General features: G+C 41.3%; 1 protein-coding gene and 1 long non-coding RNA gene across 7 annotated transcripts in view; one reads left to right on the top strand and one right to left on the bottom strand.

Annotated features, from left to right (window-relative positions):
- Positions 1-2634: 2634 nt before the first annotated feature.
- On the bottom strand, positions 2635-119614 carry FBXL4 (F-box and leucine rich repeat protein 4). Of its 6 annotated transcripts, XM_037894507.2 has the most exons (10): positions 119435-119571; positions 116967-117145; positions 98359-99414; positions 83377-83725; positions 74500-74744; positions 52184-52397; positions 20310-20381; positions 18666-18978; positions 10038-10048; positions 2635-9363 (listed from the first exon to the last, which is right to left on the bottom strand). In XM_037894507.2, the coding sequence occupies exons 3-10, from the start codon at positions 98868-98870 to the stop codon at positions 9361-9363; spliced, it is 1719 nt and encodes a 572-aa protein (XP_037750435.1). In that variant the 5' UTR covers positions 98871-99414; positions 116967-117145; positions 119435-119571; the 3' UTR covers positions 2635-9360. The 6 variants fall into 6 exon arrangements, with proteins under 6 accessions (XP_037750435.1, XP_037750430.1, XP_037750433.1 ...); XM_037894502.2 differs by having other exon boundaries at positions 2635-10048; positions 119435-119614; XM_037894505.2 differs by having other exon boundaries at positions 2635-10048; positions 117038-117145.
- Positions 119615-143993: 24379 nt separating this feature from the next.
- The window catches only part of LOC122465005, a 9909-nt gene continuing 9723 nt past the window's right edge, over positions 143994-144179 (top strand). Inside the window, exon 1 of the long non-coding RNA XR_006289507.1 lies at positions 143994-144004. This is a non-coding gene — a long non-coding RNA (uncharacterized LOC122465005). The remainder of the gene's footprint in view (positions 144005-144179) is intronic.

Here is a 144179-nt window from a genome sequence, read left to right on the forward strand (position 1 = left end):
AAGACTGAAGTGTAAATACAACTCACATTGTGTTTGTGTAAGTGCATCAGATGAGAGAGTCATAACCTCATTACAAAAATATGGTGGTACCTGAAATGTGGGCAAAACCTTAGTTATTTTACTCTTACAGAAATCTGGCAGCTTAAAACTGCATGGCCATTTCAAAGATCACAGGGTTCAAATGTTAAATAATTTTGAATGCCTAGTTCTTGTGTACTGTTGAAAAATACTAAACATACTTAGAACAGAAATTGCCAGATAATATCAAACATGCCATCATAGACTCTGTGTACCAACAGCTACAACACGTGCTGTATCAAATCTATTGTTTTTTCTATTTATAAAATGAGTTCAAATAAGGTTGCCAATTTTATATGAAAGTACAAGAGTAAATTAAAATGGTGTCAGATTCATTCATCCATCCTTCTAGATGGATAAAATATAAAGGACCCAGCATTGAGATACACATTACCATTACTTTCACATTTATACTAAATATTTAATGAATGGTGCTGCAACCCATCAGGCATTAAAAACAATTACAATGTTTTAAATAGGTTAGTCTGGCTCTGCTGCTGTCACACAATTTCTGTTATCACTCACACCATATAAAGAACTATAGAAACACCACCAACCTTCATGTACATGTGCTGATTTCTCAATACTGTACATAGAAGAAAAATTCAGAAATAGTCTTCTATCAAAATAGGAGATGAAGAAGCCAAGTTCTCAAACATCATCCTTGCCCAAGCAAAACACCTATTGGTATCACCAGGTGTTTTGTTCAAGTAAGATGTGAAGAAGCAGGGTTCTGTCTTGTATTTATGTTTCCTTATCATTAGAAACAGTAACAGCAGTAAGATGGGTGTTGGATGATAGTTTTGACATGTTTGAAATGACATTGGCCTGAGGCAAAGTTGTGAGACAAAAGCACCTAAGTGAGGCTGAACACTTCTGTACTATGTTAGAAATGAAAAGTTGTTTTAAGAAATTTCCTTAGAGACACAAGAATGCAACTCTAAACTCAGAATCTAACAGTTCGTACACTAATGCTTTCCTAAACCATTAACAGGAGCAGGTGAATTAAATAAATGTGGGAACTCACTGTAAGCCATGTTTGGAAGGGGATGGGAAGTGATGGCATGCTCTAGAGTTGACTAGAGAGCAACAATTCCGTTCTGCAGCAACATTTGGGGTTTCAAATTTGATTTTGTCCTGCATTGGAACAAAAGCAAAACCTTTCAAAAATTTTAGTGAAAATGGACCTGTCAAAATCTCTGTTTTCTGACCAAGACTGTGTCCCTATCCATCCTTGTGTTTACTGCACTGGCCTAGGATGTGGGAGATCCAGGTTCAAGTTCCTGCTCTGCTTCAGAGCAGTTTTTCATCCCAGATCACTGAATAAGACAGAACAGAGACTTGAAACTACATCTCCCACATTGCAGGCCACTGCCCTAACCACTAGGCCTGCTCAGTTTCTCTCTCTGTGATGTAAACTTTGTCAAAACTGATATATCTTCACAAAACATTTCAGTTTTGATGAAACAGTATATTTCAATAAAATTTCATTTGATTGAAAATGTGATCAGCTCTAGCTTACTCTCCCTATCCTGTAGCTGTGTTTACACTGGGCTTGATTTTTTTCTTCCAAGAATTTCACATTATTTCTACCAGTGGTACACCTCCAGTGGAAATGCAAGTGTAGGCAGGGCTCCAGGCAGTATTCGGAATTTTAAGCACCATGTCCTCTAAAGCTGCTCACAGTAAGTATGAAACTAAGGTTAAAACACCAGTGATCACTGGCATCTTATCTGCACTAGCCCACTCACCATTGCTCCCACTGGTGGAGAAGACAGGAATGGGGAAATCTTGGCAACAAAGCCTAGTATAGAAAAGGCTTTAATTTTAAGGATTATGGTAATCCTGAAAGGTGCTAAGCACTTCCTGTGAGGCAGTGGGTACCCTCAATTCCCACTAGACTTAATGGCTAATCTACATCACATCATTTTATTGTGTTTCAACATGATTGTAAGTTACATAAGTGTTGGTCAGCATTATGTCAACAGTTAGACCAGGCCAAAACTGTGTTTAACATCATGAACACTATTTGTCTTTGACGACAGTTATGGTTAGCATTGTGTCCTCTAACTCAGATTCCAAAGCCAGAAGGGCCCATTGTGATAATCTACTCTGACCTCCTGTATAACACAGGAGGTCAGAGTAAATATCACACTTATCTGAACTTCCACAATACTCTTTCAAAAATATATTCTCTACATATTTAAAGAATACAGTAACACGGATGATGCTATCACAGGGCAGATGCAAGCTGCAACAGCTATTACATTTTGTCCTTGTAAGAAGTTCAACAATTGTTTTTTCTTGTAAAGAAGCCGCAGATTGCTTAGAATTATAATCTCCACATTTCATTTTATATTTTTTTTCTCAGCAACAGGGCAATTTAGCTCTCAGACAAACCTGGATCTAAAAAACATCTGGAATAACTGAAGGTTTTTTAAAATGAAAAGTGGTAAGAATATGTTCAAATTGTTCTTCAGAACACCAGATCATAATTAGTGTTTTATTTCTCTGTCATTTTAATCCAATGTTCAAAAGTTAATTAGTTTAGGCAAATTATTTTCCTCTGATTTGTATTTATTTATTTTATGCACACTTTGTATTTTGCAATACATAGTCAAAAGGAAATGAATTAATTTTGTAAAGTAAGGTAAACACCACAGATAGAATAAATGTCTTGTTTTTAACACATTTCTTCTATCATCTGTATATTAGCAGATACTGACAAATCAAAGTGATGAAACTATTAGCAATACAAAGAAGCTGAAAATAATAAAATACACTTGTACAACATCTGATAGTATTAAGACATTAGCCGGTCCAAAATGATGTCAGAACAAAATAGGCTTAATTTACTAAACAAAAACAATCAATGCATAAATATGCAATTCACTTATTTTCACAACAAAAGCAAACCAGTTTCAGGCTAGTAATATAAGGCATTAGAAGACTTCCCCAGACGAAATTAAGTCATTTAAAAATATAGGGCTGAAAACAGAACAAATCATATTAAGTCACATTATTTTAAACTTTCTTCTTTAAAGTGGATTAGTGCTCAGTTCAGATGTTGGGTTTGAAAAGCCCAAAGATGCAATTCTTTATCCACAAAGCAGGATAAATATGGGCAGCAAGCTTCCCCACATTCCCCAGGCAACTGGTTGTGCTTCAATTGTGTTCTGGAAGGACCACCACTAAGGATGAGTTTAGTCTTCATGTTCATTTATTCCTTGATCTTTCTATCAAGAATGAAAGGAGCCATGAAGGTCCAGATCCTCACAGGTATTTAGGCTCCTAACTGCCATTTAAACCAATGGGAGTTAGACGCTTAAATCCCTTTGTGGATCTCATCCTAATACCATATATAACACTGGTTTTGTGATGTGGGCACCTGACCTGTAGGAACAAGGCTGAGACTGTCAACCATGTTACATAGGTGACTAGACAGTGGACTACTGGTAATAATTTGCAATCATAAAGATATTATTTTGAATTTAGCTCAGGTCACTTCAAAATACGGCTTACATGCAAAAGTTTGTCTTATCTAGTTGAAAGAAAAATTGGGGAGGCAGAATGGTTCAGAGAGGATAACACCTACTGAAGGAAGAAGAAATGGATTGGCAGCTGCTCCACATATCCCTGCTAATTCGCCCCGACCTTTTGTTGGCAAAAGCTCAACCCATAGCATCTCCCCCAGAAGACCCTACTAGAGCAAAGGATGGCAGCCCATACACCTCATGTCCTTTTTTTTCATTTGAACTCAAATTCAGTCTGATACCACATTCAGCTCATTGTCAACCAGTGTAGCCAATGCTTCTAATATAACAAATGACTGTGGTTTCATGGGAGGTTAAGCAGCAAGAAAAGCTGAACCAGAGCAATGGTTATCCTGTTTTATATAAACGCCTCTTGTAAAAAAAATACAGGGAAACAAATACTGAAAATACGATACTGTCTCAAAATCCAAACTTGTCTCAAAATCCAATACTTTTCAAAATTCTCAATGAAGCATTAGTGGGTTTTTAAGGTAGACATACAAAGCACAATCAGATTTAAAATAGCAGTATACAAAGATAAGGATTTCTATATGAAATCCTTGGCCTAAGTTTCATATTAGATAGAGACACTATTACCCTATTGTATAACATAATTATGGTAATTTTTAGCACATTACAGAGCAGTACACTTGAAACATGTAATTTGTTACCAAATTGTTTTTTGCATAATACTATCAGAAAATATCTACTCATGCTAACCTATGCCAATAAAAAGTGCTGCTTCTCACCAAAAAAAACCCCAAACAAAACCCAAATCCTTTAATAGAAACTTCCTTTAGGTTCAACAAGTGAGTCTGATTTTTGGGGGCTGTCTTTCTGGATTGCAAGTTTCTCAGGGCAGGTATCATTGCCATCTGTGTCTTGTTCAGCATAGAATCCATAGCTCTAGATAACAGATCTAGTGTTCTCGTTACGGTCTTTAAGATGCATCCTTTCTGATGCTCAGTAGAAGAGAGAACCTCCTGCTTGACTCACAATGGGTAGAGAGAATAGTGTTGCTTCTTGGTCTTTGCTTGTACATTCTTGACAAAAGGGAGGGTGTAGGGTACTCTAAGTCTCCTAAAATATACAGAAGGCATCTTTACCCATTCCTGGCTCCTGAGAAAGGAGCAGACTGGGTGAAGGGAAAAGAGGAACTTTTTTATGTTCCAGAAGGCCTCCTAGAAGGCAGAGGTCAGCAGGCTGATAGATGGATTTAATTGGGATGAAAAAGGAGTTCTCAGCTCCCCACCCCCAAGTGCACCCTCTCCTCCTGTTTTGGTCCTGTGAACCTTACAGTAATCAGTTTGCCTGCTTAGAAATGGTGGTCGCAACAGAAGAAAGACACTTCTTTGGGATAGGGGATGAGTTCAGGCAACAGACAGAGCAAAAGAAGCTAGCCATGAAAGGGACTATGCCAGATCCACAGGTCCTGTGTCACTGTCTGACTCTCTTTAAAGCTGTTACCACCATGATGATCCATGTAGTAGCAGAGATCTCTTTCACCCATAAGATAGAGACAGACTGGTACGGGGAACAGAGTGCAAACTACCAAGAAGCGCAGAGCTAGCTGTATTCAAGGAAATGAGGAACAGTTCATTCCAGACTAGCAGGTTCCTTCTTGCAGAAATGAGCTTTGTGAAGAGATTCTGTATGGTGGTAGGGATGGAATTCTTCTCGCACAAACTACAAAGTACTAATGGACCTGCTCTACAGCAGTTTCAAGATAGCAGCAGCAAACACAGCTTCTGTTTTGATCCTCCATGGGATGGAAGGTGTTTGACCAGAAGATTCTCATAGTGACGAATCTACTACTGGCCATATCTTCTCCCCCCTAGCCGTAGAGCAATAGGGTAATGACCCTCTCATTCCCCACAAAGTGGAACCACAAAATTTCTTCCCATTTGGTCTTCCACAGCCTTTTCCATGATCGGACCCCAAGGTAACACAATTATTACAATTTAATAAGATCATACAGCTAACAACTGTGGCTAGTTTTAGAAGTAATTACTGAAATCGTTAAGCTCCTAGGATTCTGATTAAAAAAACACAATGAGGCAAGATTTTATGTAGCTGTTCTCCCTCTCTACACTCCATCTATAAAGAGAAATATCAATTCTGGCAAATAGAAATTTAGACACAAACAAAGATGGGCAAATTAATAGGCTCCCTCTTCACCCTTAGTGACACAATCAATGGGATTTAAATTATTTAAATACAAATTAAAAGCTTAAATTTTATATTTTTCACAGCAGAACAAGATGGCAGCATTTCAGATAAGATATATATTTAAAGAAAAACTAAGTAGCTCAAAACCCTAAGAATGTGTTTCAATTAACTTAAGAACCTTAAAAAGGTCAAATGGGTGTAACATTTCTCTTAAAAATTGTAAAATGTATGGCAGAGTTGAGGTGTATCTTTAATGATTTCCACCTCATAAAAGAACATATGATGCACATGCTCTCATGACAACTAACACAAGTGCACAGATGGCTTCAACATATTCAACTCAGTGGTAAAGTTACTGAGGTCCTAAAACCAATCACCTTCCTTATGAAAGTGTTTGAAGTATTTAATATGGTATTTGCATGTGCATTAAAATATGAACACTTTTGCATGCTAATATGGAGCTGGAGTATATCTGAAAGCAAAGTTCTCTTAATGTCTGGAAAAGAGTAGCAATGAATACACATACCAAAACAACAAACCTTATGTATTAGCAACAAGTGCTACATTTCATGTTACTTTAGTAGATTTAATATCCTGCAGAAGTGATCAGAATGGTTACCCTTTAAGAGTATACACAGAGTTATTTATGTACTAAAAACCCAATGGTCCTGGGGGTCATGGGATCACACAGTTGTGTTTTATGCAACTTTACAACAGTTAATGTTTCTGATTGTAGGAACACACTTAAATATCACATTTCTGCTATTGTTATAGTAATCATACGTGTCAAACTGACAGACTAGAAGACAAATATAGTATTTTCTATGTTTTCCAGTTTGTTTAGTTTGACCATTTTACAGAAGTTTGCATCGTCACTTGGTTGCATGGGTCTTTAACACAGCAGTAAGGTCGGAAATATGTTCTGGAATAGCTATTCATCTTTAAATTAAAACCTTTATTCATTCCAGAGTAGCAGTCATGTAGATAGGCCCTGAAGCACACTGGCAACGTAGCATGGGAAAGTCTGCACAACTGTTGACCAGGTTGATCCCGAATTGTGGATAAAGAGGAATTCCAGGTATTTTCCAGTCCCCAGGTGCAGTGAAATAATGTTTTACAATGGAAATGCTGACAGTGTTAACTATTATGATGCAAGTGTGACAATATAATAGCAATTCCTAGATTGTTCTCGGTAGCTAGCTGGTTGAAAAGCTTTACCAGGCTCTATACCCAATTTCAATGTTTCAGAAATACTCTAAAATAAAAATCTGCTGAACAACTTTGAATAAAATGATCAATAATAAAATCCTAAGAGGTAACATCAATTAAAATTGAGATTGTAGCATATTTTTGCTTCTTTATGGTGTATAAGGAAGGCCTGAAAGTGTTTTTTTCGCTTTTTACCTTAGAAATATCAGGAATGCCAAGGCTGGTATCCCCTCTTCTTGCTGGAAGACTTCTTGGAGATATAAAAATTGTGCTTCAGCCATTAACTGAAGAGTTAAGGGTATCAAATTGTAAACAAAGATGTCACCTTCCCCAGGTAGTTCTCCATTATTTAAGGTAAATATATGTTAGCAAACCCAAAAAGTTTTAAACAGTCTGAAAAAAAATCACCTCCCTTTAATTAATTAGGTTCCACTTCATCAGAAAGTATAACAACATAATCCAGTGAGATCGCCAGTCACCGCAGAGTGTTCCAGACACAAACTGAAATTTGAATGTAAGGGACAAGCAGAAATAGATCCTATAGACAGAACAGAAACAAACAAAAATCAAATCAGACCTTCCTTATACTTCATAATGAAGCAAAAAAGATTGACAACCTCCCCTGAGCCTTTACACGTTATCCTTTAAATGATTCCTATGTGCAGAAGTAAGACTAGACTAATCACCTACTTTAGTACTTTGGAAGGCATAAAATATACCACTACATCTATGCTAAACAAATCTAATTCTATTTACAATTATAAATATAATCCAAGAAGCATTTTTTTTAAAGAAAAATAAGGTTAAAAATTGGTATGCACCCTGAGGAGTGAAATTTCACAACAAAAACAATACTTATTTTAAAACATCAATACCTGTGAACACCCATAATCTGAACTTGAGTTCTCCTGTAACTGGGACATAAATGTTTAATTCTCATTTACAATGAATACACTGTAAATACATTACATTAAAATAGGTTTACATTATACATTGGACATTATTCAATACATTGTAAATACATTATATTAAAATAAGTTTAAAGTAAAAACTTTGTTGAAAGAAGGAAGCACTCCCAAAATAAAATGAGACCTTGCCCAGAGCGACTCTAGGGCAGATATCTGTCAGTTGAAGAGATGTCTAGACTGAAACATGTCTAAATAGCTCCAGTACCCTGAAAGACAAACAGAATGGAGGTACCTAGCTAAAAATCATATGGTGACATCTGTGTGTGAATGACAGACATCTGTGCACTTTTCTTTGGATTTGGGATTTTCTACAAGATTCTGTACAATTTAAATCAGAATGGAGGTTTATAAAAGCAGAAAAATGGTCTTTAGTTGTTTCACAAAATGATTTATAAAACACTGGCATTGGTATGAAGAGTTCAGAAATACTAATTTAGGTCCATAGAGGTCACTGGTTCATTGATGCTTTGAGGCACTTCTCTTCCAGTGGACAGGTATTTACTGCATCAGTTTCAATTTTCTTTGCTGATGATCTTCTGTGTAGTGACAGCCTTCTTCCACGCAAAATGTTATGCCTATTTTTCCAATGGACAAGAAGAAACATTGTAGAGCATTTGCTATAAAGGTGGCAATAATGGAGCTGATCCCAAATGAGAGATCATGTCTGGTGGTCTGTGTTCACTAATAGTGTCTAAAGAGACAGGAGTTTTGCAAATATGAGTACATAATGTAAATACCAATTCACAATAGCATTGGTGCCATTACGGAGGAAAGAATGTCTCATTCAGAGAAATGCAAAAAGTAGAAGAAAACCATTCATCCACTAACATCATCACCTCTCTCCTCCAAAGACTTAACAGCAGCTAAGGGAGTTTAGATTATCAAAGATAGTATCTCTTGTGGTGAAAAAAACGCAACCCATCTCAGAATAAATTAGTACATAGCCAAATCACATTGCCTTTGGTTTACAAACTCAACATTTTCATCATGATTTTACTGAACACCAAATATTTGTTTTTAAACCTGATAGTAGGTATGTATCCAACTAAGGAAGAGTTTCTAATACATTATCCTGAGTAACACTATTATTGTACTTCACATGAAAGGCAGATGTACCACAAGTACCACCTTGACATAATAGAAATTTGAAAAGAAAATTGCTTTTGGGTTTTCTGTGTGTTATCAGTTATGACAAGAAGTACCTGACACAAATTTTATATCCAGTACAGGAGGAAGCAGGTAATTTTCTTTCTTTTTAGTTTCTGCTATAAACTCATGTGGTCGGTTTTTGCATTTATCTGTTGTGTCATTTAAGCTGGACTGTAAAACATTGCCGCATTTCATCCATTTGAAGGGAAAAAAACCTCTTAGCAGACACATCAGAGTTTTAAAATAGGTACCAGTCACTGTCAACAAAAGGAGAGAAAAAAGTGGCTTTTCAGTCTAGTCTGATCTTACACTAGCTTAAACAATTTTCAAACAGCACATTACAGGCCAGATCACAAGGTCTTATGCCACAGACCAAAACTAAAACACTACAACCTATAAGACAGAGACACTCCCATCATTCCTCTATTGCTAAATGTTAAAACTTCACTTTCACCTGGATTTTAATACATCTTATTGTACACATTTTTTTTTAAAAAGGGCATCAAGAATATGTTTTTTTCATCTTCTCTAATTTAGGCCACATATGTGGTTATTTAAACACAAAGTGCCATCAATTAACAAAGGGAAAACAATTACTAGATACAGGAGAATAAGAGCTCCCCACCAAATACATAATATGTACTCATTTCATGAATATAGTTAACATTTTCCCTCTATTTTATGGAAGATTTTAATTTCTTTTTTGAAGAAAAATGTAATCACAAATTCACAGGAAACAACACTGTCAAATGAATTCCATACTAGCATACGTAGTGAGTCACTGAGTGAAACTCTTTTTTATGAACACATTAGGAAAGCTGGCATTCAGTTCGAGGACAACTCTATTATCAATTTGTGAACAGAAGGACACATCAAGTAAAGAAAGATCTTTACAAGACTCCAGCAATTTTCTTAAAGATGCAGGGCTTACCATCCTTGTCCCTGTTTAAAAACAAAAGAGAAAAGATCACTTAAAAAAGTTAATGTGAATTGAACCTTTGTTAAAACTGCCAGTTTATGCTGTAGCAAGAAATCTTCTACACCTTACTCCTCATTTAAAGTTTATTTCACTACATTTATTTTGACTACCTTTCAAATGAAGGGCTCTTTTCAGGGAGTTTTTGCACTCTTTTGAGCACAGAAAGTCTGTGGGACTGCCATGGCTTAACTTGTGTAGAAAAAAAAAAATCCACAGTTTTCTTCTTGTTCCAGAAAAACTCCAAGATTTCAATGGGAACTTTTTATGAGTACTGACGGGAGGATCAGAACCTACATTGCAAATGCAAGATGGCTCCCTCCCCCCTCAATCTGGATGCCTGGATACTGTGCTCTGACACCACCACTTTCCAATGAGTTCGTAGCAAAAGGTCATGCCAAATCCATGTCTTTACATCACGGCCCCCCCTTCACTGACTGTAATATAATGCTGCAACAAATGCATGCTATTAAGAGCTAGTCTAATGCTAACTGAAGTTAATGGAATTTATTGGCTTTAGTTGGAGCTGGATTCGGATAATAGAGAATATAGATTTTAACACACATCAGAATTCTTAAAGAACTGTGAACTTTTCCTACAGACAATGAACTGTAATAGAAATACATTTCTTATGGCTAAAAAGTCATTTCTGTGAACAAGCTCCACAAATAGATCACTGTGGGATAAAAGATATGACATCTTCTATGTTTTTAACATTACCTGTGCTGTGTACAATTAGGAATGTTTCTCAAAAAATTAAAAACGTTAAAAGGATAAGTACAGCACATCTTTTCTCCTCTGTCCCTCATAGAAGGGATATCTTATGATATTTACCTTTACAGGTTGGTACAAGATTTTGAGGGGAGGAGGGATTTGAACATAGGATTTTAGTTTGGGCCCTTCTCTATTTACTAGAGTTTTGTTACTTCGATTAAGTGCCCATTACTTCGTACAAATGCACAGCAGGTGTCTTAAAAATCTGTCATTTTACTTTGTTGTTCAATTTGGTCCTTGGCAAAATTCTTTGGCACTGGCTCAATAGAGAGCAATAATTGTTCAGTGGGACAATTTTGTTCCTTAGCTGTAAAATCAGCATTCCCATATATCCGATCCATCTAGCCTGGCACTGTTGGGAAGACCCATGCATGGTAGTTATCAAGGAGGCAATTCAGGAAAATTCTTGAAGCCCAAAATTCTATGGCAGGGGACACATCAACAGACTCCACAAAATGTTTCAAATGTTTAATTGAAAACATCTGCCTCTATTTAATACATAAAATAACAAAGATACATTAGCAATAATTTTAGAGAGCACATAATTGAGAAGACCAGTTAATGTACAAAGAGCTCTGTGTCCTAAGCAACATATTAGACTTAAGTCATGTAGCAGAGACCCTGGAATTATCTGGCACTGCTCCCACAAATGCTCTCACCTCACTCCCCAGACCACTCCAATTTGCACAGTATTCCGTTACTTATTTTACATTCAATTCAATTTATTCTACACTGCTCTCAAATTTAAATTTGCTGCAAAGTTTTGTATTTCAAGTGATCAACTATATGTTGAAGCTGTCAGGGGAAAGCTGAAGATTTTGACAGCTGGGTAGGGGACAGTTGGGGCTTTTGGCACACAGGAAGGCATGGGAGGTGTTTTGGTAACTAGGAGGGAGTTGATTATTTTGGCACTAAAGAGGGTATTCAGCTTTTCTTTATCACCCCTTTTTTTGTGCAGTGCAAAGGTGGCTGTAAATTTTGGGGAGCAGGGTTTGCCAGGAACCTTTAGTAGTAAATAGCTGCCCCAGTGCATCCTGTGTCAGAATCTGACAATACCTACAACAATGAAAAATGAACATACTAGTTTGAGGCTTCTGTTAAAACAATCAGCAATGTTGACATTCAAACTGTTGACTGACTTCAGAGTTAACAATTAAATGAAGGAGAGCAGTTCCCATCTCTCAGAGTTATCATTTCAGGCTGTTGGCAGATTCAGGCAGACAACATTGCATTGCTGCGACCGAATGTACCCCTGTATTCACACCCTACACACTACTGTAATAATCTTTATACAAAATTTGCCTTGTGAGGTATCATCTGAAAACTAATAACTCACTGGTCAAAAATATCATGGTGAAATGTGTGTAGCACCATTTATATGTAAAGTTATGAAATCCTCCCGTATGATGTTCTTATCACGTGTTCAAAACCACACAATCCTGCCAGAGCAGAAGTATCCTGAATAAAGAAATGTGTGTTTACCTAAATTTTCATATAAACAGTAAACAGGGTCCTCGAGACAGCAGGGAGAGGAGATGACAAGAGACAAAGCAAATTTGCATTTCAGCAAACACAGGTGAGAAGAAACAACATGGAGCCTCATTCTCCACCTCCATGTTGCCTTCTTTACTGTTTGAATAAACTTTGCTTTCAGGGGTAACCCTCAGAAGAATCTACTTCAAAGTTAACTGGACTATAAAAGAAAAGGAGAGAAAATCCCAAGCACTCTCTCTCTCTTTCATCTAAAATGACAAAGGAACCAGCCTTTTGACTTTGGGGGAAGATTCTGACCTGAGATTTGGCTAGCCACACCACTGGGAACATGCAGTAAGGATTTTTACCTTGAACCAAGTGTACCTTTTTAAGTTTTAGCTACTAGAAAGCATTTTATCTTTTTTTTTGGTAATCATTTATGACCCTATACTTGTGCTCACTTGAAACCTATATCTTTGTAGTTAAATAAACTTGTTTTTTTTAAATCTAAACTAATCCAATGTTGTGTTTCAACTGAACTGTTTGGTAACACCAGTTAAAGTAGCAAACTGTTGAATATTGATCCTTTACAGGGGCAACAGACTTTTAATATCTGAACTGCCTAGGAAAGGGCTGGACAGTGCAGAACACACATTTTTGGGAAAATCTGGGACAGGGAGTGTGTTGGGTAGTTACCCAAGTTGGCAGAAGCCAGAGTGTGACTGGAGTGTTTCTGACAGGCTACTGGCGTCAGAGTAGCTGGACCAGGGCTGCAGCTATTCACTGACACTCAGGGTGTGACCTGCATGTGGTCTGGCTGTTTGTGAGTGGTCCAGGTTGGGAGCTACAACAGGAAAGCATTGTGACGCACTCAAGGTTGTGGGGCAGGTGCTGCCACAACCCCTCACTGGTCTGCGTTGCACGCCAGAATATGACAATTGCTCAGCGTATGGTTCACATTCTGGAGGTTATCTTCATAACTAAAAGGCCTAGAGCAGGGATTGGCAACCTTTGGCACGCGGCACGCCAGAGAAAGCTCCTGGCGGGCCGGGCCGGTTTGTTTACCTGCCGTGTCCGCAGGTTTGGCCGATAGCAGCTCCCACTGGCCATGGTTCACCGTCCCAGGCCAATGGGGGCTGCGGGAAGGGCGGCCAGCACATCCCTCGGCCTGCACCACTTCCAGCAGCCCCCATTGGCCTGGGACGGTGAACCACGGCCAGTGGGAGCTGCTATCGGCCGAACATGCAAGCACGGCAGGTAAACAAACCGACTTGGCCCGCCAGAGGATTTCCCTGACGGGCCATGTGCCAAAGGTTGCCGATCCCTGGCCTAGTGGCTTCAGGCCAGAACCTAGCTGCACTAAGACAAGATCATTGTAGCTCAAATGCTTACATAGCCAGTCATAGTAAGATCATCCTTGTACAGGGGGATCCTCCAGTGGTGTAAAGGTGGTGCGATGGTTCCTACACCATCCATCTCCTGCAGCCGGTAGGGAAAGGGGATGTGTCTAAGGCTTTCCTGTGCCCCTGTGATCTCCATCTCCCATAATGGTCCCTTTGTGCTGCTCTTATACTGGGGAAACAGCCCCAGCACGCAGCTTGCTGAGGAAGCACAATGGTGGCTAAAACTTACCTTTATATCACCACCTCCTCCCAAGTTGCACTGTGAATTGCTAGACCACAGACAAGGATCATGGCCTTAATATTGTTTTTAATGGGAATTTATTTTCTGGAGCACATTATTCACCGATTTTAGCATAATCCGCAGTTAAGCAGCAATTTACATGGTCACATAATTGCATGATACATGTGGCCCTGCAGGTAAAGAACAAAACTGCAGGACCCAGCAACTGAAAACAGCATCCAATTTGGACAAGATATTAATTTTATAATACTTAGTAAATGAATGAATCAAACTGGTTGCAGCCAGCAAATCTTCTCAAAAGAGGCTTCATTTTTGTCTGCCCACAAAGCCACCATGGAGTTAATGCTCTAATTGGAACAGGAGGAGTTTTCCCTGCTGAGTTTACAGGCTTTAACAATATCAGAATGAAACCAAGTCAATGCTGCCAACTCTTGTGAATCTATTGTGAGAAATGCCGTTTTGGTCTCTGCTTAGACAGTCTCACAATAATGTGAAAGCTGCAGCTTCCCACAATTCTGGGGGAGCGAGCGAGATATTTTCCTCACACAATGCCCAGATTTCCACTGCTGTCTCACAAATACCTGTGTAATTCACTGGCAATGTGTGTGCTGTGACTCTTTGTATTAGCTAGTCCACAGAAGACAACCATATGCTTTCTACCACCAGCTACTCTTATAGATGAAATAGAAGAGGTCTGTGGTGTGGATCTGAAGGTTTTGGATACAAAACTTGCAGATGATCCGGGTAGGAATGAAAAGAAAACTACACATAGATATATAAAAGTTAGTGTAAAGACCCTGGAGTAATTGTTGGAATGATTTTATATCGAAAAACATTGAATTAAGAAGTTAATTTGGATGTTGTGCTATTATGTGTTTTAATGTTGCATTTTGATTATCTGGTTTTGCTTAATGGGAGGTTTTCCCTTTAAAAATAAGGTCTGTGGTTGAGACTAAGAGCAATGTGTGGGAGATCTTGCCTGTGTGTCAGAGAGGAGGACCCTACTTGAGGTAAGCACCCAAAAGCTCAGAACTGGACTTAACAAACATATCTTTCCAGAAAACAAGCTTCATTCATGATGGTGTTAACATTAGCACTTACGAGCATTGCTAGTGTGCTGTGGAGCCTTCACTTGTAAGTCATCAGCCTGAACCCAGCCCAGTTCATAAAAGTTTTCCCATCTAATGGTAGCCATATATGAGATAAATTTAATGAGTCTCAGTTTTATCTCCCATGTCACAAATTCACCACTATGGTTTACATTAGATTGTAAACTCTTCAGTGCAGAAACTGTCGTTTACTATGTGTATGTATAGTGTCTAGCACAATGAAGTCCCAATCTCAGTTGGGGTCTCCAGTGATATCTCCTGTAGTGAGACAAAAACTGCCTTATTATACATTCGTTAGAGTTGGTAACAGTGTTAAATTGCCACACACATTGGGAGTGTGTAAGGAAATTTCAGAAATTAGGCCCCAAAACACAGTCTGATCATAAAAAAGAAAACTCATAAAAAAGAAAAAAAGTCTGACTCATTATTTTTGAGCTGCCATCTTGTTATATGATTTAAGGTCCTTGCTGCTGCTGGGAGTGGGAAGACTGGACCAAGGAAACCACCAGATTTTCAGTAATGCCTACAATAGAAGGGACTTGTTCACTGGTTAGACACAGAGAGCTGATGCAGTGTACTTGGGAAGTGTTGAGGCATCCCCTGCCAAGTTAGGTAACTAGGCTCCAAGACTCTCCTAGCAAGTTGTCTCCAAAACAACTGCCATGAATAGGCCACCACAATAGTTTCAGGATAGGTGGACTGGATATAGTAGTAACTCCACATGTGTTCTCACCATGAAAGGTCTTCTATAATATATGCTATAATATAATCTGACTTGTTAACAGCAGTAAGTGCTCAGGAGCTTAGTTCCTTTCTGTTCACTGTTCAGATATTATTTTGCATGTAAGTGTTAACAAGTGAATTCAAATATTAAGAGAGAATGTGGCAACAAACCTTCATTGCTGGCAAAGAGGAAACACAGCCTGCAGACATTATACAGGGTAAACAACCAAACTATTCATTGCTCGGCCTTTCTGTTCTAGTGAAAAGGTCAGATCGATTTGTGGGCAGAAACAATGCCATCATAATAGATAAGCATGAGAGTGGGTGGCCAAAAGAACGTATATTTTTATAAAATGCTTTATTCAGTAAGCCTCTTGGAAATCTGGTTTGTATGACCAGGAAATATGCCTTTTTTAATCTAGCTGCAAAACAGATTAATTTAAAACAGACTGACATTTCACTCCATATTCTTTATGGAAATATGCGTATAATATGGATTTGAGATATACTCTATGCAAGGTGGGTTATACTTTATGCAAGGTGGGTTTTGTACGGTATCACTGGAAAGGCTATAATTTCCTGAATGTGATTATCCAATTTATATGCCTGTATAATTTCTGTATCTGAAGTTAGGAATATTGACTATGTATCTGTATTTCAGCTATGCTACTTTGGGTAACGCCCTCTGCTAATACTTCAGGTACAACAATGGAAAAGCTAGACAGGGCACATGGCCCATCAGCAAGGACAATGGACTATGAAAAGTCCTTCCTGTGGACACTCCATACAGCCACTGACTGATCAATGATGTGATACTACAGGGCCAGGTGCTCTTGTCACCTGATACTAAACATTACCTGGGAATTCTTGTAACTTTCCACTGGAAGGGGAGGGTGTGTGTGTCAAGTTTGGGAAACAAAGGATTCCTGCCATATGTAAATTCTATTTAAGGGTGGGGAGGAAGGCAAAGGGGGCTCCTCTTCTCCATGGTCTGTCTGCTCAAGAAGAAAGACTGCTAAAGCTACCTGAAGGGAAGGTAGGTGGGGAGGGGAGCTGGGGAGTCCAGACTGAGACAGGGGTGCAGTCTGAAAAGAAATATAACGAACTCTGAACCACAGAAACTTTTCAACCTGCCTAAAACAACATTTAGGGTAAGAAATTACATTTTGTAACCTGTTTCTTAAGTATATTGATCTTAGCTTGTGGACTTTGGTTTATTTGCTCAGTAATCTGTTCTGTCTGTTATCTCTTATATTCCCTTAAAATTCACCTTCTGTAGTTAAAAAACTTATTTCTTGTTTATAATGTAATCCAGTTTATGTAATTTCTAACTGGGGGGGTGGAGGGTGAAGTTGTTGTGCATATCTCCCTCCACATTGAGGGAGGGGGCGAATTTCATAAAACCTTTGGGTTTGTATCCCTAAAAAGAAGTGGGCACCAGAGTGTTGGAGCAAGCCCCTAAGGCTGAATCTTTTCAGAGCGGATCTCTGTCTCTTTGTGCAGCTGGGTGTGGCCCTGCGTATGTGTTTGGCTGGAAGAGGCTTGTAAGCCTACCCCAGCAAGGCCAGGTAAAGAGGACCCAGGCTGGCAGAATAGGCTGACTCAGTAGCATCCTAAGGGAAGCAACCTGTCACACAGACTACAAAACACATACAAGTTTAGGTTTTGATCAATTTGTTCTGGGAAGAGTGAACTTTCACCTGTTTTCCTTTCTTCCTAATGCTGGTTGGATGTTGGCCATAGGTCAACAGCATGAAACCATGTTATATGGTATTTATGTACGAGCTATAAAGGGGTGTTTAACAATTAGAAGCCATGTTGTAAATTTTCTTGCACATGTGAAGCCCAGTCCTGTGAGATTATGATAGCTCTAACCACCTACTGAAGGCAATGTGAATGGAGGATTCTCAGCCTCTTGCAGAATCAATTTTAAAACTTGTTCTTCTCATGATTCATATTGCATTAATTTAATTGCTTCCTTTTAGGCTTCTATCTTCCTCTTTCAACTAAACCCATGAAAATATTCATCAAATGTACAAGAAACGAAAGGAAATCTTTGCTCATGACAGTGTGTGCAGTTTTCCACCATTTTAAATAATGAAACCACATGTTGCAGTCTAACAGGATAAATGTAACGTTTTGTAGAGATTCTTTTCCCTTCACAAATTCCTCATTCAAGAGTCTAAAGCATATTTTACTTCAGATTGTGAAAGGTACTACCATCTGTAAGAGCTAGAAAGGGCTAGAAATTTAAGCTTTGCAAAAAGTTACTTTTTTTCCTTTCTGCATCAGTGGAAAACACAAGTAAATTGCATTGTAAAGTACTTTTTAACTTTAAAAGAGACATTATCTTCTAGTAAAAGTGACAAAAGCAATGGAGAATATTATTCTATTCTGCCTGATGTGTATTCTGCAAGAAAAGTCTGCTTATTTGATCAAAAGACTCACACTTTATAAATGTAGTCTATCATATTCCATACAAATACCATAAAAGGAAAAAAAGGCACAGGAAAACCAGTGACATTAACCACAAGGATTTTTTCAGCCAAACAAGCTTTAAGAATTTGTAACTCTTAAAAATCCTAGTAAAAAAGACCAACTTATTAGAATACTAAATTACTCTAATATTACCTTTATGAAACTGCTTGCCAAACTAAGTCAAGCCATATGGCTGATTAAGTCAAAATGGGACCTTAGAGCAATTTAGTAATTTTTAATTTTATTGTATTGGGACTTATTTTGTTAAAGACTATTTAAGCTCTGGAACTAAGTCTTATTTTATGCAATATCTAGTTCTCGCTTCCTACCAGGATACAGCATATGAAAAAACAATAATGCAATTATTCATGTGGTTCCTTACCCAGTATGTCCAACTGCCGAAGATGAGTACAGTTAGCGGCAAGTTCTTCAATGTCCGTGTCACACACAGACCTGTTGGCTGTAAGAAAGAGCTTTTGCAAGTTTGGGAGCTTATGCGCAAGGTTTGTGAAGCAGCCAGTACTGCTTTGTAGTGTAGGGCACCAACCAAGATCAAGCTCCTCCAAGAGCTGACATCCCGAAGCCAGTTCTGCTATTCCATTTTCAGTAATGTTTTTACATCTCCACAAATCCAGAGTACGCAGTTTTTTGCACTTTGCTCCCATCATACTCGCTATCAGGTCATAGTCTTCAATCTGTGAAGAAAACAAGCACCATTTCTTATATGTCGTTATTCCCAGTTATACCCAAGCAGCTTTGTTTGCTAATACATCTATTGATCTGTCTTCAGTGTTTTTCATTTCTAAGGAATTTGGAGAGGAGTTCATCACCACATTGGACAGGTCTCATTCTGCTTTTTAAAAAAAGACAATGGCAAGGTAAATTTTCCATCAGTTTTTAAACTTTTTTTGTTTTTAAAATTTACACACTGAATAAGAAAGACCAATTAAAATCTATAACCAAAACTGATTTTCTTCTCCACATTCTTTTTTGCATTGCTAGCGCATTTTTTGTAAGAGCTGTTTTCCCCCCTAAAGGGTAATTAAGTTTCATTGACAGTGGTCTGTCCTGCTTATATAAAGGGGCAATTGGAGGGATAACAACAGAGCTATTGGTGGTTTAATGGCACTTAATAAAATAAACAGTGCTCATACATCTGCATATGGACAGAAGAATAAGTCTCATCCCTTTTCAAGGCTGAACAAAGGCTGAACCTGGATCTAGCCTTCAGGGAAGCACTGCCAGTCCCCACTATAGAAGTTAGGGGGAATGAAGAAGTGAGCCATTGTATGGGCAGTATAACCCACTATCAAAGGAATGATAGGAAGTCTAGAATGTTGGAAGAGCTAGTTGGTAATGCTCCCTCCAGTTTCTGCTAAGCCAACTGGGGGAGGTCTATCCAGCTCTTCCTTTCTTTTGCTTCCTGATTGGGTGGAGAAGCCCATCAAGTCGCATATTAAGTACTCTGCTGTATTTATAGCCACAGACAGCTGCAAAATAAGGCCCCCTCTATGTCTGCCTCTGGCATTCAGGTACAACATTGTTTAGGAAGGACCTCTCCATCAGCAATTCCCCCCCTTTTTTTTTTTTTTAAGTAACAAAAAAAAAACAACATAGCCCTGGGAAGCCTGTGACTAAAAATATCTCCACTCAAACTAACTCATTCTGTATACACAGAGATTTATTACTGTAGGGTCGTTCATGAGTGTCAGGCTTCCAAGAATGTATATTTGTTTTAAATAAAAATGAACATTAAACATTAATTTTGGAAACATATGAAGAACTGCATTCACTTTACAAACAGTCAGGGGTGGGGAGATGGTGAGCTAAATTTTAGGCCTGCAAAACTGGCCAGTGTCCCTATAAACACACACACATTCATTTTTGCCCATAGGAATAAAGGCTAATGTTAGATAAGCAAATGAAGTAAACTATCTTTTAATACTTTTGTAAACAAAGAAAAGTAAGTTCAGTCTCAGTCATCTCTCTCTCTCTCACACACACAAACACGACTTCAGTTACTTACCATGACACAGCTACCAAGGCTGAGGTGCTGAAGCTCTGAACAGAAGTTCAGAATGCTGAGCAGTGCTGTTTGCTGCCATTGGGGACCACATCAGAGGCAAATATGGAAAGTGAATCAAAGAGAAGAGGTCAATTAGACATTAAAGGCTGTCACCACTTTCCCTGAAATACAGCTCAAAACCTAGGTTACAGACACCACAAATGCCATTTAATGAGTCCCTAAGCACTCTAACCATTGATTGACTCTAAGCCAAGGTAATCATTACAAGCCTTTATGTAAGTCACTTTGGATGAGATTTTGCATGCCCTAAAGATACCTATATTCCCATGACCTATCAGTTCATTTCCCACAGGAGAGCTGTTGGAAAGTGTGGTAAGTTCAAACAACAAGCAAGGCCAAACCAAAAACACTAGGGACAGGTGACATTGCAGAAGAACAGCAACAGCTCTGACATTCACTGATCAGCTACAGCCTGATGGATCTGCCAATAGAGTCACACAGCATCAGGATTGAACTGGGGACTTTAATGTCAAAGGATTCTCTGTGCTGACAAGGGTACTGACAACCATTGAGCACCTGTCACTAGCAACATGCAGACTGAAATGAATATAACGTTTACTTTACAGTCATGTTTCTGCCATTTTAACATGGCCATTCTGTTCAGAATACTGCCACACAACTAAAAGAATCTGAAACTATATTAGAATCAGGTGTACCTTGCAGAATGTTTATATGCTTAAATATTCAGTTTTATTTCCATAAGACCAGGTGAAGCTACGTGTTTTCATGAAAATTTGTGCTACTAAAAAAAATAAAACCACTCTACTACACTATATTACACTGTATTGCCTTACTTTGTTTTGTAATTTTGAAATATACTCAAACTGAGAAGGCAAAAGAAACCAAATTGTCATCCATTTGTGGATAAACAGAACTACAAATAAACGTGAGCTACATTTAAAACATTTTATTCACCCTTTAAAGATATGATAATTTGTATTCTGTAGTCTCTGAAACCTATGAGAGTTCATAAACAGGAATAAATATCACAACATACTGCAACATAATAGTTGGAAATCTACAGTATTTGTAATAGTTCTTCACTGAGGAAAATAAAAAGCTGAATATAAAAGACAAAACAACTTGTTAATTAGAAGTGCTAAAGGAGAACTAGTCTGCTATCTGTGTATGTATATTAGTAATATATATAAGATTAGTCTAATTTATTTTCTGTACTAAACTTTTAGAAGAAAAATGTCTGTGTTCTTGTCCATTTTTCCTCCCAGTTAAGTGTCAGGGCTTAGGAAGGGACATGCGCATCCTGGAGATGAATGCATGGCTGCACAGATGGTGTCGATGGGAAAGCATCAGAAGCCTCAATTATGAGATACTGTTCTGGGAAGGTGGTCTGCTGGGAAGAGATGGGGCCCACCTGACCAAGAAGGGGAAGAGCATCTTCACACACCGACTCACCAACCTAGTGAGGACAGCTTTAAACTAGGTTCAGTGGGGGCAGGTGAGTAAGTATAAACAAAAGACAACTTTAAAAGAGGGTTAGATGTTGGAGAGGGGCAGGAGGCATGGAAAATTAAAATAGGGTCATAGGAGCAACAAGATGGAAATCAGTGAGGTAATCTGCTCAACATCTTAGATGTCTACACACAAATGCAGGAAGTATGGGTAATAAACAGGAAGAACTGGAAGTATTAGTACATAAACTAAATTATGACAACTGGCATCACTGAGACTTGGTGTGTGTGTACACACACACACACACACACGTGTTCTGAGGTCCAGAAGGAGCAGACCAGTTGAGAGTCTCTGGGTAAAGATAAAAAGAATAAAAAAATATGGGTAACCTCATTGTAGGGGTCTATTATCGATTACTAAATCAGAATAATGAAAATAACTATTTAAAAAAGGGCCTCTGAGCAGATGTAATAGCATGAAAGCTTATGCTCAAATAAAATTGTTAGTCTCTAAAGTGCCACAAGTACTCTCCTGTTCTTTTTGAGCATCTAAAAGGCAATCTTCATAGAAAGACTGTATAAAGAACAAGTTGATAGGGGCTCAAAAGGAAGTCCTTTTAACGCAGTTACTACTATGTTGATGTCTCAAGGAGGGGGTTCCCAGATAGGGGAAAAACACACAAATGAAGCCTTTAAAAGATCTAGCAACTTCAGAAAGGGAAAATAGGATATGATCCTGAATAGGAGGAGGATGTACTGATACTGCTGCTAAATATACCCTTAGGGATCTGATGGATAATCCCAAATGTTTTAGTGCTAGCAAATAATCCAAAATAGCAGTAACAGGGGACTCAAAGGTGATGTCATGCTGCACAAGCAGAAAACCTCTTCCACTTTGCTGTATAGGTCAGTCCAGTAGAGTTTTTTCTGCTATACTAAGATGTTCTGGACTTCAGCTGAACAATTTCTTTCACTGGCAGTCAGCTAGCCAGCATTCAAGCTGTCAGATGTAAAGATGCAGGATATTGTTTTAAGATCTGATCTTCGTTTTGCAAAATCACGTTGGGTAGTACAGGTAATGTGATTGGAGGAGAATCATCTGACCTAAACTGGGGCTACCATGATCATTAAGGCTGAATCTTGCCTGAGTTCCCTCAGAAACCTTGATATCAATAGAATGGGTGGTAAGGCACATATGATCCCTGGTGTCCATAAGATGAGGAAGGCATCTGACAGACCGCCTAGGCTCAAACCACTTCTAGAACAGAACACTTGGCATTTCTTATTCTGGTTTGTGGCAAATAAGTCTATTTTTGCACATCCTTACCTGTGAAGATGTTTTTCAGAATTGAGCCTTTGACAGTCCATTCATGGCTGTCTGGAAATTGTCTGCTGAGGTTATCTGCTAGGGCATTTTGTAAGTCTGGAAGATGCAGAGCCATGGGTGTGATGTGATGATGAATGCACAAGGCCCACAGGTGAATGACTTCTTGGCAGAGAGGGGGTAACCCTGCTCCTCTCTGTCTGCTGACCTACTACACTGCAGTTGTATTGTCCATCACCACTGGGATCATGGATCCCTGTAGCAAGGATAGAAATGCCTTACCATGTAGATAGCTCTGAGCTCTAGGGTTTCAGTGGAGATGAGCTTCCTGAGAGGACCATAGGCCGCGAGTATGAAGGTGACCTGAATGAGCGCCACATCCCTGAGTGGAGGCATCTATCACCAGTATTTTATTAGGCAGAAGTGCAGCAAAAGGTATTCTGTTGCACACATAAAATGGGTTCTTCCACTATTGTAATGAAGAGAGGACTTCTTGTTGGACCTTTATCTCCATGTACATCTGGAGCTTGTTTAGTAGGTATACTAATTGCAACCACTCTTGCATGGAGTGTTGCATGCTGTGTGACAGGTGCAGAAGGCCATGTGTCAAGATTCCTTCCCCACTCTGAACTCTAGGGTACAGATGTGGGGACCTGCATGAAAGACCCCCTAAGCTTATTCTTACCAGCTTAGGTTAAAAACTTCCCCAAGGTACAAACTTTGCCTTGTACTTAACCCTATGCTGCCACCACCAAGCGTGTTAAGCAAAGAACAGGGAAAGAGCCCACTTGGAGACATCTTCCCCCAAAATAACCACCCAAGCCCTAAACCCCCTTTCCTGGGGAAGGCTTGATAAAAATCCTCACCAATTTGTACAGGTGAACACAGACCCAAACGCTTGGATCTTAAGAACAATGAAAAAGCAATCAGGTTCTTAAAAAAAGAATTTTAATTAAAGAAAAGATAAAAGAATCACCTCTGTAAAATCAGGAAGGTAAATACTTACAGGTAATCAGATTCAAAACACAGAGAATCAATCCCTCTAGGCAAAACCTTAAGTTACAAAAAGACACAAAAACAGGAATATACATTCCATTCAGCACAGCGTATTTTACCAGCCATTAAACAAAATCTGTTTGAGGCAAAAGCATCACACAGATAGACAGACCCTTTGTCCCCCCCGCAAGCTTTGAAAATATCTTGTGCCCTCATTGGTCATTTTGGTCAGGTGCCAGCGAGGTTATCTTAGCTTCTTAACCCTTTACAGGTGAAAGGGTTTTGCCTCTGGCCAGGAGGGATTTTATAGCACGGTATACAGAAAGGTGGTTACCCTTCCCTTTATTTTTATGACACCATGTGACCCAGAAGTCTGAGACATGTTCATATAGATAGCTCTGGGTGAGCTTGCAGAAAATCACAGAGGCTCACTATGGAGCAGACCCTCTCCTGTGGTAGGTAAGCTCTTGTTGAGATTGACTAACATAGCTCCTGTGAATTCTATACTTCGAGTCAGCAATAGTTGGATTTTCCTTTGCTGATCTTGAGCCCCAGTGTAGTAAAAAGCTCTCTGATCAAGTGAATGAAGTTGGTTGCCTGTTTGGGTGATCTTCCTTAGATAAGCCAATTGTTGAGGTATCGGTATTCCTGGGCCCCTTGTTTCCTAATATAAGCTGCCACAACTGCCAAGCATTTGGGAAATACCCTTGGTGCTGTGGAAAAAACAAAGGGCAGGACTGGTCATGAGGCATCCCTATTCAGAATCTGAAGCATTTCCTGTGGGCCAGATGAAAAAATGTGAAAGTAGACATTTTGCTGGTTAAGAGCTGCAAACCAGTCTTGGGGATCCAGTAAGGGACTTATGATGGCCAGATTCACCATCAGGAATTTGAAGTGACAGTTAATCTGTTGAGATGTCTCCAATGTATAGATTCTGAAATGGATCTGATTAGCATACAACCTGCTGCTGTGAGGTAGCCACAGAATTAGCAACAGAAGAGGCAGAAGACCTTCTGTGCTGGAACCTCTGTTTCTTCCACGGTTCTGATGTTCTCTGAGGTTGTAATAATAAGAAGTAGAGGGCATCCGTCTGCTCGAGCTTTGAGGGCTGGCCTATATCCTTGTTGAGGCTGATATGTATATGCTCAGTGATTGGAGGGTGGCTCTCGGGTCCTTGAATGAATTACAGGCTTTGTCAGTTGGTGCATTAAACAGTTTGTAACTTTCAAATGGGAGATCCTCGATGGTTAGTTGGACTTCCCAAAGTATTCCAGAAGATTGGAGCCATTGCAATGGAAGTGGTCATATCAGAAGATATGATAAATGAAGGGGGAGGGAGGGGGAGCTACCTTTTATGGACACCCAGCCAGCCAGTCAGTTAGTTATAAACTCCCTGTTAGTAGCTGTTCTCTACTTGCTTTACCTGCAAAGGGTTAAAAAGTCCATAGGTAAAAGGAAGGGAGTGGGCCCCTGACCAAAAGAGCCAGTGGGAAGGCTAGAACTTTTTAAAATTGAAACAAGACTCCCCTTTTGTCTGTCTGTGTTGTTCTCCCGGAGAGCAGGGTGAAGGACATAAATTTACACTGTGTAGAGGTTAAGCACAGGAGTTTATTACGTACAGCGCTGATGGAGGGTTACCTTGCTTATTAGGCTTAGAGACACTGTTAATTAATTGATTACAATGGAATATATGGATTTTCCACGGGCGGGGCAAAGTGACGGGGTAGGCAGTTTTACTTTCCTGGATAGGTTTAGCAGCAAGACATGACAGCACAGTAGCCATTGGTCAAAGGTTACATAATGTTTTTGCCCATGGTTTTAAGTTAACAAATTAACATTTAACTAGTACTTTAATAAATGTATTAGTATAAAATATATATGTTGAATTTTGATTTGGGGTTCATAGGAATGAAATAGCTTCTTTGATTGTTTAACGGATACATATTTAGGGGTAAAAGCAAAGAAACAGTGAAAGCATATAGCAATAAAAATTGTTTTTCAAGTTGTTTATTTGTGTTTTAGGGCAAACATTGGTTTAAAAAAAAAAGTAAAAAAAAAGCCATATCTTATACTAACATGCTTAAGCCTTTTATAAACTCAAAATTAAATGTGCAAAAAAACCACATTTTCCTACAAAAAAACCCCTAACAACAAAAACAGGGCTTTTTTGTTTTATTTGCAACTTTAAATAAAACACAATTATTGCCCCCAACATTTGGTGTTTTGCTAACCAGGCATATTTTAGCAAAAGCAAGGTTATTTTTGGTTATTTTGCTTTCTCTTAGCTAATTATTATTTGCTAGGCCTTTAACCTTTTAACCAAACTCTAAACTTTGGGCCTATACACAAATCCATATACCAGGTTATTACATTAGCAATAAATTTTAACCCTTCACAGGGACAGGGCTGGAACTATGCTGTAAAAAGCTTTGAGCCAGGTATGAAAAATCATCAGATCATACCTAGAAACTACTCATTTGAAACCCCAGATACGTAAGTAGATCAGGAAATGTCTAGGAAGACATGATTAGGTTTATCTCTTTTTATTTCTTTATGGCTTGTGGACTCCTCTGTGCTAACCCCCAAATGCTTTTGTTTTGCTTGTAACCATTAAGCTGGACCTCAAGAAAACCATTCTTGATGGTTAATTATAAAATTTGCTCTTTTTAAATCTAGCAATAACCTAAGTTCCAATGTATTTTCTTTCTTTTTGTTTTTAATAAAATTTACCTTTTTTAAGAACAAGATTGGATTTTTGTGTCCTAAGAGGTTTGTGCACATGTTGTTTAATTAGCTGGTCGCAACAGCTGATTTCCTTTGTTTTTTCTTTCTCAGCTCTTCCCCAGGCTGAGGGGAGGGGGGTAAGGGCTTGAGGGTACCCCACAGGAAGGAATTCCCAAGTGCCCTTCCTGGGTTTCCAAAGGGGTTTTTTACACTTGGGTGGTGGCAGAATCTACCCATCCCAGGTCAGAGAAAAGCTGTAACCTTGGGAGTTTAATAACAGCCTGGAGTGGCCAGTATTAATTTTTAGAATCCTTGCGGGCCCCCACCTTCTGCACTCAAAGTGCCAGAGTGGGGAATCAGCCTTGACAGAAGAGTTAAAAGCAACCAGCCAAGATGTTCAAGCCACTAACTACCCTTCAGACACTAAGGAATCTCAGCTGCTCTCTTTCATTCTGAAGCTTCTCTATGATTTGTGATTCCAGTCACATTTCAACATAAGTGTCTGAAAATTTGAAATGCACATCTGGAGGCAAGCTGAATAGTGGACCTTCCTGACAAATAAAGAAAGTTTCTTCTCTTTGGTATCAGAATTGGAGGCCCTTGACGTTTAGATGTTTCACGCACTGCTGCTACAACCACCAGGGATCCAGGGACTGGGTGGGTATAAAAATACTCAGAGTGCTTGATAACACTTACTGGCTCAGGTCCTTAGGCAGTTCTATTAACTCATTGTTGATAGGCCAACAACCCTACCAGGCATGCAGAACGTCCTGTCATTTGTGGGACTTTTCTTATGTCACCTCCACTGGAATTTGTGAGGTGTCTGTCATGCATTGTAAATCTTAAAATCACCCAGCTGGCTAGAAGTAGCAGGGATCAGTGCCTCAGCAGGTGAGGAGTAAGATATTGTTGCTGGAATCAACTAATCTTATCTCCTGTTGCTGTTTCTCCTCATTGTCATGTTCCTGTTGGTGCTATCTATGGGACTGGGCTAACAGATCCTCTTGAGTAGATTTAAGATGTCTTAAAGGAGAGGGAGATCTAACTTGGGTGGGTTTGGAAGGGAGGAAGTTGTCTTAGATTTTTGCATACCCCAAGGAGCCCAAAATGGACAAGATTATATACTATAAGGGTATAGGACTGGATACAAAGAATATTCTGCATGAGAACCTTCAGGTCTGTGTTTGTATCTGCAATCCCTGGACTTTATCACACCAGTAAGGCTCACAAAAGGGAGAGCAAGAGCTATAAATGGGGGACATATCTCCCCTCTATATCAGGAACAGTAGAATAAGAAATATTCTTCCTCTCAGCTGGAGGAAACTACATTGTCTGGTGTCTAAAGGTGCTTTCAAATGCCGTTCACAACTTGAACAGAAATCCATGACAGGAGAAATGCGTGGGAAAGCGAGCTGCTGTTGAGACCTTGTAGGGAGCAGAATCGGTGACATTTCCTGTTCTGCCTGGTGGTAAACAGGCCCCCTTGGGGAATCCCCCACTTCTGAAAGATCATCCTGATGATCTCCGAGTGAAGGGAACACTTCTGATGAGAAAAGAATGACCTCCTGAGGTGATCCACTAGCATGTTTCAGACTCCGGGGAGATGCAGAGCTTCTAGGTGGATGGCATGCTGGATACAGAAGTACCACAGATGGAGGGCTTCCTGACAGAGGGCTGTTGACCTTGCTCCCCCTTGTCTGTTGACATAGAACATGGAGGCTGTGTTGTCTGTCAACAACTGTACCACTTAACTGAACACCTGAGAAAGGAGCACTTCGAAAGCCAAACTGATGTTCCTGAGTTCCCTGATGTTGAAGTGCAATGATAGTTCCTCCTGGGACCACAAACCCTGAGTTCTTCATGCTCTGAGGTGGGCTCCCCAACCGAGGTCGGACATATCTGATACTAGTTATATAGCTGTTAGATAAGTAACTCACGATGTACACAATGGGTAGAGAAGAAAAAAACCACTGGAAGAAACACTTGCCAAGGCAAGATGACATTCCAGCACCGTCACTGGCAGTAAGAAGGAACTGAAGGGGATAGGTGGGGATGTCGTCATTCCTTATACCAGTGCATAGGCATGCCACTCCAGAGGGCACCAGAGCCAGTCCCCTATGGATACCACTGATGGCTTCAAGCGATAATAATTAGATCAGGATGACAATTATACAGATCCCAATATTCAGGAGTACTGAAGCTGCGGATTTGGTTCAACTTGTTATACAGATACATATATGGGCCATTTGCAAAATTTGGACCCAGATCTGGATTCAGGTTTCAACCATTACCTGAGTTCAGGGGAGTTTGGATCAGGGGCTTAGTTCAGGCTCATAGTTGGAAAGGATATTAAATTACATCACTAGAACAAACTCTTAATATGGGTCATTGCCCTATGGGGCTGAGGACTTACCCACCCATAGCAACTGCTGAGAGCTGATTAACCCTTTTCTGGATGTCACAGGTATTATCTAGTACTTTAAAACTTTCTATAGATTCAAGTACATGGAAATATATTATTGGTCAACATTTACAATGAATTAAATTCAACCTGTACACAGGGCCAGCTCATAGCTAGGGCCCTACCAAATTCACGGTCCATTTTGGTCAATTTCACGGTCATAGGATTATCATAAATCATAAATGTTATGATGTCAGATATTTAAATCTGAAATTTCTCACAGTTTGTAATTGTAGGAGCCCTGACCCAAAAAGGAGTTGTGGGAGGGCGTTCACAAGGTTTTTGTAGCAGGGGGAGTTGCAGTACTGCTACCCTTACTTCTATGCTGCTGTCGCTGGTGGCACTGCCTTCAGAGCTGGGAAGTTGGAGAACAGTGGCTGCTGGTCAGGAGCCCAGCTCTGAAGGCAGAGCCATCACCAGCCAGCAGCGCAGAAGTAAGGATGGCATGATATAGTATTGCCTCCCTTACTTCTGTGCTGCTGCCTGCAGACCTGGGCCCTCAGTCAGCAGCCACCACACTCCAGCCACCCAGCTCTGAAGGCAGCAGCGCAGAAGTAAGGGTGGCATGGTATGGTGTTGTCACCCTTACTTGTATGCAGCTGCTAGCGGGGTGCTGCCTTCAGTGCTGGGCACCTGGCCAACAGCCGCCTCTCTCAAGCCACCCAGAAGTAAGGGTGGCAATACCGTGACCCTTAAAATAACCTTGTGACCCCCTGCAACTCCCTTTTGGGTCAGGACCCCAGTTTGAGAAATGCTGGTCTCCGCCGTGAGATCTGTGTGGTATAGGGTAAAAACACACAAAAGACCAGATATCGGAGGGGAGGGGGAGGACCAGATTTCATAGTCCGTGATGCATTTTTCATGGCCGTGAATTTGGTAGGGCCCTACTCATAGCATATGCACCATTCAGTCCCACTGAAACCCTATTTTGAGAGCTTAAGTTGTGCATGAAACTTATACTGCAGCTGTGCACAAGGGTGTATGTCACTTAGTGTAAACAGAGACCTGAACAGACAAAGGAAAAATATGAAGTCTTTGTGGACTAGTGTTAAAAAGCAATCTCCATCTCCCATTGAGGGAACAGATTTGGTACTAAGGCTGAGGCCAATCCACCCAGATTGGCAGACCAACCCTAGCCAATGCAATCCTTGGTTGTGTAAATGGGAATAAGAAGGAGAAGGCAAGTGATTTTACTTCTGCATTTGGCATACAGTTCTGGTGTCCACATTTTAAAAAATATGTTGAAAGAGTGGAATGGGTGCAGAAAAGAGCCACAAAAGTGAGGGTTGAGGAAAATGCCTCACAGTGAGAGACTTAAAGAGCTCCATCTGTTTCCAAAAAACAAAGAAAAAAGACATAGGTGACTTGATTAAAGTATATAAATACCTTCACAGTGAGAAATACTGGATACTAAAAAGCTCTTTTATCTAGTGGAGAAAAGTATAACAAGAACCAATGGCTAGACTCTAAAGCCAGAAAAATTCAAATTGGAAATTAAGCACAGATTTTTAACTGTGAAGATGATTAACCATTGGAACAAACTACTTAGGGAAGTGGTGGATTCTCCATCTGTTGGGGCAAGTTTTAATTTTCAAGGATGTAGTCTCACCCGTCACAGCTAAGGTCCTGGTACTGGGAATCCCCTAAACTAATATAAAAATCTTAATTTATATATACTTGCTAATGGGCATAAAACTAATATTAAATGTGCTAACTACATGTTACTACTATAACTAGCTTGACAAGCAATCGTACAGTGTGCAGAGTAAACAAATCCTGCTGGGGTTCCATCTCATTGCCACAGGTATCAAGGAGTGATTGGGCCCACTCCATCCTCAGTGCCTGTCAAGCTGTCTGGAGTGGCTCAGGAGTATGAGTACCAACCTCAGGGCAGACTGTTAAAAACCAGGTTGTGAATTCTGTACTTAGATTTCACCAAGTATCAAGTGTGAACTCCTCAGGCACTACAGCAGCCTTAACATGGAGTCACAGACAGTCCCCTTGGGTACTCCAATCTATCTTGCCACCTAGGTAGGCTTGCTTTTGATATAAGGAACCCCTTACACAAAAAATCTCAATAATATTCAGGTTACTCCCCCCCCCCCCCCCCCAGTTCCAAAGGACCTGTGCCTTACCCCTGGTCAATTGTACCTAAGATATTAAACCAAAGACAACATTTGTAGCCAATCTTCAATAAATCAACGAAAGATTTATTAACTAAGAAAAATATGAGTTCTTTACGAAGTTAAAGTAGGTCAACATATACACACAAATGAATTACAGTCTTAGGTTTCAAAAAGGTAATAGAAGCTTCTACAATAAGAAAACTCTGTATGTCCTTTAGAGCTAACCCAGGCCAAACATTGTGTATCTTTTATTTATGCTTAGTAATCCTTACCCCTCATAGTCTAAGCAGCATAGAGATGCAATTTCTTCCTGTCAGGGATTTTTATTCCCTTCCCCCAGAGTCCAAGCTGAAGGGACAAGTCCCTGTGCACATCTCCTCTTCATGTGTGGTGGAGGGTGGGGAGCAATCAACAAAGTCTTTGTTCTTTGATGTTGCACAACAGCTCATTTGGTTTCAGTGGGCTTTCTTGGTGGGCAGGGCCTAATGTCTTCCATAGGAAGCCAGCATTTTACATTAATTAATGCTCCTTTCCTGTTTGATGACTTACATAATTACAGAGGATTACAATGTAAACATTTAATATAACGTTATAACATGGGATACAGATGTTATAAGTGAGATTAATACATGCAGCATCCTATAAGCATTACATGAAGTCTAATCACTAACCACATTCTTACAAATTTAAGATCTATTTTGATAATACTAACCACAGGTGAGCCAGACTGGTTTCCAGCTATATATTTGTCTGTGTTCAGTTAAGGCCTACAGGATGTATGAGGACATCAGAGATGCAAGTGTGTCCCCAAGGGACACTGCTACCAAAAAGATCTGATCTCACGTGCATGGGGCACATGTACACTAGAAGATGAATCCATGAGGACAATAATTCAAAGAACTATACTGCTATAAGAATGCTCCTTTTTGAAATCTTCATGAATTCAGTGTAATAGGCAAGCTTGGTGGTCACTCATGATCCCCCCTCAAAGTCTGAACAAGATGGCCTGGAAGAAATGAAGGTTCTCAAAACTGAATTAACGTGTACTTCCTATAAATTTATTCAATCTCAGTGGAACATTTACACTTAAAAACCCATAGATGTGAAAAGATTCATCCTCCCAGTAACGTACATAGTATGAATCTTCACCATACATTGATACTAAATAAGGCCCTTAACACTGTAAGTTACATCCACTAAAACAAGTATACTCAAAGGATATGTCTGTGATACAATCAGAGGCATAATGTACAGCTCACGTAGGTGTACCCACGCTAGTTTTAATCTAGATAGCTCGTTGAAAGCTGCAGTCAAGATGCAGCAGCATGTGCAGGACTGACTCTAGGCACCAGAAAAGCAAGGATGTGCTTGGGGCGGCACAATTCCAGGGGCAGCATTCTGGCCATCTTTTTTTTTTTTTTTGATTGTGCAGTAAAAAACGTAGAGCCGGCCCTGGGCATGTGCTTCAGCACAGGCTGTACAAACCTATCTAAACTTTGGGTACTTGCATTGCTAGCCCATGCTGAAGCTTGTATGGCTGCATCGTCAATGTAATTTTTAACAAGCTAGCAAGATTAAAGCTAGTGTGAGTATGCCTATATGAGACGCAAATCACACCTCTGATTACAGTGCAGACATATTCAAGGTTACTACTAAGTTGTTTCCCTTAATTTTCCTCCACAGTTGCCTATGTATTATACATTTTATATTATTTACTTGTACTGTAATTACTTATTGATATAACGTATGATATATGCTCATCTGTCTTCATCTCATGTGCCTGCAGAAATCACCACCTCCTCCTTCTCTCCCCAACACCAAGGCTGAGTACAACTGAGGTTATAAGCAGATTCCACCCATGTCTGTTTTGAGACTGGGGTTGCCAGGATGGTTTTATAGACTGTGTTATACCACTGTCTCCTTAAACATCCACAGCCCCTCTCACAGTGCACTCTTTCATAGAGAACAATTTTAGGCAATCAGTATGGGGATCATTCTAGCAACATGGCCAAACCATTGTAGTTGGTGCCTTTTGATGACTGTAGTCACGCACTGCAGTTTCAGTCTTCTATAGATGTCATAATATCTTAAGCCTATCTAGCCTTGTCTCATCTAGGATCCAATGCAGTTTTCTCATTTTTAGGGCCCTACCAAATTCACGGCCATGAAAAACATGTCACGGACCGTGAAATCTGGTCTTTTGTGTGCTTTTTACCCTATACTATGCAGATTTCACCGGGGAGACCAGCGTTTCTCAAATTGGGGGTCCTGCCCAAAAGGGAGTTGCAGGGGGGTCTAAAGATTATTTTATAGGAGTCGTGGTATTGCCACCCTTATTTCTGCGCTGTGTTCAGAGCCAGGCGGCCAGAGTGCAGCAGCTGTTGGCCAGGCGCCCAGCTCTGAAAGCAGCGCCCCGTCAGCTGCAGCACAGAAGTAAGAGTGGCAATACCATACCATGCCACCCTTACTTCTGCGCTGCTGCCTTCAGAGCTGGGTGGCCGGAGTGCGGTGGCTCCTGACTGACGACACAGCTCTGCTGGCAGCAGCGCATAAGTAAGGGTGCCAATACCATACTATGCCATCCTTACTTCTCTGCTGCTGCTGGCAACAGCTCTGTCTTCAGAGCTGGGTTCCAGGCCAGCAGCCACAGCTTCCCAGCTGCCCAGCTCTGAAGGCAGCACCGCCAGCAGCAGCCGCGCAGAAGTAAAGGTAGCAGTACCACAACCGCCACTACAATAACCTTGCGACCCTCCCGTCAACTCCTTTTTGGGTTAGGACCTCTACAATACAACACTGTAAAATTTCAGATTTAAATAGCTGAAATCGTGAAATTTATTATTTTTAAAATCCTATGATGGTGAAATTGACCAAAATGGACTGTGAATTTGATAGGGCCCTACTCATTTCAAATGTTGGCAGCTTTTGCTCCAGACACTTTATCAGTACCCATATTTCACAACCGTAATATGGATCCAATCAGCATTGTACATAAACTGGTTTAAGATATTAAGGACAGTGATTTAAGCTTCCAAACATTTTTAGTCAGGCACGTGAACAACCTGCTGGCAGTAGATATCCACTTCTTGATGTCATCTTCATAGTGGATATCTGTCATAGGGGAACCCAAGTAGAAGAAGCTGTCTACTTGTTCAATGTCTATACTGTTAAATGACTAGATTAGCCTGTTTCTTGATGTTATCATTAGTTTGGTCTTTTGTTCATTCAGCCAACCTAAAATACTGATAATATTTCAAAAACTCAGTGTTCTGTAGATTCTAGACAATAATTAAAGTCAAATGAAGACTATATAAAATAGATTTTTCTACTTGAGGCATACAGTAAATGGGAGATGTGCACTCATTGAACAGAGAATACATATACACTTCAATAATGAAAATGCTAGTTAGCTGGTTAGAAAATGCTGGTTATCAGATGATGGGAAAAAATGTGCTTAAGAGATTTTGCAGTTTCACTGTTCTGTAGAATGGACAGAGAGAGAACTAAACACAAAGCCGAAAGTTATACAAAGGATGTCCACAGCTGGTTCATGAAAAAGATCAGTTGAAAAACAAAAATATTTGTGAAGTGTAAAAGTGATCTGAAGAACTTAAGAGAAAAACACTGAGTTGATTGTTGTTTTCTTAGGGGAATGGGATTGCTTCTTTACAATTTATGGAAGCGGCCTGTAAGTTGCTTTTTAAACATATTTTCTATTACCCTTTTGCCATAGGAATATCAGGAATGATCTGATCTCCTCCTGAAGATCAAAACAACAGACTGGACTTCTACATAGAGTGCTTCCGCCGACATGAAATTGTGGAAAAGCAGCATCACTTGCCCCATAACCTCAGCCGTGCAGAAACACAACGCCACCCACAGCCTCAGAAACAACTCTGACATTATAATAAAAAAGGCTGACAAAGGAGGTGCTGTCATCATCATGAATAGGTAGGAGTATGAACGAGAAGCTGCTAGGCAGCTCTCTAACACCACGTTCTACAAGCCATTACCCTCTGATCCCACTGAGGATTACCAAAAGAAACTACACCATCTGCTCAAGAAACTCCCTGAAAAAGCACAAGAACAAATCGGCACAGACACACCCCTAGAACTCAGACCAGGGGTATTCTATCTGCTAATCAAGATCCATAAACTGGAAATCATGGATGTCCCATCATCTCAGGCATTCGCACCCTGACAGAAAGGATTGTCTGGCTATGTAGACTCCCTCCTCAGGCCCCACGCTACCAGCACTCCTAGCATCTTTGAGACACCACTGACTTCCTGAGGAAACTACAATCCATTGGTGATCTTCCAGAAAACACCATCCTGGCCACTATGCATGTAGAAGCCCTCTACACCAACATTCCACACAAAGATGGACTACAAGCTGTCAGGAACAGTATCCCCAATAATGTCATGGCAAACCTGGTGGCTGAACTTTGTGACTTTGTCCTCACCCATAACTATTTCACATTTGGGGACAATGTATACCTTCAAGTCAGGCACTGCTATGGGTACCCGCATGGCCCCACAGTATGTCAACATTTTTATGGATGACTTAGAACAATGCTTCCTCAGCTCTTGTTCCCTAACGCCCCTACTCTGCTTGCGCTACATTGATGACATCATCATCATCTGGACCCACGGAAAAGAAGCCCTTGAGGAATTCCACCGTGATTTCAACAATTTCCATCCCACCATCAACCTCAGCGTGGACCAGTCCACACAAGAGATCCACTTCCTGGACACTACAGTGCTAATAAGCGATGGTCACATAAACACCACCCTATACCGGAAACCTACTGACTGCTATACTTACCTACATGCCTCCAGCTTTCATCCAGACCACACTACACAATCCATTGTCCACAGCCAAGCTCTAAGATACAACTGCATTTGCTCCAACCCCTCAGACAGAGACAAGCACCTACAAGATCTCTATCAAGCATTCTTACAACTACAGTACCCACCTGCTGAAGTGAAGAAACAGAGTCAGAAGAGTACCCAGAAGTCACCTACTACAGAACAGGCCCAACAAAGAAAGTAACAGAACGCCACTAGCCATTATCTTCAGCCCCCAACTAAAACCTCTCCAGCACATCATCCATGATCTACAACCTATCCTGAAGGACGATCCCACACTTTCACAGATCTTGGGAGACAGGCCAGTCCTTGCTTACAGACAGTTCCCCAACCTGAAGCAAATACTCACCAGCAGCCACACAGCACAGAACAAAAACACTAACCCAGGAACCTATCCTTGCAACAAAGCCCGTTACCAACTGTGTCCACATATCTATTCAGGGGACACAATCATAGGACCTAATCACATCAGCCACACTATCAGAGGCTCATTCACCTGCACATCTACCAATGTGATATATGCCATCATGTGCCAGAAATGCCCTTCTGCCATGTACATTGGCCAAACCGGACAGTCTCTACGTAAAAGAATAAATGGACACAAATCAGATGTCAAGAATTATAACATTCAAAAACTCGTCGGAGAACACTTCAATCTCCCTGGTCACTCAACAACAGTCCTAAAAGTCGCAATACTACAACAAAAACAACTTATAGACCCCAACGAGAAACTGCTGAATTGGAATTAATTTGCAAACTGGACACCATTAAATTAGGCTTGAATAAAGACTGGGAGTGGATGGGTCATTACAAAAAGTAAAACTATTTCCCCATGCTTATTTTTTCTCCCGACTGTTACTCACACCTTGTCAACTGTTGGAAATGGGTCACCCTGATTATCACTACAAGAGGTTTCTTTTTTTCTCCTGCTGATAACAGCTCACCTTAACTGATCACTCTCGTTATCGTGGGTATGGCAACATTTTTTCATGTTCTCTGTGTGTGTGTATATATATATATATCCGATGAAGTGGCTTTTAGCCCACGAAAGCTTATGCTCAAATAAATTTCTTAGTCTCTAAGAAATCTCCTAGGAAAATCTACTGTAAAGTAGATTTGATGTAGTAGGGTTTTTGTGGGTGTTTTTTTTTTGTTGGTGTGTATGTGTGAACGTGCATGCTCACAATGGCCTCCCAGTTGAGCACAGATATGCACAGAGAGTGCAGCCAATAGTCTCAGGGCTAAAGCTGCTGTATCTGAATTCAGTCTGAGTGAAAATCTTATTCTCCTGTTGGGGGGTTTGGCAGGAAATCCTCCCTCAACTGGTATGACTATGCCCTCTACTAAGGAGGCTGCAGCAGGCTTAGCCTTATGCAGATTAATGAAGGCCTTTTAGTCCTACCTTAAGTATAAGTAAACCTTGATAGAGAATTCCCACTCCACCTTAATCACACTGTCATTAACTACCTGAAGAATTACTCAGCATTTTTTCAACTCTTTAGGTAGGGAAGGGGTTTGTGTTTTGTTTTTTAGTGATTCATTTTGTAAAATCATAAGCACCTGTGAAGTAAGACTCTCCCCCCTTAAGTATATTTCTGGAAAGCTTGGTTTAACAGCGTCAAAGGTCCAGCTTTAGAGATTTCTTCTTCTCTTTAGATTCTCATGAGGGATTTTAAAATTTGCACTGTCTCTTTACGAGCTGATTGTGAGCAACAGCCCTCACCAGTATCTGGGCCAAACCCTGAGAGAAGTGGGGAGGGGACCTGTGTGAGGGAGAGTTGAAAGGACAGTTTGCAGACACATTTCCTGAATGTCTTCCTAAGGAAAACAGTAACCACTTTATGAGCTGCTGTGGGGACCACTGGAAACTGGAAAGGGAGAGGAGGTAGGCACTTCAAGTGAGGTTTAGGTTGCACATTAGGAAAAACTGTTTAACTGTCAGAGTGGTTAAACACTGGAATAAACTGCCTAGGGAGGTTGTGGAGTCTCCATCATTGCAGATTTTAAAGAGCAGGCTAGACAAACACAGGCCAGAAATGGTCTAGATAACACTTAGTTCTGCCACAAGTGCAGGGGACTGGACTAGATGACCTCTCAAGGTCCCTTCCAGTCCTATGATTCTCCCAGGGAAGGTGATCTCTGCTGCTCGGTCTGAGCTGCATTGGGACTGACCACTGAGAACAAGGACAGAGCTGGAGCAACTGAAGACAAAATAACTCACTAGTATAAGAAAGGTCACAAGTGCTGGCACCTTTCACGGTATCTGAAATATTTCAGGTAAAACAGCTTGTGGGAGGAGGGATGCCTCTTAGCCATCTCAGCATGTACCACGCCTATGTGCTGGCTGGGAGCAGGAATTTCATCCTCTGGGTCGCTATTGGGGCTCTGTGACAATTTGCACCCCATATTCACCACAGTAATATGATTATGATATAATTATATTACATCTTGATTATATGTCATCTTGTACAAGATGTGTCACATGAGGTGTCTATGGAAAAGTTATGATTTGCCGAATATGATTATGCTATTTGTATGCATGAATCATTTTGTATCTGAAGTTATGAATATTGACTACGTATCTGTATTTCAAATGTGCTTGCTCTGGGTAACACCCACAACTAGTGTTTCAGGTACAACAAAGCTAGACAGTGCTAATGGCTCATCAGCACAAACAACAGGCCACGAAAAAGGCTTGTTCTCACTTTGAAATGCTTCAGACAGCCTATGGATAATGGCTGCTATGATTCAGTGAGGCATGCAAGGGCATGTGACCAGACCACATGGTACTGAACTCCATTTTGGTAACTGTATTTTTCCCACAAACTGGACTGGGAACTTGGCTTGGAACAAAGGGGTTCCCGCCCTATGGAAGAAACTATAAAAGGGGAAAGTAGCATCACCAAGGTGCCTCACTCCCTCTATAAGAACACCTGGAAACACCTTAGGAACAAAGACTGACCTGGGGAAAGTGCTGGTCCCAGGCTGGAAGAGAGAATTCCTGCCTGTGTATAAAACATCTACAAACTGCTTGTACTATCTAACGGGGTGAGGCACTGTTTGATTCAAAATAATCCTGTGTAGTGTATAAGATTTAGATTGCATTTTGTTTATTTCTTAAGTAATCTTCTTTGATCTGTTTGCCAGCTCTTATAATCACTTAAAATCTATCTTTCTGTAGTTAATAAACCTGTTTTATGTTTTCTCTTAATCAGCGTGTTTTTGAGTGAAGTGTTTGGGGAAAAATCTCAGCTCAGTTAAAGGTTTTGTGCATATTTCTCTCCACATCGCGCAGGGGGTGGGAGTGGAGGTGGAGACTGGGTGACTAATAATCTTTACTGGTCAGGCTTTTGACCAGGGCAAGACAGTACAGCTCCAGGGTCCATAGCTGGGGGGTATTTTGGTTGAAGTCTCTCTATCGTTGGTTCATGCAGTGGCTGGCCAGAGCATTCATAAACACAGCTGGGTGTGGTCCCTACTCGTGCGTATTGGTGTAAGTGCAAGCTTGCAGGACTTTGCAGTTTGTCACAATGTCACAGTGCGAGGGGGAACTCAGATTCCTAAGACAGAGGGCTCAACTGTACCCTAGTTCCCGGTTGCACCCTGTGGGGGGAGGGAAGAGGACAGTCATAGGCTCTTTCCCTGAGATTCTCTCCTAAGATTCAGGAGACTCCAGTGAAATTTTCCTTCCTGGTTTTACAAGCTGTGAGAATAGGAGTCCCATAACTATGGGGTGGGAGCTTAAAAAAAAACAACCCTTACCTTCAATTGAATGCCCCTGATTCTGGCCTGGTCTCAGTGAAGGGAGCTTGTATGCAAGCTGCTCAACTATCTCAGCATGCATCTCACCCACACGCCAGCACAAGCCAGGCTTTCCTGTAGCATGCTCCAGTTTCTCAACATTGACTCTGCCCATATGTGGGTTGGGAGTTGGCTTGCTGTCTGTCTGTCATTTCTGAAGGGGGTGAGGAAAAGAGGTCCCTTCCTTCAGATCCTCCTCAGAAAGCCAAAAGATTATTTTTTTTAGCTTAGCAGTTTTGAGGAGATAAACTTCAAAGGCAATGAAGAAACTAAGACATTTAGTTGAGCATTTTGTGAAAGCTCTGCTACAAGGGAAGACTTGGAGTCTTCCATGTATGCTGCTTGAAGGCACAGAATACTGAAGTATTCTTTCTGAGTGGTGATCCTAAGACCAGGCTCAGAGTAAAGATCTTATCTGCCCCATTTGCTCTAGAGATGGGGAATGCCCCTACTGTGAAACTGTGACATGGAGGGGACTGAGAAAATTCTGTTCAAGAGAGAAACAGTGGCCTGTCTTATAAGGCATTCTAACCTCTACTCCTTATTTCAAATTTATGTAACTTCTGCCATACTACTGCAGAGAAACAATAAATCAAATTCCAGCAAGGCTCACCAAATCACATTGTTAAGAGCATTAATTCAGCTTTTTAGACATCTAGAAGTATCTTACTGAATAGCGACAACTTTCCTTTTCTTATGTCAAGTTCAGCTCTCAGATGAGCAGCCTGTGATGGCAGCAAGTTTCTGGCTTCATTTTTTAAAAATATAATTCCACACTAAATCAATATAAATCTGGAACAACTAATTTCAATAGGCAAGACTGGACATAAGGAGTTTTCAATAAAATCACATGCAAATACCCCTTTCCATACACTATCCCACAATATTAAAAAAATAAATTCCCTTATTCTCCTATTTTGGATCTCAGTTGCATAAATATTAAAACAAGCATTTCTGGGGAAAGCAGCTAGCAAAACACAATAATCTGAAAACAGACAATCATAATCTGTGATGCTTTTACTGAGCTTTATCTAAGGTAACTGAATCTTTATTTTCTAGATTTAGCAAAGAACATATTCAACCACATTGCAAATGCCAATGTGCAGGAAATCAGGTCAGACAGCAGACAATTCTACTACAAGATGAAAGGTGCTATTATTATCATCATGAAGAAACAATTATACCGCCTATGATTTTAAACATGCAAATAGTGAAGTTTTAGACAAAAAGAACCTAGACAATTATTCTAAAAGCTAATCTTGTTGGGATTATCTGAAGTCATCCAGAATCTATTAATTTAAATAATTTTAGTAATTCGGAACTAAATTTCTTCCCACTCTTTGGCATTGTCTAGTAATGAGCAGACAGCCAAAATTGGGAGAGGGGAAGGGAGTTGGCAGAATTTATTAAACAACTTGTATGTTGAGAGATGATTTAGAAAGAATTATGGTTTTTGTCTGTATTTTTTTAGTTACTAAACCAGAGTAGCAGATGCTGTGTAGTTTCTCTTAAATGCCTCTTTTATTTTAAAGTCACAATGGGTAAATCTATATAGTTATATCACATTATATCACTTTTGTTATATACCATAGGTATTTCTAAGGCAACTATCATTATTGCATCTTAGCTTCTAAAAGAACAATTTTGGTAGCACTAACGTTATTCTCAAAAGGAAATTCCACTCTTATTGAAAGAGGAATAGAATATATTAACAACAGACATACAAAGGTGAAATAAGGGTCTAGTTTAAAACAACTCAAGCAAGGAAATTAAGATTTCCAGTCTGATCTTAATTTATCGTACTGAGTCCAAGATATCGTAGGAGGCAAAGATCAGTTTGAAGTTACATACTTGTATGTATTACAATACTCAGAAACAAGTAGGCTAGTTAAAGATTGAATGGCAGTGTTTTATAAAGGAAACATACAGAATCTTAATGATACTAGAATCACTAGGTTCCATTTTTGTTTTTAAAGCAAGCTAGTAATTCAGCATGTTTTTTGAATTTCAGATAAATTTACATAGTGTTTGGCTGCCTAACAAAAAGTAGAGCATCATTCCATTATAAACTATTTTCAATACCATGTGTCCCCCGGGTTGAACACTTGAGTAATTCTGACAGAAAAAGCAGGTCTTAGGTGCTACAGGAATATTCAAGTTGAAAACTAGACAGCCTTATGGCCTGGTTCCTGTAAACCTAATTTGGATCTAGATTGCTGCATGACTATCAATGTTGCCCTCCCTTTTTCAGCACTACACTTTGGTGAGGAATACATGAACTAGAAAGGATTAATTTGAAATATATTTTAGTCTGTTTTCACTTTTCTGTGTGCTGTTTCAGTACCCATGTTGCAAGCAGTGAACCACATGGAACCGCATGCCAACTAAGAACTAAGAGGGGGCCAGGCCAGCTTTACATTTAAGCCATTATATTCTCTGATCTAACGTGAAGGGGGCTTTAGTCGGGGCGGGGGGGGAGGGGGGCGGGAATCAAAGCTATATATATTGCATATAGCAAAAATGCTTTAGACACATGCTACAGAGCTACCTGGTATTGTGACACCACACGGTTTTTTTGTTCTTTGTTAAAAAGTTCTCATTTTTACATTCTGACATCCTTGTGGTTAACTTCACTTCACTGGGAAGTAAAGCATTCACAACTATGGATGGCACTGCTGATCTACCTTTAGATCTCAACAAGACAGCTGCCTATATCAATGAGTGTATTAAAGCACCAGCTAGGATAACACTTCTCTTGGGATTGACTTGTTATTCATATATTGTGCAGCATTTCTTCTACAAAATGATTATTCTTGCCTTGCTGTGACTTGTGACATGGTGCTCCATATATCTTAATTAAATATATCTTACACTCTTTAATCACCCATTTTTGTTGCTGCTTGATGAGGGAGGAGGTTGGCCTCTTGGAGACTGATTGGCCTCCCGGCAACCCAGAAGCGCTTGCATCAAAGGGGTAGCAGAAGTTCCAAGTACGTATCCATGCATCTATCTATGGTACTTATATGTCTCCATTATTATAGCATCTAAGTGCATCAGTCTTCAATGTATTTATCTTCACAACACTGCTGTGAAGCAGGGAAGTGCTATTATCCCCATTTTACAGATGGAGAAATGAGGCACAGAAAGACTAAGGGACCTGCTCAAGGCCACAAAGGAAATCTGTGGTAGAGCAGGTAATAGAACACGTCTTGTAAGCCCCAAGCTAGCGCCTTTGCCACTGGATCATCCTTCTTCCCAGACGCAGGAGGCCTCTCCCAGTGCAGGTGTAACTACTGTTACTCCCTTGCTATACACCTTAGAGTTTGTAGAGGGTTACTTTCCCTTGGCTAACATATACAAAATTGTACTTTAGGTTGTGTGTTGTTAGTTTCTGGACCTAGAGATCATTATGGACAATTCTCAATCATTTGCTCAGGCTGAATACAGTAGCCATACTTTTTCCTTTACAGAAAATTGATTAAGTTAGTATTAGGAAGGGAGGTTTGCCTTTCCCTGGAACATCCCTTTGGGACCATACTGGTGTGCCTAGGATTAAAGGGCAGATGTTTGAGACACGATAGTAGGGAGACACTGGTGAAAGATGGGCTTGTGGCAGCCCTAGTTAAAAGTTGCATGTGGGCAATCTCCCATTTCAAGTAAGTTCCCTTTTATGGTACACTTTGGTTATGGGACCATTTGTTATTAATGTTGTATTTTTGACAGAAAGGAGACATCTTGTGGTAGAAGTTAGTTTTGTGGCCTTCCTTCCCATACCTTTGGTCACAGATTTAGGAACAGATCAGCGAAGGACATTACTGGGGAGGACAGAGAACATGGAAGAGGGTCTTATCACTGTACACAGTTTCAGGGCCCTAAAACCAAACATGTGCCTGCCTGCTATTGGTATGATCTGAATCTTAATATTTGGGATATGTAATAGGTGCCTTTGTGCTCTGTAATTACTTAGCACCACAAGTGCCAGGTAACACTTAAGTTATTTCAACAGCCGTTGTAACCTCTATATATAATCCAGGTATCAGTGTTTTGGTTTTGTTCTGCTGGTCAAATTATATCTTTATTTACACCTGTGTAACCCCCATCCATCCTCTTCAGAGTAGGGAATCAGTGACATTAGCCTTCAGTAGGGTCATATGGGTGACACCAAGGGCATGATTCAGGCCCTATGAATTCCACGATTGATATATTTGCCATGGAATCCACCTCTTGCTATGAAACTGTGCTGCAGCTTTCATTAATTTTTGTTTGTCTACAATCCTTTTGGATGTAAAGATAACCTTGAAAACATGAATATAAACTATTTAATTAGGTCTGACTGAGTCTGAAGACAGCCTGAAACAACAGCTCTAAGGGGTATTAATTGATCCATTCAGGTAAATGGGTTAACTCTGAAATGTAAGTAGAAAAATTTTAATGTCAATATTACCTATTTAACTGCTCACCATTTAAGAAAAAACAAGAGAAAACATGTTTCTCAGGTCTTATGCCACTTATGCCAGTGGCGTAAGCCCTAACTGCCCCCTCCACAAGCTGCTGAAACTTCCAAGTTGCACCAGGCCTTTCTACCAACTGAGAACCATGCGTAAGTATTATACTCATATTAAATGTAAAACAAAAAAAAGTGTGTGTGTTGTTGTACAGGCATTTTAATTTAGCAAATTCATATATTTCAACTATTATAAAATTGTATTTGCAGTAAAATTGAAAACTTGTTGTCTCACCACTCATAAGCTAGGAATGTTTAGAGTATCTTGTAACATGAAATGTATACTCTCACATTACACCCTACAAATATTTAATTAACAAGGATGCTGTCACAATTTTTTCTAATTTGTAATTGTGGATTTGGTATCTAACTAAAATATAATTTTGGCTACAGTATATATGCACAAAGAATACTTCCAGATATGCACTAGATCAAGATAATGTCCATGCCCAAATCATAATGATGTGCATTGTCAAATTATTGTACACAATAATACTTTCATTGTTCATTGTGCACTTGAAATGCATCAGTGCCAGCAAGCGCTGAAATTATGCTGTGAATGAGTATTCAATGACTAAACATTAAAGAGACACGTATCAGCAAATACCAAGACCATCAGCACAAAAATCCCAGAATCATAATGGTGGTCTTAAGTTAGCAGGATATAATTTTTTTTAAATGTGACTGTTAGGCTTCTTTGGGAAAAGTTACAAATCGACTCAAGCACTTTCAGAATTTAACAGGCTTTAGGAACAAATAACTTACAAGTTTAAAGGGCATTTTGGAAATATATTTTTCATTAGATGGGAAGAACGATAGTCTTGTACTTAAGGCACAGGACGGAGAATATCTTCCTGTATGATCTTGGGCAAAATCACTGAACCTCACTGTGCAGTTCTTTCCCTACTGTAATGTGGAGAATAAGAATGCCTGCACACACAAGGGTGTTGTGAGCTTCACGCTGTAAGCTTTGGACCTGATCTTGCAAACAGCATTGCACGCGAGTAACTTTATTCACGAGTAGTTAATGAGACTACTTATGTTTTTAAGTATTTGCAGGATCAAGGCCATAGATTATAAACTCCTCTGGACGTGAACCTTGTTTTCTAATACGTTTGCATAGCAACGGATCAAATACAAATAATGAGAAACAAATAATAAACTCCGAACGCTAACCATTTCTCCACTACACTGAAATTGATGAGATAGCCTTAGAAACAAAATCTTTAATTCAGAAACAGTGGGAAAAGATTTTAAACACAAAGACACATTATCCATTCAAGGAAAAACATGAACACTGAGAACAACAAGTAACTGTAAGAAACATTTTGAGATTCATGTTCATACTGTATAATATATTGTTAATCTTATTATTGGTTACTCCCAAACTCTATACTTTTACATTAGGAACAAATCATGAACCATCGCCCACAGCTTCACACAAAAATTATTCACTATTATGATAACCATTATTATAAATGTGTAATATTGACTAATACCTAGAATAGCAAACAGAGTACAAATATTCTAATTGTAAAGGCACAGAAATTAAATAAATAAATAAATAAAAGCTATAGAAGACAACCCAAGAAAGGTACTACTAGAGAACTAGTTGCACTGCATTTATTCCCAGACAGAGCTAAATGACCATGTCCAGACCCATGAAATGGCATGCAAAATCCATAAACTTAAGTATAGCGAGGACAATGAATCCTTCGGTATATTGTGCTATTTATGCATATTTCCAAGTTCTCCATTACTAACACAGAAATTGTCATCCTGCACCTTTCCATTGATCTCTCTAGTACAATACTCTGCTTTCAACAGTGGCAAATACCTGATGCTTCAGTGGAAAATGACCACTCTTCTCACTATGCACTAAGTTCTTAGCCACTTATGCAAAGCCGTATGTAAGGAGAGATTTCTTTCTGATTCCAGCAGATTAATTTATGGCTTGAATTCTGAAATATTTTTATTCATTTTTGCTTGCATAGCCAAGTGTTATTCATATAATATTTAATGCTCACTACATTTAAAACATCCAGCCACAGTATTTACTTTGCTGATTTTCTGTGACAGTAAATTCTGTAGGTTGCCCATATGTATGACAGGATATTTCCTTTCATTTGATTTAATGTTACTGCTCTTTAATTTTACTGACTGTCCCACAGTATACAATGAGGTAAGAGAGGGAATGATCATCTCTCATTACCTCTTCCTAATTTTGAATAATTCAGTCAAATGTTTTTTTTTAAACATGTTCTAATAATTTATTCTAGTTTTTACAATCTTGTCATATTGTTCCACTCATTCCATTAACCATTTTAGTCACCATTCTCTGCCATACATTTCCTAGGCAAAGAGGGTCTCAGGAAGCTGGCTGGGGCTTGGATAAGAGCGCCTCCAATTAAAACATTGGGTGTTTTAGTTAACATTTAGATTTACAAATATCTACTCTTCCTTAACAAGTCTCTCTGAACAGCTCTTTGCCCACTCAGCATTTTGGATTTTTTCACGTTTTTAGTTGCAGTTCTTTATCATTTCTAGGGATGCTGCTTCTTAAGTCACCGGTTTAGGGGTTCCAGGCCAGACATCAAAACTTATTTTTTCCCTCTCTAGGTAAAGTGGGGCTTCCTGCTGGGGGGTGAGAAGTTGGAAGGGGTTAATCCAGATGCTGGTAGGGCAAATATTTAGTTTAACAACTTCCTTTTCTGTTACATGGATATAAGGCGGGACTTTTGGTAACATCGTCATTGTTATCTCAACATCAAGCTTCCTGACCATAAACTACTAGCAACATACTACTGATATCTTCCTGTCTGCCTCAGTCTCAACAGTTATCTCAGAGTAAGTCTAGATGACTCAGTGGTAAAAATGCCAGCATTCAATCACTCCTAGCACTAGTGGAGCTGCACCACTGCTAGGGTGTCAGTAAGAGAACTGCAGAAAACCTGAATGTAAACAACACCTTACCCTTTTGCTCACTACACTTTTCAGAGCAGAAACCAAGTCTTTTTGTGTATTTGTATAGCAATTGGTATAATGAGACACCAATTCAAACTGGAGAAATACTGAAGGAAAATTTACTTATGGTAAATGCAGTGGAAGATTTGTTTAAAAGGAGGCCATTTTTGTAAAAAGACAGCACTGTACTTCTGCCACACTCAGAAGCATTTTTATTTTTATTGGACACACAAATGCTAGTCATAAAAGCTTCCTGAAGATTAATTCATAAATTGATATTCTCTGCACACTGGTGCCAGTGCTATATCTTCATCCTCATTTTCTTTACCCCTTGAAAGTATATTTCCTGCAGGCTAAGAAATTTGAGTTGATAAATGACTTCCTATACGATAAGCAACACACGTTTCCTGCCTGATTAGTTCATGTAATTTATGAGAAAATTTACTTTGTGTGATGTAAATAGTTTGTGATCAGCACCTACACACAACTCACAAAATAGGACAGTCTACATAAGTAGGTTTGCCTCTAAATTAAATTTCTTTTCAACTACCTACATATACAGTCTATAGAAAAAGACAGTCATGAAAATTAATCTTAACAATTCTAGTGATCTTTTAGCATATACTTGTTCAGACAATTCTACACTTAATCTTAACAATTTATCTGGAATTACATGCCACAAAACTGTAGCCAGGAACAATACAATTCCCTGTCATTTTCAGATCATGCCGTAGCTTTTTACAATTCCTTGTTAGCTAACATTTAAAATCTGAGATCACTTGCTGTGGAACAAGAGAGTCAGTAAGACTATATAAAGCAGTAATTAACCATTTCAACACAGCTCTCATTCCATAAATTAACAAAGATCTACTTAAGTATCTAAGATTTGATTACTGTACTACCTGATGTTGACGGATAATAGGGATGTAACAATATTCAGATGGACCTCCAAAACACAAATTATGGCTCCCTATGCAACTTCAATTGTATGCCCTTTTCTGGCACCAAACCAAAACGTTGGTTTTAAACTACAACACTTTTTGTCATACCCTGACAAAATTTCTTATCTACACTTATTCACCATTTATTAAAGAGCACCTATCCAAAACTCAATGCACCTTGCTAAATGTTAAGAATGCAAGCACACTAATCTAAACAAAAGCAAAGCCATCAGCCTACCAAAATTAAGAACAAACCCACCCCAGCCCAAAATACTAGCTTCCAGGCACACAGATCCCTGCCCCCAGATCACCACTTCCTTCCCAAAAGCCTGTGAGAAAAAAATGACCTTTGAAGTATGCCCCAAAGATCAACAGCTTTGGGTTATTTTGGAATGGAAGATGAGAGAGTGGTCCATGAATTCCAAAGCTAAGGCTCCTTACAGAGAACTCTCTAACAGTAGCGGCTCCATCTCTTCTAAATAAAAGGGATTCTGGCTTACGCACATCCACCGATCATAATTGTGGCAATATGGTCTGGAGAGAGAGATGGTGCCTCAGACAGACAGTCCCAAGCCCGTTAGAACTTTATAAATCAAAAATACCACTTTAAACTCCACCCATAAACCAGCAGGCAGCCAGTGTAGATCATGAGCTCAGAGCGAGAAATTTCACATAACAAGTGAGCACCCGCTTTCTGCACTAGCTTCAGGTCCTGAGTTGATATATGGTGTAGTCCCACATACAGTAAAATCAGATTTCTGCTGTGCATTGTAACAAAGGTATGGATCATGCAAGTAGTCAGCATTCAGAATAAATTATTGCAATCTCAGAGAGCCAGTGAGGCCTAGCGGACAGAGCACTGAACTGGGATTCAGAAGACCTGGGTTCTATTCTCACCTCTGCCACTGGCCTCCTGGGTGACCAAGACACAAGTCAATTTACTTCCGTGCCTCTGTTTCCACCTATGTAAAATGGGAATTTAAAGCACTGAGATCTCTACGGCTGAAAAGTGCTATATATGAGCTAGGTATTAGTATCTCCTCATCAGACATATATGAGTCTTAAATGATCATCTAACAGCAGCTAGGGGTCCAACACTACTCTCAGATTGTAGTAATAAATAGTGGGAACACACCTTTCTTTAAAGTGACAGATATAAACCCTGCCATATCTTCTTAGTCCTTCTCCCAATTTACCAACATCTCTCATTTTATCTAGATGGGATTTAAGCCACTGAACCCTCATCCATGTTCCAATCTCCACTGAAAATACTAGGTAGAACATTTGAAAACATTGGCTGGGTCAGATGAAAGATCTATAGAACTGGATGTCAGTATTCTGTAGACATCCCAATCCATAACTCTTCCTGGGTACTTTAAATAAGGGAGTGGGTGGGGACAAATCTTAGAGGGTGACAGTGTTTAAGGGGCATTTCATCAATGGTTGAGGACAAAAGATCAATATATTGTCCAAGTAAGCCATCAAAAGATTGAGTTTGCTGGTAAAATATCTCCCTTCACAGCCATCCAGAAACACTTAGAGTTCAACGAACCTCCAAGAATGGACCATCAAAATAAGTCCTAAATGGAGAGGAGGACTGCAACCTGAAACTGCAGAATACCACACCTGGCCAAAATTTTCACTTGTCCCACTTCCACTCCCAAACACAAACACCAGTCAAGAATGTGGTCAGATAAATGAGTTGAGCCAGAAACTACCTGGGATAGTGGCTACGAAAACCTGAACTATCTCAGAAGAGATGTCCTCAATGAAGATATTAGAGTCACTGAGTATTATTAGCCTCAGTGTCTCCAACACCACCTTAGTGGAAAATTAATAGTTCATGCAGAGACTTGCAGTGGACACTAACACAAGCCCCATGGTTCCTGGGACACAATGCAAGATAAATATGCTGTATTTAGGCTTGTCAAAATTTGGGGTTTTTTAATATAATTTTGAAGGATAACATCGATGTTTATTCTTAAGCATTTTTTTCTATTTTTATCTATTTAAATTCACAGTGGCATAAAATTATGCATTTAAATCATTTTTTATTTGTATTAATTCAAATTATTACAGTTGTGGGAAATTGTGGGGATGTCAGGCAACAGGGGGTGTCAGTCAATTATTTATTGACAGTAGATGCTGAGATTCAAAAAGTTAAAGCCTTATAACCATTAAAACCCAAATTGGCAACATCATGTCAAAATATACAAAGTAAATATCCTTAAATCCAGCTCTAATAAATTCTCAAACAGCATTTTTCTTTCTTTACCTATCTGTAATTTTTGATTATTAGCAATATAAATATTTTTGTCAGTTTGTGTTTATGGTGAAATCAACGTTTACCAACATTTACCAATAAAAATCTAATCCTTCCAAGCCTAGCTGCATTTGATCCAGTTTAGAGGGGAGAAACTTGCACTTCTGGCTGGATGCAAATAGCACAGCCACAACAGTACCTCACCCTTTGCTAGCTCATTCCCTTCTTCTCCGTTTTGGTGGCCCTTTCCTTATCACCTCTCCTCAAACTGAGTAATGCAAGCGCAATATTTAAAAAACAACTGAAGCTACGAACTTCAAGCATGGCTTGCTTTATAGTTCTCATAGAAGAAAATCAAGTTTGAACAAACTCAGTTCAATGTGTGTAAAGTTAACACTTAGGGTCAAATGTAGTCCTGCCATAAACTGGTACCACTCCTACTTACTTCAGTGAGAGTTCCACTGTCTAATGCCAAGGATGAATTTGATCAAGTTGGAACACATACATGTGTGTTCAAATTCTCTCCCTCCTACACCTTCCTTCTCTCTCATTTGTTCATTACAATGCTCAAAACATAGAGCAACTTGGAACACTGTGCATGCTTAGCTGTTTAAACTGGTCTCTTGGGTTAAGGTCACGCTAGTTTAAGGGGTATTGCTAAAGAGCTAGATTATAACCTTACAATGTGGTGTGAATAAGAAGCAGCACAGCGTCACAGTGACAGAATCAGACTAGAAAATGAGTTCTGACTTAGAGAATCACAAACATAAAAAGACAGTGATATAGGCTCTAAAAATGTGACACTACCTTTGTTTTGGGAAATAACACAAATTAGGCAGTGTTGGTACTGCACTGTTTACTTTACAGAACTACTCAACTGCAATAGGGATAATTATATGTGAAAACTCTGTCTAAAAATATTTCAGGTCCAATACCTAAAATAAATACCTGACACGATAAAAAAAATACAGTAGAACTTTACAAATTAGTAACTCATTCTAGATAAGTGATTTTTGATAATTAGCAAATTAATTACTAAACAAGATTGGTACATCACAAAATGTGATTTCCTCATTTATTTTGTCAATTGCAGTTTGTAATTAATGGTCTGAATATTTTGAAATGTAGTAATAGCACTCCCGTATATTTTGTTACTGTAAGGAGTTGTTACTAAGACTTCAATAGGGCACTCTTTTTTTTTTTTTTGAAAGGTCAGGAAAGACCATCAGTTTTGTATATGGATTATAAAATGATCAAAAAAGTAAATTTCTACTATTTTTTAAAACTCCAGAAACTACCTTGGTAAATACAAAATATATCAGTTTTTATTTGCATTATTCATACGATTTTAATTTGTTAACTGTTAATTAAAACATTTACAATTTTAGCAGGAATCAAAATAATTCTTGTAAAGGTTAAAAATAGTTGTTCCTACCTCTACTTTTGTTCGATAAAGGATGAGACGCTTAAGACTGCACACTTTGGCAATGTGGATGAAAGCCTGAGGTGGTAGCTTATCACAAGAGGAGAGATTTAATTCCTGAAGGTTTGGACACATCTCAGCAATGACCTCTAAGCAAGTCTCATTGAGGAAATGGCCACAAGCCAACTCAAGGCGCACTAGTTCAGAGCCACAAACTTTCAGGAACCTGGAAAAAGCACATATTATATGAATTAAAAGGTAGGGAAATATAGGTTTCTGTGGGAATTTTGGAACACTGTCAAAAATAACAGGTTTCAGACTAGCAGCCGTGTTAGTCTGTATTCGCAAAAAGAAAAGGAGTACTGGTGGCAGTTTAGAGACTAACAAATTTATTTGAGCATAAACTTTCGTGAGCTACAGCTCATTTCATCGGATGCACTCATTCAGTGGAAAATAAGGTGGGGAGATTTATATACATAGAGAACATGGAACAATGGGTGTTGCCATACACACCGTAATGAGAGTGATCAGGTAAGGTGAGCTATTACCAGCAGGAGAGCGGGGGGGAAAAAACCTTTTGTAGTGATAATCAAGGTGGGCCATTTCCAGCAGTTGACAAGAACGTCTGAGGAATGGGGGGGGGGGGGGGGGGGAGGATAAACAAGGGAAAATAGCTTTACTTTGTGTAATGACCCATCCACTCCCAGTCTCTATTCAAGCCTAAGTTAACTGTATCCAGTTTGCAAATTAATTCCAATTCAGCAGTCTCTCATTGGAGTCTGTTTTTGAAGTTTTTTTGTTGAAGAATTGCAACTTTTAGATCTGTAATCGAGTGATCAAAGAGACTGAAGTGTTCTCCGACTGGTTTTTGAATGTTATAATTCTTGACATCTGATTTGTGTCCATTTATTCTTTTACGTAGACACTGTCCAGTTTGGCCAATGTACATGGCAGAGGGGCATTGCTGGAATATATTACATTGATAGATGTGCAGGTGAACGAGCCTCTGATAGTGTGGCTGATGCGATTAGGTCCTATGATAGTTTCCCCTGAATAGATATGTGGACATAGTTGGCAATGGGCTTTGTTGCAAGGACAGGTTCCTGGGTTAGTGGTTCTGTTGTGTGGTGTGTGGTTGCTGGTGAGTATTTGCTTCAGGTTGGGGAACTGTCTGTAAGCAAGGACTGGCCTGTCTTCCAAGATCTGAGAGAGTGATGGGTCGTCTTTCAAGATAGGTTGTAGATCCTTGATGATGTGCTGGAGAGGTTTTAGTTGGGGGCTGAAGGTGATGGCTAGTGGCGTTCTGTTATTTTCTTTGTTGGGCGAGTCCTGTAGTAGGTGACTTCTGGGTACTCTTCTGGCTCTGTCAATCTGTTTCTTCACTTCATCAGGTGAGTACTGCAGTTGTAAGAATGCTTGATAGAGATCTTGTAGGTGCTTGTCTCTGTCTGAGGGGTTGGAGCAAATGCGGTTGTATCGTAGAGCTTGGCTGTAGACAATGGATCGTGTGGTGTGGTCTGGATGAAAGCTGGAGGCATGTCGGTAAGTATAGCAGTCAGTAGGTTTCCGGTATAGGGTGGTGTTTATGTGACCATCGCTTATTAGCACTGTAGTGTCCAGGAAGTGGATCTCTTGTGTGGACTGGTCCACGCTGAGGTTGATGGTGGGATGGAAATTGTTGAAATCACGGTGGAATTCCTCAAGGGCTTCTTTTCCGTGGGTCCAGATGATGAAGATGTCATCAATGTAGCGCAAGCAGAGTAGGGGCATTAGGGGACGAGAGCTGAGGAAGCGTTGTTCTAAGTCATCCATAAAAATGTTGACATACTGTGGGGCCATGCGGGTACCCATAGCAGTGCCGCTGATTTGAAGGTATACATTGATACATTGTCCCCAAATGTGAAATAGTTATGGGTGAGGACAAAGTCACAAAGTTCAGCCACCAGGTTTGCCATGACATTATCAGGGATACTGTTCCTGACGGCTTGTAGTCCATCTTTGTGTGGAATGTTGGTGTAGAGGGCTTCTACATGCATAGTGACCAGGATGGTGTTTTCAGGAAGATCACTGATGGACTGTAGTTTCCTCAGGAAGTCAGTGGTGTCTCGAAGATAGCTGGGAGTGCTGGTAGCGTAGGGCCTGAGGAGGGAGTCTACATAGCCAGACAATTCTGCTGTCAGGGTGCGAATGCCTGAGATGATGGGGTGTCCAGGATTTCCAGGTTTATGGATCTTGGGTAGCAGATAGAATACCCCAGGTCGGGGTTCCAGGGGTGTGTCTGTGCGGATTTGTTCTTGTACTTTTTCAGGGAGTTTCTTGAGCAAATGGTGTAGTTTCTTTTGGTAACCCTCAGTGGGATCAGAGGGTAATGGCACACCTGAGAAAATCTATTAAATGGAAAAAAAACTTTAAAAAATGGGTTAATTTGATGTCAAGGTAAGAGATCAAGCACTCAAAAGTGAAGATATTCCAAAAGTTATGTTTACTCCATCAACATTCACTCAACAATGTTGCATATCCTGGATAGTTTTTGGTGTTCTCCAATGAATCATACAATAAGGCAGACCTGCCGACAGCAGGGGGCAAAGGGGGCAACTGCCCAGGGGCCTGGGCCATTTAAAAAGGCCTGTGGCCCCCGGCCACCACCACTGCCGCGGTAGCAGCGCGGTGGCAGTCTGGAGCCCTGGGCCCTTTTAAATCACCTGCATGGGCCACAGGGCTCCTGGGCACCCACTGGCAGGCCCCTCCTCCCCTGCACCTCCTGCCAGCAGCAGGCCCCGCCAATCAGCTTGTCCTCCTCCCCCCCAGTGCCTCCCGCCCACCACCATCAGCTGTTTGGCAGTACGCTAGAGGCGCTGGGGGAGAGTGAGGAGCAAGGGGGTGGGAAAGGGCCTGGGCAATGCATGGCACAGATGCCAGGAGTGGAAGGGGCAGGACCAGGCCCTTCCAGCCACTGAGATGCTGCTCTGCAGCCCTGCGCAGCAGCTGCCTGAGAGAGCCTAGCTAGGAAGGTGAATTCCGCTCCCTTCCCAGGCTCAGATGCTGGGGTCCCTGACAGCCGACCTGGGCGGGGAGTGGAAGCCGCCTCCTCCCCAGCCAGGTTCTCTCAGGTAGCTGCCAGGCAGGGCTGCAGAGCAGCGACCAGGAGGGACCGGCGTTAAAAGCGGCTCCCTCCTGTTCCCTGCCTGGGCTCCTGCCCGCCAGGGAGAGCAGCAGAATGTGGCAGGGAGATAGGCGCATGCAGAAGCCCTGGCCGTGCCGGAAGAGTGCATCCAGAAGCACAGCCAGCAGCTCGCTGGGCACCAGTGGGGGCCCACTGACTGTTCTGCCTTGGGGCCTGGAATTGCTATTGGCGGGCCTGCAATAAGGTTTACATTTAACAAAGGTAAAAAAAGCAGAAAATACTACATTACTGCCAAGTGGTAAGTTCATGTTACTAGAGCAGCCCAAAACCACAACTCTACTGGGAAAAGGGTTTGGAAAAAGGGTGGTGTGTTTGTTTAAATTACAAAAAAAAATTTCTTACTACCAGCCCTGCAAACTAAGTTGAACTCTGTTCCTTTCTTGTGACTTACCAGTTACTAGTGACTTCAAATGCAACCAGATATAACAGTGATCCTGTTTTGTTACAATTTTAAATGACCACTGCAAGTCTGATTTTGACACTGGCCTGCAACTTTCTGCCTGAAATTTCTTGTAGTAAGTCTCTGCCCATGAGAAAAATGTGTGAGAGAGAAAAAGTTTGAGGTTAATTGGATAAGACATTTGAAAGCTAGAGGATCTGAGAAAAACTAGTATTTCATCATTGTTAGAAAAATTGTTCTATTTCTTTTTTCCACAAATAAGTTCAAACGAACAATGTAAAAATTTAAAGCTTGTTTTACAATACACTAATCCTCAAGGAGAACTAATTCACAGAAGTAGGTTGGTGTAAAAAGGTTTAAGCTATCAGAGACTGAATATTCAAAACACTTAGAAACTGTGAGGGTCTCTGCATGCATTACAACAACTTCTGTCGGAGGTCTGTTGAATTCTACAAGCTCGGTTCCATCTAATCTAAGCTTTCTTTAAAAAAGTAGTAAGCTCATAGTTCCTTTTCATTGCAAAGGAAACCTTCAAAATGCAAATCAATCACAAGGTTTACAAGTTTGATATTGCATAAAATCATATATATTTTAATATTCTCTAAGTTTCACCTGTTTCCCCAACTGAAGAGACTAGCTCAGCCCACCCCAGTGCTTCCTGGAGTGATGGAGTCCCTGTAAGTAGGGGGCAGATGCCTGCTTTGGAAATTTGTCAACTCTAGAGTATTTTAGAAAAAAAAATCCCCATTGGTGGTAGCACCAATGCAGCTGCACCATGAAAAGCCTAGTGCAGTTAAGGCTGCCATAGCTTCAGACATTTTTAGCACCAAATCAATTAAAGTCTCCTGAACGTGTTTAATTGATATAGTGGAAAAATGCTTTAAGTTATCAGAGCCTTTTCAACAACAAGGCTCATACTGTTGCCGCTGAACAGGTGTTGGCTTAAGTAGGATTTATTTTTATTTTTTGCTAAAACTGCCTATGGTACTGAAGAAGCTGGACACTTAAGAGAAGCAGGATCCAGGGGGACATGCCCCAAGCATACTAAATAATAGGACACTTGAACTCCCTGGCTTCCTTCACATAGTGTCTAAACGATCAAGTCTCTAAGCCTTTTCTTTCTGCAAGGAGTCTAATCTAGCCATTCACTCATTCATCCCATCCTTCCTTTCCTTTCCTTCCCTTTCTTTCTCTGCAATGAGTCATTTTCCCTCATTTATTCCATACCTTACATTATCACCCTCCTCTCCTTTTCCCTCACTCTCCCTTTCATTGTCCATCACTTTCTCCTTCTCCCTACCCCATGTCCCCTTCTTCCTCATTTTTTCCATTAGCGTGCAAGACGAAAGGGGAAGCCCTAGGGTCTATTTCCTTTCCCCCTAACCAGTTAGTGCAAGACATACATGGATTAAGAGGGAAAATGAGGCATCTTCCTTTTGGATTGGAAGTACCATCACCCCTAAAAGGAAGGAGAAGCCTCACCATTGTGGGAGTTGCTTGTCAACAAAGTAACTGTACAAATGTGATGCTTAGGATGGAACCCTAGTCAGGTCACTTTCACATTCACTACAGTTGTGATGAGAAACAACCACCTAGCATATTCAACACTGATGACTGAAAAATAAGAATAGCTAGTAGGCTTTTCTAGGACTATGTCATAGATTCAAAGAGTTTAAGGCCAAAAATGGCCATTAGAACATCTCATTCGACTTCCGTGTTATATCACAGACTATTTAATTACACCCAGTTATCTCAGTATTGAGCCCAATAACCTGTATGACTGAAGCATATATTCTAGAAAGGAATCCATTCTTGATCTGAAGACATCAAAAGATGGAGAATCCACTGCTTCCTTTGGTAGTTTGTTCCAGTTTAATCCTCATGGTTAAAAAATGCTTAATTTTCTATTTGAATTTGTCTAGCTTTAGCTTCCAGCCACTGGTTCTTGTTATGCCTTCTTCTACTAAAGAGCTCTTTAGTACCCACTATTTTCTCCCTGTGAAGATACTTATACACTGTAATTGTCACCTCTCAGTCTTCTTTCTGATAAACTAAACAGATTGAGCTCTTTGTCTTTCATTGAAAGACATTTTCTCCAACTCTTAAATCATTTTCGTGATTCTTTTCTGAACCCTCTCTCTAATTTTTCAACATCCTTTTTAAAATGTGGACACCGAAATTGTATGCAGTATTCCAGTATCAGTCTCACCAGTGCCACATACAGAGGCAAAACAACTTCTTACCCCTACTCACTATTTCTATTTATACATCTATGGATCACATTAGCCATTTTTGCCAAAGAACTGCACTGGGAGCACATGTTGAGATGCTTGTCCATTATGACCACTAAACCCTTTTCAGAATCAATGCTTTCAGGACACAGTCCCCATTCCATAGGGATTGCCTGCATTCCTTGTACCTAGATGTATAATGTTGCATTTTGCTGCATTAAAATACATTTTGTTTGAATAAGTCCAGCTTACCAAGTGATCCAGATTGCTCTGTATGACTGCCTTGTCCTCATTATTTACCATTCCACCAATCTTTTTCATCCACAGATTTTATCAGCAGCGATTTTATATTTACTTTCCCATCATTTATGATAATGTTGAATAGCATCAGGTTTAGTACCAATCTCTGCAGAACTCCACTGGAAACACTCTCATTTGATGATGACTCCCCACTGACAACTACACTTTGAGATCTGCCATTAGCCAAATCTTAATCCATTTAATGAGTGCTTTATTGATATTGTATAGTGCTAATTGTTTAATCAGAATGCCATGCAGTACGAAGTCAAATGCCATACAAACGTTTAAATATATCACATCTAAGGAGTTATCTTTATTAATCAAACTTGTAGGGTCATCAAAGAATGAAACCAGGTTTGACAAGACTTATTTTCCATAAAATCATGTTGACTGTGATTAATTACATTCCTATCCTGTAATTCTTTATCAATTGAATATTGTATCAGCTTTTCCACTACAGTAGAACCTCAGCGTTATGAACACCTTGGGAATGGAGATTGTTCGTAACTGTGAAATATTCCTAACACTGAACAAAATATTATGGTTGTTCTTTCAAAAGTTTACAACTGAACATAGACTTACTACAGCTTTGAAACTTTACTATGCAGGAGAAAAATGCAGCTTTTAACCATCCTAGTTTAAATGAAATGAGCACAGAAACAGTTTCCTTACCTTGTCAATTTTTTTTTTAACTTTCCCTTTATTTTTTCAGTAGTTTATGTTTAACACAGTACTGTACTGTAATTTTATTTCTTTGGTCTCTACTGCTGCCTGATTGCATACTTCCAGTTCCAAATGAGGTGTGAGGTTGACTGGTCAGTTCAGAACTCTGGTGTTCGTAACTGTATTTTTTCCAGGACTGATTTGAGGCTAACCAGCCTACAGTTACTCGGGTCATCCTGCTAGTCATTTCTGAGCACTGGCACAACATTAGCACTCTTCCAATTTCCTGGAATAGCCAAGGTACTCCAAGATCTATTAAAAATTAAGATCAGCAGGCCAGAGATCTTATCAACTGTAAGGAGTATCGATAACATATGCCTTGAATGGTTGATAAATATTACTTCCTTATGTCCCTCAAAAATAAGAAAAATTACGCACCTCTGTTTATCCCCAAATAGGACCCACCTACTACTGAACTCCACCTAAGAAGTAAAGACAGTGAGAAAATGATTCACATCATGTGAGACACTTTGCCTAAGGACCTACAGATCAGCTAAGATTATGAGTTTCACTCCCCAGTAAGAGAGACCAAAAAGCGAGCTAAAAGAGAATACGATAGGCATGACTCTCTCATAATTTACATACGGATAAAGTCTCTTTCTCCCACGCAATGTAGCTGAAAAAAAGTCTCAAAAGGATACCAAACAAAGTAATACCCTGCTTTCCTAGACAAAGTGGCCCAATGTACAATGCAAGTGGATAAAGAGATGGGTGGGAGAAACTGAGCTGTAAAACCCAGAAAACTGAAGGTCACATTGGTCTAACAGCTTGTTACCCCAAGAAATCCAAACCACCTTGCCTTCACCCCAAACTATGCGTGCGTTTGCCTTGTCAGTCAGATCTCTCTCTCTCTTTATGTAGATAGTATCTTCTGTTGTGAGACCTAAATGACGTGAAATGTTTAGTACAATCAAAGAACGTATGGACCATGTCCAGTAGGTTTAGTAGGGGACTTTGTTTTCTTTCTGAATGAGTGCTTCCCCGTAGAAGTGGCATCAGTTGTATGGTGCAAGAAGGAAAGAGAACATTAAGAGAAGTGGACACCTGACTAGGGCAAAACTTTGAATGAAAATAAATGGCTTAAAAAGGGGTAAATTGCAATTAATGTCGGCCAGTGCTGAAATACAGTCTTTGAAATGAATCAAACAAACACCCTCCGATAAGAATATGATTGAACAAATTTGTTCCACACCAATGCCATCTACTGGATATTGATGGAAGCAGCAGAGAAACAGAGCAGAAATCTGATCTCTCAGCTGACAACTGTCCAACAGAAATTGGAGGGTTGCCCTTTGGAATCAAGGTATACAAAACGAAGACCACCATCCATGTGGGACCCCAGAGTTGGCTGAACCTACAAAGAAACGGCAAAATCCAGAAGTACAACTGATGCCCAGGCAAGCCCTATGGAGAGGACTATTCCCCTATTGCAGGGTTACCAGGATAAGGAGAAGTGGTGAGATTTCATTTTAATGACTATATTTCTTCTTCTATCTTTAATATAAATAACTAAAGGTTGTCTTGTTGAATTTACACTCTTTAGTGAGACCTCAAGTAACCATACTTTAGAACTAACTAATTCTATATGCATGCTCTCCTTTATAAGTCCAGGCAAACTGGCTTGAGAGAGAGAAATCAATTTTAAGTGATTCCTTTGATAGGAAAGGGACAAATTTAAACTATCAAACTACCAGAAGTCTTCAGACTTACGACACTTTTCAATTGACTGCCCATTTTGCCCCTACAATGCTTGTTTCACCCTTATGACGCTCAATTTGCATAAAGTTTGCTTGAAATCACTTCCTGGTTGTGTTATATAGTACTGGTATGGAGCTGGAATGGGTCGCTTCTGACTGGCTTCAGGGCAGCAGGGTAGCTTGTTGCCGCATAGGGTTGCCACTTGTTTTTGATTGGCTCCCGGCCCCGGGCTCAACCAATCAGAAAGCTTGAACAGTGATTGGCTGAGGCACAGCATGTGTGCCATTCCCCTGGTTTTCTGAGCCTGTGTTGCCAGTGTTCTGAGCAGCATATGTGAGTTTATATGTTTATTTGAATGCTGTTTATAAAATACAGTGTACAGTAAATATATTGATGTTGCAACATTAGTAATCTATAATTCATTTAGTGCAAAAATCTGGGTTATTGTGGTGAAAATAATGTATCAAGCCTTGGTTCAGGAACCAATCCCCCCTTCATAAAATTGATGCCTATGGGAAAAGCCGTTTCGACTTACAACACAATTCTGAGAAATGAATTGTGTCGTAAGTCGGAGGACTCCCGGTACTCAAATAGCAGGGACCACACTCTTAAGAGTGCCAGAAGTAATCTGGATTGTTCCTGCTGAGCCTATAACTTATCAGCCTCAATCCCAGTCTATAACAATTGCTTTATGGGACTGTCTTGGCGTGCTCAGTACGTATCTAGAACATTGGTTGTATCTACACTTGACTGGTGAACTGCTGATTGTATACTGATGTGGTTCTTGGTAAATTAATAAATTGTTGACTGGTTAAGAATAGCCAAGTGTCCTCATCTGAGAAATACTGCTCAACATGAAAGTTTACCTAAAAAGAACCTAGTATTAAATTAGTAAACTAACGCTCCTTAGATTCACTAAAGAGGGTTTATCTTATTAGACTACATTCTAATATTGGCGTTAATGCTTATAAAATTGGTAAATATAGTTTGTTAGATTTCAGCTTTAAAATCTTACTGGCACCAACACAAGTTCATAAAACCAACCCTCCCTCACACTTACAAAGCCAACTCTTTTAGGATGGTGGGTGCAAGTTGTACTGGCCTGATGATTTAGAAATGTTTATCTATAAGGAAATGATGTTTAACATTTTCCTTGTTTACTACTGGATTGAAAAATACTTTATTGTCCTGATATGATATGAGTACCTCATCCTACTTTCCACATACTGAAGAGAACTATTTATTGAACACTCTTCTTCTGCCTTTTCTGCATTATTAACCATTTTACCGTCTCCATGTAATACTGGGTCTATACCATTGCAATCTCACCCCACTCATATCCATTTACAATGCTGCCACAAAAATCATTTTCCTGGCCCATCACTTAGAGCACATTACCTTCTCTGAATGTCCCCAATGGCTCCCTCTTCTCTAAAGCATCAACTTGTATTCACTTTCAAGGCCTTCACAGTTAATAAGCACCTTTACCTATCATCTTTCATTCACTGTTGAACTCTCAGTGCTCGCCTCTCCATGATGCCAGCCTCTACTATCCACTTGTTAATTTTTCAAACAAAATCCTTCATGCTTTCTCCTATGCTATCCCACATGATTGGGAGGTGCTCCCCATAAACATCTGCAAAGCCACCACATTATCCACTTTCAAATCCATCCTCAAAACTCTCCTTTGCTCTGATGCCTACTAAAAACTTGACAACAGTTAGGCTGCTAAGTTGATAGATGGGAACCCCATTGATAGAATATGTGTTGTAAGACACTAGGGTTCAGTTCCCATTGTGCTCTTGTGAGAACCATCTGCTTAATGTGTCGGCTGTGGTGTTTCGGCATCCTGGTAGGTCAGAAGCTGAGATGTCAATGTGGTGCTGGATACACCAGTTCCACAGTCTCATGGCTTTGGTGCATAGGGAGTGGGATTGGACCCCCCTTTGTCTGTTGATATAGAACATTCATGCAACATTGTCATCACACAAATTGATTCATTTCTTATGAGTGATAGGAAGTGAAGACAGGCATATCTTACTGCTCTGAGTTCTAGCAGGTTTCTGTGAAGGCGTGCTTCTGGTGTTGACCACCTGCCTTGTGTCGTGTGGTGGTCCAGGTGTGCCCCCCAGCCCAGTAGGGAGGCATCTGTTGTGACTGAAGATCTGTGGTGAAAGGGAACCCCTACGCAGATGTTCTCTCATCTTGTCCACCATTGTAGAGATGCTAAAACCTTGGTCGGTGGTGTTACCATCATGTTGAGACTGTGTTTGGTGGGTTTGTATACTGAATGCAGCCAGCCCTGGAGACATCACATGTATAATCTGGAGTGTTTTACCATGAAAATGGTGCGGCCATGTGTCCTAGTCATTGGAGGCACGTCTGTGCCTCGATTCATGGACAGATGGATATGGTTCTATGAGATGTTTGATGGCTAGGAATCTGGCATGAGGTAGTGAAGCTCTGACTTGAGTTGAGTACAGGTGTGCCCCGATGAATTCTAGTTGTGGATATCAATGTGGACTTCTGAAAGTTAATTTGCAACCCCAGTCTCTGAAGAGATTGATGATCAGTCGCGTGATTGTTTCTGTCTCTGTGTACGAGTGTCCTTTGACAAGACAATCATCTAGGTATGGGAAAAATATGATCCATTGTTCGTGCAGGTGAGCTTCAACTACTGCAAGAGTTTTGGAGAACACCCTGGGTGCAGTGGACAGTCCAAATGGGAGCACACTGTACTGGAAGTGGTCATGTCCCACTGTAATCGGAGCAATTGTCTATGAGCCGGATGTATTGAGATGTGAAAATATGCATCTTGCAGGTCGAGGGCTGAAAACCAGTCCCCCTGTTCCAGAGCTGGGATTATTGTACCTAAGGTAACCACCTTCAATTTTTGGGAGTGTGCAAATTTATTGAGTTTTCATAGGTCTTGTATCAGTAGCCATCCACCACTTTTCTTCTGGGTCAAGAAATAGTGAGAATAAAAAGTCTTCCTCCTCTGTATTGCGTTGGTACTGATTTCATGGCCCCTAGCTGTAGTAGACGATCTACTTCCGGTCTTAGAAGGTGCTCGCAAGAACGGTCCCTGAAGAGGGACGGCAGGGGGGCAAGAAGTAAAAGGGATGGAATAGCCTGAATGAACTACTTCTAAGACACAATGGTCTCGTGTGTAATATGCTCCCAAGCTTGGTAAAAATGCTGTAGGTGGTGACCAAATGGGCAGGTAGGTGCTGGTGTTAAGGGGAAGTCATTCAGACCCTCAACCAAGCCTTCAAAACTGTGGTTTGTTCCCTGACGGTTGGGACACTGCTTGTTGTGGTTGTGTCTGCTGGCACTGAGGTGGTCTATTTCTGTGTCTGCCTACCTCGTACAGCCTGGATTGAGGGCGGGTATATTGAGTATCTTTGTTTCGTTGGTACCGCTTCCTTTTTGGGGGTGGTGTATATATGCCAAGTGTACGAAGGGTCGCTAGAGAGTCCTTCATAGGACTTCATCGGTTTTAACTGAAAACAGTTTGTCCTTATTGAAAAGTAGGTCCTCAACCTTTATTTGGAGCTCTTTTGGTATGCCAGATGATAGCAGCCATGAGTCTCTGCGCATCACTATCGCTGTAACTGTGGTAAGGGCTGCAGAATTGGTGCTGTCCAGGAAGCCCTGTAAGGCCATCGGCCACCAATTGTCCCTCAATCAGGACTGATTTAAATTGTGCTCTCCTGTCTTGTGATATGTCTGCAGTAAACCCAAAGAGTTTCCCAAAATTGTCAAAGTCATATTTAGCCAAGAGAGCACTGTAGTTGGCAATGTGGAACTGCAGCGTTGAGGAGATGTAGACCTTGCGACCTAAGAGGTCTAGACGCTGGTGGTCTTTATCCTGTGGCATAGAGTGGCGTTGGGATTGTTTGTCCTGGTGGTTTGCTGCTTCCATCACTAGAGAATTTGGTTGTGGATGGGCAAACAGGAAGTCTATGCCCTTGGCTGGAACATAGTATTTAAGGTCCGCCCATTTGCATGTTGGTGGGGCGGTGGCTGGGGTCTGTCATACTGTTTCTGCAGGCTCGGAGATGGTATTGTTTATGGTCAGGGCAATTTTTGACGCAGAAGATGATTGTAGAATTTTTAATAGTTTGTGTTGGTACTCTTGGACTTCCTCTAGAGGGATGTCTTGGCTGACCGCTATGCGTTTGAATAGCTCTTGAAATTGTTTAAAGTTGTCAGCCATGGTAGGTGGAGTTGGCATGATGGCTTCATCTGGAGAAGAGGAAGAGTTATGTTCAGGTGACACTGCTTCGGGGGCAGTCTCTTCCTCTGGTTCATTGCCCATCTCCTCCGTGGCTACTGATGTTGTCGGCCCTGGGGATACAGAAGGGGACCGGAGCTATACCATAGGCGGTGAGGAGGTTTGAGCATATTGGGCTTTGTATGCTGCTCAGGGGTCCCATGGTGGCCATTGCATTGGGAATGCCATATGACTACCCATCCATGGGGGGCCATACCATGGATAGTAAGTTGTGTCTGGTGGATTTTATGCCGCACTGTTCCTCCAGTAGGTTTTCGTTGAGGTGTGGGCGAGCCCTATGGTGAAAACACTCCCTCCTCTTGGTCCTCATCATCACTGTCACTAAACATTGATGGTGTCATAGCAGAAGTCAGTTGTGTGATAGGTGATCCCTCAGTGCCGAGGATGGCACCAACGCAAAAGTGATGTCCCGATGAGTCAGGAATTGTTGCAGTGCTGGTGAGTGCGGTACCGATATCTTAGTAGTAGACGTTGGGTGTCTAGGCATCTTCTCTTTCACCTTTGTCAGGGCCGATGGCCCCACTGCGGTGCCGTCTGTGGGTGCTGGGGGAGGCGATGCTGCCGAGGAAGGTGGTGGTGCTGAGACACGCGTTGACACCAGTGGCGGTTGTATGGCCGGCACCATCGCCAACATGCGCGTCAGTACTGTCGGTGCCAAGGAGGAGACATAGCATGTTTGCGGTCTCGACTCCTTGTTCCTATGAGCGGTGCGTCCAATGCTGGAGGTGCTGGGAAAGTTGTAGGTACTGACTCTCAGGACCGTCAGCACCACTAGCAATGACCTCACAGGGGACTATTTCTTTCTGTGAGGTTCCCTCTGCGGAGAGGTAGAGACTCGCTTCCTCTTTTCTTGAGAGGGTGGAGCTGTGCTCATGGTTGGTTCAGACCGAGTTGGAGAGCACTTAGGAGAAGGCTTCTGGGTGTCCTTCTCAGATCCAGGTTGGAGTGATTTCTCCATTAGGATCATTTTGAGGTGTAGATCCCGCTCGCGCCTGGCTCTCGCCTTCAAATTGTTGCAGTGGATGCACTTGGATGGTATGTGTGTGTCCATGAGGCATCTGATGCAGAGAGAGTGCCCAGAGTGTGGCATAGCCTCCTTGAAAGAGCCACAACTTTTGAAGCCAGAGAAGCTTGACATGGCTAAAGTAAGCTTTGGTCCACTCAGGACCCTTTTTAATGGATCGTGCTCCACAGGGAGTCATGAACTTGGAAACGAAGAAAAACAAAGATTTTTTTTTCCAATTAACAAACAACTAACTAACTTATCCAAGGAAAAATATTTTTAACTGAGCAATTTTTATCTAATTATCTGTTTTTCTATCTCTAGGGGAAGAAGCTGTCTCACTGCCCTGAGCTCTGTCTTCAGCCAAGGACAGTTGAGAAGAACTGAGGGGGTCGGGCCATGCGCACACTGAAGAGACTCAAATGGCACCGCGAGACCGCTGCTGCGCACGTGCGGCCTGACCAGGCACTGCTACTGAAAATCTCTGATCAATAGCACCAGGACGCACCATCACCTGAAGTGGAGCACCCACAGGGACAACACTCGAAGAAGTGGGGGATCCAGCACCCAAAGCTGTTGCGGTTCCATGGTTTCCCCCATCACCGTGTTGGCTGGGAGCTGCCTGGGGGACCCCTCCCCCCACCTATGGTGGCTGGGCACTGCGGGGTGGCCATATTTCCCGAAGAAAAAACTGGACATCCCCAGCTGCTCACCCGAGTGAGGGCTGTCGCCTGTCACTGGAGCCCTGTGGGGGCCCTCTCAGGAGGCTGTCATCAGTTGCTGGAACCCTGCCATGACCCTCACTGGCTGAGGGCTCCAGTGCCCCAGCCTGGGACTGAAGCAGAAAATGTTACAGAGGTCTCTGGAAACCATGGATTCCATGACTTCTGTGATCTCCGTGACATAAATGTACCCTTACTAATGACTTCACCCATTTCAACTCCTCTCTTGGCTTCCAGAGTTTTAGAACGCTGTTTCGTACTAGGCATGGTAGAACCTTGGTACTCTTGTCATTTCTGTTCTGACTGTTAATACATTTTTCATTCACAGATTTGTAATTAAAATCCTGAATTTTCTAGAGTCAAAAAACTTTTGCATACCTTATATTCATGCAAATACTTCAGAGTGTCATTAAGGTTTTAAAACAGGATTAAGCTGAAAAAAGTTCACTGGATCGTTTTTTTCCTTAAAAAACAAAAACCCACTTGCTCTCCACACAATTAAGGTAACTAATACACCATTTCCAAGCTATTAATACCACCTCTAACATAGCTAGCCTTAGATGTTTCCTCTACCCTCTGAAACAAAAAAAAGTTGTCCCTAGAATTCAAGAACACAGACAGTTCTGTGTCCTGCTATGCTAGGTTTACAAGCAAGTTAAAAGTAATTACAGGTACTACAACTGTCCCTATATCTGTCAGCAATTTTGTGGGCTTTTTTTCAGTGCATGAAACGTAAACATGGCAACACTAAGAACTGAAAGTATAACCAATTTAATGATTTTCATTGTATAAGACAAATTTAAAAAGTAAACAAAGAGCATAAAGGCCAATATGTAAATTGGATATTTCCATTGTTTCACTTTAATAATCTAACGTATAAAGACAAAGTAACCGATTTTCAAAATGTAATTTTTAGTTGATAAGGTCCCTTTAATCCAGAGGGATTTTTCCTTTTTCACCTCAGTTCATTTGTACAGAGTCTTGATATATTTCACAGCATCACTTGATCCCTTGCCTTACTTTCCTGAGCAGGTCATGTCCATCTACACGGACATTCCAGTTGTGTGAATTAATCTACTACATCTCTAACACCAACTGAATAATAATGTTATTTATGTTATAAGACTTCTCATAGTCTCTTCCTGCTGACACTCCATACTTGTCATTTTGGCATAGATACATCACAGATTATTCAAATACTCATCTCACTTTTTCATACCTGCTATGTCTCCTTTTTCCATTTCAGTTCCTCTCCCCCCTTTATTTCTACCCAAATTATAGGAGTTTAGTTATTTTCTGTAATAGTCTGAAGTGAAACAGTTATGATATTCTTCTGTAACCCTAACGGACATTATCAATAAGTTAAATTACCGTCAGCTTTGCCTCAGGATGTTCACGTGCCTGAAGCATTCTATCATCTCATGACAATAAAGTTTATTTTAGTCAGATTTCTTAAATTATTCCATTTTTTCTAGACCCTTACATTTTAAAATAATGACTTCCAAGAATACTTACCTGTTTAACTGATCAAAGTATAAACAAAGAACGTTTCTTAAAAGTCATTTATATATGGTTATTTTAGAGGAATGCTGTCAATTTAAATTACATAGGATGAAATCCTGGCCCCACAGAAGTCAGTGTGAGTCAGGGTGGATAAAAAGCAATGATTAAAAAAAAAAAACCAGATTTTGTTTTTATTTAATTTGGATTTTTTTTTTGATAAAATGCTTTTTGAGGAAAAAAACTTATCTAAAGATAGTTTTAATTAAGCTACATTATAGCTCAAAATATCTCATCATGGAATAGGGATTATAAATTCTAATTCTATAGTATGAGACATATTCATGTAATGTTTAAGAAAAGTTTTGTAAATGAGTTCCAATAGTTCATGGATTAGGGACCCAATTTTATGGGGTTCCAGGGGCTTCTGTATAGATTATTTAGGTTAATCTTTCTATCTACCCAATGGGACTTAGTGCTCAGTCTAGAAGATACCATTAGAGATGCTTAGTTTTGCATTTCTCAAACTGATGATTTGTGTCTCCAGAGATAACATGCTTGTTAACAGCAAAAATGTTTTAAACTAAATAAATAATATATATAGAAATAACAGACCTCAACTCTATTGTCCCTCTGCAAATTTATGTACAAAGTCAAACCCTTACCTTTCTCTAAAAGTGCAAAGTTTCAAAAAGTTCAATGAATAGAAGATTGTTGTAGGAGGAATAGACCTGGACAAGGAAAAGAAGTCTGCAGATAAATGTGAGAAGGGAGGGACAGGCAGTAGAAACAAAAGTGAAACTGTCTGAACAGCATATTCCAGAAGTCTTGAGGTCTTTGTGAGTGTAGCCTTCTTTGATTTGCAATCTATCATACCATTCTCTCACTAGAAGGGAAAACCTATAATGGCAGCAAGCTGTAAAAGAGACTCAGTTTGAGAATATTTTAATGAAGTTCCTCTACCTGTGGGTAAGACAGGCATGCGTGCAAAATGCAAACAGTGCAACAAAGAAATGCAAGGCCTGGTTACCCGAATGAAACAACATCATGAGAAGTGTTCCTTCTCAGGAGGAAACTGCACTGAAGATGATGAAAGGAACATGTCTGAACATGCAGGATCTTCAGGTTGGTAAACCTTTTTATTTCATATTTCTTTCTTAAGGACCGCCAGTCTTCCTTCTGGACTATTCTTGACTTCTCATGTTTGAGCAAAAAATATAGTTGTTACTCTATGGTTCTATCATTTTAGATGCAATTGTGATAAAAAATAAATAGCTGAAATAGGCAGATCTTCCCTTTACAATTTTACTTTTAAAGTACTACTGAGTGTCAATGAATGCAATGAGTAATACTAAATGAGCAGTATGGTAATCATAACTAAATAACTGTATTGACTTATTTTGTTTGGGAGAAGCCATCCTCAACATATAGGATTCTGAAGACTATCCACTTTCAAAGATCACCGTTATTTTCTATAGTTTCAGAGTTATCTGCCAATGATAGTGTTTCAGTTACATCATGTATGTCATATAGCCACAGTATATCAACTGTAGCAAAAAGAAAAAAAAATCTCCATCATCCAGAAACAACCATAGACAAGTTTGTGATAAGAACCAGCAGATTACAAAAAGAGGTAATTGAAGAAAAAATTTCCCGGTTTGTTTATGCAACAAACTCTCCTTTCTGTATGATTGAGAAGTTGAACCCACACTTCATTAACATGGTTCAGTCATTAAGACCAGGATACAGTTCACCCAACAGAGCAGATGTCGCAGGCAAACTGCTGGATAAAGTGTATGAAAGAGGAATTGAGCAGTGTGCAAAAGGTCTAGACGGTAAAATTATTAACCTGAGTCTTGATGCATGGAGCAATGTCCACAATGATCCTGTTGTATGTGCTTGTGGGACAACAGAAGAAGGGAATGTCTTCCTTACAGAAACAATTGAGACATCAGGAAATGCACACACAGCAGAACACTTACAAGTAGCAGCAGTAAAAGCTATAACAAACTGTGAAAAAAAATTCAAATGTCTAATATGAAGCTTGGTCACAGACAATGCTGCAAATGTATCCAAGATGAGACAAAATTATTTAGAAGAGAGTCCCAAGCTAATAACATACGGTTGCAGTGCACCTCCTAGCCAAAGACTTCAGTGTTTCAGAAATAAGCCTAATGTTGTTGAAGTTGCAAAATAGTTCCATAACAACAACTTTGCAGCAGCTGCTCTGAAAAAAGTGGGAGGAAACAAACTAAGTCTCCCACAAGACCTGCTTTGTAACTCAGCAGTGGACTGTTTTGAGCACTATATCAAGAACTGGCCTAATCTGATGACAGTTTGTGAACAAAATCCTGAAAAAATAGATGGCACTCTCACAGCCAAAGTTCTCAACATTGGGCTTAAGAGAAATGTTGAACACATGCTGAGTATCCTGAAGCCTATTTCTGTAGCCTTGAACAAAATGCAGGGAAATAGCTCTTCTATTGCTGACGCTGTTGAAATCTGGAAGGAACTGAGTGAGATCTTAAAAAGAGAAATATGTAATGACAGAGTTAAATTACAAGTATTAAAAAAACAAATGGGACAAGCACTATCTCCAGCTCATTTTCTTGCAAATATTCTCAATACTTGGTACCAGGGTCAGACCTTAACTGCTGAAGAAGAGGAGTTGGCTATGACATGGACATCCAGCAATCATCCCTCCATAATGCTAACTATAATAAACTTCAGAGCTAAGGGTGAACCATTCAAGAAATAGGTTTGCTGATGATGTTTTAAAGAAAGTCACACCAGTGAACTGGTGGAAGTCACTTTAGCATTTGGATTCAGAGAGTGTTGAAGTGATAATCTCACTTTTAACAGCAGCAGCTTCTTCTGTCGGTGCAGAAAGAATATTTTCTTCCTTTGAACTAATCATTCTAAATTGAGGGGGGGACCTGAAAATCGTGTGGGACCTGAAAAAGCAGGAAAGCTTGTTTTTCTTTTCCAGATTATGAACAGGAAAATGAAGGTGAAGACGACTGAGTTAGCTGTGGAAGCTAATATTTTAAGTTTCTCATATTGACCTAGATGACATGAAGTCGATTTAATTTTTTTTAAATATTTCATTTAACTATTTTAGTTAAAAGCAATTTTAACAAAAATAAACCTGATTTTAAAAAACTTGAATGTTTAACTAAATTAAAAAATTCATAGGCTTGCTTTGTTAAAATATTATATGTTTGGTGTTGAAGAAAAAAAATCCAGAATACATAATGTAGTTGAATAAAACAATTTAAATGTCTGTCTGGTGATGTTCTCCTCCTAATACAGCATACCAAGAAAATCCTCCAAATATTAATGATTAACCTGTTGAATTGGAGATAGTTCACCTCCCAGTGATTTCATAAATATCTGCTTCAACTACCTTTGGTAAATAAAATAACCAATCATTCATTTTCTGATACAGCTGTAAAACTAATCTGAAAAGTTTTCAAAATAAATCACTTTAAAAATATATAGTGTGTACCTTCTAAAAATGAAACCTACATCTATCTCTGAGTTGTGAAGACTATGTAATAAGGTTAAAACAACCAACAAGCATGCACTTTTATGTAGAAATCCATGATTGAATCGAATCTTCCTGACTAGTGATTTAAATCAATTTGATTTAAATCAAATCCACCCTGATGGGAGTTTTGCCACTGGCTGAAATGAGGCCAGAATTTCACCCACACTTAGCAAAATATTTGATTTTTAAAATATATTTCACTTTAAGTTATCTGAGGTAGTATTAGTAAAATTGAGAGAGAATGTAATTTGTTTACAATATGATTTTTAAACTGCATCAGACGAAGGTCCAACATCCAGATAATGGAGGCACGTGAAGCTGTGTGTGGAATGCTAAAAGGCCACTTGATAAATTTCCTCTGCTCAGGACGGTCCACCTTTACCCAGGAAGTGGCCATATTACAAAAGGAATTCACACTAATGCCTATGAGAAATGAGAGCTCCTCTACCATCTATGCTCCCTTAAAACACACTCAAATTCATTTAGCAATAACCAAATGGGAAGCAAAGACTTCCCTTTCTCTGTGCCATAAAATGACAGAAACCGGTCAATGCCCAGTGATGAAACAGAAAACTTTGTCTTTTAAAAATTATTTATAAAAACAGAAAGACATCTCTAGAGAGCAAAAGAGATAAAACAGAGAGCACTTCAAGATATGTGTCCTCACAGTAAAATCTTTCAAAAAACTGGCCAAAACATATAAAAGATAGTACATTTTTACTCAAGAGTGAAAATCCTGCGTAAATGGTATATTTAAATAAAACCAATAATTTAGTTCACTAGTCCTGATTCTTAAGGGTCTGGTATAAATGCGTGACTAACAAGCCTCGGCCAAAAAAACCTCCCAAAAACCCAACTGGCTGCATGCACTTTTTCTGCATAACTCCTAAAAATACAGACCATTTAGCAATCGTCTGAGAGAACACTTTTTTCTTAAAATTGTTCTAAATAAATCTTGTTCACTTATGAACATAAATAGGCTATGCTTATTCAGATTATTCATTAATCAAGTTATGAATATTTAGTGTTTATTCTGGGAATGCTGACTAGAAATCACTGCAGCTATCACTTCCATAGACAAGTAAAAGGGCCAATCAGTAAATGAACCCTATCCTAGACCAATAATGCCATGTTGTTATTTTGCAGAGTTTGTAATCCTTTGAATTTGGGCAGTTATTTCACTACCAATAACACCAATGTCTAACTAATACAGTTAAATATCATGCATTAGATTTTCAGAGGTTAATCTGTCCTGCACATGAAAAAAATGAAAGTTGTACTGTTTATCTATATAAGCTTGAACTTGCACACACTTCTAGTTTTCAACAAGCTGAGTTAATAGAAATGACACTACTGAGAATCTATATGACGGCAGAAACCAAATGTATCTAACCGCACATTCATCATTAGGAGATGCTTTTGTATATTAAATTATGTAATGTCTTGTTTCCTATAAATCTACATATAAGGAGACATGCATCTTGAATGATATTTAGAAAAAAAGAGGAATTTTCAGTGTATTTTGTACGCCGAAAGGGAAAAGGGTTTGGAGTACTGCAAAAATGTACCAGAAATGAATATATATGAGTGGAGAGAATATACAGAAAAAAAGTTACATTAGACTAAACATTTCTGTTTTATCAGGGAAGTTCAGCTTTCATCTGCTGGTTATCTTTTGTTTAAAGAAGTCATTTTCTGTTTACAGTGAAGTGCCCTGATAGATACTGTTTAAGGCAAATGAGCAAAAAAGCAGAGAATTATACATGTTAGCAAGCCAGGAACATAGTGGTTGTACAGAAAAGTGTCCCTGCAATTTAGCTGTTTTTAATGAACTACTACCAGTACATAGTCATTTTTTCCAGTTTGGCATGAAGGTGCATGTGAAAATATTTTAATTTACATTACACTCCAGTGATTACTTAGGGTCCCACTCCTGCAAGCTGCTCCACATGGGTTGACTCATTTGCCCACACGGAGACTCATTTACTTCAGTGAGACTCTTCATAGGCTCAGGGACTCACCTCCAATATGAAGCAGTTTGCTGGATCCTGGCCTAATGAATGATCTGAAAATATAATCCCATACATCACTTACTAGCTCTGTCCATGAGCTAGTCACTAGAGTTTAAACTAAATTTATCAATTCACTGAAAGCAGACCTTCAGTAATATATCTGAGTTTGTGCTTTAGTAATTTACAGGACCTCTTTTTGACAGTTCTCTTTCATACAGTACACAGTGAGAAATATAATCAGTTCAATATCACAGCAATTCCAAAATACTGACATTTAATGGCTTCATCTATATCAAGGACAATTTTGAATGTATTATTTGTGAAAGATTTTTTATAGCATAATTACAATAGGAGTCTCAAGATTACAGAAGAAAGTTAACATGAGGTCTTATTAAGAGAAACTTTTTCTGTATGTACCATTTGGCATGCGCAAATGAGATATATTAAATATATCTAATCTATCACATTAAACTGGCTTCTATAGTTGTATACAATCTCTTATTGTTTTAGCTGGAAAATGTATTGAAGTGAATGTTTTCCTACATCAAAAAAATCCTGCCCTTCATGGTAAAACACAAAGAAGCTGCATGCCTGCCTTCTCCTACAAGCATGAGGTCTAAAGACTTTTAAATATTTAATAACAAAACTACTGAACAGCATCTCAGAAAACAGAGCCTGCTGTAATATCTCAGTATTTTGAGCACTGACCTGCTAAATCCAGAAACAGATATGGCTCCCCTGTTTCCTGTCCAAGATAAATTCAGCCACTGGACGAGAGTGCAGCGAGACAGTAGGTATTCCAGAGATGTGTCATTTATCCTTGCCCAGTAGGGTTGTAAACTGAGGTGAATGTATTGTAGAGGATCACAGCAATGCTGATATAGTAGCTTACAAGTCTGTGCTAGTCTACACAGGTCTGGTACTGTAAGGTGACTCAATATCAACTGAATGAGCTACATTAAAAACACAAAAAACAGATCACAGAATTCACAATGTGAAGGGAAACTTGCCAAGCAGTAAGAAAATATACTGTAATTACAAAGTTAATATTTTTATTTAAAGTAGTGTCTCAAATAAACCATAGATTAACAATTAAATAAGAAATCACCACCTTATCAGTTAAATAACATTAAGCAACAGAGAAAAAGCAGTTCAGCATACAAAAGAAACAGAAGCTTTCTGACTATTAAGAAGCTCCTTACCCAAGCTAATTGAAACAGTTGTATAAATGTAAACCCTATGTTTACATAGCTTCCTTCACAGTCTGCTCTTTGAGTTGATCAGACACTGAATTGACATCCTCTCTCTTCTTCCCTGCATTTGTTTTTCAACTAGTAGCACATTTGCAACAGACAACAATTAGACTCTGCTCCATAGGTGCTGGAACTAAGAGTGCTGCCGCACCCCCGCGGTTAAAGTGGTTCCCGTCATATACAGGGTTTACAGTTTGGTTCAATGGCTCTCAGCACCCCCACTATACAAATAGTTCCAGGACCCCTGCTCTGCTCCAATCTCCCCATTCCCTGATCTTCAGCGGATTTAGCCCTCTGTTCCCTGCTGTAAGATTCAACTATGCTTCAGCCTCAGCCCTACACCTCCCAGGCCCCATGGTTCTGGCTGAAGTCCAACTAAGTAAATGTGACCAGTGTACAACTCCCACTTTCTGAGTCTTTTTTCCTAGACCTAGATTAATCATGTGCTTGCTTTGTGCTTGGGGTTCATCCCTTCCCTGTGCCAGATGTAACTCTGAACACAAGTTCTTTAGCTAGTACCAAAGCAAACAGCCATGACTCCAAAATACTCCCCAATCTGCCTTCCCAGCCCTACTACACACCTTATAATGCCCTATTTCAATTACTCTTGCTTTCCCTACCTTGTTCCACTTGTAAACATGGCTAAATATAAATATGGATAATCATTTAAAAAGGGGGGGAGGAGAGAAGGAAAACTACTACATAAAAACTTTTGTTAGATTAAAGATTGATAGAAAATACATTCAATCATTACACCCACTAACAATTAAAGAAATCTCCAGTTAAGTCAACATTAACACACACAAACACATAAAGGCAAATGATTTAGAGACCGTCAAAATTTTTTCCAACAGAATACTTATTGACCTCTAAACACAGATTTGTTGAATGCGAAACATTTAGAAACAATGTGCCAGTTCTGACAAAAAAAGTTTGCTTAAAAACAAAAATTGAAATAAATGTTTTGCTCCATTTAACCTTTACTGAACATGTTTTTTTATTTCAGTTTTTTAAATTTTATATATTATAAAATCAAATCAAAATAGGAATGAAACATTTCAATTTTGTAAAAACAAAATATTTCTATGAACCCAAAATGAATCACCCTCCCCCCCCACTAGATTTTCATTTAAAAGGACATTTCAATACTTTTGTGTGTTCTGTTTCAGAATGGAAAAAATTTCTAAGTCACAAAATTCCCTGCAAAATGAAACATCTGGTTCCCACCCTGCTCTAGATTCAGTACTCAGATATAATAAACACAAACTCAATCTCGGCTTCACACGTCCTTTAATTTCTAACATACAAACAATACAATTTGTGCACACATTCAATTCCTTACAACCACACAACTTTAACTGCAGTCTTAATGTTCTTCCATGTACAAACAACAGACTTCACTAGTACACGTTTACAGGGAAACTCTTTTTAACTAGCTGAGGTTGGAGTTTAGGTTGTGCATTTCAATGAGACTGTGAAGAACTGAACATGCATTTTGTGGTCGGTTACATGTTGCAATAGCAAGGAAATATATTGCACAGCTGAGGAGTTAGTGCTTCTAGGTATTGTGATATATGAATGATAACTTCATGGGAGTCGAGGTAGCATGACATTAATATTGGCTTAACTAAAGTTCCTTGATTTCTGCATTGTTAAGAAATGCACTTAGAGCTACAGTTGCTCAACAAAGTTCTTTGTGTGCTTCTATTATACTTCTAAAACATATGCTTTCACTAAAATTATAGCAGTGCTTGTAAGCTTTCACCTATTCCATTTTTTATAATCCACCATAAATATATATTTTCTGAATAGTCACTACTCCTTCCGAGTTTTTTTCCACTGCAGTAAAATATCCACTGTTCATCTAAGATCTTTAGTGAGTTATAGTGCTCTCCTGTTGAACAGGCAAGCTGACCAACAAAGGGAATACAAGTCAGCAAAACCTACTTCCAGAATTATGCTGACATAATTTCTGATAAATTAACATTAATTTCAACTGTAATGAAACTGGAGATGGAGAACATCAAAGTTTGGCTAAATGGAAAAAAATACTGAGCACTACAAACAGTGGCAAGACTATGAAAAGCTCACCAATGTCCCTTTAAACTAATTATTTTAAAAGTATTTCCTAACTGACAGAACACTAACTCTATACCACCTGAGATGAAATCTCTTACTACATCAGTCTCTTAACCAGAAAAGTTAATCCCAACATTTTATTTTATTTACTAAAATTAGAGTATTTTGTAATATCTAAAATGAAAAAAAGGATAATGAACTGTCACTTAGGGTACATCTTCACTACCCGCCGATCGATCTATCGGGGATCGATTTATCACCTCTCAACTAGATGCGATAAATCAATCCCCGAATCGATGCCTGTACTCCACCTCGGCAGGAGGAGTAAGCAGAGTCAACGGGGGAGCCACCGTGCTCAACTCGCTGCCGTGAGGATGGCCAGGTAAGTCGAACTAAGATACTTCGACTTCAGCTACACGAATAGCGTAGCTGAAGTTGCATATCTTAGTTTGAACCCCGCCCCCTCCCCCCGTGTAGCCCACGCCTAAGATTATGACATTGAAATGTAAATACTTTTTGCTCACTTTTGATTAAACAAATAACAGGTCCTAAGCCTACAGGCTAACCACCATTAATCACTGCTAGTCTAGAGTCTGCTGTCTGTCAAAAACCTGCTCTGTGAGTGTGTGTGTATCCTAGCATAAAGTACAATTTGATACTATAATGAATATGTGATGTGCTATACTATTCTGTGTTCAGGACAACTCCCAGAATGCAGCTGAACTGAATATCTGCTTTTGAAAACTAATCTCATGACATGTGGAGTTTCCTTCAAACTGTTTTACTATGCACTGATGAAGAATTATGGCAGCTGCCATCTTTGTTACAAAGAAAAACAACAGAGGGTATTTAAAACCGATATATGATTTCAACGGAAAGGAAACAGAATACAAAAAGAGAGTTGTTTTCTTAGGATAAGACAGAAAAAAAATTATAACAAATCGGACTTTTTCTCTTTTCCAAAATGAAAAAGTACAGACTACCCTGCTTTTAAAGAGGATAACTCATTAGACCAATATATGCCGAACAACAGCATGAACATTCAAATATTGAACCTGCATTCAAAGCACCAGTTTGGAAGTCTCCACTCACAGCTCTAAAGAATTATCAGTGAACAAACTCAAAAAGAAAAAAAGGAAAAGGTTACTCTTTATACACAGTAAAGATAATCATCTATCCTACGTCTCCATTTTGTCATCATATCCCATGTTCTCACATTGCAGCAACTCAGTTGTTTGCGATGAGCTCAAGATGTATATACAAGATTACAGAAATACAGTAATAACATTTCCCTTCCTCCATTAAGGCACAGGGTGTTTATAAAGTTATGAACTGACGGATTCTCACCAACCCCAGGGAGTTCATCAGACAATCACTAACATGACTTGGCCCTCTGGCTAAGTCTCAAATTCTGCAGTTACAAATGTCACCGAAGCTGGTAAGCCAGAATGATGTGACCACCCCAGAAAGGACGAGGGGGAAAAGGACAGCAGAGAGAATGTAAGAATACTTATAAACTAAAAACCTGAGACAGGCCTTTTATCATCATCTACACCCAGTCTTTAGTCCCATTTCCCAATAACTTCTCTTACCTCTCCGGCAAGTCCAGTTTCCTAGGAAGGCATGCCTCAACTCTAGCCAAACTCAGAATCTTTTCCCCAAGGTGATAGTCTCTCCTCCTACCCCTTTCTGGAGCTGTTTTTCCCGTGGCACTCCTTCAGCCTCCCAGTCTCCTTGGGTGTTGACTCTGCTCTCTCCCCCATGGAATGAGCTAGGTCTGGGCTTATATAAAAACCCTTGGCCACTCTCACTGCCAGCATCCTCTGGGAGGACTGGTTAATTGGAGTCAACTAGCTGGATTTTCTTTTTTCCCCCCACCTGAGAGTTCACTTTCACATTTTGGTGTCAGAGGTAGGACTGCTTCCCAAGGAAATTGTGGACCTGCCAGAAAGGTAAGGGAACTTATGGGGAAATGGGACTAAAACTTTGGGTGCCGATCATGATAAACTACCAATACGCCCCTTTATATGTATCCCTACATTATTTTTTGTACCCTTTCCCCCCCACCACCCTTTCGGTGGTGGTCAGGTATCCTGGCTCATCAGACTTGGTAACAGTTGGAGCTGTGTTTGGGGCTTAGCTGGAGGGCCAAGTCACATTAGTGTTTGTCTTCTGAACTCCCTGGAGCTGATGAAAATCTACTGGTTCATACAGGTAAGAACCAATTTCCCATTAGACTGTTTAACTCTTCAATGCCTGGAATATATCTTTAAACAATACTGTAACCACTAAATGTACTGTAAAAGCGGCAGAGTCCTGTGGCACCTTATAGACTAACAGACGTATTGGAGCATAAGCTTTCGTGGGTGAATACCCACTTCTCAGATACGAAGTGGGTATTCACCCACGAAAGCTTATGCTCCAATACATCTGTTAGTCCATAAGGTGCTACAGGACTCTGCCGCTTTTACAGATCCAGACTAACACGGCTACCCCTCTGATACTTAAATGTACTGTGTTTATCTACAGTAAATTTATTCAGCAATAGCATTTTAATTTGAGCAAAAGCAAATTACAACTTCGTTTAACCAATAATTTCCTTTCCAAGACTGAGTCAAATTTGCACAGACTCTGGATTCTACATTAGCTCCTTATTCAGAACAAAGTTCCTCTGGGTGAGAGCCTGTGTTGCCAGAAAGAAATTATCAGGTAAATGACATTATAATTTTCCATCTCCATGACCAGGTCTGCTACAGCAGTACGTCAGCAAGCACCTAAGCTCTGAAAAAGGGAGCATGGACAAGCTACCAGGAAAAAAGTGTGTACTAGAAGCACTGATGAAAAAAAGACAGGAAGGGGCAACAGTATATTCCAGCTCTCTATCCTTATAGCAAATGGCTCCTTAAGAGGGAATATACAGCCCTAAGTACCATGTGACTAAAGGTTTTATCAGCAAATGCACATACATTCAATGCGAAGTAAATGTGTGGAGAGAGTGTCAACTGACTGCTTTGCAAAATTTGTCCACTGATGTTTTTCTTTACTCAAGTTGCCAAAGCCACTCAGGTGGAGTGGGCTTTCATTCTTACTGAGCAAGCAACTTCCATCACCTATGTGCCTCAGGATGCAGGCTTTGACCGACGTGAAAAAGACATACTGCAAAATTTTCAGTGTCTTTTCTAGAGTTAAAGAATGGAGTACACAAAGGGCGGGGGGTGTGTGGAAGAAATGTGTGTCTGGATAATATTTAAAGAGTTATGTATTTATACTAAAAATTATGTTCTCAAGGTGTTGGAGTTAAGGCAGACCACCAGGAGGTGAAATAGCTTGGAAATGTTATTTTCAGGCAAGAGGTAACCGATACCTATTTCCCTGTCTGGTCATGTGTGTATTATGTGTCTCACAATATAGGTCTATCTGCATATTAAGTCAGGTGAACTGAGAGATTGCAAAATCTGCAAGAGAGGAAGTTTGCAGGAGGAAACAAAGAGCAAGAGGGAGGGGTCCTGTTTATTAATAAAGAAAAAGGACTGTTCTCAGATATCTTGGGGTTCAAGGGAACACAATGTACCCTTCACGTAGGAGGCAAATGGACTGTCTTGAAAGGATGGCCACACATAACCTGGCTATAAAGTGCTACATGGATTTTGGATGTACAATACTCTACAAGGCATGAGAGTATCTTGTTAATTAAGTCTAGGCTCTAGAATGCATGCTGTGATTTTATTTTATATGTAACCATTTGTTTCCAATACTTCTACTTGTTGTTACTGGAATCTCTGTGCTTTGCTAAATAAACTTAGATATGTATATAGTAAAATCAAATATAAGTAAAGCAGAGAAATGTGATCTGAGGTGAAACCGGTAAGCTGGGATGTTCTGTTTGGTTGGTAGCAGCAAATCTGTGAACCCTGCAAGTGTTCGATGGATCAGGGGCTGGACACACACAAACATAAAGGTCCTTGATACCTGAGAGACCATATAAATGCATTCATGAAACCCAACATATTAAAAAAAAATGGGTAAAAAACAGGTAAAAGCAGTACACTGAAAGGAGAGAAAAATGGAGACACACAAATAGGAGACAGGAGTTCGTAGGCACAACAGAAATGGATCCAAAACATTTCTTTGCTGATACCTTTAAGGGCCTAGATAAGAATGTGACCACCAAAAGAAGCCTTTTGTTAATCCAACAGACTAGTATACTGCAAATCAGTTTGCTCATCCTTTCTAAAACAGACCTATTTTTAAACACATTTTTCCTAGTTTAAGAAGTATTTTCTTTAAATGACAAAAAAAATAATGAACACAATAATACATGACAAGATTTTCCGGGGCAGTCTGTGTCCCAGAGTACACTCAAAACAATAAAATGTTTTGCCTGGGTTTTGTGCATTTGAGATATTAGGAGTAACAAAATATTTATATAAAACTAAACTATTCTGTGTGACAGCCTGAAAACGTTTTAGGCCGGAAAACAGCTATTTCCCCATTAATTCAGATTGAATACTGAGCTGATTATAATAAGGAAACAGTGAGGAATGGGGCCCAGAGTTTGAATATCACACAATTATTATGAAGAACCCGCTTTACACTGAATGTTGTATTTTAATACTAAAAACTTTAAATGAAAAGAAAAACTACAGAAACCAAAGTGAGCTGAAAGGAAAACTATTTTCTTTTAAAAGTTCAACCCTTTTGGCCCCTCCTCCTTGCTCCCCTTCCCACAATCTCCACTACTTTCCTCTTACATCCTCTCTTATCTCCTCCATCCCCAGTCATTCCTTTCAGCCAGGTTCTTCCCAGAATAGCTATAATGCACTGGTGCCCAGCTTGGCCCTTTAGAGTCTATACATTGGCCCTCAGGGGTGACTGTGTTAAGAAAAAAAACTTTGTAATTGATTCTGAGTTGAAAATTTGTTCTCTGAGCCATGCCCTGCAGTTTTAAAATGGAAAGTGATTGAACCAGCTCCAAACCTGGGGAGGTGGTGGGGAAGAGAACACCACCTCCCAGCATTTCCCCTTTAACACCAAGAGCAGCTCCGATTCCAGCTAGAAGCACTCTCAGTAGCTGCTATTGCACTGCAGGGGAAGGAGAATGTAACTGCCTGTTCTATTGCCTTCTTCCTTGCCAGGGTCTGGGAAGCCCAAGGAGAGCTTGCCTGAGTCCCGGGGAATGCCTAGCAAAGGATGGCTCCTCCCCGCCCCCAACCAGCCAGCACATCCAAAGCGAGGTGAGAAAAAGGAAAAGCTGGAAACCAGTACCAGTTATGATTCCCCAATTCTCTCCCTTACTACAGATAAGGGAAGCCTACAGACAGCTATCATCTGAGTAGAAGGCTATAATCCCCAACACAGTGTACTAACAGTTGAGCACAGTGTATTCCAGCCACTCCCCACGGCCAATATACCCTCTGCACTGGGGACTACAGGGAGGAAGGGAGAGGAGCTGTCTTTGCTGGCCCTAAAGCTATTGGTGACTTCCCCATGCTGAGTGTATTCTTCCCATAGAACTTACAGGTGGTTCCTGCGTCTTCCGTGTTGCAGAGGAGGGGATCTGCAAATGCACTAGAACAGGACAGACTCTGATTGTGACCTCTTGACTTTTTCAAAATAATATGCAAAAGGTTGGAGATCGTGGCTTTAGTGTATTTTGTGTTGTGTTTCAACACTGAGTTGGGTGGAAGATGCCGAGATTTTCCCCAATACAAACAATAAATACAAATATGTTGTATAGTAATTATTTTAGGGACAAGAGTCCTGATGCCCTATGTAGACAGGGACAAGGGGAAAGATGGAGGGTTTAAACTATTTTTAAAATGATTTCTATTTCAGTAGTTTGATTTTTAGTATTTTTCCTTCTCCTTCATGTAAAGTTTGGAATTTTTCAAATGAAAGGAATGAAAAGCCACAGCAGTGTGCATGTTACTGGGAAACAGATGAAAAATTCTGAGTTCAAGAGGCAGAACTGAGGGTTTATAATAGCTAAGTTCAAATGCACATGCTCACAGTCTGGTTACCTGAACACTGACTGGCTAATAACAACCACCAAAAGTATACGGAGTCACTTATTATATGACTATTGAGAAATAACTATACAATGATTATGTAAATCACACACCCACAACCAGAATGCAAGGAACTGCATAATCAGTGAGGAAAAAAAAAATAGCTTTGGATCAGTAACTATACAGCATTTCTGCCCTCTGGTTGAGACAATTCCATTTTAGTATAATAAGCATTTTTTCCTTACCTCATAAGGCAGTTTATCAAAATACCCATTAGTTGTCCATTCCCTGAGGGCTGAAACGCTGAACTGTTTATTAAGACTATCCATTTCACAGTCATTCTTTTCTTCATCATCATCATCTTCATCCAAATCATTCATATGTATCATCAAAGTCTTAAGTGAAAGTACAGGTCTCTCTTTCACACCATGTAGTACTACTGCATCTAATTCAGCGTAATAGTCCTGAAGGGAACTATTTACTTCCAATCGAATTAGATTTGTGGGAAAGTCAATCTGTTTAATACAAGGTGTGAACTGGCGAGCCTGAGGAGAATTCACCTTGGTAGGTGCTTCTGACCAAAGGATTTCCCACCTACAAAAGAAAATTGCACATATAATACAGTGATTAATACAAAAAGATGTGTTACTAATGTAAGTTCTGAACTTACGCACAATGTGCTACTCTGGCAAAAGTACAAGTATTTAGTAAGTTAGGAACTTGGCTGAGAGGCCAGTTAAGGTTGCTTTATTTCCCCAGACTTCCATAAATACCTGAAAAAGAAAAAAATTAACAGGCTCATCACATATTAAGATTTTACACTTATTGTACTTCCTTTGCACTACTGATAGGATGTGTGCTCATGAACAAACAAATGTGTTCTTTTACTAACACAAACATACAAATCCTTGTAACATATCACAATTTATGCAAGTGTGGTAAAAAGGAGAATAACCTTGTATGGTAAACTCCATATATTAGTACATATATACTAAATATAGAACAGAGGGTCACATGAAGAACCATACAATACTTAGCCAAAACTTCTTCCTAATTCCCCTCCCCACAAGCACATTTTTAACAAAAAACTATATATTAAAGATTATAGCATAAAGTCATTAAAATAGGAGTAGTTAATAATCCAGATAATGACAATTTTTAAAGTGCCTAAGTTCTAGTTTGTTGACTTTTTAGCAGATAAGCAAGAATTTCTCTTCGAAGTCATTCATTGTGAAATGCCTCTTTAGTAGGGAACAAATTCATGGTCCATTTTGATCAATTTCATGGTCATAGATTTTTTTTAAAAAGTAAATTTCATGATTTCACATATTGAAATCAGAAATTTCACGGTGGTGTAACTGCAGGGGTCTGGACCCCAAAAGGCGCTGTGGGGGGATCGCAAAGTTATTTTAGGGGAGTTGCGGTATTGCCACCCTTACTTTTGCATTGCTACTGACGGTGGTGCTGCCTTCAAAGCTGGGCAGCCAGAGAGTGGCAGCTGCTGGCCAGGCACCCAGCTCTAAAGGCAGCACCCCACCAGCAGCTGCGCAGAAGGGTGGAAATACCACACCATGCCACCCTTAATTCTGTGCTGCTGCCTTCAGAGCTGGGTCCTCGGCCAGCAGCCGCCACTCTCCAGCCACCCAGCTCTGAAGGCAGCAACCTGCTTCTGGGTCAGGATCCCCAGTTTGAGAAACACTGGACTCCTCCCTCCCATGAAATCTTTATAGTATAGGGTAAAACCACCCAAAAGATCAGATTTCATGGTCCATGACACATTTTTCACATCCATGAATTTGGCAGAGCCCTACTCATTACTGCAATATTATGGATAAGAATTTAAAAACACAAACTTCAAGTCATCTTTGATCATTTGTAAATTTCTTGATGTTTTTCTTTTTGTAACAAGCATTTTTTGAACATTTTTATCTTCCCCTGCTATTACATGGGCCCAATGACAGGAGTACCAGGAGATGCACGAATTCCCATTCATACATCCGCTCTGATGCACCTCCTTCAGTGAATGGCAGTGTCACCAGCAGCAAACCACACATGGAGTAGTCTAGAGAAAGAAGAGAAGCCCTATCCCCACCAAGCCTGCAGTGCTCCCCAGCCTTGTAGACAGGCCTGGGAATGGAGAGGTCTGCTCTTTAAATGTATTCTGCATACTCCCAGACATAGGGAGGGGTTTTACAGGTGCTCCAGTCACAGCTGCTACTTCACACCGCTCCCACTCCTTCTGCTTCCTTGAACAGGTAGATTGATGACAGGGAAACCTACAACAGCTACTGCTGCTGTTTCCTGTGGCATTGTATCTGCAGCATTCTCAGTACCCTATATATAAATCCAGTTAACTTTCACCAATTGTAGCTTCCTCCCACCTTTGACTATCCTTGTCCTGGCTTCAAAGATCTCACCTCAGCTTTGTCACACTGGTCTCAGATACCTGACACTGACTCTGCAGTAATTGGGCTTCCTTTCTGATAGAAGCTATCAGCACTCTGAATCTGTAACAAGTATATGCTGATGATAACTACTTCTGAATATTTAGACAAATCAAAATATTGTTTACTCATACCAATACTGGACAATTAACTTGTCCTGCTAAACAGAAAATAAAATGTGAGCAACGTTTCCACTAAAAAAAATTACTCAGTGCAAATAAGGCCTGGAAATTTCACTTGACAAAATTAAAATCCAGAATAGGAACATGTATCCATGCTTACAGGAAAATTTCCTTCCTTCAATAATAAGGTCAACAGATCAGTTACACTGGGTACTTCAACCTGCTTTCAGCTTGGCGGCAGAACCAGACCTGGCAGTCACTGGCAGTGGGGGAATGCCCCACCTCCTGACGTTCCCCTGACATTACTACTCCAGCCAGGTTAATTCATATCTACTTTTTAAAATTACAGATTGTGTTAAATATACAATTTCTCCTACTGCAGAGCATGATAAATTCTACCTAATGACAACAAATCCAAATCCTTGGATGTTAATTTCCATCTCTATTCTGAATGATCCATTTGTCTTCAAAGTGGGCTGTGTCTACGGATTTTATTACCCAAAGGGAAATTTTCAGATAAACATGGATAAATTCTTCTATTCTCCTTCACGCTAAAGTCCACAGAGCTGTCACAACAGGATTTTCATAGAAGTGTGCCTGCAGGATGGAAAGCAGCAGCATCTTTTAAATATGGATATCTAAAACATGGTAGATTATTGTGATTGAATGCATCCTTGTATTCATACCCTACACACCATTGCAATAATCTTTGTACAAAATATCCGTTGTAATGTACCATTTGAAAACTAATAACTTGCTGGTCAATAATATCATAGTGAAACATATGTAGCAACATTATGTGTTAAGTTATAAAATCCCCCTGGATGATGTTACTAGCTCATGTTCAAAAATCACACAGCCCTGCACAAGGAAAAGTCCTAAACACAGAAATGTGTGCATCTCAATTTATATAAAAGTTGTAAACAGGGTCCTAAGACAGGAGACAAGGAAAATCTGTGTTTCAGCAAACAGAGAGGAGAACAAACAGCATGCACACTCTCTTTCACCACCAGACACCATGTTGCCTTCTTTACTGTTCAAATGAACTATAACTAGGAAAGTTAAATGCATTTCCCAGGGTGACTGAACTACAACAGTGAGGGGCAAAAACACCCCAAGTTCTCTCTCCCTCTCCATCTCTCTTTTTCACCTAAAACAACAAAAGAAACAGTGTTTGGGTTTTGCTAGCAGATTCTGGCCTGAGAATTTGGTCAGAAATGTTTCTGGGAAGATGTGGTAAGAACTTCACCTTGAACCAAGTCTAGCTTGTTAAATTTATGAAGTGTTTTATTTTTATTTCTCTTGTAACCACTTCTGACTTTAATGCCTTATACCTGTACTCACTTTAAATATCTTTTTGTAGTTAAATAAATGTATTTTATTCATTAATAAAAACTAGGGCTGTCAAGCGATTAAAAAAAATGAATTGCGATTAATCGCACTGTTAATAATAGAATACCGTTTATTTAAATATTTGTGAATGTTTTCTACATTTTCAAATATATTATTTCAATTACAACAGAAAACAAAGTGTACAGTGCTCACTTTATATTTGCTTTTGATTACAAGTATTTGCACTGTAAAAAACAAAATAAATAGTATTTTTCAATTCACCTAATACAAGTACTGTAGTGCAATCTCTTTATCATGAAAGTTGAACTTACAAATGTAGAATTATGTACAAAAACCCTGCATTCAAAAATAAAACAATGTAAAATTTTAGAGCCTGAAAGTCCACTCAGACCTACTTCTCGTTCAGCCACTCACTCAAATAAGTTTGTTTACATTTGCAGGAGATAATGCTGCCAGCTTCTTGTTTACAATGTAACCTGAACGTGAGAACAGGCGTTTGCATGGCACTGTTGTAGCCAGCATCGGAAGATATTTATGCGCCAGATGCGCTAAAGATTCATATGTCCCTTCATGCTTCAACCACAATTCCAGGGGACATGGGTCCATGCTGATGACGGGTTCTGCTCAATAACAATCCAAATCAGTGTGGACTGACGCATGTTCATTTTTATCATCTGAGTCAGATGCCACCAGCAGAACATTGATTTTCTTTTTTGGTGGTTCGGGTTCTGTAGTTTCCGCATCAGAGTGTTGCTCATTTAAGACTTCTGAAAGCATGCTCCACTCCTCATACCTCTCAGATTTTGGAAGGCACCTCAGATTCTTAAACCTTGGGTCGAGTGCTGTAGCTATCTTTAGCAATCTCACATTGGTACCTTCTTTGCATTTTGTGAAATCTGCAGTAAAAGTGTTCTTAAAATGAACAACATGTCATCATTTATTCTAGCTACCACTTGCAAAGAGGTATTTTCTCCTGTTGTACTTCATGGACTGCTTCAATTTCCCATATGACCTGCATTCCTGTCTATAGTATCTGGCAGATGTTAGGATTATGAATTTAATTTTTCTGCCTCAGCTCTCCATAGTTTCCCACTGTATCACTAAGATAGCTAGGAACTGATTTGTCTGAGCTTCTGGTCCAAAGGACCAAACCTCATATACTTGTATGAAACAAATTTGAATCCCACTCTTTCCCTCATAGGAGAAGTTCTTAAGCCATATAATTTTTAAGTTGAGAAGCACAATATTTGCATTACTGTCCACCCATGTCAGCATTTTTTGTGAAAGCATGCAGTGGCACTTAGGGTGTCAGACGACAATTCATATATTTATTTTTGTTGGCCCGATGCCATCTGAGGGTTTTTATGCCCAGAGGAGGAGGCTGACATGATGCCTGACTGTGAAGAGCCTATACAGTGAGGAGCCCACTGTTTTCAGATAAAATCTTCCCTCATTAGAAGGGCCAAGTCCCTGAACACCAGAGAAAATAGTCACATTTCTCTTCGGTAGTGATACCAGGTTAGATTTTGGCTGGTGCATACTGAGAAGCCTTCTGGCCTTATGAAATGGAGCCCAGGATAGAAAGAAATAGTGGGCTAAGAGGTCCTTTACTGCCTAGCAGTTCTTCAGCACCTGGGCTGCCCTCCCTCTTATCACTCCATAGCCATGTGCTCGGGGCAGGAGGTGGAATAGTGGCAAGGCATGGCAACCTACAACTGAGGCTGGGAACAATTCAGTTCTTTTCCAGTCCTGCCTGCCTGCCTCCTCTCCTGCTTGGGGGAAGGGCAGTTTCGAGTCCTACTGGAATGCTCCAGAAACTGTTCTGGCATTTTTTTGGAAGCCAGAATGGCCTCTTACTGCATTTCCAGCACTTCTCGAGCACAGCACTCACTTACCAGAGAGGGGGTCAAGGTGTCCTTGCCCAGCCTAGATTGCAACTTGCCCAGCACAACTGACCTCTCCAATATTGCTTGGGACCTTTCCTACTTAGGGAGGACAGACCCTGTCCTGGCTTGGCTGTGAGAGAAACTGCACTCTACCCACATTGTCACAGAGCTCTCCTAATGAGACAGCAGATAAGGGGGTGAAGCAGGAGACTCACACCCTTCCTTTTGCCTCTGGCATCCTCAGTCTAGCGCTCTCCCTGAAACCTCTAGGAATACCAGTTGTGGCAAACACCTCAGAAGGGGAAGCAGAGATGAGAGGGCAGTCTCCCCCAAAATCAAATGCAGCCCTGGGACACCGCTGAGAATTAAAGACACATTATTGAGCCAAACTGCTAATCTAACAATTTGAAAAAATATTTGGAATTTCCCTCAGGAAAGCTCTGCATCTGGGAGGCCTGGCTGAGTTGCCAGCCACTGGGGAGGCAGGAAAAAAAAAAAAAAAAAGGAGGGAACATTAGGAGACATGGCATGCCCCTGCTGCCAGTGACCTAGAGGTCTGATTCTCCTTACAAGCTACAAATGGATCTGTGGACCTTAGCATGAAGAAGAAATGCATAACAAACTAAGTTACTAAATGAGAAATAATTGCATAGCAGCCACCAAATATACTGTGAAGTACTAACACTTTCCTTGTTACACACTGTCAGACTGATTGGGAAATAGCATGAGCTCCAAGAGCAGTAACTGAAGTGGGATGTCACCATACTAGTGCATGGAAAGTGAAATTGTCAACCACAAAACAATCGAAAAATGGAGGATTTTTTTACCCTTTCAGATTTAGTAATCAAAGTTGCTACTGTAACGGGAGTTACGTTAAAAAACTTCAGATAGAAAAGTGATTTCTGAGATGACAGCTCCCCTTTAAGTACAAAGACAATGTTCCAGTCTGACAGCAACAAAATGCAAACAACCGGAAAGTTTTAAGAGACTGATTCAAATGGAGAAACTAGTGGCATCTCTAGAGCACAGTTACTGGGAGGGGAGAAAAAAGGTAAACTTATTTTCCTCAGCTACAAATGTTTCTCCCAGTTTCCTTCAATTGAACAGGGAGGCAATAAAGGAGATACTTATTGTGTGAAATTTTTTTTGTTTGGTTTTGGTGAGGAAAAGGTAGGTAGAGAGGCCCAAGTTGCCCTACTGGTACATTTGAATTATTACAGCCATTTTGAGAACGTAGACAGAGCGCTGATTAAGGAGATAAAGGCAGAGTCTCGCACTGAGCTCTGTTTGGGTGGTCCTCTGTGTCTTTGGGGAGCCCCACCTGGGGATGAGTAGATCTCAGTGCACGATTAGCACTCTAAAGACTAAGAACTAAGAGAGTATAAAAATAATTTTAAAAACCCACAACTGTCCAACCAAGAAAGCAGAGGGAAAATCCTCCATTATTTAATAAGAAATGAACTGAAAAGTTTTGCTACGTTTTCTCATTCTCCAGACCTCTTAATAAACAAATGAAGACTGTACCAGTTCCCAGAAAACCAAAAAAAAAAAAAAAGGAAAAACTAGGTATTAAATAAGCACATGGCGAGTTCTGATAAAGTAGTGGGTACCTACTAGGAAAAGACACAGGTAAGATACCTAATTTCACCTAAATAGTGCATGCTGCTCTGTCACACTAATACTGATGGAGAGTAGCGAGCAGCAAGAAATATCAACAACAGTCTTTAGTGGAAAATAGCTCACCCACAGAGGATGAAAAATGTTTAAACTTTTTATATTTTAAGGGGACTTTTAATGTAGAACACCTGTTCTGATCCAGGAGGAGAAAAAATTCTTCAGTCTTCCTCCTTAGCCAGCAGGGCTTCACTGTCCAAGAAGAAACTGCCCAACCCTCTGACAAGTGTTTAGGAAGTATTTTCTGGATCTAGTAGAGCAGAAGAGATACAGGATTCTGGAATTGCTGGAAGTTGCAGTTATGATAAAAGGACTTGAAATTTGCTCGAGTTCCAGGTTGAGGAACGGTTAGGTATGATCATGTTCAAATCTGAAGAGCCGTTTAGTGCCTTTTCAAGCGAGTCCCTGAAAAGCTTGTCCCCATCAAAGGGAGCTTGAAGCAGACAGCGCCAGCAGCAGTGTCTGGGCCTAAAAGGTATAAGCAGCAATTTACTGCAGTGTGCAGCGGCGCAGCAGCAGCAGAATCTGAATGAGAACTCTCTCTAAACAACTACAGGACTTCTTAGCAGTGCATGAAGCACAAAGTTGTTTACAGAGCTAACTACTCCGGGCATAGATGGTCCTATGTTCACAAAGTCTCTCTTGAACAAACAGTTAATCTTTTGGTCCACAAAATCCTTACAGGCCCTTGGGCTTAGAAATTTCCAGTGCAGAGAGTGGTCCTGGAGAAACTGAAGGAAGGTGGTGTTAAAAGTGAAGAGGCGGAAAAATTTACCCATTTGGCCTAGCTACACTTAGTATAGCATTTTTGAGCGGTTCTCCTAGCAGATCTTTTTACTCTGGATTTGGCCATTCATTCAGAGTGCACAATCTTCTCCATAGCCTCTGGTATAAGAAAAAGTCAAAAGAAACTATCTTCCATCTTTACATCTTGGAAGGGTTCTAACCAACTAGGATCTGGGGAAAAGTATAGGGAAGAGAAAATTAGATCCATCAGCCCATCCACCTTACTCTGCACAAAAAGGCAACGCTCATCACGTGGATAGGTCCAAGTATGACACGGACAGGACAGTTCATTCTTCCCCACTAATAACTTGGGCAAATGCTGGTGATAGTTGGACAACTGCTCAGATAAGAGGCTGGCTGGAACTTTTGTAATGCCTCCCTTCTTATGATGGTACTTGGAAAGAAAGAGACCCAGGGTAACTAATGAAAAACAAAGCAGCCAGAAACACTTGTAAGTCACAAGATCTGGATGCCTAAGGAGTTCCACAGGGCAGGGAGAGGGAGAAGCAGGGCCTTCTTTTTTCCTATGAGGAATTGAGACAAACTGTTCTGTATAAGAGTATGGGATGGGGCTCAAAAGGTTCAATTAAATAATAGAATAATCTGAGGCTTTAGGGATGGATGCCTAAGAGCACTGTTCCTAGAAAGAGAACCCTTGGATGACATCTTTGAAAACTTATAAAGAGAGACAGCATGGGTCTGAGATTCTGAGCAGAAGAGAGACCAAACTACAGAGATTTTCATACTCCCTTGTACAGTTCGGGCAAAAAAATTCAACATAAGTAGCAGTTGGGTGGGACCCCACACCTTGAGCATTACTTCTCCTCACACAGATCTGTTCTTTGGATCTTGCAGTCATGCTTAGTCTCATTTAAAAGAAAGCAGATGATAAACTGGCTGTGTACATCTGAAAAGCCAGGCGCTACAACTAATATAAATCTATTATTATAGTTGTAGCGCCTAGCAGCCCTAGGCATGAACCACTGTGTTAGGCACTATGTGTTACTGTTAAGTATCAAAACATTGTAACTTTGCAGATTAAAATTTAAGGATCTATTATTTATCTGCAAAATGGACAACGGATGTCTTTCAAAATCAGTTTTTCTATTGGATAGTCCTAATTTCAAGGGCTCTATTTTTTTAATTAAGTATAAGCAAAGATAATTTATTAGTTGGACAAACTGTTAGACTTTTTTTTTTGGTAAATAAACTCGGATGACAAATGCTCAGTCCTTATCCAATGTGGTTTCATCACTGAGGGGTGCAGGCTACTAGAGACAGCACACAGACAGAAGGCCAAAATGAAAAGAAAGAAACAGACATTATTTTCAATGAACCATCAGAAACACAACCATTTAAAAGCTTATGTAGTTATCAATGGTTAGCTGTCAAACTGGGGGTGGGGGGAGGAGAATATCTAGTGGGGTTCTAGGGATCTGTCCTGGTTCTGCTACTATTCAATATTTTCATTAACTGCCTTGAATAATGGAGTGCAGAGTATGCTTATAAAATCTGCAGATGTCACCAAACTGGGAGAGGCCGGAGGACAGGATTAGAATTCAAAACTACCTTTACAAATTGAAGACTTGGTCATGCAGTTGGGAAAAGGGCTAATATCATTCTGGGGTATATTAATAGGAGTGTTGTATATATGACACAGGAGGTAATTTCCCCTCTTTTCTTGACATTGGTGAGACCTCAGCTGGAATAATGTGTCCATTTCTGGGTGCCACATTTTAACAAAGATGTGGACAAATTAGAGAGAATCCAGAGGAGAGCAATAAAAATGATAAAAGGTTTAAAAATCCTGACCTATGAGGGAAGGTTAAAGAAAGTGGGCACGTTTAGTCTTAAGAAAGGAAGACTGAGGGGGGACCTGATAACAGTCTTCAAATATGTTAAGGGCTGTTATAGAGAGGCTGCTGATCAAATATTCTCCATGTCCACCGAACGTAGGACAAGAAGTAGTAGGCTTAATCTACAGCAAGGGAGATTTAGGTTAGATATTAGAAAAACGTTTTAACTATAAAGATAGTTAAGCTCTGGAATAGGCTTCCAAAGGAGGTTGTGGAATCCCTATCACTGGAGGTTTTCAAGACCATCTTAAACAAACACTTGTCAGGGATGGTCTAAGTATACCCGGTCTTGCCTCAGTGTAAGAGGCTAGATGAAATGACCTTGAGGTCCAGCCCCACATATCTGTGATTTTAGTGCCCTGCCTCCTTCCTTCTGCTGCTGCTAGCTGTAAGGAATTCTAAAACAAGGAAATTCTCTAATTCCTATGATATCCTAAAGAAGGACTTGCCCTCTAGTTACCAAACTGCTGCTAGGTTGGAGGAAGCCAAAACCCAGGAGATTCCTGCCTGAAAAAAAAGAGGGCCACAAAGTCCTGAGGAATTGTCATCAGCTTTGCACAGAGGCAAAAGATTAGGTTGTCAATGTGACTGCAATATATCAAACATGCCAGAAGTGGAGCCAAAAAGCAGCTTGATTTAAAAATATATATATATCTATGTTTAGATATATCAGAAGAGGGATCTTCTGTTTACTTCCAAGAAGGGAATTTCCAACAGAAATAATATTTAACTCTTGTTCAGAGCTTTTCATCCAGAGATCTCGAAGTCCATTACCAAGGAGGTACGTATCATTATCTCCTTTCAGATGGGGAAACTGGTCCAAAGATAATAGTCAGAGAACAATGGATACCCACACAGGACAAAATACATTTTATGTAAATCTGGGGAAGAAAAATCAAATAAAACAGACCAAAACTTAAGGTACAATCCTGCCAACACTTTGCTACTCTTGGTGTTGGCTTTGCACAAATGAATGCTTACCAATTAAATTCTAAAAAAATAATTGAGCTTAGTACTTGGAAGTTCTTTTACTATAATTTCCTCAATTAGCAGTACTTGAGGCATTTCATCAGCATGTGGATATGTCTGTATCTTAAAAAAAAATTCAGGTTATTTGCTTGAGTAGTCTCCCTGAAACCAAGCACTACACTTGATAGCAAGTGCTTGCAGGATCAGGCCCTTATTTTCCTACCTCAGTGAACAATGTTTCAACTTTATAAACTTTTATATTTGTCCAATAATCTATAGTTAATGAAGTAACTAGGCACAATCCATAATCCATTCTGCCTTTTTATACAAACACATTTCATTATGATTTACAATAAAAATAAATAATTAGTCCAATATTTTAATTCTGATTCCTCTGGAGTAAACAGGCCTGGATTGGTTTGTCTCAGAGAAAACTCAGAAGAATTATTTTTGTGGAGATCACATCTGAAAGGCTTTTTGGGAGGTGGAGGAAAGAGAAGAAAATCGCTCCTCGGTCACCCTAATTCACCAAACTGAAGTAACTGTTGAATATGCCATAAACTCAAGAGGAAAGTGGTACCTATCATTAAATGTTTGCTATGCCTGAGTAAATTATTTTCACTATTTTTTTCTCCTTTTATAACTTCCTTTAGTTTAGTAGGCAACTTTCATTCCTCTTATGTCAGTCTACCTCAGTAACTAGCTTATTCAGCCAAGATCAATCTGATCAAGTAATAGGCTTTCAAGAGAGAATTTTTAAAAAGATTTTTTAAAATTAAGAGGCATATTATTTCTTATGAACAAAGGAATTAAACGGATTCAAAGTTTAGATGTTATTATATAAACTAATGGTATTCGGCATCAATAAAAACACTCAATATCATTATTTCCTTTCAGTCCTTTCATTACTATCCTAGATATTGTTATTATAGCACAATATTGCCAAACAAATTAGTAAACCAATTTTGGGGCGTGACATATATGAGTAGTTAAAACAAAGAGAGATAAAGAAAAATCTATTTTTGTAAACATCAGCAGTGCATAGGCAGACAACTGAAAATATTTTAACACAAACTGATAGACCATGAATGGCTTCTAGCTTGGATCCCAAATTCATGAAGACTGAAAGCTGATTTTTCAGTGTACCTGCCCACAAATGGTTTGCACGTTACAATGCTTTGAGTTTTCTCATCTCATGGTTAGAAACGTAGTGAATTAAATGTTAACTGTTTGGCCTACTGCTGTTCTTTGAACTCAAATTTCTTACTTTTCAAGTATACAGATATTTATTCAATAAATGGGGAAAATTTAAACAAACAACTACACCCAATTGCATTAACACACTGATATAACAACACAAAATAAATTGTGACAGTTGAACACATCATGATGACACACACACATCTACCTTTTACGGTTTATGCACCCACATAAGAAGTCTTAATTAGGGAGTTTGGGGAACCAATTAGCCCCCAAAATGTACTGGTTAACTGAATCACTTAAGTAGCCAGGACATAAAAACCTACTAACTCAAGGACTACCTGCATGGCCAGGCCCCTCCAAAGTCCTCAATTTAGAGGCACAGTGTATAAAATATTGTGTACTATTTACTGTGTACTATATTAGACTGTAATGTATTATTTTAAATTTAATGCATTTTTTAAAATGAACTTACTACAGTAACTCTGTTGTTTTTGTTAAACCTTCTTTCCAGCCCTGGCCCAACTCCACTTTTTCTCTATCCTATACTGATCATTATATAGCTTTGCCCCATGTTGTTTTCAGTGCTTTCTTCCTCTTATCTTTTTCACCTTCTCTAGCCCTTTACACCCTTTCTATTTTCCCCTAAAGTGTGTGCTTTACTTCCTCCCCTATATTTTTTTGTTTCTCTTTCTGTTCCCCCTTAACCTCTCACTCCACCTTAGGTCTTGTAATTGAGAACTCTGAGTGCAGCAGTGAATCTGCAAAAATAGGTCAGTTTTATTCTGTTTCTTCAGTTTTTAAAAACTACGAACGACTGCAGAATCAGGCATTGTATCTCTTCACTGGGGAGTGAACCCAAAAATAGAGACGAGTGGTGACCCCCCCAAACACACACCTAATCCATCCCATCCTACTCTCTATTTTTGGGTCCACCTCCCCCATCAAAGGCCATGGTGCCAATTCTACTATCACACATAGCTTTTAAAAGTTCCAGAAGCAGACTGTAAATTTCATTGTTGCCCAGAGTTCGTAATAGTGGGAGTGAAAACTGACAAGATTCCCGTTAGTTTTCACTCTGCTGTGTTTAACAAAGCTATAAATAACAGCAGAGACACAAACTATCTGTCTGAACATTTAGGAACAACAGACTGCATCAGTTTGCACTAGGTTCTCATTTGGAAAGTTATCTTTGCAATCACAGAGTATTAGAGGTTAAGGGTCCCCCCCCCCCCCCCAAAAAAAAATTAAAGTTTCAGCTCTACAGAAGCTGATGGCACTTGCCCAGGAAAGCTTCTTGCTCTATTCACAAAAGGGAGTGGATTTTTCCAAGACTTGTAAATGGCTAACATTTGTCTAACATGGTTGCTTTTAGAGATGGTTGGAGGCTAGATTCTCTACTGCAATCCCTGGTGGCTCAAAGATGCTAGAATCTGGTCATAATTGACTCTCTGAAAACTACCTCAGGAAAGGGGAGAGACTCTTAGCTAGCATAAAGCCAGTTGAGCTGGCTCCTGCGCCAAGCATCTCCCAATCAGGCTATGCTCATCGGCATAGCTGTGCTCCACTAGGCTGCTCTAATTTATGCCAGAGCTGAAGAAGCTACGGTTTCAAAATTAGGGAAATATAACTGACCAGCCAGTGGCCCACTCCCACCCTTGTGCCAAATGGTTCTTGACACCAGAGAAAATCTAGCCCTACATCTTCATACAGCTGATATATTTTTTTGAGCTTGCACGTGGAACACTTAGGATAGAATTTCTTCCTTTTCATTCTTGCTATATAATATTACCACCCTCAGCTTTTAGATAGCACTTTTCATCCATAGATGTCAAAATGCTTTACAAAGGAGCTATGTATCATCCCCACTTTATAGATGGGGAAACAGAAGGCACAGCAACTAAGTGATTTAATCAAGATCATCAAACAGACCAGTCAAATGGCCAGGAAAAGAACCCAAGTTTCCCAACTCCCAGTCCAATGCCCCATCTAGTGAGCCACACTGAATGGTAAGGAACAAACATCTGTAACTACATTAATGCAAAAGACTTACTAGAAATGCTTAACAAGTTTGTAACGCCACAGAATCTGAAGTCAATACCTTGAAAGTGCTGCCCTCACTTAGAATCATGCAGTTTCCACTTATTTAATTAGCTCAAGATCTTAAATATAAGGAAGTACATACACATCTATGAAAGTTTTTAATATCGTAAGATATGAAAATGTTGGAGGAACTGGCTAGTGTTAATACTCTGTAGTTGGACATATTTATTCCTGCATTTCCATTATAAGCTATTTTCAGGAACATATTACTTTAGCCTAACTAGTCACTCTAAGATAAAACATAGCATACAAAGGTTCACCTCACAAGCAAACTTTTATTTTGTTTGTACTCAAATTTAGTTTAGGTTGTTTTGGCAAATAAGGATTACATTCAAAACTTAAAAATAAATTTTGAGCAATAGGCACATTTTGCCTTACAACACAGTAACTCCAAAAATCTTCACCTCAAAATGGAACACTGTATAAACAATTCACTATTTGGGGGAAAGTAAAAATTCCAGAGAAGCGTCATTTAATTAACAAGTTACTGTAAATGCATAGTAACTATTTTTTACCAAAAGTTCCATATAGATTATTTGTAGGTTTGGCTTGCTAGAAGAACGATTATTATACAAATGAAACCTGCATGAGCTTTGACCCTAAATGGTCTCAATAAATAATCTAACACTACAATATTGATATTAAACAATGTTGGAAACCAAAACATGTACCCTAAATAAAAATGCTTTAAACATACACTGAAGTAAACAACGTATTTGTGGGTCTGATATAAAGTACTCAGACACTGAAAGTAAAGACTGAAACCCAACTTAAACGTTCTTTTGTGGTTGTACTATTTAGTAAGTTAAAGAGAGATACTCAGTAAAAGTTTACCTTACTTCAGCTGGTGTATTTTGGGAATATGGATTTGCAGAACAAGCCAAAATCCTAATTACAGCCCCAGGGTGATATGTTTCCAGAACATGCACTGCTGTGGGATAAACTGGCTCCTCAAAAGCAAGCTCTACGTAGTCCTGGCTATAGAAGTTAGGTGGAGTCCTCTTGAATGGCAACTGGGCACTAGGACACTGATTCCACCAAGTTCCATAAGTTCGAAACACAGCAGTCTGAGTGAAGTCACCAGAACTGGGGTACACATTTGGAATACCTGCCAAATTCCACATGGTGTAGGACATGCTGTTTTCACTACCGTAATGAGAACTGAAATCCAACACTTCTTTGGCATACTGGACTACTTCAACATTGATAGGTAAGGCTCGGCTGTTTGATTCAATAGCTCTCCGGCTGTTCATCATTTCTCCCCTTGTCGCTGTCCTGGCTCGGCGCCGAAGGCAGATATAGTAAAACATGCTGAGAACTGTTAACATGGGAAACACCGGTGACATCTAGATATGAATTATGAAGCTGCAAAAGGTCAGGCGTCCTATATAAGGTGCATTAACTCTTTGGGGGATGTTTCAAAAAAATAGCTGAATAAAACAGAATGGCTAAACATGGTCAACACAGAAAATTTTTCCAGTAGGAAACCTATTTGCTTTTACTCATTCTAATTTGTCATCTTAAGACAACGCTGTCATTAAAAATCTAAAATCAAGTGGTTTCTATAGGGCCACTGAATAAAAAAAAAGGCCGTTTTCTGAAAGTTAAATTGAGCCAAAAACTAAACTAACTATTTTCCATGTTAGATAACCAGCCTGCAGTAGTAACAAAAATGTTGTTTTCAATGTAAAACTTTCAGCACTACCCTTTCATGTTGTCCATGAGAGCATGCACCCCTGATATAAAAGTCAGTGGACTCCAAAATGATGTTCATTGGAGTCCATTAATAATATCAGCTGGATGTCTTCTATACAGCCATGACACAAGGTAGGCGTTCAGGGTTCTGTGACGGTGTCAGAAGCAGAAGTCTATATGCACGGTGTTTTACATCTGAAAAAAAGAAGACATTTTGGTTCATATATTTACTGTATTAGATTCAAAATTTGCTAAACCTGGACACTGCAGCCCTGAAAACTATTTCTAACTAGAACAAATATAAAAACAAAAAACAAGTATAATACCTACAGCAATAGTCTAATCTATCAAACAAAACCACATTTCAGCAGTTATCCTAGAGCGTACTTTATGTAAACTGTATGCTTATTCTGGATTACTTTCTAATCAAATAAGATATATCCTAGAAAAGTAAGCTTTAACAAGAGAGCATGAGATGAAGAGAAAACACTGAACTAGCACACAAGAACCATAAAGTTAAGGTGACTAAAATCTGACAATAGCTAAAAAAGTGGAGTACGTTTTCACTGTCCAGACTGACTGGCATGCAAAAAGTAAACAATTAGTATAATTGGTAGAAGAGTTAGGTTTTAAAAGTTCTTCAGGTAAAGAAATTTGTTTGAAAACATGTAATTTTTAATCTGTCACTTTAACGACACGGGTATGTCCATATTAGATTTCCTACAAATAAAGATTATCTTACAAACCCCACGGCAAAGTTAGCAGGCACAAAACAACTATAAGGCAAAAACTGTTAGATTTACCAATATAATCAGTCTTCTATTAGTAACAAAATATTTCCTTACAGCTTATCAAGAAGCAAGACATACCAAAATTAATCTCCCCACCATAATTAAAAAAATACAACTAACTTTGTTGCTCCACTGAAATCTTGTTTAACTGTTGCTCACTGGCTTCAGTGGTAAAGAGAGGAGAGCAGTGCTGGAGTCTGGAGAAAGGATGACTAAGCATCTCCTAAAATAGATGAAGTGTTTCTGCAGCAGACATTTACTGGGCGTGTACTGTATTAATCACTGGGGCGTACAGTGGCTGCACTTCTACTTCAGGACAAACACTAACAAATCATTAACCTAATGCCTCTGCTGTTCTAGCAGGCCAACTGCACATTTACCATTTGAAGTAAGTCGCAGTTGGGACAATACTTTGTTTAGTCATACAACCTTTGTTTTTCTGGTGTAACTCACTTCACCCCAACTTCAAAAACAAACCACCAAAACAACCCAAAAAATCAACATCCATACATATATGGGTAGCATCCACTGAGCCCCCTTTTTGTCAGAATACTATTAGCAATTGACAGTGCAGGTTTCGTAAGATAAAGGCAGGCTGCAGCCTCCGCTCCTATATTTGACAGTGAGAAAACATATGTTGAGGAACTGTTCACTCTTTCTTTCTTCTTCCTCCTCCTACAATTTTTGTTGGTCTAGTTTCTGTCCTTAAAATCAGATTTTATACCAGCTTTCGCTATCGTAACTTGAACTACATTTGGCACCTACCACAGCGGGGAAAACATAAGAAGTTGTCTTGGCTCAGCCCTGAGCTCTGCAGGGAAGCCAAAGCCAAACAAAAAGGTGTTCTAAAGGCCCTGGCCTTTGGAAGAGACATGCAAAGGAAGCAACAAGTTGCTGTTCTCTCTTTTTCAACTGGGGCGAATTAAAAGTTTAACTGAAGACTAGGACTACGTAAAAAAACCACTTTTGGATTCTTTTCTCCTGATCTAACATGCCTTATTTAAAGATTAAAAAAGGAAATAAGTGCTAGAATAGATCATCAGATCTGCACCCTTCATTTCTCCACAAGCCTCACCTGTGTGGCGCAGCACCCCAAGGGAAAGGAAAGCACTTTACAAGATGCCTCCGATGAGGAAACGTCATTAAAAAAAAGCAGATTTTTTATTTTTAAAATCATTAGAATTCAGGTGCAAATTCCAAAATTTGATTCTAACTAGTGTTTTGTGTGTTACTTCTGACAAATTCCTCCCCCCCCCCAATATTTTGTTTCTAGTTTTAAAGCGGAAGCAGGAAGTTGCAATGAGATTCAGCTACCTGTGAGTGTAATACCACTCTGTAGGATCCTATACCATACCCAATTTCCCCAGCAGTTTGCAAATCACCCCCCCAGTTCTATATTCACTGCTCCTTGGAAAACTGTAGATTGGGAATTGAGAAGACTATGAACCAGTGCCCATAAATTATTTGAAAAATCAGTGAACATAATGGATAATGACACACTAGTTCTAGGCACTGGCATGAAAAAAATCAGCTGTTCGTTTTATATGCTAAGTGCATATTCCACAAAAAATTAAGCATATTTTAAAAGTGTCTTTGTACATCTATTATTATTTATATTAGTTATAGCGCCTGGCAGCCCTAATCATGAACCACTGTGTTAGGCACTACGTGTTACTGTTACGTACCAAAACATTTTGTAACCTTGCAGATTAAAGTTTAAGGATTTATTATTTGTCTGCAAAATGGACAACTGATGTCTTTAAAAATCAGTTTTTCTATTCGATAGTCCTAATTTCAAGGGCTCTGTTTTTTATTAAGTATAAGCAAAGGTAATTTATTAATTGGATAAACTGTTAGACACTTTTTTTTTTTGGTAAATAAAGTAGGACGACAAATGCTCAGTCCTTATCCCAACGTGGTTTCATCACTGAGGGGTGCAGGCTACCAGAGACAGCATACAGACAGAAGGCCAAAACAGATGAAAGAAAGACAGAAAGATTATTTTCAATGGACCATCAGAGAAACAACCATTTAAAAGTTTTCAAAAGACTTAGAGTATATCTACATTGCAACTAGATGTGTGACTGCACCATGTGCAGACACATGGCAGCTAGCTTTAACAGAGATAGTACAAGTACCAACAGCAGTGAAACTGCCACAGCATGAGCTTCAGTGCAAACTATACAGTAACTTCTCACTTAACTTTGTAGTTATGTTCTTGAAAAATTAGACTAAGCAAAACAATGTTAAGCAAATCTAATTTCCCCATAAGAATTAATGTAAACAAGGTGGGTTAGTTCCAGGCAAATTTTTTTCACCAGACAAAAGACATTATATACATATACAATACAAGTTTTAAACAATTTTAAACAAATAATGTCATACTGTATTCAGCAATGATGATTGTGAAACTTGGTTGAGGAGGTGGAATCAGAGGGTGGATCGTCCAGCTGCTCCTCTTGCTGAACTTTCCCAACTCAAAAAAATACATCTAGAGATTGTTGTTTTGCTTTCCTTTCTTTTTCTTGGTAAATGTCTTTATAGTAATTCATTTCCTAACGACTTGGAGATGCGTTCCCTGTTAGGATGGTCATCACTAAGGATTTGTAAACCAGCTTCAATCATCTGGAAAGCTTCAGAAAGATGTTTGGCAGTCAAATTTCGATGAGTTGGTTCTTCTTTTACTTCTTGGCTGTCTTCTTCCATTGCTCTCATCACCTCTAGTTGCATCAGATCTTCATTGGTTAGCTCTTCTCCGTGTGACTGCAGAAGTTGTGTAACACGGGCTTTTTCCACCTCATCAAAACCTGTTTTCTTGGCCAAGCTGAGGATATCTTTCTTAATAGCAGGGATAACATCTTTAAATCCTTTTAAGTCATCGACACAGTCAGGCCACAACTTCCCCCACACACCATTCACGCATGCTTGAGTGACTTCAGCCCAGGACTTACCGATGTTATCGATGCACTTGCGGATGTTGTAGTCACACCAAAATTGCTGAATCATAGGCTTGCCTTCCCCATCGGTGCCTCTGATGAGCTCGTCAGAAGTACGGCGTAAGTAATACGCCTTAAATGCAGCAATGGCTCCTTGGTCCATGGGTTGGATGAGTGATGTTAGGTTCCAGAAAGACAACTTTGACTTTTTCACACTGGTTGTCCAGGTTGATTGGATGAGCCAGTGCATTATCAATAAGTAAGAAAATCTTGAAATCAAGATTTTCCTTGGCACAGTATTCCTTCCATGTATACCTTCTAGGTGGTAATGCTGCTGGAGACATGAAGATGAAACCGCTGGCAGGGTACCAATCTGAAACACCACAAGCTCTTAAGGGATTTTCAAAGGAACACCTTCCAGTCATTTGGAGATCCAATAAGAAGGCATGGATAACTGGAGCTATTTTTTCAGAATGGCTGACTCTCTCTGCTGTTCCAAAGTGTCGGCAGGTGCTCAACCCCTGGCTCTGCCCCAGGCCCGCCCGCCCACCCCCCCCCACTCCACTCCCTCCCCCGAGCATGTCCTCACTCCTCCCCCAACCTCCTGAATGCCGCAAAACAGCTGATTGATGCAGGTGGGAGGCACAGGAAGGGAGGAGGGAGGCTGCGCATCGCATCCTCACTCCTTGCTGCGGAGCCTCCTGAACACTTGCAAAACAGCTAATTGCTGCGAGAGGGAAGAATTGCTGATCCGCGGGGCTGCAGGCAGGTGGGAGGCACTGAGGGGTGGAGGGAGCTGATAGGGGGGCTACCGGCCCACCCTGGTTCCAAGCCCTCATGGCCAAACAACGTTATAAGGAAACATTGCGCAACTTTTAATGAGTATGTTCTCTAATAGATCAGCGACGTAACAATGAAACAACGTTAACTGAGACGAAGTTAAGTGAGGAGTTACTGTACAAGCCTGTCCTAGACTCTGGGTACTTACTCAGTGCCTAGCAGACACTAAAGTCCGTGCTGTTGTGGCTTCCCTGCTACTGGTACTTGCACTAGCTATATAAAAGCTAGCTCGAATATGTTTACACATGCTGCAATTGCACCTCAGATTGCAACGTAAACATACCCTCCGTAAAGTGAAAGCCAGCCAAGTATAAAGTTATTAACCTACATGGGGAACAAATACTTAATAACAGACTTTTCAATCTAGCAAGAAAAGGTGTAACACAATCCAAGGGCTGGAAGTTAAAGCTAGACAAATTCAGACTGGAAATAAGGTGTACATTTTTAAGAGAAATTAGCCATTGGAACAACTTACTAAAGGTCATGGTGGATTCTCCATCACAGGCAATTTTAAAATTAAGATTGGTTATTTTTCTAAAAGATATGCTCTATGAATTAACTTGAGGAAGTTCTGTGGCCTGTGTGTGCAGACTAGATGATCACAATGGTCCCTTCTGGCCTTAGAATTGATGAAAAAAGGCTCAAGCCTTGGTTTTTGCATTGATTTAGTGGGCTTTAGATTGGGCCCAAAGTGCTTTTCCTGGCTTTAATCATAAACAAGCATCATTTCCACCAGTTATGTTTTTTATTTTTGCATTTTACACAACTTGGACAAATAAAATTAGGGATGTCAAGCGATTAAAAAAATAAATCGTGATTAATCGAGCTGTTAAACAATAACAGAATACCATTTATTAAAATATTTTTGGATGTTTTCTACATTTTCAAATATATTGATTTCAATTATAACAGAACACAAAGTGTACAGTGCTAACTTTATTTTTTTTATTATAAATATTTGTACGTAAAAAAGAAATAGTATTTTTCAATTCACCTAATACAAGTATTGTAGTGCAATCTCTTTATCATGAAAGCTGCACTTACAAATGTAGAATTATGTACAAAAAAACAATTTTGCACTCAAAAATAAAAAACATTAAACTTTATAGCCTACAAGTCCACTCAGACCTACTTCTTGTTCAGCCAGTTGTAAACAAACTTGTCTGTCTGAGCATTTGCAGGAGCTAATGCTGCCTGCTTCTTGTTTACGGTGTCACCTGAAAGTGAAAAGAGGTGTTTGCATGGCACTGTTGTACCCGGCATTGCAAGATATTTACATGCCAGATGTGCTGAAGATTCATATGTCCCTTCACGCTTCAACAACCATTCCAGAGGACATGCATCCATGCTGATGACAGGCTCTGCTCAATAAAGATCCAAAGCAGTGCAGACTGATGCATGTTAATTTTCATCATCTGAGTCAGATGCCACCAGCACAAGGTTGATTTTCTTTTTTGATGGTTTGGGTTCTGTAGTTTCCACATCTGAGTGTTGCTTTTTTAAGACATCTGAAAGCATGTTCCGTACTTGACCCTTTTAGATTTTGAAAGGCGCTTCAGATTCTTAAACCCTGGATCGAGCGCTGTAGCTATCCTTAGAAATCTCACATTGTTACCTTTTCACTGTAGATTTCACAAAACGCAGAGAAAGCGTTCTTAAAACGAACATGTGCTAGGTCATCATCCAAGACTGCGATAACATGAAATATATGGCAGAATGCAGGTAAAACAGAGCAGGCGACATACAATTCTCCTCCAAGGAGTTCAGTCACAAATTGAATTAACACATTTTTTTTAATGAGTATCATCAGGATGCAAGCATGTCCTCTGGAATGGTGGCCGAAGCATGAAGGGGCATATGCATGTTTAGCATATCTGGCATGTAAATACTTTGCAATGCCAGCTACAAAAGTGCCATGCGAATGCCTGTTCTCACTTTCAGGGGATGAAAATAAGAAGCGGGCAGCATTATCTCCTGGAAATATAAACAAACTTGTGTGTCTTAGCGATTGGCGGAACAAAAAATAGGACTGAGTGGACTTGTAGGCTCTAAAGTTTTAGGATTGTTTTGTTTTTGAGTACAGTTATGTAACAAAAAAATCTACATTTGTAATTTGCACATTCATGATAAAGATTGCACTACAATACTTGTATGAGGCGAACGGAAAAATACTACTTGTTTTATCTTTTTTTTACAGTGCAAATATCTGTAATAAAAATAATATAAAGTGAGCACTGTACACTTCGTATTCTGTGTTGTAATTGAAATCAATATATTTGAAAATGTTGAAAAACATCCAAAAATATTTAATAAATTTCAATTGGTATTCTATTCTATGAATTGCACAGTGCAATTACAACTGTGATTAATCGAGATTAATTTTTTTTTAACCACAATTCATTTTTTTTTAGTTAATTGTGTAAGTTAACAACAATTAATCAACAGCCCTAATTAAAATACATAAATCAGTTTCATTTTTAGGTATAGCTAATTTAATTGTCTGGTACTCATGCTCTAGAACAATGTAGCAAAATTCACATTACAAACTGTCCACATGCCTTCTAGATCAGTTGGTTTTCTGACAACCCCCTCATCAGTCATATGGCATTGTTTGAAGAGGGAAGCTGCAGTCACACCACATCCCCCATGCCCAAGACCTTGGACAAAAGTCAGTATCGCCAACTGTCTTTGCCTTTTAGAGTTCAGTTTCTCTTGTGCGCCAGTCAGTAACACCTCAGATAAAAGATAATGTCTTCAGTTTGGATTCAATTAAATATTATTTTATATATTTTCTTTTTTAGACAAGTACAAAAATAAAATGAGCATACCAGAATTACAAAAAAAACTCTTTGCTTCGCCCAACAAATTTAGGTTGCTAAGCACCAATGTACTTTACTATTTACTTAATTTACAAAACCCCAAGCAAATTAACAGTTAACATAAGTTTTTACAATGCCAATAGTAAACAAACATCCTTATCAATTATAAAAAAATTGGTATTTCATCACATCAACTTTTCAATGGACTGCTGGGTATTTATATGCACTTGTTATCTCAATATCTGTACCTGGATTTTTTTTTAAAGAATTCTTAAATGTACTTATTGGTAATAATTCCCATTTATCAAAAAAATGTTTTGTTTAAGTATTTATAATTACTTTGTGATAATGTTGTATATATAATTTTCCTATTAAATTACATAACACTAGCAATCATAATTCATAATATATGTATGTGGACTTGCATTTCAGGCTGATCAATGGGTCACTCATATGAATATATATAAAGTTTTCTTTTTCAACACAGTTTTCTTTTTCAAACAGTTTTATAATCATGGCTGTGTAACTGATTTCATAGATTCCAAGGCCAGAAGACACCATTATGATCATCTAGATCAGCAGTTTTCAAACTTTTTTTCTGGCGACCCAGTTGAAGAAAATTTTTATGCCCATGACCCAACGAAACTGGGAATGAGGGGTTTGGGATGTGGGATGGGGCTCTGGGCTGGGGGTGCAGGCTCTGGGGTGGGGCCAGGGATGATGGATGTGGGGTGCAGGAGGGGGCTCAGGCTTACCTCCAACAGCTCCCAGTCAGCAGCGCAGTCGGGGTGCAGAGGCAGACTTCCAGCCTGTCCTGGAACTGCAAACCGCACTGGGCCCCGGAAGGTCCAGCTCCTAGGCAGAGACGCACAACCGGCTCCGTGCAACTCTCGCCCTCATGCATTGCCCCCCGCAGCTCCCAATGGCTGGTTCCCGGCCAATGGGAGTGCGGAGCTGGTGCTCAGGGAGGGGGCAGCATGCGGAGGCCCGTGGCCCCCCCACCTTGGATCCAGACCTGCTGCTGGCTGCTTCTGGGGTGCAGCACGGTTGCAGAACAGGTAGGGACTATCCTGCCTTAACTGGGCAGCACCGCCGACGGGACTTTTAACAGCCCGGTCAGCGGTGCTGACCAGAGCCGTCACAACCCAGTGCCTTACATTCCACGACGCAGTACTGGGTCGCCACCTGCAGTTTGAAAACCACTGATCTAGGTTTCCTCTATAATGGGCCATAGAACTTCCCCCAAATAACCCTAGAGCATTGGTTCTCAAAGCCGGTCCGCCGCTTGTTCAGGGAAAGCCCCTGGCGGTCTGGGCCGGTTTGTTTACCTGCCACGTCCGCAGGTTTGGCCGATCGCGGTTCCCACTGGTCGCGGTTCGCCGTTCCAGGGCAATGGAGGCTGCAGAAAGCGGCGCGGGCCGACGGACGTGCTGGCCGCCCTTCCCGCAGCCCCCATTGGACTGGAGCGGCGAACCGGGGCCAGTGGGAGCGGCGAACCGGGGCCAGTGGGAGCGGCGAACCGGGGCCAGTGGGAGCGGCGAACCGGGGCCAGTGGGAGCGGCGAACCGGGGCCAGTGGGAGCGGCAATGGGCCGAACCTGCGGACGCGGCAGGTAAACAAACCGGCCCAGCCCGCAAGGGGCTTTCCCTGAACAAGCGGCGGACCGGCTTTGAGAACCACTGCGCTAGAGCATATCTCTTAGAAAATCATATACAAAAATATTTGACTGCTCCTCTTTCTGTTCTACTCTCTGTGCAGTAGGACATCCAAGAGTGAATTTTTACCACATGCTGGTGGATCCGTGCTGATCCATGTGTGCGCTATCTGGTCACTTGGCAGTATGGAATAACTGTCCAGATTTTCTCAGAATTAACTGATATAAACAAAATTAGGTAGCATGGTGGGAGTAAGCATGCAAACAGTTCAGCCACAGAAAGACTGCAGAGTGGACATACCGTATATACTCATTCATTAGCCCGTTCATTTGTAAGCGGATCCCCCCAAGATGGATAGGTAAAAATGTCTGACCCTTTCATAAGTCGACCCTATATTTCAGGGCTTGGCAAACTTTGGCTCCCGGCCCATCAGAATAAGCTGCTGGCAAGTTGGGATGTTTTATTTACCTGGAACATCCGCAGGCACAGAGCCCCTCAGCTCCCAGTGGCCACGGTTTGCTGTTCCCAGCCAATGGGAGCTGCAGGAAGCGTGCGGGCCAAGAAACATGCTGGCCGCCATTTCCCGCAGCTCCCGTTGGCTGGGAACAGCGAACCGCGGCCACTGGGAGCTGAGGGGCTCCCTGCCTGTGAATGCTCCCGGTAAACAAAATGACAACGTATTAGATATCTATTTCAATAATTCAATAGAGCTTAAAATCGTCAAATTTTGGTGTAGATCAGTTGATAAGCTGACCCCTGCTCTTTAATTCTTCACTTTTTTACCAAAAAAATTCAGCTTATGAATGAGTATATACTGTACCAAAAAAAAAAAAGAAAGAAAGAAAGATTGAGTTAACCTTTTATATAAGAGTTGCAAAACCATAGTTGTGATTGTATTTGTAACATTGACAGGATGTGTGTTCTGGTAGATGTTTGGCTATAACTTCTCCAGAAATGTGTCACAGCTTTCATTCCTCTATTCCTCTATCAAAAAAATCAGTTGAATAATTTAAATTTTTAAATAAGTAGTATGGTATAAGGACCCGAACAGAATGCTTTTGGAAGCACGAAAGGTAGGAGTTTATTCTAAAATGAGCTTAAAATAGATTCCTAATTTTTCTCTAAAACTTGGTGGCCAAATTTCACACAGGTTTAGCTTTTATGTCCTTTGAATTTTCAATGTAGTTTTTGCTTTGTTTCTCTTAATAAACTAAATTTTTGAATAAAAGCCTCTGAATCTGGGCTCTAGCCAAAAAGTTTTCTTATTAGTCCTACTTTTCATTGCTGACCGATATCTTTTAAAAGAGACACATCAGACTCAATAAAGAAACAAACCGTAAGAGATCTGGGGCAAATGTTGGATATAGGGTCAACTGTAGACATTATTTATATTATAACGTAGAGTCTGTGTATGACTGATGGAGGTTAGAGGCAAACTAATCAGAACGATGGGGGCCAGGTGCACAGAAGCCTGATTGATTAACTGGGGGCCACAAGCACTAGAGCCTGATTGGTTGACTATCAGGCAATAAACCCTTAAAATGAAAAATTATTTTTAAAATGGTATATTAGGGTACCTTAAAATGAACCCTTAAAATGAAAAATTATTTTTAAAAGGTATATTAGGGTACCTTCCCCCCCACAATTATGCACACTTCAGTTTAAGTACAAAGATGCTTTTTTTTTTTTTTTTTTTTTTTAACTGCCAGCTCTGCAAATTGAGTCCATGATCTGAATGTTACCCCCTGTCCTTTCTAGCTAGTCCCCAAGAAAGATTCTGCAAGTGGAACTTAATTAAAAATTCTGTTAATGTGTAAGCTAGAAACAATCTAGCCATTCACCCATTACTTTATTAGCTCTGGAAAACTAACAGAGTAAAAAGCAGTAAGTATTATCAACAAAAGAAACTATGTGATTCAGAATATACAATGAGAACAGATCTGTTGAGTAAAAGTTAACTTCTTAAAATAAACTTTTCTGACTACTTATCTTTATTTATAAAACGTCAGTTTAATCCGCATAAGTTTTCAGTTTGTCATGCATGTACAACATCACATCTTTCTACTGAAGTAGTCTGAGTGGCTCCTGACAGATTTATTCATTTGGACCATCAAAAAACAACCAAAAACAGGGCTGTCAGGCAATCATTCAAGGGTGCTAACAACCCCATGAAATAGGATGATTTAACAAAAGTGATCACTGATGGGAAAGACCACTCCCCAGAGAAAATGTGCCATGTGCAACAGCAGTTCTCAACCGGGGTACCGGAGCCCCCTGAGGGGCCGTGAGCCGGTTTCAGGGGGGCCACCAAGCAGGGTCAGTGTTAGACTTGCTGGGGCCCAGGCCAGAAAACTGAAGCCCTGCTATGTTCGACTGAAGCCTGGGGCTCCCAGTCCTGCCACCTGGGGCTGAAGCTGAAGCCTGAGCAACTTAGCTTTGCAGGGACCCCTGTGGTGTGGAGCCCTGAGCAATTATCCTGCTTGATACGCCTTAACTGGCTTTTATGTGCAGAAAAGCAGTTCTTGTGGCACTGGTGGGCCGTAGAGTTTTTATAGCCTTTTGGAGAAGGTGGGGAGGCTCAGAAAGAAAAAGGTTGAGAATCCCTGATGCACAAAATATGCCAATCTTCCATCCAGTCTCTAAACCAGTGATCCCCAAACTGTGGGGCACGCCCCCTCTAGTGGGGCATGGAGGAACGTTCGGGGGATGGGGGTGGAATGCGGCGAGGCTCGAGTCAGCCCCTATGGGCGGTGGAGAGGGAGCACCACCCAGCCCCACTCTGCTCCCAGCTCCGCTCGGTCCCCACCTCCAGACCCAGCCGTGACTCCACTCCTGTCCACGGCCCCAGCCGCAGCTCCGGCCTCAATCCCAGCCCCAACTATGGCTCCTGGCTCATGCTCCCGGCCCCGGTCCTACTCCCGGCCCCACTCCCAGCGCCGGCTGCAACTCCCAGGGGGATGCAGACTGGGTAAGGGAGGGGCGCAACAGAAAAATTTTGGGGACCACTGCTCTAAACGAAGGGAGAAGATCCAAACCATAGGTATCTCTGAAAAGCAATATTACAATGTGAATGGACCGTAGGGAATTAGAAAGTCAATATACAAACATAAGGAATGGGGAAAAAATGGGAAAAGGAGAGGCGACAGGACAGGAAGGATGGCTTGGTGGTTAGGCACTAGCCTAGGACTTGGGTTCGTGTCCCTGCTCCACCAGACACCCTTGTATGATCTCAGACAACTCAGTCTCTCTGTGCCTTACCTCCCCATCTGTAAAATGGGGATAATAGCATTCCCTACCTCAGCGGGATATTGAGGTAAATATATTAAAGTTTGTGACAACACTGAGATACTACAGTAATACTACAGAGGGCCACAGAATCGATAAATTTCATAAAAATGTGTTAGTCTAGACATTAGAGAAGGAAAAGAGTTCCAAAAGAGTTAAATAAGAGATTTCATAATTAATCTTCATTAAGAAAAAAGGGAGAAGAAGGGACCACTATTATAGAGTAGAATTAATCAAGTATGAGGACTATGAGACAGCTGTAGTAACTATTCTGCTTCACTTTTAAAAGACTGAGAATCATACAGCATTAAACACTAATGAAAATTTGGTCATGGTGGTGTGAAGGATTGATAAGCAACTAATGAATGAATTACACTAATCATATGTAAATCAGCAGGGACAGATGATATGCAGTTATCAGTGCAGGAATAAACCTAGGATATGGTTTATTTCCAATTAAAGGGAATCATGTCTAAGGGCTTGTCCACACTGGGAAGTTAATTTGGATTAACATGGGGTGTGAATTTAAAGGAGAACAGGTATTCCTGAATTAACTCCTTCTGTGGAGACTTATTCCAGAATAAGGGCATGGCTACATTGCAAACGTCAAAGCGCTGTCGCAGGAGCGCTGTCGCAGCAGTGCTTTGAAGTGCGAGCATGGTCACGCGCAAGTGCTGGGAAAGAGCTCTCCCAGCGCTCCTGGTAATCCACCTCCACGAGGGGATTAGCTCCAAGCACAGAGAGCCGCACTGTTTACACTAGTGCTTAAAAGCACTGACTTGCTGCACTCAGGGGGGTGATTTTTCTGGACTGGAGTGGTCCTTGGGAGAATGGCAGAATCCTAAACAGCAGAGGCAGGCTTCCAAGCAGGGTAAAAAAACTTCAATGAGAGGTACAGTAACTTCTCGCAACCTATCCTGAAGGATGACCCAACACTCTCACAAATCTTGGGAGACAGGCCAGTCCTTGCCTACAGACAGCCCCCCAACCTGAAGCAAATACTCACCAGTAACCACATACCACACAACAGAACCGCTAACCCAGGAACCTATCCTTGCAACAAAGCCCGTTGCCAACTGTGCCCACATATCTATTCAGGGGACACCACCAAAGGGCCTAATAACATCAGCCACACTATCAGAGGCTCGTTCACCTGCACATCCACCAATGTGATATATGCCATCATGTGCCAGCAATGCCCCTCTGCCATGTACATTGGTCAAACTGGACAGTCTCTACGTAAAAGAATAAATGGACACAAATCAGATGTCAAGAATTATAACATTCATAAACCAGTCGGAGAACACTTCAATCTCTCTGGTCACGTGATTACAGACATGAAAGTTGCGATATTACAGCAAAAAAAATTCAAATCCAGACTCCAGCGAGAAACTGTTGAATTGGAATTCATTTGCAAATTGGATACTATTAACTTAGGCTTGAATAGAGACTGGGAGTGGCTAAGTCATTATGCAAGGTAACCTATTTCCCCTTGTTTTTTCCTACCCCCCTACCCCCCCAAACGATCTTGTTAAACCCTGGATTTGTGCTGGAAACGGCCCACCTTGATTATCATACACATTGTAAGGACAGTGATCACTTTAGATAAGCTATTACCAGCAGGAGAGTGGGGTGGGGGGAGGTATTTTTTCATGCTTTGTATGTATAAAAAGATCTTCTACACTTTCCACAGTATGCATCCGATGAAGTGAGCTGTAGCTCACGAAAGCTTATGCTCAAATAAATTGGTTAGTCTCTAAGGTGCCACAAGTACTCCTTTTCTTTTTGTGAATACAGACTAACACGGCTGTTACTCTGAAACTTCTCGCTTAATGTTGTAGTTATGTTCCTGAAAAATGCAACTTTAAGTGAAACGATGTTAAGCGAATCCAATTTCCCCATAAGAATTAATGTAAATGGGGGGGTTAGGTTCCAGGGAAATTTTTTTCACCAGACAAAAGACTATATTTTTTATATATAAACACACACACACACACATACACACAGTATAAGTTTTAAACAAACAATTTAATACTGGTACACAGTGATGATGATTGTGAAGCTTGGTTGAAGTGGTGAAGTCAGAGGATGGGATATTTCCCAGGGAAGGCCTTACTGCTAAATGATGAACTAGCAATCAGCTGAGCCCTCAAGGGTTAACCCATTGTTGTTAATGTAGCCTCACACTCTACAAGGCAACAGGAATGGAGGGAGGCAAGACAGCAGAGCAGACAGAGACACACACCCTGTGAGAGAGAGAGAGAGAAAGATGCACAAGGCCCCTTTAAGTACACTGACCCCACTTTAAGTACACTGCCTTTTTAAGTAGATCAGCAAGTTGAGACAGATGCTGCTGCCAGGAAGCTCCCTCCATCCTGAGCCCTGTGGTGCCCCATCCCCACACCGCTCTATGGAAATGGGGTAAGCCGGGTGAAGGAGCAGGGGGGAGGGGGACACCCTGATTAGCCCCCCTCTTTCCTCCACCCCGCACAGCAAGCAGGAGGGTTCAGGGAGCAGCTCCAAGGCAGAGGGCAGGAGCAGCACATGGCAGTGTTGGGAGGGATAGCTGAACTGCTGGCAATTGGTAGCCTGCTGGGCGGCTGCTGCACAGGGAACTTAGGGGAAAGTGGAGCTGATAGGTAGGCTGCCGGTTCACCCTGGTTCCAAGCCCCCACCAGTTAGTTCCAATAGGCTGCTCTTCCTGCAAGCAGTGGACAAAGCAGGCGGCTGCCAAACCACGTTATAAGGGAGCATTTCGCAACTTTAAACGAGCATGTTCTCTAATTGATCAGCAACGTAACAACGTTAACCGGGAGGACTTTAAGTGAGGAGTTACTGTATATAGATCAATTATGTATCCTAAAGGTCTTTAACCTCACCCACTCTCAGGCCTTCAACTACCACCTATACAAATAATCGATTGCTAGATTCCCTAATCTTTCCTTTCCTCTTTTCAATCTAAAACCTTTTGCTATCCTTTGCATACCTAACCTTGGATATCCGCCCCCCCATTCCCCATCAACCAAAAATAATCAAAAAGTGAATTCCACGTGTTGCTCCTAAACCATCCCTTCTCCCTCCTTTCTCCAAAATTCTTTCACCATCCTTCACATCATCCACTGCTTTGAAACAACGCCCTTCTCTTCAGTTCCTACAATTAGCTTCCTCTTGCTCTCGACAGTAAGTTTCATTCCCACCTTTAAGATTCTGTGTAAATCCATTCCTGCCTATGTCAGTTTTTACTTTGTCCTACCGCCTAACTGCCTTTGTCCTAACTAGAAGGAGCAGAAATCCAAGGACACTGCAAAAGCACTGGGAGCATGGCCCTTAGAAAAAAACAAGAGAGAAAGCTTTTTCAGTTCAGTGCTGGCTGAAAGAGGCTTAGAACCGTAAGCAAAACACAAGACAAAGTTTCGATTCCTACTGTACTCAGGGAAAAAAGGTCTTTGCATATTCTTTATAAGTAGACAGAGCTGCATCGAAAAAATACTTCATTTCATCACACATTTCTCCTCATAACTGGAACAACCCTCAAGACCTCAAATTTTTGGATAACCATTCAGGTTGATGGAGGTAATAACATGTTACAATTTATTGATTTTATTGGTTCTCCTAATCTTTACTATTCAAACAGTATGTGAAATGCAATTTCTATGCAAAATCCTTTATTTTCTAAATGTTTGTGTTAATATTAAGTAATTTGAACCATTACATTTATTATAAAATCCTTCTGTATAAGCGAGTTAGTAAAGTCAGAATTCTCTGCAGAGAATGCCATTTCAGTGTGGAATTTATTGTTTCCCTTAGAATAGATGTACTCCAGTAACTTTATAGAGAAAGTATGAATCACAAACAGGTTAAAACAGAGCATTTAAGAGAAAATAAGTCACTGATGCACAATAATAATTTTCATCCAGTCTTCACCCCAGACAAGATCATTATGTTTAGTTACACTCCTGTGGACTATTTTAGCCCCTTCTTTGGGGTTTACATGTACACAGTCATTTTCTGGCCTCTGACCAACCTCCCATATCAGTGACCACTTTATCTATTTAATTCACTTAATCTTTCAAAGTCAGTTTACAAGTCCTTCAAATCATTTTTGTTGTACAAGGGGAAAATAGGTCATATGAGTGCAACATGAGTCACTGACCCATCAGAACAACACGCAAAAGAAAAAAATTGAATATTGTTGCTTTGAGAGCAGTAAAGTGAAGGGTCTGGAGTGACAGCACACAACAAATCACAGAAATTAGAGTCTGAAAAGATATGAGGTCATCTAGTTCATCCCAGTGCCAGGGCAGGATTGCTCCCTACAGTATATTTCCTAGACATGAGCTTGAGTAGTGATACTATTGCAAGAAAAGTGAATACTATATATACTAGTATGTACATATAGGGGGGAAAAAAACAATTTTTTTAAGGCCAGAGAAGTAATAACTCCTCTTTACACCAGCCTTGCTAATACCACACTGGGGAGTACTATGCAGGGTTTTGTTCTGCTCGCTATAAAAAAAAAACTCTACCAACACTGATAAATTACAAGGAATATACAGGAATGGAGGGCATGACCTATGAAGAAAGATTAATGGACCTTAATACATACACCTTAGATAAAAGATGGCAAAGGGGAAATCTGTTAATTATCATTACACATGGATGCACAGAGGGGACATGAAATCCTTCCATACTAAAGTCGTACCACAGATTAGCATCACCTAACGTTAATTACATAGATTCCAGGAACATCTAAATGTAACATACTGACATCAAAAACTGTGTATAACAGATTCATACTAAATACTTCAAACTCAGACAGCATTTGTGTAATTTCATATACTGTGTTTGGCATAAAAAAAACAGCTGTTTCACACATCCTAAAAACTATTTTAACATTCAATATTATGACAATCTTAACTATTTAAAATCCTAAATGTAACACAACAAGAACTATTCAGAAGTGTGTGGGTTACTATTTGTAGTGTCAAACTGTCAGAATGTATAACTTCTATCACATCCCTCTTTTCAAACCTCTGTATTGGTTGACTCTCTCCTCCCATTAAGGCGAGAGTGGATATTAAATATGTTTTAACACTCAAGTATAGATAGCACAAGTTGTATTTTAACGTGTGTTATCTGGTCACGGTAAACCCAAGCTTGTTTCTTAATGTTTACCTCAACCACCTAATGTGTTAAAATATAACTTGCCCTGTCTACACTAGGTTAAACAATTTTTATTCTATCCTCAACAAGACCTAAAAGTTTACCTATACACCAACACCCTTCATTTTTGAATATCCTCCCAGTCACTGCAAAACAAAATCTCCCTCTCTTTCACTAAAACAAACAAACAAAAAAACTCACCAAATCTGGTACAGTACTTCTTTTAACAAGTAACGCCTAGCACAATTATGTCCTCACCTTTTCTTCCAGTTATTGCATTGCTTTTTCTTTGTAGTTAGTTTGTGAATTAATGTTTTGGATATCTTTACCTGTTGCTCAGTAGCACTGTATTTGCATAGTTCATGGATTGTTAGCTCTCAGGGGCAGACTCACTGCTCTTGGGAACTGTTCATTCAGCAACATGTAGACCAACAGACCTTTAAATAAGAAATAATAATTCACATAGAGTGAAGTACACAAATATATAAAAGTGACTTGGCTATTTTAAAAAACCTATATATAATCAAATAACCACCTACACTGGATAAATCCTTTTTTATATTAAATTAGCAAAAAGCAAATACTTTAAAATCTACAGCAGTGGTCCCCAAACTGTGGGACTTGCCCCCTAGGGAGACACGGAGGAAAGTTTGGAGGGGCATGGCAGGGCTTGGGCTACGGGGAGGGAGTGCCACCCAGCCCCACCCCCAGCTCCGGTCTCGGCCCCGACACAGTCCCCTGACTCTGGACATGGCCCCAGCTGTAGCTCCGGCTTCGACCACAGCCCAGTTCCCGGCCACGGCCCTGGCCCCTGAGCAGGGGGCAGGGACGCAGAGAGATTCCATTACAGGTAAGGGGGACCATGACATTAAAAGTTTGGGGACCACTGATCTACAGTCTTTTTACAGCAATTAAAAAATGTGAAGCTTCCAAGTTCTACACATTGCTAAGAATATGTACAATCTTATATCCCTATTACTGTCAAACTCATCTTCCTCCTAACGTCCCCTCTTTCTGTTGTGTTCCATACTCCTGGTCCCATCTTAGCTTACAAGCTCTTTGGAGCAGAGACTGTCTTTCACTGGCTGTTTGTACCCCTGAATGATGTGCGTCCAGCTTGGGCCTCTGGGCATCAATGTACTATAAAAAAAAAATCAAACTCTGAGCAATCAGGTTAACCATTTTGCTACTGCCCACGGCTGTTGTGTGAAGATCTATGAAATTCTAGCATTCACTGGAACACTAGTAACACAATGTGAATTTTGCCCTATCTTAGTTCTCCATGGAATCTGTTATGGAAGGGTGATCTACTTTCATTAACAGTATGGAACGTACACATGCCTGCTAAGGTGATGCATCACATCAGGAGAAGAAAGCACATTAGGTTTGACTATGTCCTGTATTGGTAATGCAAGAATTAGCTTTCCCTGAGGAAAAGATGGGGTTACTGAGATGAGCACGGGTACGTATGGGTAAATACAGCAGGCAGATAGAGCTTCGGTAGGTAGGGTTTCAGCAATGGTAGATACAGATGGATTTGGCAGATGGAAAGAACTTAGGTGGGTAGGTACGTGCTCAGCACTGGGAAGTGCAGATGTGTCTGGTGACTGGAAGGAGCCGCGGTGGGGGAGATGTCAGCAGTAGGGTGGTGGGCAGCTGGAAAGAGCCTGGGGGAGTAGATGTTCAGTAGTGGGAGGAGCAGATGGTTTTGGTGGCTGGAAAGAGCGGGAGGAGTAGGTGTTCAACACTTTGAGGGGGCGGGGAGGAGATGGGTTTGGAAGCTGGAGGGGGGAGGGATAGCTCAGTCATTTGCGCACTGACCTGCTAAACTCAGGGTTGTGAGTTCAATCCTTGAGGGGGCCATTTAGGGATCTGGGGCAAAAATTGGGGATTGGTCGTGCTCTGAGCAGGGGGTTGGACAAGATGACCTCCTGAGGTCCCTTCCAACCCTGATATTCTATGATCCTGGGGGCAGGGTAGGAGTTCAGCACTGGGAGCGGCAGGCAGGATTGCCAAATCTCCAGGAATTACAGATTAATGTTTAATTATGTCACATGATAAAGTCTCCAGGAATTCATCCAACCAGAGTTGGCAACCCCAGTCCAGTAGTTGGAGGGAGAGGTGGGCTGGGCAGCGGGAAGGTGCGGGGAGGGCGCTAGGTGGGTTGGGCAGCGGGAAGGTGCGGGGAGGGCGCTAGGTGGGTTGGGCAGCGGGAAGGTGCGGGGAGGGCGCTAGGTGGGTTGGGCAGCGGGAAGGTGCGGGGGGGATAGGAGTTCGGCACCGGGAGGAGTAGGTGAGTTTGGGCAGATGAAACAGCCAGTGCACGGTGTAGGGGTGGCGAATGGACCCATCACTGATGGGCCTCGGGCAGGGGTCAGCGTGGCAGGGCCTGTTCCGGAGCAGGGGGCACAGCCAGGCTGAAGACACAGGACTCATCGCTGGCAAAGCGCAGGGCCAGTCCGGGCCCACCGCAGGCAGCCTTAGGACGGAGACATGGTGGCAGTGGCCGGGCAGGGCTAAGCCAAGGGGCGCGGGGTCCCGGCTGGCAGAGCGAGGCAGGGGAGGGCTGGCGGAGGCCGAGCGCGGCACTGATCACGGGGCCGGGCCCCGCCCAGCCCGGGCACAGGGATGGGAGGGGCCCCGAACAGACACAACGGCCGGGACCGGCAGCCGAGCAGGCCGCGCCCGAGCCCTCCACCCCTGCCTGAGAAGAGAAGTCACCGTACCCGTCCGCAGGGCGGAGCGGCCCGCGTCGCGCGCTGACACCAGCCACACGCGAGTCCCGGCGCGCGCAATCGAGGAAGGGGCGGGGCGAAGGCGGGGCTCCCAACGGGAAGAAGCCGCCGCGGGACCTGAGCGGTCACGCTGGGTAGCAGGGTGGGGAGGGGAGAGGAGAGCGTGGTGGGCGGGGCCACGAAATGATCCCCGTACGTTCTGCCTGCGTGGGAAGGGGAGGATCTAAAGGGTGTGGCCAGAGCGCGGGGGGCACTCGACTGTTGGTTAGGTGGCGTGGGCGGAGAATAACGGTCACGCGGGCTGGGCGGGGCGCTCTACCGCGGGCGCTCCGGATGGGGCTGCTGCCGCTGCCAGAGCCAGATTCGATTTTTGTGGGACCCCCCCCCCCGCCGGGGAATGATTGTAAAAGGGGCTGGGGGCAAAAGCACAAGGGGGCGGGAGCTAGAGTTGGTCCCTGGAGCAAGGGAGGGGCCAGCCAGGGGTAAACTGCAAGTGCAGCGGGGCTGGGGATGGGCGTAAACAGGATTCCCCCACCCCACTCCTGCCCACATAGAGCGGGTCCCTATCGTCTCCCTGGTTCTAGCCTAGTCTCTTCTTCTCTCTCTGCACTGAGCTGCCCCTCCTGCAGCGTGACAAAGTGGGAATGTTCTTAATGTTTTCTCTGAATACTGTGTGGGTGCCTCAGTTTCCCCTATGCATTTCTCAAGTACGTAGGTCAAAGGCGGGTAAACTTTTTGGCCTGAGTGCCACATCGGGTTTCCAAAACTATATGGAGGGCTGTTAGGGGAGGCTGTGCCTCACCAAACAGCCAGGCTTGGCCCGGCCCCCACCCCCAATCCAACCCCCCATTTCTCGCCCCCAGACGCCCCCCCCCCAGGGACACCTATCCCATCCAACCCCCCTGTCGCCCCTGCCCCCCCCCGACCGCATCCAACCACCCCTTCTCCCTGACTGCCCCCGGAATCCCTGCCTCTGGCTGCCCCCCACCACCCAATCCAACGCCCCCCTCTCCTTTCTGACTCCACCCCAGGACCCCTGCCCCCATTTAACCCCCCTGTTCCCTGCCCTCTGACCACCCCGACCCCTATCCACCTCCCCACCCCCTGACCGCCACCCCGAACTCCCCTGCCCTCTATCTAACCCCCCCTGCTCCCTGCCCTCCTACCGTGCTGCGTGGAGCACTGGTGGCGCTATGGCCGTGCCGCCCAGAGCACCAGAACAGGCAGCCGTGCCGCTGGCTGGAGCCAGCCATGCTACCGCACAGCACAGAGCACCGGGTTAGGCCGTGGCTCTGCAGCTGTGCTGCTCGGCAAGAGCTCGCCACCCAACCACCCAGAGCATTGCACCGGTGGCGCAGTGAGCTGAGATTGCGGGGGAGGGGGGACAGCAGGGGAGGGGTCTGGGGCTAGCCGCCTGGGCTAGGAGCTCAGGGGCCGGATAGGAGTGTCCCACGGGTAGGTGGTGGGATAAGGGTGTGTGATTGTTGCAGAGCCCTAGGCAGGTGTGATGCTGTCTGCACAGAGAATGGTCGACACCCTGTCTCCTGGCAACTGATGGCCTGGGCCCCTCCCCTGCAAGGTGCCAACTGAAGGTGTTGGAGAACAAAGAGATCAGGTGGCCTCCTGGCCCGGGAAAGAGACAAAGGACAGAGGAGGAGCTGGAGGGGGTTGCAATTTGGAGCTGGCTGGGGAAACGGAGGGAGGTCCAGCACTGGTGTCTGGGCTCCCTACCCCACAAGACGGACCTGACTGAGGGGTCCTGTTTTCCATACCTACAAGCTCCGATTTGACTGTGTTCCTGTCATCTAATAAACCTTCTGTTTTACTGGCTGGCTGAGAGTCACAGTGAATCACAGGAGGGGCGGGGGGGGGGGGGGGGAGGGGTGTGTGCAAGACACTGACTCCCCCACACTCCATGATACTCTGTGACATCCAGCAGCAGCAGAACAGGTTCTCTTCCAGCCCTCTGGGGTGGGTGTTGGGAGTGGGAGGAGCAGAGACGAATGTGGTTATTCCTATAACTGGACTTTTATTTTCCAGTCAGCACTGCTAACTGGACACCCAGGTCCCATTTTCTACTGGAGTTTCCAGTCTAAAACTGGATACCTGGCAACAGGGCTGCCAGAAAAGCCGGAGGAGGGGCAAGCAATCATTTTTAAAAGTGAGAGGGCTAAGCCTTAAGCCAGTGGTTCTCAAACTTCTGTACTGGTGACCCCTTTCACATAGCAAGCCTCTGAGTGCAACCCCCCTTATAAGTTTAAAACACTTTTTTATATATTTAACACCATTATAGATGCTGGAGACAAAGCGGAGTTTGTGGTGGAGGTTGACAGCTCACGGCCCCCCGTGTAATAACCTCGTGACCCCCTGAGGGGTCCTGACCCCCAGTTTGAGAACCACTGCCTTAAGTGGTGGGAAGCAAGGGGGGGAGGTGGGCTAGGGAGTGGAAGGGAGCTAATGGGCAGGGCCATGTCTGCTGTACTGCCCAGGTAGGTTGAAGACTGTGGGGATCAGCTGACACAGTATCCCCAGCCCAGGTGACATGACAGCCAGTGGTGGATTTGGGGCCCCCCGGCTCTGTGCTCAGCTTCATTTTGGGGCCCCTCCTTGGGACACAGCCAAGAAAAAGAACATTCTCTCTTATCTTCCCCCACCCCCATTTTTCATTTCTTTTTTTCTTCATCCTCCTCCTATAAGTAATAGCAAGTAAATGAAAATAAAGTGAGGTACCTTGATTGTTCTTCTATACTAACTTATTTTTCCACAGACCACTTGAAAATCGCGGCGGTCTCGACAAACCACTTAATGATCTTTCCAAATATTGTAAAAAAAGTTGGAGTGCAGGGTCTGGACAGGAGCTAGGGTGAGGGAGGGAGCTCAGGGTTGGGGCAGGAGGTTGGGGTGTGGAGTGCTTACCTGGGGCAGGTTCTGTTTGGTGCAAGGGGTGCAGGTGGGAATGGGGGGGGGGTTGCTGGAGCTCCTGTTTGGTACTCAGGATGGGGGTGGGGATGTGGGGGGGTTCAGGAGTCAGGGCTGGGCGTGTGTGAGGGGGTACAGGGGGCTGGGGGAGTGCAGGAGTCAGGGCAGGGGGCTGGGGAGGTGTGAGGGGGTGCAAGAGTCAGGGTGGGCAGGGGGATGGGGTGTGTGAGGGGGGTGCAGGGGTCATGGCAGGGGGCTGGGGGTGTGTGAGGGGGGTGCAGGTGGCAGGGTGGGCAGCGGGCTGAGGGTGTGGGCTGGGGTCGTGCGGGTGCTCACGGCAGAGAGCTAGAGGGGGTATGCCCTGATTCCAGCCCCTTCCCCAAGGCCCCACCCCCGCCTCTTCTCTGCCTCCTCCCCCGAGCAGTGAATGTGCTGAGGCTCAGCTCTTCCCCCTCCCTCCTGCCAGCAAACAGTTGATTTGCAGCGGGGGGGGGCGGGGGGAGGGAACATAGCATGTAGGGGGAGGAGCTTCGCTGCTGGTAGAGCCTGCCCTACTGCAGAAGGATCTGGCAGCACCAAGCTTCTGCCCCCATGGGGGGGGAGGGTGGTGGGGGGGAGCGGAGAAGAGAGGACCAGGCCCCCTTTGGACTGTGGGCCCAGTGCCATGGTAAATCTGGTACTGGCTACTGCAGATTGAAAGAGGGGCACGCGGGGGTTACAGTGGATGGAAGCCGACGAGGAACAACCCCGTCCCACCCCAGGTGGAGATGCGGGACCTCTCCTCGAGGGGCAGCCGTGTTCACCTCGTTCTTCCATGGCTTTGGGGGCATCAGGCCTGTATGGCGGGATAGCCCGTTGACTGGTTGTTCCCGCCCACGCAAGTGATGACGTGGGGGCCACTCAAGCTGTTCTACATTTTCGTCCTGAGCTGGAGCAGCGGGCGGGGTGTGTGAGGCTCTTGCCCCGAGCGCTTAGCGACCTGTTCTGGCCCCAACGTGTCCCGACCGTCCCGTCCAAGGTCCCGTTATTTGCTGTTGGGGCTGGGTCACGTGCTCCTGGTTTTCTCCGCCCTGCGGTGAGGTGGAAGCTCTTGGGAGTCTGGTGGGGTGACCTGACACTGGGGTCGAGCCTCCAGGGAAGCCCCAAACCCTGCCAGACCAGTGACAATGTTAGGGAGGTTTGCAACTGGGCAAACTGTGGGGATCCTGTGTGTCTCTAGCAGCCCCGGCGTGGTTTCCCAAATCCTGCCAAATTCACTGGGCGTGAGCTGCTCACAGGCCCTCCTGGGCCTGTTTTATCTTGCTGCTTAGTGGCCCCGGACATAGGTGCCAACTTCTACTTATGCCGGTGGGGGCTCTATCCTCTCTGCCTCTGGCCCTGCCCTGACTGCACCCTTGCCCCACCCCCTCCTGCCCCCATTCCAACCCCTTCCCCGAAGTCCCCGCCCCAACTCCTCTCCTTCCCTGCCACTATTCTGACTCCTTCTCCAAATCCCGCCTCTTCCCCTGAACGTTCCCGCTCCTCCCCCTCCCTCCCGGAGCTCTCTACAGCTGTTTGGCAGCAGCAAGCGCTGGGAGGTAGGTGGAGGAGCGGGGATGCGACGCGCTCAGGGGAGGAGGTAGGGTGCAGCAGGGAGCTTGGCTGGCGGTGGGTGCAGAGCACCCACTAATTTTTCCCTGTGGGTGCTCCAGCCCTGGAGCACCCATGGAGTCGGCGCCTATGGCCCCAGGGGTCATAAGGCCAGCCCTGATTTGAACTCATTAAGATGCACCAATGACTGGATGTGCCTCTCTTGGGGTCTCAGTGTGGCAGATTATACAATAAATGTCATGGTTTGCTTCCCCATGCTTGAATTTGGTAGTATGCCAAGCATGTGTCTCTTTTCCTTAGAAAACTTAGAATTAGCTGTTGCTAATTCTAAGTTGCGAAGGAGAGATCATAGAAATTGCCATGTGGGATCAGGCCAGTGACCATCTAGACCATGGACTGGCAACCTTTGGCATGGGGCCTGTCAGGGAAATCCACTGGCGGGCTGGGACAGTTTGTTTACCTGCAGCATCCGCAGGTTTGGCCAATCGCAGCTCCCACTGGCTTGGGTTTGCCGTTCCAGGCCAATGGGGCCTGCGGGAAGCGGCGCACGCCGAGGGATGTGCTGGCCGTCCCTTCCCACAGCCCCCATTGGCCTGGAATGGTGAACTGTAGCCAGTGGGAGCTGCGATTGGCCGAACCCGCGGACGCTACAGGTAAGCAAACTGTCCTGGCCCGCCAGCAGAATTCCCTGACAGGCCACATGCCAAAGGTTGCCAATCCCTGATCTAGACCAATATCTAGTTTCCTACAGCGGCCACTTGATGCTTGAGAGGAAGGTACATGAAACCCTGCAGTTATGGGACAACTTGCTCGCAGGGAAGTTTCTTCCTGAACCCTATTGCAGATTGGCTTATAGAGCGAAGCTTGGGAGTCTACGTTCTACAAAAAAAAATTAAAAATATCTTTACTATTATAATTGGCTATACTTGTTATCCATTTAACAGATCAGTCCTTTTTTTAATGTGAACAAATATGTTCATTTCATATGCAAGCGACTAGAACAAATGGACAACTGAAAATTGTGTGAAGAAATGTAATGCAAAGCTCTAGAAGCAAGTGGTTGCACAATTGCTTTGAGGTCAGACATGTTAGAAAAGAGACAGATAACCTATTCTGTTTTGAACAGGTGATCAAAAGAGAGCTTTAATAAGTGAGGAAGCAAGTTTTTATTCTTAATTTTATTTATTGCTTGTGTGCAAAAGCACCAGCAAATGTATTACAGATGTATTACAAATCTGAAAAAGCACCAGATGTATTACAAATCTTAAACAACTAAATAAAAGCAATATACAATCATATTTATATAACAGCACTGTGTAAAATATTTTAAAACATAAGATTTTAAAATCTGAATTAAAAGGAGCTGCTACAGCTGCAGTCCTGCCTGTTTAGGTGGAACATGAAGATATCCTATAATCTTGGGATTGCAGCAGCAAAAATACAATATGTCCTCTTGCATGGCCAAAAAACGCATCCATCAGCCCCACCCCGTGCAGTTTAGCCATTGAAATGATATGCTGGGAGCCAGAAGCTCTGTGAGACAGCTGGGTCCCAATCCATTTTTAAAATTTAAAGCCAACATTTGAACACATTCTGGGTCCAAATAGGCAAGTGATGTGAATACAGAAACTTCTTGGCAGACTCTCCTCTCACGCCTTCCTGTTCCTCTGAATAATCAAGTTGCCATATTCTGCTGTAGCATCTAATCAACCTACTTTTGTAGCCTATAGTATACTGTAGTAGTCCAACACAAATGTTACAAAGGCATACACCACAGTCATTGTATTAGCATGTAAGAGAAACAGATAGTTTAATATTCTGAAGATGATCATAAGCAGCTGTGACTACCTGCAAATCCTGTGTAATATCAGCGCTGATCAGTGTCTAGACTGTGACCTGCATAAGTCACCTGAAGTGAGAGATACTATGAGAGGCCTAGTGAAATACTGCTCTCTCATATTTTCTACACAAACCAATCAACATAATTTTCATCTTTCTGAGATTTAGTCTTAGTTAATTCCTAGCTAGCTCTGGACTTCTGTGAGGCATATTTTGAGACCCCCTAAAATCATCCTCAGAGGGAAAGGTATAGCACTGACTGCACTGGGCTCTCTGTGGCCATAGCAGTTTACAGGATTGGGGCCTAAGAAATTATGGTAGAGTATAGTATATGAAGTTGGGTGTCATTGCTCTAAAACTGATTTCTGAGCCAATATCTATTACCATGCTTTTGACTGGTAACATAAAACTGAAAACATTTGGAGCAATCACCAATTAGTGGGACCCAGCAAGAAGCAAGCAGCCACCTATCAGCACGTGCTGGAACATCTGCACACATTATGATCAAGACAGTTCCATTTATACATATATAGGGCCGAGCCCATATGATTTTCTACTTGAGGAAATCTGAATATAAATAGTTGCCATATATAATTATAGGAAATGTGTAATTCATGACATTTTCAAAAGTACATATTCATTTTATTTAATGTATATTTAAAATATGAAAGGATTTGGGGGCAAGGGGAAAGAAAGTGATTGGTTTGGGAGCTACAGAAAGGAAAATAGGTTATTCCATAGCAGTCTGAGGGACGGGGGGCGGGGGAAGGGAAGGTTGAGATCCCCCTACTCTGAATTATTTGTGCCCTCTTCCCAACAATTCCCCAGCATACTTATGGATATACACTCTGCCTTTGTCACACCTATGATGACTCCACCTATGAGACAGCATGCCATCCTGTCCACCATAAAAAGGATAACTTTGAGGAAGCTATAAGGTGATTTTTGCAAAGGTAACATAACCTGAAGATTAAAGGTTGGGAGGACATGGAGAGAGACACCCTTAGGGAAAATTTGTTCAGGATGAAATTTATTAATCACCTGCATGTTAATCTTCCACTGTGTTCCTTTAAATGCAGGAGAGCGTATTTCAACCTCAGTAGTCTCAGAAAAGCAAGAATAATATTTTTTATATAACACAGTATATTCAAAGTTCTGTACAGGAATTAACTACTGTGGAATGTAATCTATCATTTAAATCAGCTTCTGTACTAGATGACTGGAAGATAGCTAATGTGATACCATTTTTAAAAAGGGCTCCAGAGGGGATCCCGGTAATTACAGGTCGGTAAGCCTAACTTCAATTGGTTAAAACTATAGTAAAGAACAGAATTATCAGACACATAGATGAACACAATTTGTTGGGGAAGAGTCAACATGGTTTTTGTAAAGGGAAATCATGCTTCACCAATCTACTAGAATTCTTTGAGGGGGTCAACAAGCATGTTGACAAGGGTGATCCAGTGGATATAGTGTATTTAGATTTTCAGAAAACCTTTGACAAGGTCCCTAACCAAAGACACTTAAGCAAAGTAAGTTGACATGGGATAAGAGGGAAGGTCCTCTCATTGATCAGTAACTGGATAAAAGATAGGAAACAATGGCTAGGAATAAATGGTCAGTTTTCAGAATGGAGAGAGATAAATACTGGTTTCCACCAGGGATCTGTACTGGAACCAGTACTGTTCGACATATTAATAAATGATCTGGAAAAAGGGGTAAACAGTGAGGTGGCAAAATTTTCAGATGATACAAAACTACTCCAGATAGTTAAGTCCAAAGCAGACTGTGAAGAGTTACACAGGGATCTCACAAAACTGGGTGACTGGGCAACAAAATGGCAGATGAAATTCAGTGTTGCTAAGTGCAAAGTAATGCCTGGGAAAACTTAATCCCAACTATACATATAAAGTAAATTAGCTGAAACCACTAAAAAAAGATCTTGGAGTCATTGTGGATAGTTCTCTGAAAACAACCACTCAATATCCAGCAGTAGTCAAAAAAGCTAACAATGTTGGGAATTATTAGGAAAGGAATACATAATAAAACAGAGAATATCATATTGCTTCTATATAAATCCATGGTACGCCCACATCTTGAATACTGCATGCAGATGTGGCCGCCCCATCTCAAAAAAGATTTATTGGAATTGGAAAAGGTACAGAAAAGGGCAACAAAAATGATTAGGAGTTTGGAATAGCTTCCATATGAGGAGAGATTAATAAGACTGGGACTATTTAGCTTGGAAAAAAGACAACAAAGGGCTGATATGTTAGAGGTCTATAAAATCATGACTGGTGTGGAGAAAGTAAAACAAGTATTTATTCCTCATAACACAAGACTGGGGTCATCAAATGAACTTAATTGGCAGCTGGTTTAAAACAAACAAAAGGACGTATTGCTTCACACAACACACAGTAAATCTGTGGAACTCTTTGCCAGAGGATGTTGTGAAGGCCAAGATTATAGCAAGATTCAAAAAAGAACTAGATAAGTTTATGGAGGATAGGTCCATCAATGACTATTAGCCAGGATGGGCAGGGATGCAAAGCCATACTCTGAAGTGTCCCTAGCCTCTGTTTGCCAGAATCTGGGAGTGTGCGACATGGGATGGATCACTTGATGATTACCTGTTCTGTTCGTTCCCTCTGAAGCACTGTCAGAAGACAGGATACTGAGCTAGATGGACCATTGGTGTGACCCGTATGGCCATTCTTATATTTCTTAACTACTTGATCCCCATAACATCTACTGCGACTCTGAGGTAGGTGGATATGTACCATTATCCTCATTTTACAGATGGGAAAAAAGACCAAAAGATGAAGGAACTTGCCCAGGGCCAAGATCTTCTTAGTCTCTACTTTGTGATCATTCCTCCAGATCACACTACCAGCCATGGACTGCTTTCCTGAGGCTGCTCCAAGTTTCATGAAGAGGTCAGAGAAGAGTGGTGGAAGGCCACACATGTCTCCCTCCTGTTTCCAGATGTGCTGAGTGCTGCTTTGGTACACTAGGGAATCTGGCACTTTTGGACTTAGAGATCTATTATCCAGTGTACACCTCTGAAAGTTCTGACCATTGACTAATGAGTGTATGGGAGTAACTTATTTCTTGTCGTACTTCTAAATAAACAGATTTATTTTTGTAATAATTTAGTTAGAGAATCTTTTTTAATTTTTTTACAAGAGCTCTTGAACAAACTCACAGAATCACATGATCCATGCTAGAGCCATTTTGAAGATTTTTTAAAAAATTTAAATAACTTGAGTAAGCTGTTTTCAGTTTTAGATTGCAGCAGTGTTGTAAGGGACCAGTCAGTCAGGACAGCAGTCAGCCTGCTGTCTGCCCACAAGGGACAGGAGTCACCAGCCAGGAGTTGGAGGAATAGCAAGGACACGTCCTGTAAACACGAATATGGTTACTATACGTCCTGATTTTCCAGGACATTGCCTTTTTATTGAGAGAGAGCGAGAGAGAGAGAGAGCGCGCCTTTGTCCTCTATCCTGGCGGATTTTTCAAATAACAGGAAATGTCCTGGATTTTTGCAGAGCAGATGCTGTAGCTCAGAAAGAACCCTGATTGGTCCAGTTCCCAGTTGGTCCCTCCCCTGTATCTGCAGCTGATTGGTCCATTCCCCTTTGGACACAGCTACCGGATCCTGCACATCCAGGGCCCAGCTGCCAGCCCTGGGAGGGAGTCCCGTGGGGAGGCGCTGACTGAAAGCTGTTGCTGTGTCCTGGGTTTGCTCCAGCTGCTCTGCCACCATGAGAGAAAGTGACACTGCCCCCCACCTCACAAGTGAAGCCACAGGTACCCTCTTCAGCACCTCCCAGGTACCCCTCTCAGTACACCACACCCCTCCAATACCCCAAATACCCACTCCAGCTCCCAGTCCTCCCCAACCTCGTAGTGTCCTCTTTCTGGGAACCTGAAATATGGTAACCCTAAACAAGAGTCAGGTTGGGGACTGGAGACCACACTAGGTTAGAATCGAAAGGCAAGGATCAGGATCAGAGTCAGGTGGAATCAGAGATTAGGAGACAAAGCGAAATCTGGTGTTGCAGTAGGCCAAAATCTGTGTGGCTGGGCAACTTCCTGAGCTAAGCAAGGGCACTTGGCCAATCAGAGGGCTGCAGGATACTGACACTCTGGGTCTCTTGGGCAGTACTTCTTGCAGCACATACTCTCCACAGTGTTCCTGGTTGTGACTCTGCATAGCCTCCCCATGAGAATATCAGTTGCCCCAGATATGGGTTCTAGTCGCCAGATCCTTATAAGTGCTGGTCTAGAACATTGCTAAAAGTGCCTAGAAGTAAATCAATGCCAACAACATCCTCACATGTTCCTAACAGGTGCTGAATCTTCATGTCTCCTTTTATATGTTACTTTCATTGTGCATTTCAAGTAACCCAGCAACTCCAGAAATTTCATGCAAGTGTTGTTGTGAAAATATAAGGGATCTGGTTCTTTTATGCCTTGCAGTTTGTGTAGTTACTTGCACCTGTGCAAAGCGGGCATAAAACACTATCATTAGTGTGAATGGAGAATTCTTATTTAATGACATTTTAGACCCATTTCACATACAAGATAGTGGAAAATTAGGCCTAAGATTTAAAATAACGTTAACAGAACTACTCCATTTGATCTCTAGGGACAACTGCTGAGTCAGGAGATGTAAGGTATTCAAACCTATATCTAATACAAAGCAAGTAAAAAGAACAAAGGTGCAGTTCTCCTTTTCCCTTACATAATTGTACATAAATCTAGCATGAATTGTCTGGCTCTTAACCTAATAAGAGCGGTTTCTTCAATCAAGGGTTAAATGAACAAAAAATGGCAAATGTATGTTAATGTATTATTTTACCTGTGAAATTGGAATATCTACATAAAGAACACTGCCAAATATCTTTATAAGTCCCGATCCTGAAATTCATTGTGTATGGGCAGACTGCTTCTTTAGCAGAGAACCCAATGATGTAACAAATTGCAGGATCAAGGCCATAGTTTGTACTTATGGGGAGGTGGTTATTATATTGTTTGTAATACCTTCTTGGAAGCTTTACAAATATTTCTTTCCCTACTGGTGTTATCTTTTTCCATTCGGCAAAAGTACTCCTTTAATTCTTATGGGGAAACAAGCCAACATGAATCACAGTTAATTGTAGTTTCCCTAGTCTGAAAAAAAAAAAAAAAAAGATCGGCAAAGCTTCATAATTCTAAGAATAAGTTTTGTGGGTTAACCTTGTGCTTCCTCTGTTGCGGCAGCACGAACATACTGGAAAAGAGACATAGAGAACCCCATAAGGAATGAAGTTCATCTTTACAGTTTGGCAGCGAAGTTACTACTAGTGATTCCACAGAACCTATAATGAGGAATTGATTTCCCCTTGATGAGGTTTTGAGGTTACTGGGGATAGCAATGTTTCTTCTCTTATTTAAAAAAGCATCTACATATTAAGATCTAGTTTGTGCCGAGCCCTGTGTGGATTGATGCACGAGAGATGCTGTAAGGAGCCTTTCCCCTGATCTTTTCATCCCCTGTACAGGTGGCTCATAAGGAGTGGGGCTGTCTAGTGCAGATAGTTTTGTTAGACTGTCCACAGAAGTTTGGGTGGGGAGAGGACAAAGCCACAGCCCAGCGTCCCCTGCATTGTCCAGCAAAGCTATACTTTATTTATAGTTGATTACATGACCACTCATAGAGAGAGGGGAGGTTGCACACTCAGTATTTGAAATAGGCTGGTTGGTGGCAGAGCAGAGCTAAGCTCCCATTGAAGTCAATTATAGAACTCCCAAATGTGCACAAGGAACTAAGGGAGATAGAGGACATATATTTGAGGTTGAAATAAGATTGTGCATATAACTTGGAAACAGAAATGAAACCCTAAACTTATATTTTTGTAACCCTTCTGCCCGTCAGAGTTGGCAGCAACAAGGGCCGGGTATCTAGGGGTTCCAGTTCAGTATCTAGGGGTTCCGTTTCAATAACACAATGCAAAACCGGCTCGACCCCTCACCCATTGACCTGGGACAATTACATACCATCCCCTTGGACACCTCTAAGAGGCAATACTTCCCCTCTCACAAGCACAGAGTCTGAGTGTAGCAAAAGCCTTTTAAGAAAGGAGGGAAACAATGCGGCATTATGTTGGGGAAACACCAGAAACAGGATTCATAACACCAACCATCAGTAAAAGACCCACCCCAAAGTAAGTTTGGCAGTGTCCTTTTCCCCTCAGGGTCTTAAGACCAGCAACCCAATAGCCACCCCCCACACACAGGTTTCAGAGTAACAGCCGTGTTAGTCTGTATTCGCAAAAAGAAAAGGAGTACTTGTGGCACCTTAGAGACTAACCAATTTATTTGAGCATGAGCTTTCGTGAGCTACAGCTCACTTCATCCACAGTATGCATCCGATGAAGTGAGCTGTAGCTCACGGAAGCTCATGCTCAAATAAATTGGTTAGTCTCTAAGGTGCCACAAGTACTCCTTTTCTTTTTCCCCCACACACAGTTTCTGTCCTTGGTCAGTGCAGCCCCCCAGAGTTCAGAAGTCCATCTGTAGAGGTTACCTCCCAGCCTGGGTGGAAGTGGAGGGAGGTATGGGGGGCATCTTACATGCTCCGCTGCTCAGGTCGACGGCCGAGTGCCATGCCTCTCCATGGGGTTCTGCTGCAGTCCTCACCACCAGCCGCACCTCTCTGCCAGCCGCCCTGCTATCCACTCCACGCCACTCTGCTCACCACTCTCAGTGCCTTTCCACTAGCTGTCCTGCTGTCTGCTCCTCTCCGCCAGCTGCCCACCTATCTGCTTCACTCTCTATGCCTCTCCACCAGCTGCCCTGCTATCCGCCCAACTCCGGTCGCCACTCTCTGTGCCTCTCCACTAGCTGTCCTAGCCACTCACCAACTTGTCTTCAGGCCCCCCTCACTTAACACAGCTCTTTAGTGATTTCAGCTCTCAGTGATTTTTTAGCTGGTAGTAGGGGAGCCTCAGTACTAGTGCACCACCAGCCCAAAGTAGGTCTAATACGTGGACCTAGGCATCAGTGATTTCAGGTCTGGAGCATTTGACAAGACTCCTAATGGAGCCAAAATTTAGCTCTGTTATTATATTGTGGAGAGAGAAGGTGTCAAAGTAGTGCTTGACACCCACACAACTAGAAACACATATCCACCCCCAACCATTCTCAATTCACTGGGTTTTGAAACCCATGTCCCTTGCCGAGCAACTGTTACTTGGTTGAGGGCGAGTCCCTCCATCATAAAATGCCAACTACAGTTCTACTGTCCTTGATTCACATAACCAGGATAACAACACTTTATTACTCCTGCCCCAATAACAGAGAGACTGGGGATCCCAAAGTAGCCAAAGTAACCATTTGGGCAAGCAGTCCATCATGCTAGGCAGGGTGGGTGTGCCCATGCAAATGAGAGTGCCCATGCAAACGAGATCAGCCCCTGAAGTCCTTTTCCACAGCTCACCACCAGATGTCAGGATAGAGCTCATTCTGACCCTGCTTACATTTTAAAATTATTTTTGCATAATTTAATTTGATATTTTTATTGTCTGGCTAACTAATGAAACAAGAATCTCAGAATATTGAGAAAACATTAGTGACCTACATTTTGAAACAGTTCTCAATACTATACTTATGTAGAAAGATAAAGATTGTACCAAAGGGTTTTGAAATGTATTTAAAGCATCCTAGAATTTCAGTTGCCAGTAAACTAGGACACTTACTATATATAAACAGTATACAAAATTTGGGTTCACTTTCATAACATACAATCACTTTATATTTGTTATACTGTTATAGCATAACTTGGCACAACATAATATTTATATGATATCTTGCAAAACAAGTTAAACTCTTGATAGAAACGACAAAATATTTACCATCTCTTTAATCTTCTCCTGCAGATGCTGTTATTGAATTGAATCTGGTATGAGTGTTGCCACTGATTCTCAGCACCCTGCTTTTCTTCTTTCTCTGTTTGGACAGAAGAAAGCCTGTTAGTAGTGGTGTTGAACATTAGATTACTTTGGGAGAATGTCAGAATATTTGGACCAAATCAGAAATGAATCTAAGGGAGTAAGAGACTAAACTGATGTAAGTTACAAGCTGGAAGAAAGCGTAAGTTATTGGGTCCTTCGTCTTTAATAGCCTGAAGAAAAAGGAAGCCTAGAGGTAGGGGGAGAAAAGAGCATGGACTGCAAGAATCAGAGTAACTCACTGCAATGCTTGAATAATCTGTGAAGCAACAAAGTTATTTCCATTGATAACTATGATTTCTGTAATATGTGGATTTGTTCAAACACCAGTTTCTGAATAAAAGACTGAAAGATGAAGTCATTTCCTCAATACCTTCATATAAATAGTGTATCATTGCCAAACATCTGGATTGCTAGTATTACATACACACAAATGCTTACCATGCTATACCAGGTACAGAACTCACTTTACCAGTATTCATGATAGTTGTCAATCTATAGGTATGATTTTAAAACTAAGATGTAACTAGTATTTTTTAAAAGAAGTTGTCATAAATATAGAGGGAAGGGTAAACACCTTTAAATCCCTCCTGGCCAGAGGAAAAACCCTTTCAGCTGTAAAGGGTTAAGAAGCTGGGATAACCTCGCTGGCACCTGACCAAAATGACCAATGAGGAGACAAGATACTTTCAAAGCTGGATGGGGGGAGAAACACAGGTTCTCTCTGTCTGTGTGTTGCCTTTGCCGGGTAAGCTGGTAAGAATAAGCTTAGGGGGGGTTTCATGCAGGTCCCCACATCTGTACCCCAGAGTTCAGAGTGGGGAAGGAACCTTGACATGGTGGCAGAGCGGTGGGATTAACTTGAAATCATTTTGAGATCAATTTGAGATTTTTTGAACCAGAAGCACAGATTTTTTAAAAGGAAATATTTTTTTTCCTTTGGGCTGCAGGAAAGCAGGTTTTAAGCTGAAAGCAGTTAGAATTTTTTTTGTCTCTGTTTGGGGGCCAGAGCAGAGACAAAAGGTAATTGTCTTTTGTGAGCTGGAGTTTTCTCTACCTAAAGGCAGGGTAGTTAACCTCCTGCAGGGAAATTCACAAGTCCTGAAGTTGTTTTTTTACCTAAGAGCAACTGGTCAGTCAGTGAAAAAGATGTTACGCTATTGTCTATGCTCTGGAAAAGCTACGCCCATAAGTTTGGGGACGGTGTTTCCACCTGCGAACTGACCATGCTGGGCTACAGTGGCTTCATACCGCCACGGGAAATAACAAAATACGTATTTGGTGGAGTTTAGCTCTTCAAGATTTTGATTTCGACATCCAACACATCTCAGGAGCTTCTAACAAAGTGGCTGATGCACTCTCCCATGAAAGTTTCCCAGAATCAACTGGTTAAAATCGTCCTTGAGAGGTGGAAAATATTATTAGTCTTTATATACTTGGTAGTCTATTTAGAGGTGCATGTGTCTTATTAACTCTGTTTTCTCCTAGAGCTCCAGGAAGAAATCACAGCCAGCGTTTCACCCTATCTGTGATTTGAGGGGGGTGTCATAAATATAAAGGGAAGGGTTAATACCTTTAAATCCCTCCTGGCCAGAGGAAAAACCCTTTCACTGTTGGATCATATTAAAGAAGTTCTGTATTAAAACCACAAATGAGTTTGATTCCCCATAGTTTAAATTCCAGGGTATTACTAATTAAGAGGTCTCTTGGTTTTTGGTACTGTTTCTCTTCCTCTGTGTGTGAAACTTGCAAGCTGCTAATTGTGTTAGTACATTCTAAGACAGAGTCTGTTCTCAAAGCAATTCACAGAGACTCAAAGCAATACTCTAACAACAGAAACAGCACCCAGAGACTCCCCGCCCTTTTGTTGTATTAACAATTGTGATTGAAATAGAGATAGAGGATGTATGTGGATGGATGCTTGGTGTGGATAATAACTGAATGATCAGGGAGGTGCCAGCCTAAGAATCCAGTGTCCATCGGCTGAAGAAGGCGTCAAGTGGAAATAACCAGAGGACCCCCGGAGGGCAGACTGGAATCCACCCAACAGCCTCAAGAATGGGAGAACCAAAGAACAAGATAACATCTAGGAGCCGTCAGGAATGTGCTATCTGCTGATTGATTCAGCAACAGCATGATGAAGCAATTCCCATAGACTGGCATAGAAAGAAATTCCTATAAAAATAGACTCTAAAAAGTGAGAACTTTGGGGTCTGATTCTGCAAACCAACTTCCAGGAGCATCAGATGAGCATCTGACAAGGCCCTGCTCCATCCTCATGTCCAGGCCACCTGGCCAGTGGCTTGGCATGAGCAACTCTAAGGCTGGTAACTATGATAACAACTTTGCAGAACCTGTGTGTGTGTGTGTGTGTGTGTGTGTGTGTGTGTGTGTGTGTGTGTGTGAATGAATGTGTGAATAAAGATGAGATTGAATGGAATGTTACAGCTGTAACTAACTGCTTACTATGATTCTTTCTGTATTCACAATAAATGTGGTATTTTGCCTTTTTCCCTTTAATAAGATCCTGCTGGTTTTTATTTTATTGGTACAACATCACCTGTAAAGGGTTAAGAAGCTGGGATAACCTTGCTGGCACCTGACCAAAATGACCAATGAGGAGACAAGATACTTTCAAAGCTGGATGGGGGGAGAAACAAAGGTTCTCTCTGTCTGTGTGTTGCCTTTGCCGGGACCAGAGCAGGAATGCAGGTCAGAAGTCCTGTAAAGGGTTAATAAGCAATCTAGTTAGATATGCGTTAGATTCTGTTTTGTTTAAATGGCTGATAAAATAAGTTGTGCTGAATGGAATGTATATTCCTGTTTTTGTGTCTTTTTGTAATGTAAGGTTTTGCCTAGAGGGATTCTCTATGTTTTGAATCTGATTACCCTGTAAGGTATTTACCATCCTGATTTTACAGAGGTGATTCTTTAACTTCTTTTCAATTAAAGTTCTTCTTTTAAGAGCCTGATTGCTTTTTCCTTGTTCTTAAGATCCAAGGGTTTGGGTCTGTGTTCACCTATGCAAATTGGTGAGGATTTTTATCAAGTCTTCCCCAGGAAAGGGGGTGTAGGGCTTGGGGGGGATTTTGGGGGAAAAGACATTTCCAAGTGGGCTCTTTCCCTGTTATATATTTGTTAGACGCTTGGTGGTGGCAGCAATAAAGTCCAGGGCCAAAAGGTAAAATAGTTTATACCTTGGGGAAGTTTTAACCTAAGCTGGTAAGAATAAGCTTAGGGGGGTTTTCATGCAGGTCCCCGCATCTGTACCCTAGAGTTCAGAGTGGGGAAGGAACCTTGACAGAAGTACTGGAGGGATCATGGGATTGCTAATGGGTTACAGAACTTTCATATCCAGGTTGCTGTCTCAGATTCAACCAATGATAGTAAAAGAACAAAATTTCCTTTCTTCCTCATCAGATGGTTGTTCTGTGGTGTGTACAAAATCAGTTGATGTAAAACTCAGGGATGGAGGCAGAAAGAGAAAACTGCTTGTGAAGCAGTGAGATTTGTGTGAGGCCTAGACGAAAGAGAAGTACACAAGACAGCTGTTTCTGGAGACAGGGCAGAGTTGCCTTACCTAAGATTTGTGTAAAAGGGAGTCGCCTATGTTGTCATTTGTTACCACCCTGTTCAATGAAACAGAATTTATGTACAGTAAAAGCTGTTTTATCTGGCACTTCACCAACCGGAAAGCTCTATAAACCAGCATTTCTGATCTTCATCAAAAGCCCAAGTTATTGTCCAGGTGGCGTGGGGCCAGCAGGGTATTGGGGCACGGGAGGGGGGTTGGTGTGTGGGCTCTGGGAGGGAGTTTGGGTGCAGGATGGGGCTCGGGGCAGCGGGTTGGGGCATGGGAGGGGGTGCAGGATCTGGGGACTACTCACCTTGGGCAGCTCCCCATAAGCAGTGACCTGTCCCGGCTGCTCAGAGGCGCGGCAGGTAGCTCTTCATGCTGCCTTCACCCACAGGTGCCACCTCTGCAGTTCCTATTGGCTGCAGTTCCTGGCCAACAGGAGCTGCAGAGCCAGCGCTCATGATGGGGCAGGGGCAGTGTGCAGAGCCTCCTTCTACATCTCCTTCTTGGAGCAGCCAGGACAGGTTTCCACTTGTGGGGAGCTGCCCGATGTGAGCGCCTCCCCAGATCCAGCACCCCAAGCCCCATCCCAGAGCCCACGTGCCATACCCCCCTCCTGCGCCCCCTGCAGCTCCACACACACACCCAAACTCCCTCCGTCTTAGTTAACCAGCATTTTTAACTTACCAGCACCCCCCACTCCTCCAACATGCTGGATAAAACAGCTTTTACTGTACATGGTGTAAATACATAAATATTATTAGGCACAACAATGGAGGCACAAACATTAAATCCCCAAGAGCAAATTATCACAATGCAGAGGAATGAGGAAGAATAATAAGAGACCAACATAGCTCATCAGGAGCTCTTTAATGACCTGAAACTGAAAAATGAATCCTACAAAAAATGGAGACTTGGACAAATTGCTGAAGAGGAGTACAAAAGAATAATGCAAGCATATAGGGACAAAAACAGAAAGAATGAGGCAAAAAATGAGTTACACTTAGCAAGGGACATAAAAGGCATTAAGAAGAGGTTCTATAAATACATTAGAAGTAAGAGAAAAATAAGGGAAGTGTATGTCTATCACTTAATGGAAAGGAGAACAAGTAACAGATGACACAGAGAAGGGTGAAGTGTTGAATGCCTTTTTTTCCCCTTCAGTCTTCATTTAAAAGGTTAATTGTCAGCAGATGCTTAACACAATATTAAGAAGGGTGGAGGATCTCAAGTCAGAATAGGGAAAGAATAGGTTAAAGTATATTTTGATAAGAGATGTATTCAAGTTGGCAGAGCCTGGTGAAATTCACCCTAGAATACTTACAGAATTAGCTGAAGCAGTCTCTGAACCTCAGTGATTGCCTTTGAGAACTCATGGAGGACAGGAGAGGTCCCAGAGAACTCCAAAAGGGCAAATAAAGTACCTAGCTTCAACATGTGGGGAAAAGAAGCACCTGGGGAAATATAGACCAGTCAGTCTAATTTCAGTACCTGGAAGAAAACTGGAATAAATCATTAAACAATCAATTTGTTCAAATCTAGAGGATTATAGGGGGATAAGTAATAGCAAAAATTCATTTGTCAAGAACAAATAATTCCAAACCAATCAAATTTCCTTCTGTGACAGTGTAACCAGCCTAGTGGATAGGAGGGAAGCTGTAGACATTATATATCTGGAGTTTAGTAAGGCTTTTGACATAATCTCCCATGACATTCTCATAAGCAAAGTATGGAAATGGGGGCGAGATGAAATTACTGTAAGGTGGGTGCAAAACTGGTTAAACTAGTCTTTGAGTTTGGTTTTTCATTAATGGTTTGCTGTCAAACTGGAGGTGGGGGGAGTATCTCTGGGGTTCCACTGGGGTCTATCCTGGATCCAGTACTATTCAATATTTTCATTAGCGATTTGGACAATGGAGTGGACAGTGCATTTATAAAACTTGTGGATAACACTGAACTCAGAGGGTGTTTGCAAGCACTTTGGAGGACAGGATTACAACTCAAAATGATTTTGATTAAACTGAATAATTATTCTGAAATCAATAAGATGAAAATCAATAAAGACAGGTACTGCACTTAGGAAGAAAAAAACAAATATACAACTACAAAATGGGGAAAATAACTACCTAGGCAGTAGTATTGCAGAAAGGGATCTGGGGGATAGCATAGACGACTGGTACCTCCCCATAGTTTGGGGCGGGGCAGTGACCACCCCATGTATCTCCCCTGCCCAGTGACCCCTCCCGCCCTGCGCCCAGCCCTGGGCTGCAACACTCTCCTCACCCCACATTACCTGCGGGGGCAGGGAGGGAGGGCTCTCTGTCCTTCTCTCCCTGCGCTTCCCATCCCCGCACATCTGGCCGCTCTGCCGGGAGGAGGGCAGGACAGAGCCGCTTCTGCCTGAGGAAGCCTGCCTGGGAGGTTCACTCTCACATACACACACCTCCCAGCCACGCTCTCTCAGGCAGAAGTGGCTCTGTCCCGTTCCCCACCCAGCTGCCAGGGAGAGCAGCCAAATGTGTGGAGGGAGCAGCGCAGGGAGAGAAGGACAGAACCCCTCTCTTCCCCACCCCCGGCCGGCCAATCTGGGTGGGCACTTGACCCCCATGTCTCCCAACGCATCGCCTCTGGGATAGTGGATCACAAATTGAATCTGAGTCAACAATGAGATGCAGTTGTGAAAAAGGCAAATGTCGTTGTGGGGTGTATTAATAGGAGTGCCATATGAAAAGCACAGGAGTCAATTGTCCCGCTCTGCTAGGCACTGGTGAGGCCGCATTTGGAGTACTATGCCCAGTTTTAGGAACCACCCTTTAAGAAAGTGTAAAGATGTGGACAAATTGGAGAGAATCCAGAGAAGAGCAATAAAAATGAAAAGAGGTTTAGAAAACATAACTTAGGAGGAAAAGTTGAAAGAAAGAGCACATTTACAGAAGAGAAGACTAAGAGGGGACATAAGTTTTCAAATATGTAACATTATAAAGAGGGTGGTGATTGTGTCAACCAAGGTTAGGACGAGAAGTAATCCGCTAAGTTTGCAGCATGGGAGATTTAAATTCCATATCATGAAAAACTTTCTAATTATAAGAATAGTTAAATACTGGAATAGATAATCTGGGAATTTCACAACCTCTCTATTATTGGAGGTTTTTAAGAATGGGTTAGACAAACACCTGTCGGGGGGGTCTAGTACACTTAATCCTGCCTCAGCACAGAGAGATGGACTAGACTTCCTGAGGTCCCTTCCATCCCTTTTGTTTCTATGATCTCTGCATCTTCTGTGAAATTACACTAAAACAATACCCAACTCCAAGTCACTGATTTCTGCTCCAAACAGGACCTGCAAAGCCTGAAATTGTGCTATTGCTCAGCAAAGCACTATTTTTAAAATGAAATCCTACATTTTCAGTGTTTTTTTTAAATACAGTCAACACAGTGAAGTGTTTTGATATAACACTAATGCAGTAACGTGTGTGTTTTCAGAATCGTTGCCATCAGTGGGAGCTGTTTTCAACTTCCTTCACAGCCATGTTTTTCTCCCCCCACTGACAACTGAATACAGGGTATTAACCCAGCATCTCACTACTTCTTGCACCAACATGTCCAGTTTAAATTAGGCCTGATATGTGAAATCAGGTTTATTCTTTCAGGCTAGTTCAAAAGAGAACTAGATAAGCTCATTGATGATAGGTCCATCAATGGATATTAGCCTGGATGGGCAGGCATGGTGTCTCTAGCCTCTGTTTGCCAGAAGCTGGGAATGGGTGACAGGGGATGGATCACTTGATGATTACCTGTTCTGTTCATTCCCTCTGGGGCACCTGGCACTGGCCACTGTCGGAAGACAGGATATTGGGCTAGATGAACCATTGGTCTGACCCAGTATGGCCGTTCTTATGAGAGATAATATGCTAAATCAATGGGACTACTCACTGAGTGAAGTTAAGCATATCGGTAAGTATTAATGATCAGGGCCTAAAAAGTCACTGGTTTTCTATGACAAGCTGCAGCCAGAGAAAGAGAAGTATTTATCTCCATTCATCTGTTTCTCCAGAGATGTGTCTGTTTTTTCTTTCCACCCCTTTTGCATGGAGTTCTCTTGCTACTCTGGTGGTCAAGCTGCTACTCTCCTATGAAAACTCAATTATTTTACATTGTGCCATCAGTAATATTCACTATATTGTCTTTTAGTTTGTATTTTTATTTTTAAAATAAAGAAAACAGAACCACCAAGATGGGCATGTGCCTAAACTGAGTGTGTGTCTGATCGTATTGCTGAACACTAGTGCTTCCTACCACCTCCTCACTGCTTGTCTCCCTTGCTCATTCTGTCACATATAAAATTGAGATGACAAACTCTTTGGGGCAGGGCCCACATCTTGCTTTGACTTCTGTAGGCTTGTCTATACAAAAAGTTCATGGCAAGTTAGAGGGTAAACCTACCTCACATTAGCCTGCTGTGCACTAAATGTCACTGTGGACCCTGCTACTGTGCACTGAAAGTTTGATCTACTCCTGTTTCAAAGCAGTGTAGATCAAAGTGCACTAGGGAACTTTTAGTGTGCAGCCCCAGGAACACAGTCAGTTAGAACATGACAGGCTAGTGAGCACTAACTGTTCATATAGATAAGCCCTGTAATTTGTCTAGGAAGTATTTGGACATCTATATAATAAGATTCCACGTTTGTCACTGTGTGTCACACAGGAGCCTATTATGGCTGTAAAGTCAGTGTAAAGTGATGGAAAAAGCTACAAGCATGGTTGAGGGCTCTTTTTCTTCAGAATATCACCAGGTTGAATCATCACTGGGTTTCACAGTCTGTAACCATCCTGTTTTTAAGTTCTCAGCCTCTTTGACTTTACAAAATTACATCTGTAAGGCATGTATCTATGGCATGCCAAGCCTCCTCGACTACTGTGATATCAGAGGTTACTCAACCAATCACCACCCTTGCTCTACAGCTAATTTGCATGCCTTAATTTCATTTGTTGTGTGAGGGAGACTGCACATATGATAACTTGCCTGGCCCAACAGCTACCTGCCCAAATCAACACAAATCTCCCAGCACAGCCCCCTAGACAAAAATCAACACAGCCACCCACACAACAGCACAATCAGTATATACAATAACCCCAAACACACACAGCTGCTCACCGCAGCACACATCCCTCGGGGATGAAATGAGGGATATTTTAGAGAGGGGGATCAAGTTCCACACTATATGACCAACCACAGCAAAATGGTGATTGCCTGTGATCTCAGAGACAATCATGGAAATCCTACCCCTCCAGGTGCATCTAAGAACCAAAAACATGACTAATTTCCTCTGAACAAAGCTCTTTAACAAGCAGAGACTCAAGCGAGATAAGCTCTATCCAACAGCAAGAGTTTGGCCTTTCCAGTTGAGGATAAGATTGTCAAGTGAAACGAATTGAGACTGTGTCATTTAAGTATTCCTCTAAAGCAGAGACCCAATTTGAAGGATCTATAGGGCAAAGATACAGGATTATATCCAAGGACATACCTTAGGCATGTTGTGTAAAACTGGCAAGCAACTCCAACCTGTGCTGCCCTGATTCTGGTTTCCACCATTACGTATTGTGTGATAGAGCAGGCACTGCTCCAAATTATATATGCTTGTAATTGCCAAAAGGGGCCAAAGAGTTAGCTGCATCTTTGTACACATGTTCTTACTAGACCCTCTTTTTGTGACCAGGCCCATTTTCCTGCTATGCCAACAGCATTAAAGGCATATTGTGTATATATGCCTACATCAGATGTATGCCACTGCAAGATCATACCCATGCCAGGATAAGCCTCCCTGAGCTATTTAATAAATATACTTACTAGTGGTGTGGTGCAGAGAGGGCACAACACATCCAGGGATCTGGCCCAGTGTTGGGTATCATCAACATTCTGTGTTTAGCAATGATTTTGTTACGAGGCTTCATATATACATTGAACAACAATGGCCAGTTACTTGTTTTGTACAGACCTATGTAACATGTATGGGTGCAACTTAGCACGCACATTTAAAAAATTGAACCATAAATGCCAAGGAACCATGCCATCTTAAAAACTATAGAGTACCTTGTTTTGTTACGCTATCGCTTTTAATTACACTGGAGTTTTGTACTTTGGTTATAAAATCTGAATATCATATTTCCATCTAATCTTAGAATACATCATCATCACTTTGGAAGGGGGACTTGGTATGTTGCGCGGCGGTTGTGTCCTATCTATAAAACTGCCATTCTTGTGAAACTTTAAAGGTTCTGATGTATTCAGAATGAGTTAAGTAGGACAGAGTCATGCACCTATAAATCTGTGTATTCTATGATTTCATTTTCTGTGGATTCATTCTTGGTATGTTCAGGAAGACCTATGTATAGTTTTCTTGATTAACTCATGGCTGGGACATATTACTTTGATGCAACACCTCAAAAAACTAAATCTTAGTGCTCAAAGTAACAAGTCCTAAACCCTTAGTTATCGGCTATTCAACACTTTTGCCAAGGATTTCACATAATCATGACTAGTTTTAACATTTTACTTGGTTTCCCAACACAAAGAGAAAGGAACTGATTTTGATCTCATTTATATCCATCTAAATTAGAAGTAACCCCTCTGAAGCAATGGATGTTACATCAGTGTAAAATTTGTGTAAGCAAGATCATAGTCAAGTCAGTTCTTCCTGTAATTTTCCCCACCTCGCCCAACATGTTACATGCCTGAGACTCAAAAGTCAGGTACTGTTGCTATGCTTAATTAGCTAATGCACAAAATAAGGAACCAAGCTAAAGAATTTTCCATTCA

Source organism: Chelonia mydas, chromosome 3, assembly GCF_015237465.2.
Source record: "Chelonia mydas isolate rCheMyd1 chromosome 3, rCheMyd1.pri.v2, whole genome shotgun sequence".
In the NCBI taxonomy this organism is placed as follows: Eukaryota; Metazoa; Chordata; order Testudines; family Cheloniidae; genus Chelonia; species Chelonia mydas.

What these genes read in the sequence shown, in the direction of transcription:
- FBXL4 (XM_037894502.2), bottom strand. Translation starts at nt 98,870, where the DNA reads ATGTCACCGGTGTTTCCCATGTTAACAGTTCTCAGCATGTTTTACTAT. An exon ending in TTGATAAACTGCCTTATGAG is followed by an intron (nt 74,745 to 83,376) that starts GTAAGGAAAAAA and finishes TTTTTAATGTAG; the next exon opens with CTCATTCAGTTGATATTGAG. An exon ending in TCGGCAGTTGGACATACTGG is followed by an intron (nt 10,049 to 18,665) that starts GTAAGGAACCAC and finishes GTTTTTAAACAG; the next exon opens with GGACAAGGATGGTAAGCCCT.